We start from the raw sequence: 135562 nt of genomic DNA on the forward strand, positions 1-135562 counted from the left end.
GAGACAAAATCAAATTCACTAGATAGAAAAATTGAAAGCAAACATCAAGTCATATGATTGAAATCACAACTAGAAGTCAAGACATAAAGTTGGAGAATCTAGGGTTCTAGCCACTCATGACTAGAACAAGATCACAAATCTAGAAAATGAAATTAAAGTTCTTACAAAATGAAATCAAATGTTCCCAAGTGTTAATCAACTTCAAAATCCTCAAGAAATTCGCCTTCTCTGCTCCAAAAGTCGACCCCCTTGGTAAAAAGTTGGTTCCCCCTTTTAAGAATGGTGAAAAACTGCTTTAAAACCCGCATTTACGTTTACACGGCCCGTGTAAATTAACATTGTTATTTACACGGCCCGCGTAAACGCAAAAATATACTGTGCAGAAATCTACGTTTACACGGCCCGCGTAAACGCAAGGCTTCCATTTACACGGCCGTGTAAACGTCTGTAAAGCCAAAATCTTCGTTTCTTTGATATATTGCTCCTCGGTGCTCCGCAAGTCCCGAAATTTTGTCCGTAACTCTTAATTACCTCCTCCAATAATATCCTACCTCCAAAATTCCCTGAAATATCACAAAAGTATTTGAATGAAGTTGCCTCATGAAAAATCCCGAAAACATGCAAAATGCATGAGTTTAAGCCTAAATGCAATGTACTTTTATGAAATAAAGCTACAAAATGGGTACATGAAATGCACCTAACAAATATCCCCAAGCTTAAACCTTTCTTGTCCTCAAGAAAGAACAAGAAAATTTAAACTAGAGAAAATAAAATAGAATAGAAGAAAAGAAAATTAAAGTTAAAACTATTTGAAACTTAATGCATGAAATCAAAACAAACATGAAAAGATCCAACCCAATTACCCTGTTTTGTACCATAGTTGAGAATGTACCTGTCATACCTTGAGTTAACTTGGCTTTAATCTCAAAATATTATATGATAATAGAGACAAGACTTTGGCCACTCCCTAGTACAACTCAACAGAATCAAAGATCACAACACTTATTCCTTTTCGATATCATCAAGTCAATTCTTGGAACAAATTATGGTCTTACTCTCGTGAAATTATATGTGACAAAACATGCTCAACCATCTTTGTTTCATAAAATATAATAATGTCCGATTCCAGCTATTTGTTGGTTAACAACAATCTTTTTCTGAAAAATATTTTCTAAAAATTCCCTAATATTTATCCAGATTGGTTACAAACTTCAAACCACTTACACCAGTCGAAGTAATTAACATTCAGTCCCATGTCATAAATTCAAATCCAAGTCCAAGGAAATCTTTTGACAGCCAAGTATTTTTCCTAAACACAATATCTAATTAAACTATAAACATAACTATATACAAACTTCCTAATTACATTTTTTTTTACAAATAAAGCTCATGGCTTTCTTTGAAATCCGTGTAACGGGCTTCCAACCAACACATCCAAATCAAATGACCTTAGTGTGCTAGATTTGAAGTGATCCCTCGGGTTTACTTGCCCGAACCTCAAAGGCCACAGATTAGCTTTATTTGCTATTATTAAGTTCATGACTTTCTATGGAACCCTTGTAGCGAACTTTCAACCCAATCAATCCCAAACAATTTAGCTTTAGGTGATTAGGTGTAGAACACCCCTCGGAGTTTACTTATTCGAGTTCCAAAGGTCACAGATTAACTTAATAATAGTTTTTTTTTTTTTTTTTTTTTTTTTTTTTTTTTTTTTTTTTTTATACATAAGATCTATTATTATTATTATTTAAATACAAATAACTAAGTTAACACATAACACTTGATTTATTTATTTATTTGGCCGATTTCTTTATATTTTCGTCATTGACTTTTCTGTTATGGGACATCTCACGGTCTATTACCGTGAGGGACTTCTAGACATTTTTCGGGGGACTAAATGTTAACATGCAAAAACCCGTAAGTATAGTTGAAAGCTATGTCCTCAAGCAGGGTATATAAAAGGGAATAAGTAGAAAAGACTTTTAAGAGCGCTGGAAGGCGAGACATTGAGATTTTGCATTCTTTTTATGAACTTTTGAATTTGGCATTTTAAGTTCAATTGAGCATTACTACTCATAAGACCGGTCATATTCCCAAAGAATCGACTCATACCTGTTGTTATGCTCCAGTGTTGACAATCTTCTCATTTTCTGTTTTGCATGGGTAGCTTTGGGAGGTGTGTTCGTGTGCGATTAACTTGCTTTTTAATTTTTTCAATAAAAAGAGCAAGTCAATCTCAAGGCACATGACTTACTTACCAGCTCAACTGTTTTGAAAAGATTCGGTTGCTTAGGATTGGATCGTTTTTTTATGCAATGAATGCAATGCAAAAATTTAGATGCAAACAAATTGCAAAGAAAATAATAAAAATTAGAATAGAAAGAAAATCTTTTTGGTTTTTTTTGAAAAAATTTCCATGCAGAAAAAAAAATGAAAAAGAAAATGAAATGAAAATTAATGCAATATGTACAAAACTACATGCAACGGGATTTATGCATGGATGGATGCCCCTCCCCAAGCTTAAAATAAGCATCGTCCTCGATGCTTGGAGAGAGGTATAGTCGGCCTATTGAGAGTAGGATGGTGGAGGATGGTAGTTGGGTTGAGAATGAGTTCAAAACAGTTACAAATGCACACCAATTGAATTTTAAGTAAATTATGAACGATTAAAGATATGGAAAGAATTTACCGAATCGTTCTTGGAGCCTCGCAATTGTGGTGTGAACATCCTCTTCATCCTCCTTAAGCTACCCTTGAAGTATTTTTGGAGCCGGAGATTCATTTTCTAGGCATAAAAAATAAGTTAAAATCATTTGGGACATTAAAAAAAATTTACCAAACACTAAAAAGTTTTAAAGAAAGGACAAAAATAACCCCGGGTTGCCTCCCGGTTAGTTGCCATTGTTTTAAGTCGTTGGCTCGACTTGGCCCCTAAATGTGCTTTGTTTTAAGTAGGTGGGCCTTTACAACACATTAACCTTCTCACCACTTCCTTTAATTGAAAACTTATCTTCTACCTGACTTTTTTTTTGAAAGCACCTGCTCACAAAAATCTAGGCATAAACAATTAGTAACACTGTGTCCCCGGCAACGGCGCCAATTTGTTAGGCGTGTCAAACCCAACAAATAAAGGGTACAAATGACTCCTTAAACACTACTACTTTGTACCAGAAATGTAATACAAGGTAAGCAAGGTCGATCCACAGAGACACGGAGCAAATGTTTATACCTTTTTGCGGAAGGTACAATAATGGTCACATAAATGGGGGGTTGGTATGCAATGATTTGAGCAAAAGTCTAAAATAATAAGTGAATAATGGATTAAGTAAGATAAATTCAAGATTTGTGAGAGCTCCAACTCTATGCAAGACAAATTATCAATGTGATTCCAAGGATGAAATGATATTTGTTCAATTTTATCTAAATTGGTACATGGAAATGCTAACAAGATCTAGCACCTCCCATTCACCACATTGATTAACCAAAATAAGCTCTTTGATTAATCCTAACCTTACCAATCTAATCTAAACAAGCTCTTAGAATTAGGTTGAAAAATTGCATTAAACTTTATGTGAATGTTCCCAACAACACTCAATACTCCTCATAAGCTCGGGAGCATAAGAATGTGTGAAAAGATTTACACTAATTTCATTCAATAGAAATCAGATTAGTGCTTGTTACCTAGTCTAATTTACAAAACAATTATGGATTTTGCAATTAGATAACTTGAATGATCTAACCCTAATTCAAATGGCCAATAAGAATCACAATTAGAATCAAACATTCGATTGAGACAAAATCAAATTCACTAGATAGAAAAATTGAAAGCAAACATCAAGTCATATGATTGAAATCACAACTAGAAGTCAAGACATAAAGTTGGAGAATCTAGGGTTCTAGCCACTCATGACTAGAACAAGATCATAAATCTAGAAAATGAAATTAAAGTTCTTACAAAATGAAATCAAATGTTCCCAAGTGTTAATCAACTTCAAAATCCTCAAGAAATTCGCCTTCTCTGCTCCAAAAGTCGACCCCCTTGGTAAAAAGTTGGTCCCCCCTTTTAAGAATGGTGAAAAACTGCTTTAAAACCCGCATTTACGTTTACACGGCCCGTGTAAATTAACACTGTTATTTACACGGCCCGCGTAAACGCAAAAATATACTGTGCAGAAATCTACGTTTACACGGCCCGCGTAAATGCAAGGCTTCCATTTACACGGCCGTGTAAACGTCTGTAAAGCCAAAATCTTCGTTTCTTTGATATATTGCTCCTCGGTGCTCCGCAAGTCCCGAAATTTTGTCCGTAACTCTTAATTACCTCCTCCAACAATATCCTACCTCCAAAATTCCCTGAAATATCACAAAAGTATTTGAATGAAGTTGCCTCATGAAAAATCCCGAAAACATGCAAAATGCATGAGTTTAAGCCTAAATGCAATGTACTTTTATGAAATAAAGCTACAAAATGGGTACATGAAATGCACCTAACAGTATGCTAGTATGATATTCGGACGAGGTCCAATGATAGAGGGCGGGTGCCCAAGAAATGGTTTATGTGATAGTTTATACTTGTTGTCTGTGTGATACTTGTATGTGCATGGTAAGGAGGTGAGTGTGGGCGAGGTTCCGTATCTCACCAATAGCAGAGGGTGGATGGTGTTCCACATCTCAGTAGCAGCAGTCCAGGGGCGAGGCCCAAGTTAGGAAAAGAGTGAGGGTGGGCTGGGCCCGTATCTCACTATCAGCAGGAGTATGGAAGAGGTTCCATGACTAATCAGTAGCAGGACACGGGCGGGGCCCAGAGATAGGCGAGGCCTTAGAACAAGAGTTGTTAGTATATGTTTAGCTTATGTGATGTTATGTGATACGTGTATGTGCTATTATATATTAGTGGGCGGGGCCCTATGACAGGCGAGGCCTAAGTGAAACAGATATGTATCCGAGCGGGGCTCGAAGCCAGGCGGGGCCTGGAGTGGCGGGGCCGTTGTAGCGGGCGAGGCCCGAAGTAGGGGGCGAGGCCCCGGATAGCGGGCGTGGCCCAGTATGTGCAGTATGTGGTTATGCATGGTATGTGGTAAAGTGGGGAACTCACTAAGCTTCATGCTTACGGTTTTCAGTTTTGTTTTCAGGTACTTCCGGTAGCGGAGGGAGGAGCTCGGGGTGATCGCATGGCACACACTATAGATTAGTCAGCCTGTGAATGTTTACTCTGATAATGAATATGTGTTTTGAAAACTTATACTCAGATTATATTTTGGAATGATGTCTTTGCTTAAAGTAATGTTTTATTAAAAGAAATTTTTGGTCTTGAATTTTGGGACGTTACAACATTGCTTTTATGACTCAAATGACAATTAAACAAGAATATATAGAGAATACCTAAACCCTAATTAGTATTAACATAATCCTAATCACTAATACCCCATGTAGTTTGATCGGGATAAGATGATTAAATTGGAAAAATAAACAAAAGAACAGAACATAAAAACATAGATGAATACATTGACAACAACGATGGAAAAGCTCTGATGATGGTGGCTAACAGTGACTGCTCGTCGGAGAAGAAGAGAGAAGAAGCGACGGTTAGAAGCAATTTTGTTGTAGAAGAATAGAAGAGCAAATACCAGAGTCGGTTTCATTGTAGAAAGAGATGGAGAGGTAGAGAGAGAGAGAGAGCAAGAGAAAGAGAGAGCGAGATAGATAGATAGATAGATAGATGCCAAGACCAGAGGCTGCCCGACGAAGAAGATACCATCAGAGGGAGGCATCAAAAACATTGAACGAGGCTGATTCGAAAAAGAGATTTGGAGAATAAGAGGCCAGTCAAGGATAGGATCTATCTGAAGAGGATATAGAAGGCTTGAAGTCAGGGGCCATTCGAGGAGGAGGCAAATAAGGCGATGAAGTAGAAAAAACCGAAGAAGGAGCTCTGGTTTGGTGCCGGTGGTTGTATTATTATTTAGGAGGAAAAAGAAGAAAGGGAAAAATATTAAGCATAATGAAGGCACCTCCGATGGCTATTACAGAAGGTTGCTAGAGGTGGAGGCTGACAACTACAGGTTGTAGTTAATAGTAAGGTTTTAATCAAGAGCTCTAATACCATATAAGATAATAGATTGCTTTTATGACTCAAATGACAATTGCATATATATATATATATATATATATATATATATATATATATATATATATATATATATTCCCTAAAAATTATCCTAAAAATATACATATTGTTAATCTGATTTCCTAATACTATAAAGTGTTAGCCAACTTACTCTGATAGGGTTAAAAATATTTGAAAGTACATTTTACAAAGATAAAGAAAATAAATTATTTATCTTGAAGAAACATATAGCTTTTTTATTTTTATTTTTATTATTTGTAATGTTTTGCATTTGGAGTGGACCTCTCTTCAAAACGTGTAACCGTTTTTGTGAAAACTCAAACCGACGATTATTTTGTTAGATTATCATCGGATATCCATTTCTTTTTCGTGATTTTCTCTTATAATTATTGTTTATAAGTTAGAAATGTAATTTTGTTTGAAAAAAAGGTCTTTATCAAATAATTGATATCGACAAATTCAAACTAAAAGTCACATCTAAAGTCCACTTATGGTGAATTACTTATTACGTTAAGATTCGTGGCATCTTTATATGGTATAGTCAAACTTTATATAAAAATTATATTAAAAATCATTATAATACAGTATATTTTATTAATAAATCCTACAAATCATCAAACTCCAAGAATGTTTGTAGAAAGAGAGTCTTGTGTACAATTTCTATATAATAAATAAAAATCTATTGTGTTACATTTTTTTTAATATATTTTGACATTTATTATATTATAATAAATAAAAATCTATTGTGTTACATTTTTTTTAATGTATTTTGACATTTATTATTTTATAGCATTTTCGAAATAAATAATTTTAACATATCAATTTGTATAATTTTTTTTAAAATTTTTTTAATATTTAAAAATCAGATAATACTTTTACTTTTATATAATCATTAAATGTAATGAGCATTATAATAAATTTCAATAAATACATTTTTTTATTTTCTTTTTCTTATTATTTTTTTATTTTAAAAATATTGAATGTTTACACCTTTATTTATATATATATATATATATATATATATATATATATATATATATATATATATATATATATATATATCACACCTAAAAAGAAATATACCGTTATATTCAATAATTGTGAAATTCACAAATACGAAAATAGTCCCCTATGCAACCATACTATTTTTTATTTACAATCATTTAATTTCATTTCAATATAAACCACTTCTATAATATAACCATTAATGATTTTTAAAACCTACGTTATAATAACCATTTTCTGTATAAAATGCTCTGTAGCGTTGTAATAAAACAAATAAAACATTTAGTATTTTTTATTTCATTTTTATTGGCACTTATTATAAATCATACTTTAATTGCAAGTATTTTTAATTAGGATTAAAAACATTTAATAATTTAATTATATGATTAGCAATTATGTGTTTTACATAAGTAATATATCAAAATTAAATATTACGTTTTAGTGGATGTGTATTGACATTTGAATCATAAATCATACTATATCCCGTACCGAGCATTCGGTTCTTAGAATATATTTAATGAATTAACCGAAAATTATCTAATAAAAAATAGTTGATATATAAAAACTAATTGCTAGATATTAAAAAACTATATTTCATACAACTAACTGATAAGTTAAGAAAGCCCTTTCTCCGGAAGAGAAGAAGGCAAGATTTCAACATTTAGCTTTCTGGTTTTTCCATCATCCAATAAAAAAAGAAAGAGAATGAAACCTTGCGAAAAAGAAATGAACATTTTGCTGAGGAACGAAGCTTCGTCTTTGTTTTATTTCAAAGCCCCAATCCGCTCTCGCTCGCCGCTACTAACAGGGTCTCGGTTGATTTTCCTTCCTTTAGCTACCCAGATGTTTCAGCTCGCTAAGTTTGAAAAGTCCAAAGAGCGCATACTAGCCACGGAACTTGGATATGGTTTCCCGATCGGAGATTCATAGTTGAAATATGTAAATGACATAAAAGACATGTAAATGATTGATTTTTTTTTCATAATTAATAAATGGTATATTTAACATAATTTTAAAAAGTTTAGTCCGAATAGTTTTTTAAAAAGCTAGCACACAAGCTAATTTTTGATTTGCCAATCATAGCCTTAAGTTTTCTCTTTATTTAGAAAGAAGAAATAATTAAATTTAGTATTTTATTTGTATTTAATATTTATAAGTTTGTCTTACTATTTAAATATTTGATGATTAGAAAAGTGTATTAACCAAGGTTCTAAAAAGCTCGCAATAACTCCAAGACTTGTATTTTACGCCAATATTTATTAAAATGTCGTCTTAAGTCATATATGTATATAAAAATGAATAATAGTAGACAATAGATATAAAAATATTAATTATATACAACATTTTTATCTTAAGTTACACCTTACAAACGATATTGTTCGTAAAACTTAAAGTTTGACATTGCCATCAAGTTACAACTAACATTATTTAGAACATTAATATTAACCGTATTTAAAGAAAGAAGATAAAACAAGAGAAATATTTTTGTTTTTCCAAAAAATTATGACTGAATTTAGTAAAATTTCGGAAGCCTTATTTATTTATTGACCAATAAATAATAATTACTTAGAATTTATAGCTTCATATTAACATGATAGTTTATATATATATATATATATATATATATATATATATATATATATAGGGTTAGGTTATTTTGTTTTCACTATCTATTGTGTGCATGTATGATTGATTCTGGACCAATCATTTTAGTTATTTTAAGAAAGTAATTAATGCATATTACATGTTGAATATATAATGGATATTAATTACATTTTCAGTATTTAATATGCATTAATTACTTTCTTAAAATAACTAAAATCATTGGTCTAGAATCAATCATACATGCACACAATAGATAGTGAAAACATTTGAACTTATCTCTCTCTCTCTCTCTCTCTCTATATATATATATATATATATATATATATATATATATATATACTAGAAAAGTTTGAGGCCCGTGCTAAGCACGACCCTTGAGTATTGTTTTGGAATATCGTTGAAAAACTACCGTGCTTAACACCGCCCATGGAGGCTTGTTTAACTTTTTTTACAAATCTTATATGACGGACGCTATTGGTGTTGGGCTTTGAAGTATAAAACACATAGCATAATACATCAACGTACTTTACTATACAATGATTTTACATAAATTTGTTCCAAAGAATTCAAAATTAATTGCACCTAAAAAGCTGACCAGCAACATCTTCTATCTTGTTGGCCTGCATGGAAAACAATCATTCAACAATTGAAAATAAATTAGGAATGCAGTTTTATTAACATTGCATGCATCAAGAAGTTCACAAAATTAAAATATACTTATAAATACGGATGCAATTAACACCGGCCTTAGGGTAGGTTTGAGATGAATTAACATAAATATGAGCTATTTAAAATTATCATGTGGTAATCCCAATTTCATTGTATATTATATTTAATTATAGTTATGAACTTCTTATTCACAAAACGAAAACAATTAAACATACAATGGGATTTATAGTAAAAACATTCGGTTATTTTTACCAAAAAAAAATAATAATAAAGTTTAAGTTATAATTAAAATCATGGATTTCTTACAATTAAAATTTTTGTAGCTATATTATAATTTACATTCAATTATGTTTAAGGTTAAACAATCGCAGATCATCCCATCCCATGTGACTGCATCCCATTATTTCCTGCAATCAGAAAGATATTGAAAACAATCGATACAATTACCAACAAAAAAAATTCCAGTATTCCATTTTTCAAATAACAAAAACTCAAGAAATACTTTTGAAAAGTACTTTTTGTTGACAATTTCTATACTAATTGTATAAAAATAAGAAAGAAAATGTATGATTACATACACAGTCATGTTAGCGGATGATGATGCAGCACAAAGGGCATTGGTGTCCAGCCAGCAACTCTACACTGGACCATTCTGCCCTTCAAAAGCTCCACAATCTATTCCAGTCCCCAGTCTCCTGCTTCTAATTATGGAATAGAATCTGAAAAGGAAATCTATGTTGTTTAGTGAAATATATGATGGATGCTCGGTAAATGCATATTGTTACAAAATTCTTGTTAGTATTTCAAATTATGATTTCGTTTAATCTTTGCACTTTTGCATTTTCGACACCAACAACAAAAGGATATTCCCACATAAGTTGGTCATCTTCATGATTTCTATGAATATGTTGGAATGATTTATGTGAAAAAATGCAGTAATTTAACACCAAAAGCTATTATGTTTATCACAAATAAATGAGAAACTATTAAAAAAGTATTTTTTTTACCATAACTCAGTAGAAGGATCTTTTCCTTTCCAACTCATGTCCTTCCACTCCTTAAAACTTCAACATGGACCTGTTCCCTAGGAAGGCAGTTTTCGTTAATGACATAAATGTTTCTAAGGCAATAATCAAAATCGAAAAATATGAGACCAATCCTTCATTGTTTTATTAGTTTTTGTTCATGGATACTTGTTCGGGAACTCATATATAAGAAAAATCTAATCTATTTTGTAGCATCTGTAAGCAATCCTCCTTGTCGTTATCAAATTAAAAAAGTATAAGATTCAAACATCTATAACACATTTAACGGTTGTTGTGTTATGATGATTTGAAGTCATGACTACATCAAACATAGACATTGGGCCATTGATAAAAAAAATAAATAGAAAATCAATCATTATTTTCTTCTTGTCATTTAATCATTAAGGTTTAAAAGATGAAACTCCTCCTAGGCATTTCATCAAACATGTTATGAGCATAATCAAATTCTCTTCTTTAGCAAGACATATTCCAAATCTTCCCAATGTATATGTATACCCCCATAAAGGACAAATCGTCCTTAATCTAACCTATGGTTCCAAATTCTGATTACACACGTCAATTAGACACAATCCTACAAAAACATACTCACTAAAAATCAAGCAATCCAAAAAGAGAAATATAAACTCAATTCATGAATCAGATAATCCAATTCATCAAAAAAGAAGTAAAAAGTAGAGATATTTTAGAAAAAAGTAGTGATATCTATGAATTACCTTTCAAAGGGATGGATGAATACTTGAGAGTCTGGAAAAAACTGTTCGATTCAATTTTGGTGCACCAACAGAAGAGAAATTCGAGCAATAAAAAGAAAGAAGCAGTTGTAGTCACAAAACTACATAGAGAATCACGGCGACGGGTCATCTATGGCGGTGTATTACGAAAGGCGATCAGTGAAAACCAATCGTCCCGAAGAATCGTGTTTGGTGGAAGAAGGCGGGGGCGGTAACAGACGTATCTCTCGGTCGATTGTTGGGGGAGGAATCTGGTGTTGCGAGACGTTATAGGCAAACTTAAAAACGCATGTTGTGGTACGTTACGTCGTTCCTACAAAGATAGGATACGTGGCGTGAAACGAACTCTGTAGATTTGATTTTGGTGGAATGAGATAAAAAGGGTTTTTATATAATATATATATATATATATATATATATATATATATATATATATATATATATATATATATATATATATATATTCGTATTCTCATTATTAGTGCTTATTATAGCTATTTGGTTTGGTACCAAACATAGTTATTAAAGTATGTATAGATGAAATTTTAGGTTTCTGGTTACAAAACATAGTCATACAAAAAGCACTAAAAAGTATTCCACTAACAAAAACAAGTTTGTACAAATTAATTAGGTTTCGACTTTGTATCACAAAGACATTTATGTGTTAATTCAGTCCAATTAACATGTAATAGAAAACTGTACATCTTACCTTTATTAATCTTAACAAATTATATATCTTTACCTTTTATTTTACACCCTTAATTGACTATACATATATACCCAATGTATAATACTATTCAACCAAAGCCGACACGAGTCCAAAGTTGCCGCTTGAAGTTTATTTTATTTTTAAGGTGCGTTGCAAATTTAGAATTCCTTTCATGAATAAAAAACGACAATTTCCATTTCCCCCAACGAAAACTGTCTCATTCAATTTAAATATGAAAACATTTAAATTAATATATGTCTAAAAGAATATATATATATATATTTATTTTGATAATGTTTTAATTTTTTTTGTTATAAATCAAATATCATATTTTTCACTTTTATTCAATTTTAACCATTAAACCAGGATCTTAAATTGGAAAAGATAATGTTAAGATCATCAAGATAAAAAATGTTATTTTTCTAGAATAAAAATTTAAAAATTCAGTTTCAAAATTTGTGCCCATTAAACAAAAATGAAAAAAGTTACATTAAACAAAAAATAAAATATTTGAATTAAAACATAAAATAATATAGTATTATTTACAAATTGCCATAATAAAATCAGGTAAAGAAACAACGAACACATATATATTGTACTGATAAACAGAACATAAGGTCACAGGCTCAAGTTATGGCAGACTGAGTAACAGAGATACCAAGAATTTTGGTGCCCGATGATTGGATTTTGATATCCCGCAAACGATATCCCTCAATTTCTCTACCTGTATTCCACAAAAAACCCTAATTCTTATAACCATCGACTTTTACCAGGTAATTGCTTCGTTTTAGTTTCCGATTTAGTTATTTTAATTTCATTTAGGGTTCTATTGTGCAAGCCAGGCGATTCAGTTGTCATTGGTGACGTAATTTTGTTGTGGATTTGACCGGATCTTTCTATACGCATGTCTCGTGAAATCCTTCGGTTTTAGGGTTTATTTATTTAATCAGAATAACTTTTTCGGCGAAATTCTATTAATCCGCTTAGGCCTGATGTGGATTTCTCTTTTGTTTATGTCTCACGAATCACTTGGTTTCCTGTAGCTAATATATCCAGTATACGTGATAGAGTAAAAAAATTCTTCAAAATAACTTATAAATCCAGAATCTCTGATATATTTATCGATTCAACATCTTTGTTTTTATGTTAGCAGTAGCACAACTATATTAGGTTTCATTGCTTTTTTAGATAATTAGGGCTTCCTGTTTTGCAATTTCTGATTCACATTTTGGGAATTCTTCAATTGACATACCATTTGTACACAACCAACATAAAAAAAACTCTACTTAGTGGAAAATTGCGAATCATTTCCAATATATTTTGGAGCACTATACCGTTTCTTTAACTATGTTCTTTGTATCCGGTTCTCTTTTCTGATTCCAATTATCCAATACTTTCCTTCCCATTCTCAGGTCACCATGGATCAGTGATATATCAGTTAAACTATCTATTGATACCTTCATCTTCATACACATAACTTTGATGGGTGGTTTACTGAGTGTAAGCAGTTGTAAACAAACGGAAACCTTTCATGTTTCAAAATCTGAATCCAGCAAGAGGCAAAAAACATCATCAACCATTTGGGATGACAACCCTAGATTAATCCCCAATCTCCCTGATGAAATCTCACTTGAAATCCTCGCAAGACTTCCAAGAATCTGCTACTTAAATGTAAAAGCAGTCTCACGAAGCTGGAAACTTGCAATAACAAGTCCCGAAATTTACAAAGTCAGAAAAGAACTAAAAACAACCGAAGAATGGCTCTACATATTAACAAAAACTCAAGGCGATAGACTTTTATGGCATGCATTCGACCCAATTTCCAAAAAATGGCAAAAACTACCCCCGATTCCTGATCTTCCATTCGAAGATGAAAACAAATCATCTGGTTTTCGAGTGTGGAACATGGTAGGATCAAGCATAAGAATTGCAGATGCAGTTAGAGGATGGCTTGGAAGAACCAACGGCCCAGATCAAATCCCGTTTTGTGGGTGTGCAATCGGAGCCGTTGATGGATCTCTTTACATGTTAGGAGGTTTTTCAAGATCAAGTGCAATGAATTCGGTTTTCAAATATGACCCGATTTTAAATTCTTGGAGTGAATCAAGCTCAATGTTAGTTGGAAGAGCTTATTGTAAAACCGGTGTTTTGAACAACAAACTTTTTGTAGTTGGTGGTGTTAGCAGAGGACGTGGCGGTTTAACCCCGCTCCAATCAGCGGAAGTTTTCGACCCGAAAACCGGGTTATGGTCGGAAATTCCAAATATGCCCTTTTCAAAAGCACAAGTGTTACCAACCGCTTTTTTAGCTGATTTACTTAAACCAATTGCAACCGGATTAACAACTTATCGTGGGAAATTATACGTTCCTCAAAGCTTATATTGTTGGCCTTTTTTCGTTGATGTTGGTGGTGAAGTTTATGATCCGGAATTGAATTCCTGGGTTGATATGCCGGTTGGAATGGGAGAAGGGTGGCCCGCAAAACAAGCCGGGACTAAATTGAGTGTGATTGTTGATAATGATCTTTATGCTTTGGATCCTTCGAGTTCTTTAGAAAGTGCTAGAATTAAAGTTTATGATCATGTTGAAGATTCTTGGAAAGTGGTTGAAGGTGATGTTCCGATTCGGGATTTTGCGGAATCGGAATCACCGTATTTGCTCGCGGGGTTGTTGGGGAAGCTTCATGTTGTTACGAAAGATGGGAATCAGAATATTGCGGTGATGCAGGCTGGGAAACGGAATGGTGATTCCGGAGATGGGATTGAATCGGAATTGAATGTTTGGAATGTGATTGCTTCGAGGAGTTTCGAGTCTACTGAGCTTGTGAGCTGTCAGAGTCTTGATATATAGGTGAAGCATTTCTCATAATCTTTTGTTTTTTTATATTTTGAAGTAACATGTTGATATAAGATTATAAGTATCATTGTTTTTTTGTTTTCTGGTATGGCAGTTATGGATTTGGGGCCCACTGTATCAGTGTGTTTGCTGGTAAGTTTGTATGTTTTGAAATTGTTTATATGGTTGTGTTCTTTTACATGAGGATTTTCAAGATGTAAATAATGACTCTTTGTGTTTTGTAAACTTCTTTAATTCGATAACAAACTTTACCATATTAATCCACAAAAATGTGTTTTACGTTGCCTTTTTTTTTCTTTAAGTTATTATTATTATTATATATTATTTTATGTGCATGTTTTTTTTTTTTGAGGAAATGTAATGGGTAGGCATATGAAAACAAACTTATTTATCATTTAGGCTGCTGTGTAACAGGCTGTACAAACTTTTTTTGGATCTTTTCTATTAAGGGTGAGAAGGGCATTTTTGTCTATTGCAGCCTAACACCTTGTCGCTTTTCTCTTTTGGGTGTGGATTGTTATTGTATTAAGAAAGGGCTATTGAGTTATGGTATGATGGCACTTGGAAATGTTCTTATATGATGCCTAGTATACACATTATTATTAGAGAAAATGATCGTAACAGTGTTTTTCTTTTTTTACACAAAAAAGAAAATGGAAAACGATCAAAATAACCGAAGTTTTTGCAAAGCCTATCTGTGAAAATCCACGTTAATAGCAAAATATTTTCTCAGATGTTGCCTGCGTAATCAGTGTTTTCTTTTAATCGAATTTTGAACCTTTGTAACTCTTTCGTGTGATGTCCGTTTGAGTTTTTTTTTTCATTTTGTTTTTCTTGTAACAAGGTCTATCCATGGACATATTACACTCCCATTTGGAGGTCGGAAAATCATTTTTTTTTAATTCCAAAGTAGAGTACTCAATGAAAAATAAACAAACTTTGAACCTTCATGGCCCTTTCATACGAATTCCACTTAGGTTGAAGTATTTTTTTTTCACAGTGTTCACCGGTTGAAGAATTTGTAATTTTGTAAGCTCCAAGTTAAGATGGTTTGTGATATTTCGAATGTAGTTTTTATGGATGTCACATTGATGAGATACTATATTATTAACATATAACATTACACATAAGAATTTGTATTTTTGTAAGCTCCAAGTTAGGATGATTTGTGATATTTCGAATGTAGTTTTTATGGATCTCACATTGATGAGATACTATATTGTTAACATATAACATTACACATACACTTAAGAAGACATGTAAATATTTAAGTTACACACTTAAGAAAGACATGTAAATGTTTTAAGTTACAAAAGGGGAATACATTGTTTGGTAATTCTCATTGAACAGAAGGTGGAGCGTACACTATTTCAGTTCGGTTTGTTGCTCGATGCATGGCATAAGTCAAATCATAGTTAACAAATTGATGAATCTCTTGCAAGTTAAACAACCCCATAGTTGTTTACATTAAAGTATTATGTGAAATTTATTAAAATAGAAAACTAATAAAACGATATGTGGAAAAGAAATTAATTCAAAATAACCACAAAATGACATTTGACAAATTGAATGAGAGTGTGACATGTGAAAAAAAACTTTCATTTATTAGAATAGATGATGTTTATTAAATGTTATGTTGTTTTTATGGTTACCGTTACATCCCGTTTTATTTGGTAGTATTATTCAACAATAATATGATGTTCTCAGTAAATTATATTATATAATATGATTAATATCATTTATCTATTCAATGTACACCTACCAACATCTAATTTTCTCTCTCTCTCTCTCTCTCTCTCTCTCTCTCTCTATATATATATATATATATATATATATATATATATATATATATATATATATATATATATATATATATATATATATATACACACACACTAGGCGAATGCCCGCGCGTTGCGCAAAAACATCTATCTAGCTGAAATCTTTACAACTATATGTTTTTTTAATATAACAATAATGTTGTTAAATTTTATATAAAAATTCATATACTAAAGAGATATAATATATTGATTATTTTGAATTATATGATAATGTATACATCTATTAAAACTGTATAATCTCAATATTTTGAATGACCTCTACCCACGGGTTACTTATGAATAAAATTAAATATAATATATAGTTAAAAGTTATTTATAGTTGCTGATATTGTTCATTAATTTTTTAAAATTTATTTGTTTAACGTTTTAATTTCTATCATTGTAATTATTTAAAACATCAAACAATATTTTTTTTGATTTTAAAGGTAACAATATAATCATTTATATAGAGTAATTTTTAACTATTGTTATTATAAGTTATTTTAAGTTACTTATTTGAAAACTTTTAACGATTATAAAAATATATGTAGGAAATATTTTAGTTAAATTGATATTACAATTTAGTTTTTGCATTTAGCACTACAATTTATCACTTTTAACTATTCACAAAATATTCTTTGAGTTTTTTAAGTAGAACTGAAATTTGTATTGAAGTTAACCATATAATGTTATATTTAAATTAACAATTTAAGTATTTTGTCTAAACTGTTCAAAAGTTGTAGCTTTAAAGACATAACTTTATAAATAGAAGTAAAAATATTATTTAAATATTAAAATTTAGTTTATATATAATTATAATTTAGGTTTGATACTTATTTAACCTTCTTAACCAACTTATAATTATTATTAGAAAGACACTACAATTGATCAAATTTAACTATTTACAAAATATTCTCTAGGTTGTTTAAGTTGAACTAAAATTTATATTTAAGTTGTTCTTGTAAGGTTATATTTAAATTAACAATTTAAGTATTTCATACAAATTGTTCAAAAGTTGTAGCTTTAAAATGATAATGGTTTACATACAACAACATATTAGATCTAATAAATTAAGTATAATATGTTAAAAGTTAAAAACATAACTTTATGAGTAGACGAAAATATATTCTTTTAATATTAAAATCTAGTTTATATATGATTACACTTTAGGTTTTATATTTATTTAACCTTATTAACCAACTTATAATCATTATTAGAAAGAAATTAAAAAGTCATGGGAGTTTCAAATGAATGAGGTGAAAGGAAAAATAAATGGGAGTTTCAAATGAATGTGGTGAAAGGAAAAATGCTTCCTTTCGCGCGTTGTGCAAAAGCATCTATATAGCTGAAATTTTTACAAATATATGTTTTTTCAAATATTACAATAATACCGTTAAATTTGATATAATAATTCTTATACTAAGTTGAAATAGTATATATTGATTATTTTGAATTATATGATAATATATACATATATTAAAACTGCATAATCTGAATCTTTTGAATGACCTCTACCTAGAGGTTACTCATGAATAAAATTAAATATAATATATGGTTTAATATTATTTATAGTTGTTGTTATTGTTAATTCATTTTTAAAATTTTTCTGCTTAACGTTTTAATTTCTATCAGTATAATTATTTAAAATATCAAACATTTTTTTTTTTGATTTTAAAGGTAACAATAAATCATTTATATAGAGTTATTTTTAATTATTGTTATTGTAAATTATTTTAAGCTACTTATTTCAAAACTTTTAACGATTATATAAATATCTTTACGAAATTGATATTACAATTTAGTTTTTGCATTTAGCACTACAATTTATCACTTTTCACTATTCACAAAATACTCTTTGGGGTTTTTTTAAGTAGAACTGAAATTTATATTGAAGTTGACCATGTAATGTTATATTTTTATTAACAATTTAAGTATTTTGTCCATACAGTTCAAAAGTTGTAGCTTTAAACTGATAATGTTTTACATACAACAACATATTAAATCTAATAAATTAAGTATAATATGTTAAAAGTTAAAGACATAACTTTATACGTAGAAGTAAAAATATTATGTTAATATTGAAATTTAGTTTATTTTTTATTACACTTTAGGTTTGATACTTATTTACCATTGTTAACCAATTTATAATCATTATTAGAAAGACACTACAATTTATTACTTTTAACTATTTACAAAATATTCTTTGGGTTGTTTAAGTTGAACTAAATTTTATATTTAAGTTGATCCTGTAAGGTTATATTTAAATTAATAATTTAAGTATTTTATACAAATTGATCAAAAGTTTTAGCTTTAAAATGATAATGGTTTACATACAACATATTAGACCTAATAAATTAAGTATAATATGTCAAAAGTTAAAAACAAACTTAATAAGTATAAGAAATATATATTTTTTTAATATTGACATTTAGTTTATATATGATTACACTTTAGGTTTGATATTTATTTAACCTTATTAACCAACTTATAATAATTATTAGAAAGAAATTGAAAAGTCATGGGAGTTTCAAATGAATGTGGTGAAAGGAAAAAATACATGGGAGTTTCAAATGAATGTGGTTCAAGAAAAAAATGCAAGCTTTATAAGTATACTAGGCGTATACCCGCGCGTTGCGCAGAAACATTTATATAGCTGAAATATTTACCAATATATGTTTTTTTAAATATAACAATTATGTGGTTATTAAATTTGATATAATAATTCGTATACTAAATTGATATAATATATTGATTAATTTGAATTATATGATAATATATACATCTATTAAAACCGCATAATCTCAATCTTTTGAATGACCTCTACCCATGAGTTATTCATGAATAAAATTAAATATAATATATGGTTTAATGTTATTTATAGTTGTTATTGTTAATTGATTTTTTTTAAAATTTATTTGCTTAACGTTTTAATTTCTATCATTGTAATTATTTAAAACATCAAACAATTTTTTTTATTTTAAAGGTAACAATATAATCATTTATATAGAGTTATTTTTAACTATTGTTATTGTAAGTTATTTTAAGCTACTTATTTGAAAACTTTTAACGACTATAAGACTATCTTTAGGAAATATTTTAGTTAAATTGATACTACAATTTAGTTTTTGCATTTAGCACTATAATTTTTCATTTTTAGATATTCACAAAATATTCTTTGAGTTTTTAAGTAGAACTGAAATTTATATTGAAGTTGACTTTGTAATGTTATATTTAAATTAACAATTTAAGTATTTTGTCCAAACTGTTCAAAAGTTGTAGCTTTAAATTGAGAATGGTTTACATACAACAACGTATTAAATCTAATAAATTAAGTATAATATGTTAAAAGTTAAAGACAAAACTTTCAAAGTAGAAGTAAAAATATTATTTTAATATTGAAATTTAGTTTATTTATAATTACACTTTAGGTTTGATACTTATTTAACCTTATTATCCAACTTATAATCATTATTAGAAAGACACTATAATTTACCACTTTTAACTATTTACAAAATATTTTTTAGGTTGTTTAAGTTGAACTAAAATTTATATTTAAATTTGATCTTGTAAGGTTATATTTAAAGTAATAATTTAAGTGTTTTATACAAATTGTTCAAAACTTGTAGCTTTAAATTGATAATGATTTACATATAACAACATATTAAACCTAATAAATTAAGTATAATATGTTAAATGTTAAAAACATAACTTTATAAGTAGAAGAAAATATATTCTTTTAATATTGAAATTTAGTTTATATATGATTACACTTTAGGTTTTATATTTATTTATGCTTATTAACCAACTTATAATCATTATTAGAAAGAAATTGAAAAGTCATGAGAGTTTCAAATGAATGTGGTTAAAGGAAAAATGAATGGGAGTTTCAAATGCATGAGATTCAAGAAAAAAATGCTAGCTTTATAAGTATATAATGATATATATATATATATATATATATATATATATATATATATATATATATATATATATATATATATATACCACACCACCTACCACCACCTAAATTTTGTATATAAAGACTGTGATAATTATTTCATACAAAACATGTCTTTTGTTTAATCTCTATAAAAAAAAAAATTCTACCAAATCTCCCACAAGTTCAAACGTCCTAACGATGAATCACTTATAACATGAGGGGATTCTAATGAGATTAATGAGACTATATCAACCAAAAGAAAGAGAAATAGAAAATAACTCTTTTAATATCTATGTTGTATGGGAAGGAATGAATCATGTAGAAGCTCAAATTCAGGAAAGACTAACATGATAAAATATGCAAAAGAGTTCATAACAAAACTTGAACAATGGATACATGCCGAAGAAGTAGAGCTTTCAAAGAAAGAACATGAAATAAGGGCTGAGGCTTTGGATATGAATGAAAAATTAGAATGCGTTGTTGCAAAGAAAAAAACGTCCCATACAAATCTCTTGAGTTTCCTGAATGACATGAATGACATATTGCGATGATGAGGAGTAATATGTGTGAGGGTTGTTTACTTAACTTTTTTTTATATATGTTGGTTTCTAACTTAGTTATGTTATATAACATTGATTAATGTTTTGTGACCCACCCTTTACCATAGTAATGAAAATATGTGTTTAACCGATATTTAGTAACATAAATAAGAACATAACGAAAAGCCACAATTATAAGTCTTGCCAATAAAAAACATAAAACATGATCCTATTAGAAGGTGGTATTCAAGTCATACATGTCTGGAAAAAACTATGGCTTTGTGACATAATAAAAAAAACATAACGCCGATGTTGTTAGTTTGGTTGTTACCTCCGTTGCATAAACTAACAAATATTACTGTTAGTTTCATTTTATGGTAAAGGGAAGAATTAACTATATATTCTCCGTTCTTGTTAATTATACATGCTTTATTCTAACGCTTATTGCACCAATGTTGCATTGTCATTCGAAAGAACTCGAGGAACATCATCGGTATCTTACGAGCATCTTTCGATAATGCGTTGATGGATTCTGTACTATTTGATGTCATAAAATTATAACGATAACCTAACTGTGACTACTTTTTTAAGCTTCGACTAAGTACTTCAACTCGGTATATTTGTTTAAATGCAAATCCTCATTTAGTACTTAAAATCTTCCACTCTTTAAGCTTTTGCATAGCCTTAAACAATGTTTTTTTCATAACATTTTTGTTTAACTTGGATACTATGTTCGCGAAAAGATGATAACCACATACACCATAATACACATTTAGGAATATATTTGCAATGGACATGAAACAAAGACCCTATCATAAATGAATGTTAATGGTTCCAAGTCCCCAATATAGTTATGTAGTTTTTGTAGGAACCATGAGTACGACCCCATGCACTCATTCTTGGCTATTTCATACGATTTCACCAAAAGAATATTGACTTCCTTGCTCAAATTAATAAATTTCACGACATCTTCTTTTTCCTCCATGTGCTTCCCTATAAATATGTATATTCTAGAACACTATTCACATCTCATACAATCTCAAGCTTTTCATTTCCAACAAAATTTCAAATTACAATAATCACCCACTCTTGAAATAACTCTATTTTTTTATACATTAACATTTTGTTCTTCAAATGAGCCAATCATTCCAGTAATGTTATCATTGCAACAAATGATGCAGTAGCCTAATTCACAAAATCTGAGTATCCCAAAGCAATCCTTTTGCACAATGACTAATATTCTCTTATTTAGCAAACCATGTTTTTTTTAACAAAAATAACATACATGTTAATTATGACATCCTCTATTTTTCACAACCGAATAAAACTTTTCTTTTTGCATTTTAAAACCATGTTTCTTTGTTTGTGGAAAGTTCCAGTTTAATAAAACGTTTTGAGTTATAGACTTTGTTTCAAAATACCAAAAAACACTAAGAATGTCATAATCAATACACAACATATGTTACAATGTAAAGACATATCCGTCCTGAATACTATTGCAGGTTGTCTCTTTATTCACTCGAAATTCCTATTGAAGTTTTAAAAGCTCTAGTATCGCTACCTGTGATTCATATAACTTGAGTGGGCCAGTTTTGGGAACCTGGTGAGGCACATATGGCTTTTAATCCCATAATATTATAATGATAATAAATCATATATAATAATCCTAACAAAACCAATGTTACCAAACAATATAGATATATAATATAACATATATATCTATAAGATACTATATCCAGAGTTACCCAACCCATCGATTCTCACACACTAATCCTATAACAATGATCCTATGGTATTTATCCTGATGGATCACTTTAAGCGATGAGTAGACTATACTGCTTCAGGTATTCATTGGCAAGTGTAAGTCAACAGAGGCAACCATGTTGGGGGATAGAATTTAAACACCTACGAGAATGAAAACTTGAAAATGTTCGACAAGACTGTTTAGAAAGTGTAAGTGGTTTTCACCTTAATTCGTTAGATAACCCAAACATACCTACTAGTTGTCTGATATTGATCCACCATTTTTGGCTGTCTAGAGGAAGAATACTAATACAATACTCTGGTATGTAACTCGTACCTCGACACATGATAGTGCCACATAACACAACTCTACTCTCCTTTTCAATCTCACACTCCCAATAGGAGACTATTAATTTATTCAACTTACTTTAAACTAAGCATCCTTTACAAGCCTTAGTTTACAACTAGACAAAACTACAATACATGTAATCAACTTCCACTATATGTTTCCTATTCATGCAATACTATCACAATATAGGGTATACATTTAGCAAATAATACAAATAGCAAACATTAAGTATACATTTGATATTTGAAGTAATAAATACATTTATTAATATCATGCTCATGAAAGTAACTATGCACTCACTATACAAGATATACAATTAATCTTTTAAATAACATATACTTTTATTAGCATCATGTTTATGAAAATAACTACACACTCACTCACTATACAAGATATACAATTAGTCTAACACTTTCACATTTCCTTTTAAATGAAATGAATACAAATATTACTAAGTTTCAGTCATTGTTTATATTATTTGAAACTATAATAACAATATCCCACAGTCCTCATTAATCCCAAAAAATACTAATATCTATCAAATAAGGAATGAGTAGGTAAGATCATATTTGAGGTAGGATCGTTTGACGTATAAATATACTATTTGGAAAATTCATTTTAAACACCTCACTAAAATCTTGCATTAACAGCATGCCCGTAAGTAGATCAATCAACATTATAACTGAAATTACTGATAAATCTTATTTATAGATTTATAATAACGACAATGAATTCCAATACAAGTTATACTTAACAAACGTAGTAAGTGCAACTGACCATACAAAATTTTCTAGTAAAAACTTGGAAATTCTACGAGTGTAACTTCGTAGCCGAATACTTCTTTTGTCAGGCTTTCCAACGCTGCAGTTCCTTGCTAAGATTCTTCGGAAACTCAAAAAATCGGATCCACTAGAGAGCGGGAAAAACTTGGGAGAGAAAGGTGTGAGCTTAGAAGAGATTATGAATCCATATATATATATATATATATATATATATATATATATATATATATATATATATATGTTTTTAAAAAACCACGTCGTGACTTACGCAGGGCGTGCCACAACCACGTTTCACATTCCGGTTGAGCTACGTCAACTCTTGGTTATTGGGGGAAATGGGGTCTTCAGTTGCCACATGGTAGTGTTTGGGGCTGCCGTGTCATTCTGTGGTATGTGGGGGTTGAGACTCTTCAGTTATCATCAGGTATTTTCTTGTTTTCTTCGGATAATTGTATCTTTCGAATACGAACTCCGTTTTGTTGTCCTTTATATCTAAAGATTCGTAATTCCGTGTACTACAACTTTCCTTTAGATTTTAATAGGTAATTCACAATCTATTTTCACTTCATATTTTATAAAGAGCATACAATGAATGATCTTGCAAAATTCGTAACTTGTTCATACGAGTTTCATTCTCGATGTTCTTTATATCCATGGTTTCGTAATTTCGTGTACATCAACTTTCATTTACATTACTTTGGCTAAAAAAGTAATATATTTTCGTTTCCTATTTTATAATAACTACAGACACAATGTGTTGTAACGCGTAACTTTGAAAAATAACAATTTCTTCACGTGACGCTACATTTTGGCAATCTATATACTCACGGGTTCGTATTTACGACTACTACAACATTCATGTATATTATTTATTCAACACAATATTTTAATTATAAACGTTATTTAACATAATTTGTTACGTTTATAATAGTGTAACATCTTAATTTTCAAGACCAAAAATTTCATTTTTAATTAAGTAGCTTATAAAATTGTTTACTGAAAACATCAGCAATATCATAACATCCCATAAATCAAATGTCATAAAACATGTCATGGAATAATAATAGTGTCAGAGTACAATCCCAAGAACATCATAGTGAGGAAATCATGTGTGTGCGATGCGCTGCTAGTGTGCCGGTTCCTTCCCCTTCGCTGAAGAGGTACCTGAAACAAAACTGAAAATTGTAAGCACAAAGCTTAGTGAGTTCCCCCATCATACTACATACCATTAAGTCCTGTCCCTCAGTATCTTTCAACCGATATCTATTTGGCATGACTGGGAGCTGGGCTTCCCTTCGGTATCTTTCAACCGGTAGCCAGGAGCTAACCTCCCCTTTGATATCTCACAACCAGTAACGAGGAGCTAACATCCTCTTCAGTATCTTTCAACCGGTAGCCGGGAGCTAACCTCCCCTTCGGTATCTTTCAACTGGTAGTCGGGGACTATTTCACCCCATACCACTACCACATAATAACATATCATGAACATATATAGACATGCATGGGTGTTGTCTACCCCTTCGGAATCTTTTAACCGGTAACTGGGGGCTGTTCCGCCCCTACTACTACTAACACATTTAGCATTATAGAACATAATCATAACAGATAACAACATCCTAGATAATTATCAAAAAGATAATCATCTCTACTATAATCTCCTACTGGTGGGCCGACCTTGGTGCCTTAGACTCACTTCTATTGGAAGGTAACTCACCTTAGTGTCGTGAAGTGTCCAAACTGCCCTCGTTGCTGATATTAACTCCTCTCGATTCCTACACATAACGATATTCCTTAATTACCATTTCACAGTCAACTCATGTCAAAGTCAAAGTCAAGGTCAACACCTTGGTCAAAGTCAACTCTAGGTCAAAGTCAACATCTAGCTAACTCAACTCGCCGAGTTGACCCACCAATTCGCCGAGTTCCATAGTCCTTAGAACACTAAAAGCTTCGACCCTACTCACCGAGTCTTTCAAGAACTCACTGAGTTCTCCTTCATACGAGGTCGGGACTTTCTACCACTAACTCGCCGAGTTCATCCTTGAACTTGTTGAGCCCTTCTTCATGCAAGAAGGCACATCTAATCCTGGACTCGCCGAGTTCCTTATGAACTTGTCGAGTTTGTCTTCATGTAGTTGGGACTTAGTCTTGAACTCGCCGAGTTCCATGATCTTCAGGTCCATACTCACATCCATCTTGTTGAGTCCTCTTCTAGACTCAACCAGTTCAATCAGAAACATAAAAGGTTGGGGAACCATAGCCCGACTCGTCGAATCCCATGGATGACTCGCCGAGTCCCCCAAAGTCCATGTCCATAAAATTGATTTCAGTCGAGCTCAATACATCTAAAACATAGATCTGACCTCCTAGGGTCCATATTACATGTAAAGTTACAAACTTAACTTTCATGCATGGGGGTATTTGGCTCAAATGGCCTTAAAATGAGGTTATATGATGCATAAGACTCCCATGGCCATAAAGTTGGCACCTTTATGCCATGGGAATCCTCAATGGTTCCAGATCTGAAGTTCTACCCCTTTAGAACCACAAAACCCCGAAGTTGGCTCTACTAAAACTTAGAAAAGGTGGAAATGAACCCTAACTAGAGATCTAAGAGATAGATGTTCAAGGTTGAAGCTTTTTACCTTGAATGAGTTGCTAATGAAGCAAAACCTCTGGATCTACTTGCTTCTTCTGGAACCCCCAAGCTTCCACTTCCTTATTTAAGCTTCAAACAACTAAAACACACAAAAATGGCTCAAGAACACTCTAAATGCTTTAGGGTTTCGAGTTAGGGCTTTTCTGGACCGTGAGAGACGATGGAGGCTGAATTGGGACAAGATAAGGCGTTTAAATAGGGTGCAAACCCTAAATATTAAGGTTTCATCCAGGTAGGCCTGTCGAAAAAACCCGAAACCCGTTCTACCCACCCGACCCGTTCTAAATTCCGGTAGAATGGGTCGGGTAGAACGGGTAACGGGTATGAACATTCGGGTAATAGGTTAACCCGATAATAATATAGGTCGGGTTTTAGGTATGAATATTTATTTTCTGGTATACCCGAATACCCGAATTCTTTTTTTAAATAATACCAAATATACAATGCAGTTACGTATGCACACTTCAAATAAAAGAAAACCCTTCATTTTCTTCTTATGAACGACAACTCGAGAGTCGATGCAAACTTGCAAAGGGAATACGACGCTGAAGCTGAAGTCCTGAACCGTCATCACAATTCTCAGTTTCTCATTATCGCACGGAATGGAATTAAAAAAAGTACATAACATATTATAATGGTTTGTATTGCTATTATATATGTACTTGTTAATTGTATGGAGTATTTTCCTACCCGATTCTTTATTAAACCAACCAACATGTAAAAATAAAAAAATAAAAAAATAAAAAAATAAAAAATTATCAATAAGTGTCATTTAAGAAATTTTTGGGTATACCCGATAATTACCCGACCCGACCTCAAACCCAAAATTTTCGGGTATACCCGATAATTTTCTGGTATACCCGAAACCCGAAAAACCGAATTACAATATAGGTCGGGTATCGGGTATTATTTTCTTAAGGAAATACCCATTCTACCCGACCAGTTCTACCCGAAACCCGAAAATTTTACCCGTTCAACACCCCTACATCCAAGTAGACCTACTCGCCAAGTCGGGCTCCCGACTCGTCGAGTAGGTTACTTAAAACCTGTGTCCAAAGTCTATTCTACTCAACGAGTTGGGCCTCCAACTCGTCAAGTCCCAATGCAAAATCTGCAGTTATTTAAATTAAAGTATGTATTGGGAACCGGGTGTTACAAATAGGATTTTATACTAATATTATATAACCATAATATTTATCTATATACCTGTTGGATTAGGTGTCGAAGCCCATAACTATTTTGGTATGTACTTGACCCGATTATGAGCATGGTCCTTTTGGGTTGCCTTCACCATAGCAACTGATAAGATGAATTAAGGAGAAAGAGGACTAATTATGATTTATTAATATATTATGTGAATAATATATTAAAAAAGAAATTATATTGTTTAATTAATATTGATCAAGAATTAATTTAGAATTAATTTTGTGATCAAAGGAGATTAATTAAACTTGGGGGACTAATATTGTAATTATAAGATAATTGCATTGTGGGCTGGGGAACCCTTGGAAAGGGGTTGGACGAAATCCTTATGGATAGCCCATAAGATTTTGTCCAAAGGGAGATTCTGGAAGGATCTTGTAGGCTACTTAGAGCCTAAGTAACCAGATAAGGCCTTTGAGTGAAACCCTAATTCCTCAGCTATATAAGGATACCCCAGGCATCCTAAAATCGCCACTTGAAACCCTAGAGGACAAAAAATAGATATATAATCTTTTTCTTTTTCCAATTGTTAATTCCTGGGCAGAACAGAACAAACCGATTGATTAGTTCTCGTGATCGTAAATCCACTTTAGCTAATGTAACTCGGGAAGAAGCTGGAACCATGGACGATTTTGTGCCTCCTCCTCCTTCTTCTAAGCCATCTTATTGCTAGTGGTGTTTGTGACTCCATTAGAGGTGCACCATTTGAGGCACTAAGCTGTCAAAGGTCAAGGATATTCAAGGAGAACTTGTTATTACTACATAACAAGAAAGGTAAGATTTAAACCCTAGTATATATGTCAATTTGATTGTTGTATGCTAGTTCTTAGGATCACTTCTTTGCTATTCAATGTTGTTGTGTTCATAGTAGAAAACCTAGATCAAAGCAATTAGGGTTGCATGAACACCATAGGAATGATGTTATGCTCATAACCCAACAATACCATGTACATAATAAACATATAATTAACATTTATATAAACACGTATTGTGAACGAAGAACTTATTTGTTTATTTCTTTATAAGAAATCTTACATTATTAACCATCATAAATAAGGATCTTCTATGAAACACTTCAATGAAAAACATAGGCGTTACAATAGTTAATGACAAAATCTATCTACTAGGATACACTATGGGAAAACTGCCATAACTCCTTCTAGGAAGCTCGAAATGGTACACTGTTTCTTGCATTGGAAACTAGACATGCACACCTTTTCAATCATATATTATACATATTTTTGGATATCTAGATTGCTATAGATTTTCTATTGAAGTTGGACAAAAAATAAATATATTTTGTTCTTTTATTGTATTATACAATCCTTACAGTTGGTCCACTTTTAAATTCATCCAATGATGTCCTTTCATGTCACTTATCGTGCAACTTAATATGAAACGTATGGATTCCTTCAAACCTATCAAATTAAGAACCTTCATTAGTTCTCCAATTATTCTGAATTTTTTTAAAAAATGACTGACTTCTTTGAAAAAATGACTTATTTAACTCTTTGTCCCTTTCATCATGCTCAGATGTCACTTCGTTCATTTTTCACCTTCCATGAGAATTTTCAATACACACACATACTATTCCGTATTTCAATAATTATGTCTTTTAGAATAATAAACAATAATACATCAATCGTTTATCATGGTATTCCCTAGTCATGCATTCTTATCATTTCCAAATAGCACATAGGACCTAAGTGTGTCAATAATAGTGGTCCTAAATCAACTTGGTTCTTTCTTATTCCTCATAGTTTAAGCTTAGGTTCAGGCCACAACACTTAATTCACTTAAACTATGGCTTTAATACCAAATCGTAACACCCCATTATTTCAATAACGAGAATAACATTATTGACATTAGTTGCACTAATGTCATCTCTAATGGAAGAACGTCCTCAAAATTCAACATAAAAATAATAAAAAAGCATGATTTAGGGTTTAAAAAATTCCAAGGCCGAAGCGAACATTAAGTACAAAATCTACCAATAATTGAAACAATATATTCAAGTATTTGCTTCATGCTAATCCAATGTCTAAGTCTTTCCATTTGGCACATCCACTTCGAAGGATCTAAGTCCACACATATTTCAAACCCAAACCTAAAACACATGTCAATAAAAGTGATACATAAGACAAACAACGGGTTATCAATATATGCGTTTTAAGACTCAAAATAACATTTAGAAGAATAACACATATTTCCCTTTTTACAAATAAAAGCCAAGTACAATTATCAAATACGAAACAAAAGATATAAATGGAGCCGTAATTCCCTTGAAAGTAAGAAAGTCAATCAAAATCGATTATGGTATGATCCTCTTAAAGGACCATAATGTACCTTAAGGTAGAATATGTGTCATCCCTTGATTTGATACTTCGCTTTGAAGGTTCTCACTTTATCTGAAGCTTGTACCCAAGTAACCCCTTGTTCATGCATGTTTTCCCCCATTGAGAATCCCACACGAGGATAGACCATTAATATTTCGCGAAGGGAGGTGTCGGGCCAGTAGTGCCATACAATGTCTAGAAAATTAGAATAATCTTGGCTAAACAAGATATTTAAACCAAATTACCCATAAAAACAATAGCAAGTTTCAAAAAACATTCATTGCATTTGACATTAACAATTCAATAAATAAAAAGCATAAACAATATTCCAACAAAATTGACATGTGCCCTGTATTGGGAAAACACCATGTACTCGCACTAGGGGGTTAAAGATAGATTTAACTCTAGAACTCCGATGCTTATCTTAAACTCTTATTGAGTCCGAAATTTGTCCATAAATTACAATATACTAATAAAGTATTATCACACAACAAGAAGAATTAGCAAAAATAACCTATGTTCAACCGTTTCGTCAAATATGTTTTTTGTCCCTCTTTTTAGCACTCTAAGGTCTATTTAATCCCATAGTGCTAACAATGCCTTGACTTTTCTGCCTATCATTCCCCAATGGGATCAATACATAATACATATAGTAAACCCATAAGATTAATGACTAAAGATAAAAGACTTATGATTTGGGAAAATATCCAATGAGGGTGATTTAAGACTAAGACTCAAGAGTTTTGAATGAAAGTGATTATTCAATAATACTTAAATGAGTTAAAATGATTTTTTTTGAAACAGCCATATATTATAAACTTAATCAGAATAGTAAGTAACTATCTGAGAGTAAAGTACAATTACAGGAACCAATTAAAACAAGAAAGGGAAAGTGCAGAAGTCTTCCCAATTACAATTAAACTTTTTCCCCCTACATTTAATCCATGTATAGACCGTTGCATTGATGTTGTCCACCACTCCACAAGGGTTAGCAAATCTCTCCTGGAATAAACGTTCATTACGTGCTCTCCATATTCCCCAAAGCATCCCATAACAAATTTCATTGAATCTTTTCCTTTTTTTTGGACATCTGCTCCAGTTTGCTGCAAATTGGATCAACTCGTCTATGTTCTGAATATTACATGTAGTAACACCACACCACCTAATTATTTTCTGTATAACAGTGGCTGCAAAAGGGCATTTAATCAACACGTGATTTGCACATTCCGATTCACCTATGCAGGCACTACAATTGTTTGTTTCGATCTTGACTCCCCTTTGTGAAAGTGCCATAGTTGTTGGGATCCTTTCCAATGCAGCTCTCCAAATGAAAGTTATGACTTTTATAGGAATGAGTTTACTCCAGGTGAGTTAGTTGTTATTACTTGATATAGAAGGTTGTGTATCAATTTTCCTCCTTGGTAGATTTACCTGATAAATGCCATCAGGTGCTAGTTGGCAGGAGAATTTGTCTTCACCTAATTGTAAACTAACTGGTCCAATAGCTGCTGATATACCATCCACTTGGGCTGCCAGATCTGAAGTCAATGGACGTTTCTTCCACTTCCCCATAAATTTGCCTGCTACAATTCTTTCTGACACCGTACATGTTTTATTCATCTCAATCTCATATAGTCCTGGGTAAACTATTTTTAATTTTTCAGAGCCTGCCCATGTATCTTGCCAGAATTGTGTATTATCTCCAGACTTTATTATTTGTTGAAAAATTTCATTGAATCTAAAACCCATCGCTTCGATGTCCTTTTCACACCCGCAATATTGTTCCAGCCACCTTTGAATTTCCTTTTTGCTATGTAATCGATCGGTTTGTTTTTTTAATTGTGTATTCCTACAATAACTTTATCCCACAAAGAAGATGTTTCTTGTTTAATTCTCCACCACCATTTCACCAGCAACGCTACGTTTAATGCTCTAATAGATCCCACCCCTAACCCACCGAGTTCCTTGGGAGCAATTACTTTATCCCATGCAACCCAATGAATTTTGCTCTTTTCCTCACTTCCACCCCATAGGAATTTCCGACGTATCTTTTCAAGTGATTCAATGACCCCGATCGGGGCTTTAAAAAGTGACATGTAGTAAGTTGGAAGATTACCCAAGACCGCCTTAGTTAATGTGAGTCTTCCTCCGAATGACAACGTTTTGGATTTCCAAGTAGAAAGCTTAGCTTGGAATTTATCAATTATTGGTTTCCAGTTCTTTATCAGCTTCATGTTTGCACCAACCGGTACTCCAAGATATGTAAAGGGAAGAGATCTCGATACACATCCCAAAATTTGTGCCCACCTAGCATTTTCTTCTGATGACACACCAACACCCACGACTTTTGATTTGTTGTAGTTTACCTTCAATCCTGAGGATACGTGAAAACACTTGAGTATAGCTGTAAGATTTTTCAGGTTATTCCTTGACCATTCCCCTATAAACAATGTGTCATCTGCATAAAAAAGGTGTGAAATTATTGGGCCATCTCCAGGTACTTGTATTCCTTTGAATATTTCTTTTTCCACCGCCGATTTCATTGCTGCATTTAACCCTTCCATTGCTATTATAAATAGAAAAGGGGAGAGTGGATCCCCTTGCCTGACACCTTTCGAGATGTTGAACTCTTTTGTTAATGATCCGTTTACAACCACCGATGCTCTTGAGGATGACAAGCATCCACGAATCCATTTCCTCCATTTTGTCCCAAATCCCATTTGACCTAAGATCGAATCCAAGTATTCCCAGTTAATGGAATCAAACGCTTTATCAAAGTCCACTTTGAAGAGTAGAATGTTTTTCTTGATACTTTTTGCCCACCCACATAGTTCATTAACTATTAACGGACCATCGAGTATACTTATTACTACAACATATGCCGATTGTGCCTCCCCCACAACTGACTCAATCCTTGTGGCAAGTAGTTTTGATATTATCTTATACATACAACCAATCAAGCTGATTGGTCTATAGTCACTAAGGGTGGACGGGTCTTTAACTTTTGGAGCTAGTGTGATGCAAGAAGAGTTACATCCCCTCCCTAGGGTACCAAATTCGTCAAAGTGGCCAACAAAGTTCATCACGTCATCTGCAATTACGCCCCAATATTTCTTTATAAACTTAAAGGTCAACCCGTCTGGGCCCGGAGCCTTGTCTCCACCACAGGCCCATACTGCCTTCTTAACTTCATCGACTGAGAAAGGGGCCTCCGACCTGATGGCATCCATCATATCAGTAGATTTGATGTTGGGGTTGACAAGTTTGGGGCGTGATACCCATTGCTCGCTGAATTTGTGCTGGAAAAAATGAAAGGCTTCGTTTTTTAATTCTTTGACACCGGTGGACCATTTTCCGTTTATCATTAGACCCGCAATTTTGTTTTTTATTTTGCTATTGTTTACGTATCCATGGAAGAATTTTGAGTTCTCGTCCCCATCTACCACCCATCTGGTTTTTGATCTTTGCTTCATATCTATCACTTTTAGTGAATTATCATTAGTTTAAGAATTATGCCTATTCCTTCGACCATAAATATGTTGAATCCAAACATTACTCACTAGGCATTTCCAATGCCTAAACTATATTTTTGACATATAATCATGTGAGAGTAGTGATTGAAGGCATTAAAGGAGACCTTGGATATATAGAAGGGCATGATTTTTATATCCTTTTCTTTGAATTAATGTTGTGCGGTAATATTGAACACCCTCAAAGTTTAATCTTTTGAACTGCGAACTTTTAACAATTTAAGACTCTGGGAGCATATTTTCTGCAAAGATAATTTTATAAGAATGATAAATGATTTTTAAATAAGTTATTCATTTAAACTGAAAAAAGGGATGTTTCATTAGTGACTTAGACCGAGTTATAAAATGGTTTTCTTCACTCCACACTCTTAATAACACCAACCGTGCCACCTTCCACTACCCTAAAAGCGTGAACGACACCCCCACCCTTTCCGCTGCCCTAGCAACATTGCTGAAACATAATTTGATCTCCTTAGTGGCTCTCGACACCTCCACGTGTTTTATTTTCCATGTCAACATCCTCTTCCACTGCTATTTCATCGTCTGCTACTACATCGACAACCACATCAGCTTTACCGACATATTGCCACTTCCACTTCTAGTCATATAATTGCCACCCATGTTCATCACGTTATTTCAAAACCAATCCACAAAACTCAACCTCCATGTCAACTCTTCTTACTGCTTCCCTTACACGTACTTAAATATATTTAATCGTCACATCCCTAAATTCACGGTCATTTAAAAAAAATTTATTTATGCTTTTCTGAAAATCAGAGTATTCATTTTTAAAGAATAATATTGCGGAATTTGTTCCCAGAAAAACATGATAAACATATTATCAAACCATTTACGAAGAAATGTATTTTGTTTCTATTAAAACTTTGGGATGTCATTGTAAATACAGAAACATAAGCATAAACAGACCTTACATTCATTTACACTAGTGAACTACATTTCCTTTAATCTCTCAGTGTAATGTAGCTTCGTATCGACACTTGTGATACAAATAAACTGAGTGGGTCAGGTTAGTAAACCTGGTGAGTACATAGGGATTTTAATCCCACAATGTTATATATATATATATATATATATGTGTGTGTGTGTGTGTGTGTGTGTGTGTGTGTTTTAAAACTCACAACATATACAATTTCACCTCATATAATCAATTTTTACCCCACCCCATCGATCCTTACAATGACACGATCTATACTCTCGGATCTAAAATTAACCTCTTTACCTAATTCGTATTCCCAGATCTAAAATTAACCTCTTTACCTAATCCGTACTCCCAGATCTAAAATTAACATCTTTAGCTAATCCATACTCCCAGATCTAAAATTTACCTATTTACCTAATCCATACTCCCGGATCACCTATGTCTAATCCAAGCTCCCAGATCAATAATTATTCCCATTCCATACTCCCGGACTATGGACAATTGACTGTGTCTAATCCATGCTCCCGGATTAATGACTAATAACCATATCCTCTCCATACTCTCGGACTAAGGACAAATGACTAAGTCTAATCCATGATCTCAGATCAATGACAAATTTTAAAGTTCTACCCTCCGTGCATATATCACTCGTACTTATAAGGATATACTACCCAATATCCCTCTTAATTAAATTTAGGTTTACTCTATATCCTAAATCATAATATATTATCATATATGCTCTTAACACGTATTTCAAGCAATATCAAATATTTCACACATAAACATATATTTAATACTTTAATCAATAATTGTATTAAAATCATGTTCATGAAAGGAACTATGCACTCACTTGTTAAAGTGATGATTCCAAACTCGGGCAGCGCTTCGCTTCTAACAATTATATTTTCCTTCGATGAAACCTAGTATCATTACCACTAGATTTTCGTCTAATATTTATAGCAACAATTTATGAGCGATATTGTTTTATAAGTGTTAAACAATACTTTTTAACCACTATGTATAGACATGGGCCAGACATGAAACACCGGAGGACAGAACCATTTTGGCGTTATATCACTTCTAAAATCCAACAACCATATGCAGCTCTTCAAACTAGATTCCCCGTACCGCGAGTAGTTAAACGATATTATACTAACACTTTGTATATTATATTTTATAATACATATATTGTTTATAAGTTCATAATAACAATATTAAACTTAAACATAAGCTATACTTAAAGTAAGGTGACCATATCTCACTTACCAGGGGTTTAGCTAGGAATCGGGTTCTGCGGGGGTAGAACTTTCGTGACGAAATCTCTTCTTCTCGGAGCCTTCTGGCTCTACAGAACTCGCCTTTAACACTTAGGAAGTGCTAGGGAAAAGACTTGAGGGTTTGGGGGGTGTTGGGAGAGAAGGGTTGAGAATGGTGTGAAGAAATGAGAGATTTGCGCCTCTATTTATAGGCTGGGATTTGGACCAACTCGCCGAGTTCAGGGCCTCCAACTCGTCGAGTTGAGTGCCAAGTGTCACCATCTGGTGGCAAGGCATGGAGAGGAAGCAATGGTTAGGATTTGTGCCACGTGTCACTCACAGATCACTTCAAAAACTAGTTACTTCTAAAATCCATAACTTTTGCATACGAGCTCCATTTTTGACGTTCTTAATATCCACGCGTAGGAGGCAACATGATCTACAACTTTCATTTAGATTTCATTGGCTAATTTTGACTTTATTTTTAAAGTTATATTTTAACAGGTCTGGACAGGTAAAGTCCATTAAAAATTCATAACTTTCTCATCTGACGTTCGTTTTCATCTGTCTTTTTATCGTTGAGCTCCTATTAACGAGATCTTTGATTCTCGATTAGGTTGTGTCGGATAAAAATTGGTCTCTCTAAAATTCGAATTCCGGGTTGTGCACTACTATGCTAAATCTTAGAAAAATCATAACTTCCTCATACGAAGTCAGATTTGGGCATTCTTTTTATGCACGCTCTCGGTTTGACGTATACTACGACTTTCATTTAGATTGATAAGGCTAGAAAGTAATTTATCAAAAGTTCACTTTTTACGTTACGCGGTGCCGTGCCGGTTTAGCCGCAAAACTTCGACATGTCATAATTTATTCGTTATAACTCAGATTTCGGCATTCTTTATATATACGGAACCCATGTGACATATACTATAGCTTTGTTAAGATTATTTACTCTAAATAGTCTTCTATCAAAAATTCATTTGTAACGACGTAAATTTTTGAATCAAAATTTTCAATTTAAAAATATAATTATCACAGTAACAAAATTCCAAAAGTCACAATGTCAAAACATCAAATCCCATAATCCAAAAACTGTATATATATAAAAACTCCAGGATCTTCTGAATCATAACTCAAAATCTGATGTGTGTGTACAATCATGTCAGCACCTCCCGTGATCCTGAGAAGTACTTGAAACACATAACACATAATACGGTAAGCACGAAGCTTAGTGAGTTCCCCAAAATACCACATACAACACATTAGCCACTCGAGGCTATAACTCTGTAAGACCCTCCACTCTATGTGTCTTAGTGGAACCCTCTAGTCTCATGGCTCGTTGGACCCTTTGGTCCGGTCTCAGTGAAGACCCTCTGGTCTCACAGCTCGTTGGACCCCCCGGTCTGATCTTAGTAACACATAATATAGCATATATATCACACTGACAAATGCATAACTCAAATAAGCACATACGACCCTCTGGTCACACATAAATACCACTCTAGGTAAAGTATAGTGAGAAGACTCACCTCGTAAGAATTGGACAACCTCGAACTCGAATCACCAGTCCAGCCTCCGCCTAACACACATAATAATTATCCCTAATTAATATATGCTCTCATGAAGCTAGACTAACCCTTCCAAATACTCACAGAAGGGTATTTGTAGGAGGTTGAGTAGTAGTACTGGGTTGGGTGGTTTTTCAGCGGCTATAGGTATGTTGTAGAGGTGGTTGTGAATGGTTATTAGCAGGTGATGGGGTCTTGGTGGTGGGAACGTCGGTGTTATGTGTTGGAAAATAAGGTGAGGAGTCTGTTTGGTTAGGGCCGGTTGTATTTTAGGTTGTAGATGGGGTAGGTATTGTGACATCCCCATTTTCACGGCCAGAAAAGACCGATTTTTTTTATACTTTATAAAAATCAGAGTACTTCTTTTCATAAAAATGTTGCGGAATTTGTTCCCAGAAAAACATGATAAATACGTTGTCAAAACATTTTCGAAGAAACATATTTTATTTATTTTAAAACGTTTGGGATGTCATCGTCAATACAGAAACATAAGCATAAACAGAACTTACTAGTGATCTACATCTATTTAATCTCTCAGTGTAATGTGACTTCATGACAAACCTGTGACATAAATAAACTGAGTGGGTCAGGTTGGGAAACCTGGTGAGTACATAGGGTTTTCAACCCACAATAATGTATTAATTATGTTCAAACAATCAAACAATCAAACCAATTACCCATCCCCATTATTTTCTTTACTCTTAAGGATTTACCCTAAGAATCAACCATTCCTCGTTCATACATACCTAAGGATCATCCTAAGGAATCGACACAAAGTCCATCGTCGCCGGGGTCTAGGCACTAAGTCTGCATAGTCACCAGAATTTATACAACAGGCACTAAGTTTGCATAGTCGCCAGGGTTTTGGCACCAAGTCTGCATGATCACCAGGGGTTAGGCATCAAGTATGCATGATCGCCAGAGTTTAGAGTACACCGAGTGAACACATCGCTCACAACACTTACAGGTTGCGAGCCTGCTAGTGTTCCACTGGACTGTCTAGAATAGTCCGTGGTTTTCATCCATACTCTGCTGAATGACGGGGCCATCGTTTGGGAAAATGCTTCTCACATCGTTCACCTCTCACCCTCACCTCGTGGTCTATAACACCTCCCAACTCATCGTCCAACTTATATTCCATCTATTACATCTATCCATGTTTTACCCCAACATTTTTGTAGATATAAAATACATATACAGTTTAAATCCTTTAAAACGTGTATAAAATCGTTCAACTAGTATAGACAGCAAGTACTCATATAATACGCACACATAGCACATAATTTATATAGAATACTTCATATCTATGTGTAAGATGAAAGAGACCATGCACTCACTTGAAAAGGTGGTGATTCCGAACTCAGACAGCGCTTCGCTTCTTAAAAAAAATTCCTTCGTCGAAACCTAGTATTATTACAAGTCGAGTTTAGTCTATTATTCGCCGAAACTAATTAATAGTCTAGCTATTATTACTATTATATAAGCGTTAAATAACACTCAATATAACTCATAATAATAACCCAAATAATTATTTTAAGGTCCTAAAAATGTTACTATAATTAAATAAAAACTATATTAAATATAGTATAGGCGTAGCTCACTTACAACGGGTTTTTATTAAAAACCAGGCTTCGCTGGAGCAGCGTTTCCGAGTCGAAAGCTTTTCTTCTCGGAGCCGTCGGGCGCTCCGGGGCTTTCTTCTCGTGCTAGGGAGGTTCCCTAGACTTGGGAGGGGTTTAGGGAGGTTAGAGAGAAGTTAGAGAGAGAAAGAAATGCTTATGGTGTGAAGAAATAATGAAGGGTTCACCCTTTATTTATAGGGATTTTATAGTAAAGTAGCTGCTAAGTTTCGTCCGTATCTTCCGCGTACGAGCTCCGTTTTCTACGTTCTTTATATCCACGCGTTGGTATTTACGAGGACAACAACTTTCATTTAGACCTCGTCGGCTAATTCTCCTTCTATCTCAGATTTACAAAAAACTGTATTGTATTTATCGCGCTCGAAGAGTAACGACTAAGCTTCGTTCATATCTTTCGCGTACGAGCTCCATTTCCGAATTTATTTATATCTACACGTTGGTATTTACGAGTACTACAACAATCATTTAGACCCCGTTGGCTAATTCTCATTCTATCTCGGATTTATAAAACTGTATCGAATTTATCGCGCTCGAAGAGTAGCGACTAAGCTTCGTCCATAACTTTCGCATACAAGCTCCGTTTTTTACTGTCTTTTTATCGTTTAACTCATATTAATGATATCTTCATTTCTCGTTTAGATTATTTTGGCTGAAAATCGACCGATCTAAAATTTGAATTTTCGGGTTGTGCACTATTATGCTAAATCTTAGAAAAATCATAACTTTCTCATACGAAGTCAGATTTGGGCGTTCTTTTTATGGACGCTCTCAGTTTAAAATATTCTACGACTTTTGTTTAGATTACTAAGGCTAAAAAGTCCTCCATCGTAAATTCACTATTTACATCTCCCGGTGTCGTGCCGGTTTTGCCGTAAAACTTCGACGGGCAATAACTTCTTCGTTATAACTCAGATTTTGGCGCTTTTTATATATACGGAACCCTTGAGACATATTCTACAACTTGGTTAAGATTATTTATTCTAAATAATCTTTTGTCGAAGAGTCGTTTTCGACCCCTATTATCTCTAAATTGACTAGCCCGGATATACGGGCGTTACAGGTATTTAGTTTGTGCTTGAGTTAAGTGGGCTAGGTGATGGATAGGATGAGAAACATGTATCATGTGAGGGTGTAGGAGGTGTAGTTGATGATGTTTAGAGAAAAGGAAAATATGCTTCATTAAACCGTACGTGTCGGGCAACATAAATGCGATCTGTAGTAGGATCTAGGCATTGATACCCATGATGTGGTAAGCTATACCCTAAAAAGATAAAAGGCAGAGAGCAGAAATCCATCTTGTGTGGATTTTATGGATGAAGGTTAGGGAAACATTAACACCCGAAGACACGTAAGAAAGACCAATCGGGTTTGCGATTACGAAGATGTTCAAAAGGAAAGATATTTGATGAAGTGCGATAGGGTGTGCAGTTTATCTAATACTTAGCAGTCTTAAAGATAAAGTTCCAAAAATGCATTGAAACACCAGATTCAGCCAAGAGGGTGAGACCGGTTTCCACCACATGGTAGTGTCGTCGCTCAACAAATCCATTTTGTTCACTTGTATAAGGGCAAGAGAGATGGTGTATGATTCCAAGAGTTGTGAAAAAGGAGGATAAGTTTCGAAATTCCCCTCCCCAGTCAGTTTGAACTGATTTGAGTTTAGTTTTAAATTGTCTTTCAGCCATTATATAAAATTGTTTAAATTTGTTGAGGACATCAAATTTTTGGTTTATGGCAAATAGCCACATATATCCAGTATAATGATCAATACAAAGTAAAAATAAAATGACCATAAACGAAAGTAATAAGAGCGGGTCCCCAAACATCACAGAATACTAAATCCAAGACATGTGAACTTTTATGATTTGAAGAAGGTAAATGCATTTTTGAGGATTTTCCTATAGGGAACGAATTAGCAAAAAAAATGGAAGAATTGTTTGTAACAGGAAGATGGTTTTTTGAAATCATAGAGTGTAAAAGCTACGGGTGGGGGTGCCCAAGTCTTTGATGCCAAGTTGTTGGAGAAGCTCGAACAGTGGAAAAGGCAACATTAGAAACAGGATGAATCTTTGGTAGAGAGAAAGAGTAGAGACCATCTTTATAGGAGGAGAGTTCTGGTAACCATATCCTTCACACAAAAAAGGTAGAGTGAAACTCAAAGGATACATTGTTGTCTTGACAAAAATGTTGTACGGAAAGAAGGTTTCGTTTGATTTGAGGGACATGTAGAATTTTGTTTATTGAAAAGGTTTTGTTTGGTGAGTTAAAAGATGTAGAAGCAGTATGAAGAATAGGAAAACCTTTTCCATTACCAACATGAAGTGTATCCTCACCATAATAAGGCTCAGAGCTGTCAAAACCGCTGAGATTAGGCGCCACGTGATTGTTTGCACCGGTGTCCGGCAACCATGATGATGATGATGTGTGCGAGTGATAATTAGTAAAGTTTGCTTGTGGAGCTTGTCTTGGTGGAAGAATTGTTGTTGGGTCACGATTGGGACATTGTGATGGAATGTGTCCAATGCCACACCTGTTACAAGAACCACAGACTGTATTCTAAGCAAATCTATTATTGTTGCATGTAGTGGAGCCTGAGTTGCGGTTGTTTTGATTGTTGGTGTTGTACGACCGATTGTTGTTGTAGTACACGCGACCACGTCGAGTAGATGGGCCACAGTCACGGTTGGCTGGTGCACGAGCAGTATAAAACACCTAATTTGGTTGTTGTGCAGGTTGATTTGGCTGTTGTGCAGGTTGTACATTAAACCCCAATTGTGTCATCAGTTTTTGAAGAGATTGTACTGTTTCGGGAGTAAGCGAGGAAGAAGCAGAATCATAATTGCTTGTAGTGGTGAAAACTTGAGTAGCTAGAACAGTGGAATCGAACTTTTTTATCATGTACTCGTGATCAGCAAGTAATCTAGAAAGCTCCAAAGAGGCAACAAGAGGTTGTCTTGTAATCAAGGTGGACTTCAGGAAATTGTATTCTTCTCTAAGACCTAAAATAACCAACATAACAATGTCTTTTTCTTTCATAGGCTCACCAATGTTTTCTAAAGCATGTGAATACTCTTGTGCTCGAGCAAGATAGGTAGCAGATGCTTCTTCAGGTTTCATCTCAATCTTGAGCAGTTGAGTTTTGAGGATGTATTCTCGTGAGGATGTGTGTGGTGCATAAGCACGTTCCAAGGAAAGCCATAATTCACGAGAAATATCACCCTATACATGCTTTAATGAGGCTTCAGAGATCGTTGAAAGCAGCAACATGCAGACATGAGCATCATTGGAGATCTATGTAGAATAATCAGGATTTGGTTGAGGGGATGGTGTAGCTGCAATAGTTTTAGATGGACAAGAAATAGATCCATCGACATAGCCAAAAAGACCATTTGCGATGAGGAAGGGTTGGATCATTGTTTTCAAATATCCATAATTGGTGGGGTTTAAGGTAAATCCAAACTTATGATAGTAGTGATTAGTTTTATCCACTGTGGTGAAAACTGCAATGGCCATTGTTGAACGATTTGCAGGAACAGGGAAAAAAAAGAGAGGTGGTGGTTGCCTTAGGGCTGGATGATTGGCTCTGATACCATAACAAACTTGGTATAAGAATTATGTATATTGTGTATTCATATCTTATTGTACATAAAGGAGCTCTATATATAGAGTCATATTCAATCTAATTATAGTAAACTAGTTGTGTAATAACACTAATTGATAATTACAATCAATGACATATTTAGCACAACAATCACTGTTTAATATAAAGGAACTATAACACCCAAAAATCTATAATGTAGAACGAATAGTTAAAGCTCACTTTACATAAGAACCCTAAACCCCAACATGATTTGTGTTCATAGCTAAATATATTAGCAAACAAAGGAATTTATGTTTAAAACATATAGAACGTACATAAAATAAACTGAGACATATATGAAGTGGTTATTCAAAACCTTATTTCAACAAAAGTTAGAGATTTTCCTTTTCCCTCAATTTTTTATCCAATCCGATTAGAATACAATACATGAAAAGACCCATATTTGTTCTACAATAAAACTTACCATAAGATATAATGTCCATAATACATATCAATATAAAAGCTCTAGTGTGCCCCTATTTATATTACAAGAATTGATCAGCATCATCATATTGACAACATCTTATGTTAATATGCCAAAGAGGTTAACTCGGTCATTTATATTAAATATTATGAGGTTTGGGTTCGGTTGAAAGGTTATTTCAGGTTGTAGTTACTTTTTACTAAGACAAGGAGCCTTCTTAATAACAGTTATAATATGTATCTTAAATAAAAAGTATAGGAACTCACCCTTAATCGCATTATTATTTTGACTAATCTTGAATACTTTAGAAGCAATGTTATACATGTATGACTTGCGCCTATACTCATGATGAATCCAACCCTAATGAAGAATCTAAGACCCGATATAGTAGGTTCTTGGTAGAACTGCAAGTTGTTATCACTTCCTTTCAACATGAAGAATCCAATAACCAAAAAAGGTTAGATTTTTAGAAAGATAGAAAATATAAGAGCACCTAGAAAGAATAAAGCTTTTAATTAAAAACAATTGGTTGCCAATGATAAAGAGTAAGAATTACCCATTACCTTTCCTGCGTTTGAGAAGGACTCATGAACATCATATTACATTGCCTTAATCTGCAAACAACAAATTGACAACAAATGGAATTTTTATGGAACACAATAGTCAAACAAAGTCAAAATGATAATATTCATCTAAAATATGCACCTGGTAAGTAAAAGACAATCCGTTGGTCCGTTCATGGATCAGCCTTAGGCTCCACCACTTCTTTTATATCTTTCAGTATCCTGCTACTTAAATAACTAACAGTACGACTATGGAATAAATCAAGGGTAAACACTGAGTAAAGCTTTTACATCTTCATTCCAATTACTTGTGAATCGCGATGAGAAGATAAATGACACTTTCACCTTCATTTTGATTACCTATGAATCGAGGTGAGAAGATAGAGGACATTCACCTTCATTAGAACAAAATGAACACCATAACAAATAAAAATCACAGTTAATAAGCTTGTTTTTACCATTATTTACACTTAATATCATTTTAGGCTATGTACCTTTCTATGCATAACAACAACATAATTAAATTCTTCCATACATTGCTAATGTATATACATTGATATCAACTGAATGGTTAAATTATCAACTTCAAATGGATTTGGAACTCTAAAACAAAAGGTAGTTACTGATTTATTGTAAAACAAAGATCAACAATCAACAATCTAAAAAATCAAAGCAAGAATAAAACACCTTGAGAAAGCCATTGTTCCCTATGAACATCAAGCTTGTCGGTCATAAGAACATGGATTCAATTGTCAAAATTGTGAAAATAACAAGAAAAAAATAAATAAAATTAGGTTAATTGATTCTGCTCATAAGAACATAGATTCAATTGTCCATCTAACCTTCTTTCGAAATCTAATCCAGTCAATGAAATTACGAGAGAGAGAGAGAGAGAGAGACCAAATGATATGGAAAGGAGGAGGCGGCGTCGGTCAATGGGAGGACGAACCTTACCACAGGCATGTTGCCGTTTTTGTGATTTCACCGCAAGTAAGAAATGACGACGGTATCCAGGCGAAGGAATTCCTTCGCCATGACAAATTCTTCTCGGACTTTGTTGATGACATCCTCGTTGACTTGGATATAAATGGTGGTAGTCATTGAACTTTCCATTTCCCAGATCCTTGAAACTCTCGTCTGGCACAAAAACCCTAAGTAGTAGAAATTGGATTTGGAGTTGATGAATTGGAGATTAGGGAAGGTTTAGGGCTTCGAGATGGAGGAGGAGAAAGGTGGTGAAACGATGGAAGAGGTTTGTTTGCATGTAATGGTCTACATGTCTTGTTACTCTATCACTCATAGTTTAGGATAAATCACATTTTCACCCTTGTGGTTTGACAACATGTATTTATTTGATCAAATTTATCTACTTCTAACATATGTTGGTCAGTGACCACTATTTAATGGTCACCGATTGTTTTTTTAGTTAGTATTTCAATGACAATATTGTGTCATCACTATATGCCATTTAGTTGAGTTCAAATAACGAAAAAGATTTAATGACCACTATTTTTTATCACTAAGCCTCTAATGCAGTGACCATTTTTTTTGGTCATTAAAGCATCCAATAGAGCAACTATTATTTTTAGTCATTAAGCTAGCTATGATATTAAGTAAAGACTCATTTTATTTTACGGTTAGTGACCGGTGAGTGACAACAATTATAGAACTGGTCACTAAACTTATAGCATTACCAAAATTCAGTGACGACTTAATATATGGTCACTAAATGATGATGTTAGTGACCAGATTTTAGGTGGTTACTAAAAAAGACTTTTCTTGTAGTGATCGTCCGGCAGGAAATTGTGGTTATAGATGGCTGTTGGATTTTCCTAACACTAACAGTATAGAATTTCTTATGAACATGAGCACCACCTTCTTTAAGGACATTGTGATTTAGGTTGGGGGCATTTGCCCGTTTGTTAGAAACCTCAGTCTCCAAGATTTTATTTTGACAAAACTTCAAAAATGGTCACTGTGGTTTTCGAAAATATCAAGTTTAGTCCCTAAGTTCAAAAAACCTCACGGATCGTCCCTATGGTTTCAAAACTTTTAACATTTGGTCCCTCCGGCTAACTCCGTTACCATTTAGCCGTTAAGTCAGGGGCATTTTTGTCATTTCACTCCTTAGGGACCATTTATGAGGTTTTGTATTACTTTTTTTTTAAAATAAATAAATAATAAATAAAATTTAATATGTAAGGGTCCCACCTCTCTCTCTTTCTCTCTCTCTCTCAACGAAGAAAAGCACCTCCTGTTTCTCTTTCTTTCCCTTCCCCTCTCCATCTTCATCTGTGTTGATAGTCTCAGGTCGCACCTTCTCCGACCAACAACCCTCTGTTTCTGCCGCTATAAACACCTTCTTCACACACCTGCAACAATGTCACCACCGCGAATTCTTTCCCTTTCACCGATGTACCATCCTCAATCACCTCCACCAACGCCGTAATCCCACCTTCTTCCACGATCGCGGTCTTCCCTTCCTCTATCGCCGCCAAGCTACTCAACACCACCATCGCTTTCTCTGCCATTCCGACACCCGTTTCCCCGGCAACTAGCTCCACCAAAGGCTTCACCACCCCAGCAGATACTGCTCTCTTCTTGTTCGCCTTCATCGAGCAGAGCTTATACAGAGTGGTTAACGCGTCTTTCTTCCCTCGATTAGAACCATTGATTAGGAGAGATACCAATGGAGGAATAGCTCCGCAAGCTCCGATTGACGCCTTGTTTTCGTCGACCAAAGCTAAACTTAACAACGCACAGGCAGCGTTTTGCTTCGAAACTTCCGTCCCGGTTTTTACAACATAAATTAGGGATTTTACTGCTTCGGTGTTGGCAATCAGTGGTTTGTTATCGTCGAGGAGAGATAGATTAAGTAGCGCAGTAACGACGTGCTCTTGAGTCCAAGGATCGGTACACCGGAGAAGTGGAATCAACGCCGGAATGGCGCCGGACTCTCCGATTAACGCTCGATTATCTGATCGGTTCTTCGCTAGCAGTCTCAGCTTCGCTGCCGCCGACCTCTTCACGGCAACGGAACTCGAACTGAGACTATCAACACAGATCTTAACAGTCGGCTGTAAATCCTCAGGCGAAATGCTCTCAATTAGGCTGAAAGACACTGGTGGGATGGATTTTTGAAGGAATAACATTGACGTTGTGAGTTTTGGATGACGTAAAATGATGATGATGATGTGGGATCTCTTCGTTGCCCAATCCATCCGAGGTTGAAACGCATTCAATGCTATCGTAATCCATGGTTCCAAATTAAAGAAAAAGCAACAATACCCACAAAGAGAGGATCAAATTTACATGAAATTTGTTAGGGTTTTGCCTCGTCTTTTCCTCCCCTGTTTCGGGTTAAAGATGAAGATGAAGAGGGGAAGGGAAAGAAAGAGAAACAGGAGGTGCTTTTCTTCGTAGAGAGAGAGAGAGAGAGAGAGAGAGAGAGAGAGAGAGAGAGAGAGAGAGAGAGAGAGAGAGAGAGAGAGAGAGAAAGAGAGAGAGAGATGGGACCCCTTGCATATTAAATTTTATTTATTATTTATTTATTTTAAAAAAAAGGAATACAAAACCTCATAAATGGTCCCTAAGGAGTGAAATGACAAAAATGCCCCTGATTTAACGGTTAAATGGTAACGGAGTTAGCCGGAGGGACCAAATGTTAAAAGTTTTGAAACCATAGGGACGATCCGTGAGGTTTTTTGAACTTAGGGACTAAACTTGATATTTTCAAAAACCACAGGGACCATTTTTGAAGTTTTGTCTTTTATTTTTGTTAGAAATGAGTACTGATAAACCATTTAAGTCTATATGCAGTTAACAAATTTTCCTGAAATATCAATCTCGTATTTTATGAAAGTGTATATAGTCAATGGTTTTAAAGTCTTCTCTTGGACTCAAATCCTGAATATTCCCTTCCAGAAGATGAGTGAATTAAATGGCCTCACCCCATATGGTACGCTCTCCCTCTTTTGTCTTTTTAGGAGAAAAAGTAGAACCTTTGACTGCCTACACAACCCCCTCTTCCCCTGCTTCATTCAATTTAACATTTTTAATAGAGCAAAACCCACAACAAAATAACTTCAGCGTCATCAAGACATTCACGAAGGGGCATATTTGGTTTTAGTTTGTTGATTTATTTGTGGATTGTATAAATAGATTTTATTTGACTAAGCCGTGTTCAATGCTAGGTATTTTAGGTGTTATGTATTTTTTTTCTTGATCTTGTTGAGTAATTAATGATGAATCTACAATTTTAGCTTGCGAAAAATGGTTCAGACCATCCCTGTGATCCTCTATTGGTTTCTTTTGGTATTCTATAATTTGTTAAGGGTTTATGGGAATGCTGAAGGTATGTGCGGCTTTCTTCATGATTCCTGATTTTTATTTCATAAATAGGGATCTCATTAAAGATTTGATGTTTTGTTCTTAATCGTCATTAATTTAATGTCTTAAAGATGATCCCTATATTAACATTTCATATATGTATAATAGCTGATGTATTGAGGGTCCTAAAGGCACAATTAAGTGATCCTACGAATGTTTTGCAAAGTTGGGATCCTATTAGTGTAAGTCCATGTTCTTGGTATCATGTTGCCTGTGACAGTTGGAATAGATCAGTTACTAGAGTGTAAGCTTACCAACCTTTTGATCAACACTTGAAATTGTTTGATTTTTTGCATTTAATGAAGAAATTTGTGTTTTGGGGTTTGTGGAACACAGTGATCTTCAAAACGCAGGCTTGTCTGGTCAGTTAGTTAAGCAGCTTGGTCAACTTACATACTTACAGTACTTGTAAGTTTTCATATTTTGCGTTATCATACTATAATCCAAATTTTATTGTTTATGATTTTAAACTTACTAATATTGTGACATTTCTAAAATGATATGTTGTGGGACAGGGAGCTTTATGGAAATAACATCTCTGGAAAAATTCCTGAAGAGCTTGGAAACTTAACCAATTTGATGAGTTTGGATCTTTACATGAACCAGTTAGAAGGTGGCATTCCAGACACATTAGGCAACCTTAAACAACTCCGTTTCCTGTAATATTCAAGATTCTTTATTATGAATTTATCATAATTTACATTTAAATCATCGATTACGACCTTTTTTTTTTAATCATTTTTTTTTATTTTTGTGCAAGAATAGTCGTCTCAACAACAACAGTTTGACAGGAACTATTCCAATTTCGTTAGCTGGAATCAATTCGCTCCAAGTTCTGTGAGTACCCATTAGTGTTTTTTTTTTTTTTTTTTTTTTTTGAGACAAATCCTTAGTGGTTAAAACATAAAAAAAGTTATTTAGGTGGTTAAACAAGAAAAGAAAAGAAACAACAGTTTGACGGGAACTATTCCAATTTCCTTAACTACTATAGATAAACTAGAAATTCTGTAAGTATAAAAGTGTGTTCATTTTGACTTGTATTCATTCATGGATAATTGTTGAAACAAAGCCAATATTGTTCGACTTATTTCTTTCACAGTGAACTATCAAACAACAATTTGAGCGGAGTTGTGCCTTTCTATGGCTCCTTTATGCAATTCATGCCCAACAGGTCTGCTGTTACTGTTAGTTAGATGATTCTTGAAACCATGTCATGCCTTCATGATGTTGACCTCAAACTTTTGTTCTTTCAGTTTTGCCAATAATCCCGACTTGACACTCGTGGTTGTTCCACAAGCTCAAGCTCCTTCACAATCTCCTTCAGGTATTTCCGATCTTCATTGATACTTTTTGTCATTAGTTGGACCTTATCATAGGCCTTTCTCTTGTAGTTCTTACACTTTACCACCACCCTTTTTCCCAAATTTGGAGTGTTACATACTTACATCAACTTATTTTATCCAACATATCAGCGTTCAAGATTCTAATTATTTAGAAGCAAAAATGATGAATCATACATGATTAGTAGACCTAGCAATCAGGTTGGGTTCGGGTTGGCGGGTTGGAAACCTCAACCCAACCCAACCCATATAACATGTTTAAGTATATGGGTTCGCAGGTTCACAAGTTAGTCGGTCGAACCCAACCAAATAAGCAATACGTTTTCAAAGGTTTTTTCAACATAAAGTCATAAAATGATTAAAGTCATTAACATCAAAAAAAGAGGTTTTCAACATAAAGTTATAAGGTCATTAGCATCCAAATAAAATTAAAAAATGAAAACATTCATACAAAGTGCAAGTGTTCAAAAATATCCAAAAACTAATTCGATAATTTATTCATGCTAGAATTCACATTTCTTCCTCGAGCACCGACTTCTTCATGATGATATTCAAATAAGGCACCACAAAATACTAGCCACACGATTATACAAATACGAAAAGAATACAATGATACGAAATATTAAGAATACGGAAGGAAAAAGATTTCATTAATATATATATATATATATATATATACACACACACACACGGATTGACGAGTTGACCCGCGAACCCAAACATGCAACCCAACCCAACCAATAAATAAACAAGTTTGTGAGTTCACAGGTTGGCGGGTTGGTGCGTCAAAAATCTCAACCCAAACTCATTTATTTTCGAGTTGGGACAGAGTCAGGTTCCGGGTTGGGTCCAGAGTTGCCACCCCTAATGATTATGCCATTTTTATTACAAAATCCATTTTCATAAACGAAAATAGTACGCAAATCACATTCATCTTCTCATTAAGTCCATACCCTATTTTTTTAAAGGCGAATCCATAACATATCATATGCTTGCTACATGTCTCTGCTTCCCTATCAACATCTTTTGATTCGGATTATCCTAAAACTAATTGGTTAGGATACTCACAATCTCTAATTTGCATTACACATCATTTAAACTCAAATGAAAAAGAAAACTTCAAGAAATTGAGACTTACCCTTAGTATAACCCTGTAGCGTGGGAAAAACCTGCATCTTGATATCACGGAAAAGTCTGTATCATGTGTTAAGGAATTATCACTTCATAATTGTGTGTGCAATTGTAATTTCAGTGGGCAACAACCACACTGGAGCTATTGTCGGAGCTATTGCTGCTGTTGTTGTTCTCTTTGTTGCACTTGCTTTGTGGCGGGACAGAAAACAACAACTACAAGTTGATTCTTTTACGTTTTTAGCTGAGGAGGACCCCAAAGTTCATCTGAGACAACTAAAGACGTTTTCTCTACGTGAACTACAAGCTGCAACCCATGATTTTAGCAACAGAAACATTCTTGGTGAAGGTGCATTTGGTAAAGTTTACAAAGGATTGTTGGCTGATGGTTCTCTGGTGGCTGTAAAGAGACTCACAGATCATGTTCATGGTGGTGAATTGCACTTCCAGAAGGAGGTTGAGATAATAAGCATGGCGGTGCACCGGAATCTTCTTAGGCTGCAAGGATTTTGCATGACATCCACCGAACCGTTGCTTGTTTATCCATACATGGCCAATGGCAGTGTTGCATCTTTTCTAAGAGGTATTTTCACTACCTCTTGCCCTTCTTTAGTAAAATAACTTGACCTTTTATGTGAAATGCATGACATTTCAACCTTAAATAATAGAATCATTTTCATTTTTTTATGAATTCTGAACAAATGAATATGTAAGTGTGGGTTCCACTTATTTGATTTTGAATATCAAGAGTAGAGGGAGGTAAACGATATGCATGACATAGCCTGTGTTTCATAAGCACGACAAAAGTGGACCGCACTGAATTACACTTGAGAAGCTTTCTAGGGATATTTTTTATGATGAGAATGAGGGCGTTCACGTCTTTTTTACAAAAGAGTATACGTCCCTGCCTAGTGCCTACCTTGTTCCACCTTTTTGGATGAGACAAAAAGGTGCAAATTTTGTCATTTTGACATCAGTTTCACTCCTAGTCCAATACACAAGGAACACATGCATGACAACTTGTTATTTCTTGTCATGTTCCTTATATTACCTACCTATAAGATGAGGTCTTAAGACTTTAGGCAATAATACCTAACAAGATAATTGATAAATGACCGTAGATCGACCAGATAGACAACCTGCACTTGATTGGCCGACCAGGAAACAAATTGCACTTGGATCCGCAAGGGGCCTTGCCTATCTGCATGATCATTGTGACCCTAAGATCATTCACCGTGATGTGAAAGCCTCAAATATCTTGTTGGATGAGGAGTTTGAAGCAGTTGTCGCAGACTTTGGATTGGCGAAACTCATGAACTACAATGATACTCATGTTACAACAGCCGTTTGTGGTACAATTGGACACATAGCGCCTGAGTATCTATCCACTGGGAGATGTTCAGAAAAATCCGATGTTTATGGGTACGGGGTGATGCTTCTGCAACTCATCACCAGGCAACAGGCCTATGATCCTACTCGCCTTGCCAATAATCACAACGATGTCATGTTGCTTGACTGGGTAAGAAATATGCTTATGGTCATGATGAGGCTAGTTTCCTTGTCGATCAAATCAGCTTTTTTCAACATGCATGGTAACAAAGTTCATATTTTTTTGGTTTTATGGTTGATTTTGAAATTGTTTAGGTGAAAAGACTTTTAGAAGATAAGAAGTTGGAGATGCTGGTGGATGCGGATTTAGAAGGTAACTATTTGAAGGATGGAGTAGAAGAGTTGATTAAGATAGCTCTATTGTGCACACAAGTCACGCCGTCAGAGCGCCCCAAGATGTCAGAAGTTGTGAAAATGCTTGAAGGTTTTGGTTTAGCTGAGCGGTGGGAGGAGTGGCAGAAAGGAGAGATTTTCCTACAAGATTTCAGCCAGGAACACAATCTGAATATCGATTGTGTTATTGTGGATTCCACTTATAACCTTAGCAACGATCAATTATCTGGTCCTAGATGATCGGATTCCTGTTTGGTTTTTCGATGTGGATACATTTTTACTTTTTATGTAAAATGTGTGCTAGGAGTTTTAGCCGATACATTATATATAGTTTGGAGGTTGCTTTCAAAGCACCAATATATTCACCAGTAAATATGTGTGTGCTATAGTCGTCGAGAAAAAACTCATTTTCTATCGATTAATATCAAAGAAAAAAAAATGCCTTTTCTCTTCTTTTTTTGGATGTGAAAAAAATGAATAAAGTAGCAATTGGTATGTAGTAAACAAAGTTGGAATGAGTTTCAATATAACATGATGTTTGAATAACAACAAAGAAGACTGGTATACGGAAAAAAGCGAGAACATCTTTATGATGGCACAAAGAAAATAAATTATTATGCCATCGGTCTTAATCCTATGAATTTGTTTCAACACCACACAAGCTCTAATAAATCATATATTTATTTGAGATTTGGCTTCAATTTGTATCACCCTAAATTCTAATACAATGTACACCTAAAGTTTGTTTATTTTAAAAGATTTGGCTATACAGCACGTGGAATTCCTATTAACAAGATGTATCAACAACATAGTTATGCAAAACTATACACTAACCAAATTAGGTGAGTACATTACATTAAGTCATCTTAAACCTAAGTTACTTCCTTAACTATTTAAATAGTACATGCCCCAACAATCATGGACTATGAAAACAACGGTCATTGAACATAGCTTTGAGCATCTAAAATATAATTCTTGAATATGCATCATTAGTACATCATAATATACTCCTAAGAAAGCAACAACATAATCAATTGTAACGGCCAATTCATCTATTAAATGAGAGGCACATATGTTACAATTATATCAACAAAGCATCCCTAAATGGACCAAAGACAAAGTACTAACCTTTATCCCGGATTTCCCCTAATTCCATAACCATGAAGATTCACCATATTTGGGTAGCCTCATCATTCAATCATTATGAAAGCTTACCACATCTAGGTAGCTTCACCATTTAATCATCATGAAATTTTACCATTTTCAAGTTTCCCCACCATTCAATGGTACATGGAACGATCATTATCTTGATAACCCCCACATGGTATGTACCAAGAACATCCAATACAACTATTCATTCGAGCACTATATATATATATATATATATATATATATATATATATATATATATATATATATATATATATATATATATATATATATATATATATATATATATATATATATATATAGGGAGTGGTTCAAATGAGAACCAAAAAAGGTTAAGAACCGTAAGAACCTCTAACTTTAGATGTTTATAAAGGGTTTAGGGTAACCCTAAACCCTAAACCCTAAAGCCTTTATAAGCACCCTAAACCCTTTATAAACACCCTAAACCCTAAACCCTTAACCCTAACCCCTAAACCCTAAACCCTTTATAAACACCCTAAACCCTAAACCCCTAACCCTAAACCCTTTATAAACACCCTAAACCTTAAGCCCTAAACCCAAACCCTAAACCCTTTATAAACATCTAAAATTATAGGTCTTACGGTTGTTAACCTTTTTTGGCTCTCATTTGAACCTTTACCTATATATATATATATATATATATATATATATATATATATATATATATATATATATATATATATATATTGAATGGCGGTTTGGTGTAGCGGGCTGTGACATTCGATAGGGTAGGATGCCATAACAACCAACGAATCTGGGTTCTATCCCTCCCTGAAGAGATAACAACAACATCCTTAACAACTCAGTTTCCTAATAAGAGGTTTCACTGCTTTGGACGCAGATAGAACTCAACACCATTCCCCATAAACCCCTGGGAGGGGAAATTTGGAGTGTGCCTCCGCCTAGTTGAACTGGACCTCATTGGTCATTCTTGCACTATATTACTTAATGTTATTTACATGAGTACTATTTACAACTCTTTTCTTTAATATATATGTGATTGGCATCACTACAAGATCCATCATCTCGTACTAGTAACTAGTTATAGCATGACTAAAATACGTTGTATTTTATGTTGATCCACAATGATACAATTGATATCCATATATACAGAGTGCCTATCTCTATTTATGGGATTTATATCAACAATAAAGGTGTATAATCTAGTTTCTATAACAAACCTTCCTCATATTGAGAAAGGGAATAATCATCGGCTAATATACCCCCACAGTTGAATCGGGAAAATGACGAACGTTGAGACTGTTTTTGAAGTCTTCAAAGAGGACGAGAGGCAGGCCCTTAGTGAAGATATCTGCAACTTGATAGCGAGAAGGAATGTGAAAAATACAAACTTGAAAACGAGCTACTTTTTCCCGAACGAAATGAATATCGAGCTCTATGTGCTTGGTACGTTGGTATTGAACTGGGTTACATGATAGGTAGACGATGCTAACATTGTCGCAATATACCAACGTGGTTGTAGTTTGCGGAATATGAAGCTCAAGCATTAAGTTTCGAATCCAACATGTATCGGATACTACATTTGCGACTCCCCTATATTCCACTTCTGCACTTGATCACTTGATCGTGAGAGCGTTGGCTGGCGTTTGGAGGACCATGAAATGAGGTTGTCTCCTAGATAGACACAATAACCCGATGTGGAAGGTCTTGTATCCGGATAACCTACCCAATCAGCGTCTGTATAGGCTAGAAGTTTCTTGGGTGGTGATTTTGTGAGTAGTAACCCATGAGTGATTGTACATTTGATGTATCGTAAAATACGTTTTAAAGCATTGAAATGGGATGTGCAAGGAGCATGCATGTGCATGTGATATGTGCATATTTAGCTATATATTTCATATAGAATTTTAATACTTCTTGGCTAATTTATTGCAATTTATGGACAAAAGGTACTTAATTATGCCTAAAAGATGTGCTCAGGAGTAAAAGGAAGCGAAAAATGTAATCGGGAGCTCGGGGATTGAAGAAAGAAGAAAAAGAGTCAAAATCCTGAAGAACTCGGTGAGTTGGATGTCTACTCGATGAGTCCACACGAACATTCGCGAAGCAAATAGAAGTCCTTGCCACAGGTTTTTAATGAGGGACTCGGCGAGTTGGTTATTGGACTCGGCGAGTAGCCTCTGTTTTCAGAAATCTATAAATAGGAGTCAATTGCCCAAAACCAAACCCTTCTCTGGAACCCTTGGGGATTAGATTACGACTGGAGGTGCAGCTGGAAGCTCTGGAACTCGTGGAACAACCCTAGCCTTCAATTTTGAGAAGATAAAAGGCAAGTTAAGTTTACTCTTTACTTTAATCTTTTGTTTGAACTATGTGTGAACTATTAGATTTTGTTTTTGAGCTACTTTATGTTGTAATCATGAGCTAAAACTCATATCTTCTATTTAGGGTAGATGAATATATGACTATGACTTGATTTTATGGTTGGATTAATTGAAATTGGTGAGTTTTGTTTTGTTAAGCTTGTTAGAGACCCTTATGTGTTAGCAACAACTATTTTCTGTTAATTAACAAGTATATTAAGCTGCATGGACATCTCTTAATTGCTTATCTCATATGATTTATGTGAAAACATTGTTATGTGCCTAGGAATAGCGAACGTGAAACTAGGGTTAACTAGAAAATAGGTAAGTTAATGTGTGAGCTTGTATGACGAACCATCATCAAGAGGTTAATTGAATTAGTTAGCTAATTACAAGTCTTACTTAACCCGAATCAATAAACTAGGAAATTTATTAGTTTAATCACTTGATCACTGCTTGAATTGATTTGTTTCCTAAGGATTAGTAATAGCGAACGTGAACCTAATCACATTAATCGGTAGCCAATAACAATTAATCCATTGCACTTGCCATAAAATCAATCATAGGAATAAATGAATCGAACCTAAATAGAAGTCTTCTCCATTATTGAATTTAATTGATTGTTTAATTACTTTAGCTGTTAGTTGCTTAGTTTGAGTCTTATTTAATTGTTTAAGTTTCTAGCTTTGCAAAACTACAGAAAACTTTTCCTTTTATTAATTGCTTTTAGATAATTTAGTTGTTAGTTTATTTACTATTCCTTGTGTTAAATACCTTGCTTGCTTAATTATACCACCAATTGACAGGTACACCGCCTTTGTGTGTCTAAATCATATTTAAAAAAGTAGGATTAAAACTAGTGCATTTCACACACATCAAGTTTTGGTGCCGTTGTCGGGGAACGGTTCTAAAATAAATTTTAGTTGCTAGTATTATCGATCCTTTGTGTGAGATCTATCTTGCACAAAGTTACTGCTTTAGTAGTATCGATCCTTTGTGTGAGATCAAGTTTTTGGCATTGTTTTAGTTTTTCTGTTTTTAGGATTTTTGATATATTTTTTTCTGTTTTACCCTCGAACTCGTCGAGTCCATTCGCAGGTACTCGGCGAGTCCAAGGCGAATTTCCAGTTTCGTTTTTAGTTTTGTTTTGTTCTTTTTACACGTGTATTCTGTTTATTTAAGGTATTTTTTGACCCGAGGATCAGGCACACCCTTGATCCCGCCACTTGCAAACCCAGAATCAGCTCTTAGGAAGGACAAAGACAAAACCGTAGAATCATCTTCAACACCAAAGAAGTCGCCATTTAAGAGCCTCAAATAAGCTTTTAGCAAGAAAAAGAGCAAGAAAGTTGGAGAATCCATCACCTTATTTACGGACGAAGATCCTAAGCAAAAAAGACACCGAGTACGAAACAGAAACCAAAGAAGAAGAAAGTGACTTAGAAGGTGAGCCCGATAACACCATGGCTAACATTGCAGATCTCACCATGGGTGAATACAAGAAGAGGATGCGTGATGATACCGGCTTGGGACTAGTGCAACCCGCAATTCCAGTAACTGCTACCTTTGAGCTAAAAGGCCACATTTTCGCTCAACTCAAGGATATCCCATTCTACGAGAAAGATCACGAAGACCCGTACAAGCACATCGACGAGGTCAACAACATAGTCGACTATTTCAACATCCCGAACGTTCCTCGCGAGACTGTTTTGCTTCGTATGCTACCGGTCACATTTAAGGGGGCTGCGAAAGATTGGATGAAATCACTTCCCCTAGGATCCATCACCACTTGGGTGAAAATGCATGAAGAATTCATTGACCAATTTTGCCCTCCTTCAAAAATAGCAAAATTGAAGAAAGTCATTGCCAACTTTGAGCAACAACCGGGTGAGTCACTATATGAGGCATGCGAGAGATATAAAGGCTTGTTGAGGAATTGCCCCCACAATGACTTGAACGTTCAACAAGAAGTCTCCATTTTCTATGATGGAGTAAATGTTACCACTAGACAACTCCTTGACTCTCAAGGCCCATTGACAAAGAAAAATTCGGCGGAAGTTAAGGAGCTCATTGAAGAATTCTCTAAGCACTCTAGAGAATATCATAACCCAAGGAATGACTCAACTCGGGGGGTGGTGAACTCTATTTCCGATGACATGGCAGTGATGATGGAAAAATTGGAGAGCATGGATCGAAGAATGACTAAGATGGACCAATCCATCCGTACCATTAGAGTGGGATGTAACAACTGTAGAGGACCTCACCTTACTAAATATTGTGATCTTGATGTGAACGGGAATCAGAAAACTCAAGTGTGCTATTCAAGTGGTAATAGATACGATGATGATTGGCGAAAACCAAAGAAAGAATGGCTATCTTATGATGAGTACAAGAAGGCGAGAAAAAGTATAAGCAAAAATCAAGAGGTTTTTATCAAAAGGAGGAACCGGTGCAAGAAAAGAAATCTAATTTGGAAGACATGCTTACAAGATTTGTAGCCGCGTCCGAGAAAAGGCATAACGATACCGATGTTGCAATAAAAGATCAACAAAACATGTTGAAAGAGCACCAAATTATGATGAAATATCAACAAGCTCTACTTAGGAATCAGCAAGCCTCCATAGAAAAACAACTAGGCCAACTTGCACAAAAGGTAAACGAAAGACAACCGGGTGGACTTCCTAGTAATACCGCAAATAATCCAAAAGGTGCACATATAAACATCGTGACAACTAGGATTGGGAAGATTATAACTCCTATGGCCCCTATCTAGACAGAAGACCCTAAAATGGTGCAAGAGGAAGAAGCAGAAACTCAAGAATCGAAAAAATCCCGATCCGACTCGCTGAGTCGCAGACATGGACTCGACGAGTCCACCACCTGAATAGAAAAATAAACCTCATGTTAAGCCATATCAACCTCCACTACCGTTTCCAGGTCGAGCCAGACAAGATAAGAACGATATTGATTATCAAAAGTTCCTGGAACACATAAAAGCCCTTCAAATTAATATGCCATTCATCGAGACGGTTGCACAAATGCCTAAGTATGCTAGATTTCTAAAGGAGCTTCTTACAAAGAGAAAGAAGATGGAAGAAGTGAAGAAGGTGGTTCTAAATGAAAATTGTTCAACAGCCATGTTGAACAGACTACCTAAGAAGAAGTGTGACCTGGGTAGTTTGACCTTGCCTTGCCAATTCGGAAACCTGTCAACTATTCATGCATTGGCTGATTCGGGGGCAAGTGTTAACCTTATGCCATACTTTTTCTTTAAGAAATTAGACCTTCCGGAGCCAAGGCCAATTCGAATGGCAATACACTTAGCAAATAAACAAGTGACATTTCCAAGGGAAATATGCAAAGATCTATTAGTGAAAGTTGATAAGTTTGTGTTCCCGCGGACTTCATAGTACTTGACATGGAAGCGGATCCTCAAGTCCCAATCATTGTTGGAAGGCCATTCCTAAATACCGCAAGTGCTATAGTGGACATGCGAGATTCAAAATTTACCCTTTAGGTGGGAGACGATTCAGTGACATTTGGAGTTGATCAAGCCATGAAGCATGCAAGATATAGTGATAACACGACATTTTCGGTTGACATGTAGGAAGAATTAATGGAAGAATGGGAAGAAGACAAGCTAAGCAAGACTACTACTACATTTGACAATGATTTTGATGTTGAGAAGGACCTGATGGGGATAGAGAGACTACTAGAAGAAACTAAATACAATGACTTAATCAGAAGTGTTGCAAGCCTGACTTGCCGAGTCGAAGATACCGACTCGACGAGTCCAAGTGAGAAATCGCGATCAGACGCGAATTTTGTCCTGGACTCGACGAGTCCCCTTATTGGACTCGACGTATTCAGCATACATAACACAAAATCAGAGCTGAAAACATTGTCTGATCATTTGGAGTATGCATATCTTGAAGAAGGTGAACAAAAACGAGTAATTATAGCTTCTGATCTCACCAAAACGGAAAAGGAAGAGTTAGTCTGGGTCTTAAAGAAGAGGAAGAATGCCATTACATGGAAAATCACCAATATTAAAGGGATCAGTCCTTCATATTGCTTTCACAAGATCAACCCGGAAGAAGGAGCAAAGCCGGTAGTGCAACATCAAAGGCGGTTGAACCCGAACAAGCAAGAAGTGGTCAAGAAGGAGGTGGTCAAGCTTTTAGACGTGGGAATCATATACTCCATTTTCGATAGTACATGGGTAAGTACAGTTCAAGTAGTTCCCAAGAAAGGAGGGATGATGGTAGTGACAAACGAGAAGAACGAGCTCATACCAACTCGAACAGTAATCGGTTGGCAAGTGTGCATCGATTACCGAAAGCTAAACGATGCCACTCGTAAAGACCACTTTCCCCTTCCTTTTATTGATCAAATGCTTGAAAGATTGTAAGTCCCAAATTTCGCTTGATATATCAATCAGATCCGACTGATGGTGTAGAATCCCAATCAATCGGATGTTGCCAAATCAAAATAAGAAGAAGGAGAAGAAGAATGAGATGAATCTTGAATGTACTCAAGATTGGAATGATGAACAATACACAAGATTCACACACACTTAGCACCTTCTCTACTTTCTCTCTCTAGAACACCTTAGAGTACACACATTTAAGCTCCTTTCTAGCCGTCTGGACTCTCTCTTCCTCACCATATAACATATATATATATATATATATATATATATATATATATATATATATATATATATATATATATAAGGCACATTGGTCGTGAATACATTTAATCGTACACACCACATGGACCGAAAACCCAATTGCCTAGGAAAGCAAACTATAAACTATATTTTTAACCCAATAATCTCCCCCTTGGTTTATAACTTTCTTTTCTAATTGACCCAACAAACTCCCCCTGAAAATGTAGTTGGCTTTTCTTGTCAATCTTCATTTGGAGCTTGGCTTCAGCTTTAATATTTAAATTCTTCAGATGAACTTGAGGAATCTTCAATAAAAGACTTCATCTTGAGCAGTTGGGCATTTCTTCAAAATTTGACTCTTAACGCACGTTGGATGTAGAGGCTTCATGTAGAGATTCTTGAAAATCAACACTTTCAGCTTGAGAATCTTAAGAGAGAATATCATAGAGAGAGTGAGTTAATCTTCTGGATCACTTTAGCAGGTTCAAAGATAGTATCAAATCGATTGAGGAGGCTTCAATGCAATCTGTCACATAATCTTCAAGTACAACTTCACCTTATTTTTAGGGTTGAAAGATTGAATGTTGAAAGAATAATTTTCATTTCTAGTTCCTTCGAAAGACTGTTCTTGAATGATCATTGATGCGTCTTGAGAAGTAACTGTGACTAAAAAGTCCCCATGGATCACAGAAAGAATCATAAAGACCCTTCTCACCACAGTTGTTCAAGGATCAATCCTTGGCTCAGAAAGAGACTTCTCGTAGTATATGTGTGAACTCGGAGGAACGTACTGCGATTTGTTGAGTATCGAAGAACTACTTGTGGCTAGTTTTGATGTTAGCCCGTGTATATCCTAGATCAAAGATCTCAATATAGTTATCAAGTTAACGAGTTAACTTGGCCCTTGGCGAGACGTTTAGCGATACCTGTTTCCCTGTTGGGTGAATCGCCCTGGTGTCGTGACAGTTCTTAGGTAAAGAAAGCTGACAAGAACAATCTGACAATTTGTACCGTTTCAGAATTTCAATTCCTTAGATACAACCGTTCTTAAAAAGAAATTGCCTGACTGGCATTTTATACAATGTCACACCAAGTATGAGCCATTATCTATCAATTCATGGGTGAAATCTAGAACATTAAAAGTGTTCACCATCAATTCAAAATTAAATGGTTTTGGATGTTGGGTTTCACTCAGAGTCATGGTGACAAAGACATCTAAGATGATAAACACAGACTTTTTGGCAACCGTTAGCCGAGTTGTTTTATACTCGAACCTCAAGGGGTACCAGTACGTGGAAAGGATTTGATGGAGAAAATTTTAGATATGGGTGAAGAATGGTTGGGTGTTTCACATTGGTCATGGTGAAATTGACCTTTGATCATAAGACTCCTATTAAAACTGGTATATGTCTCAATATGGAAGAGTTTATCACTCACATTTGAATTTTCCGTCAATTCCTTGTCAAAGTAGTGTGAAGTGTAATGACCGTCAATTCCTTTTCACTTTCTGGTTTCTTCTCCTTGATCAGAATATTTCGATACATACTCCTTGAGTCTCATCTTCTCCTGAATTCACTTTTGAAGACAAATGAAAATTTTGAGATAAACATTAAAAAAATAAAAGTAAAATACGCTCAAAAACAATATTTTTGGATTTTTTTTGATTTCTGAAAAAGAAATAAAAACAAAAGAAACATATTTTTGTATTTTTGAAATTTTCTAATTTTTTGTTTTGTTTTTTTTAATTCTCCCCCTAAATTTGTGCATATAAGAAAATATGAACAAATTTAACCAAAAACAAAAGTAAAATACAAAATGTAAATTTTAAATTTTTTTTAATTTCTGATTTTTCTAATTTTTTTGTATTTTGATTTCTGCCCCTTAAATTGAGCACGTGGAAGAAATACAATAAATGCACAAAATTAAAAGAAATTTGTCTTTAAAACGAATCATTTTAAGAAGAACTCAGGAGCATCGAAAGAACTCAAACCGAAAGTTAGCAATTGAAGACGCAAGCAGCAACAAATTCATCCTTAGCTGTGTTTCAATCTCGGAACAGATCCAAAAATACTTCACATCATTAAACACAAAGCCCATTTGTGATCCTCTCCTTTTATTCTTTTCCCGCAAAGGACACATACTCTCACTTAAAGTTCTAAGTGTTGTACAATTGAGAGATTTCCCCTACCATGTGCTTGGAACAACCACTATCAATAAACCGGAGTCTGATGATATTCCTCCATAGCTGCTCCCGCATAGAGAACGGGATTAGTTGGTCTTTGGGACCCAGTCCATATTGAAACTGGGTCGACCTTTTTCATACTTGCAAGGTACTCTCTCCCACGACATGTCCTGCTTATCACAAACAGAAGATGAAGAAACGTTAGAAGCATTAGGAGATTTGGGAGATTGAACCTTTGGTACCCATTTGTAGTTGGGTTTAACCCATTTCTTGTTTAAGCGGATGGGTGTCTCGGCACTTGATTTTGAACTTGAAGCCGATCGCCGAGATGACTTTGACCTAACCGGTATTGGTTTCACTAGAGCATCTCTTAGATTGGACTCCTTGTCCGTCATTCCCTTCTTGACTTTGGGATTTTGATTCTTTACCTTTTGCGCGTTCCAGTCACCATTGCTTGAACGTGGCCTCGAAGGGTTTCTTTTTAAGTATCTCTCTCTTGGCGCGTTCTGTCATCCTTGTGCGTAGTAGGGAACGTATATGCGATTTGGACAGTTTTGGGAAATGTGTCCAGGTATTCCACAGTGAAAACATGTCTTTTTCTTCACATAGGAATTGTTACTTTCTGCCCTTGGTGGCGTGCCCTTGATTTTTCTCTTATTGTTCCCACAAGCACAGTTGCAACAGGCACTCTGATTCGCTTGTTTTGGTGGCCTGTATTTACCAACATCAAGTTGATTAGAAGCAACATATTCAGAGTTCAAGGAGTCATTTGTTTGTTCAGTAGTGTTCTCATCCTTACTACTTTACCTGCACATGAAGTAGAAGCATCAGAAACATTCACCTTAATAACCTTAGTAGGCCAAGATGGTTCAGTCTTAACTGAAGCTGGTTCAGGGACTGGCCCAAACTTAGTAGGTTTCTCTACCTCATTAGTTTGAAGGGGTGGGTTATATTTGTCATTGAAAGAAGGTGGAACACTGTGATACCCTAACCCCTTAGATTGATTATCTTTCAATGTTAATTGTTTTTCAATCTTTGTTGCAATTTTTTCGCTTGACACATCATATTTTTTAAAATGGAAATCAGCGCTTTCAAAACAATTTTTCAATGTGTCGAGTTCTTCAGTTACAACAGCAAGTTCTTTATGAAGATATCTATAATTGACAAACTTAAAAGTCAAACCAAAAAGCTAAATTTGAAATTTTGAAGGTTAAAACAGAAAGTCAAAGTTTAAAGTCAAAGGTCAAACTTTAAAATCAAAGTCAAAAGTAAAAAATGATAGTCAAAAATTAAAAGTCAAAGTTTTGGGTTGAAAATGGAATTTTAAAAATTAAAAAAATGAATTTTGGGCTGAAATTGACAAGATTTCAAAATTGGAACCAAGATAATGAGCCTTTTTGAATTAAATCGGGAAGGAATGTAACACCAGGGTTGCTAGAAGAGTTGGTAATGGTAAGGCGGTGGTTGAGTGCATGGGAGATCCGGGTTCGATCCTAGCCACCCCCAAAATATTTTTATAAGCTTGCTGCTTCGCACCAATGCTGCTAATCGCAGATGGATCGAGAATGAGAAAGCTGACCGCAAACGAGGTTGGACCGTGAACGTGCAAGAATGCTGAGCCGTGAACGCTTCTCGGTCGTATACGATCCTCGGACCGTGAAAGCTCCAAGGGTCGTGAAATCTTCTTCCCGGTCGTGAACACTGCTTTGGTGGCCGTGAAAGCTTCTTTGGATCGCAAAAACAATCGTATACGAACCTCGGACCGTGAACCCACCGAGGACCGTGGAAGCTCCAAGGGTCGTGAACCATTCTTCCCGGACATGAACACTGCTTCGGTGCCCATGAAAGCTTCTTCGGATCACGAAAAACAACGTTTTCACCTCTTTTTGCTCCAAACCTCGATCAAAAACTCGTTTTTATGAAAAACGCAAAGAACAAACCGCCACTATTTGGCCAATAACTATCCAAAAACGTAAAAATCCTTCAAAAATAAGATTAAAAACGCTCCAGATCTGGCGAAAATGATTGATACAGACCAAGCTCTGATACAAACTGTAAGTCCTAATTTTCGCTTGATATATCAATCAGATCCGATTGATGGTGCGAAATCCCAATCAATCGGATGTTGCCAGATCAAAATAAGAAGAAGAAGAAGAAGAAAAAGATGAATCTTGAATGTATTCAAGATTGGAATGATGAACAATACACAAGATTCACACACACTTAGCATCTTCTCTACTTTCTTTCTCAAGGACACCTTAGAGTACACACACTTAAGCTCCTTTCTACCCGTCTGGACTCTCTCTTCCTCACCATGGCTGTGAACCAGTTCACGGCCGTAAACACCCATCGGGCCGTGAATACATTTAACCGCACACACCACATGGACCGAAAACCCAATTACCTAGAAAAGCAAAGTATAAACCATATTTTTGACCCAACAAAGATTATCTGGCCATAGTTATTATTATTTCTTAGATGGATTTTCGCGGTACTTCCAAATACCCATAGACCTAATTGACCAAGAAAAGACTACTTTCACTTGCCCAAGTGGAAGTTTTGCTTATCATCGCATGCATTTTGGGTTATGTAATGCGCCCGCGACCTTTCAAAGTTGCATGATGGCAATTTTCCACGACATTGTCGAAAATTTTATGGAAGTATTTATGGACGATTTTTTCTATTTTTGGCTCTTCTTTTCATGATTGTCTTACTAACCTAGATTTGATGCTTGCCATGTGTGAAAAGACCGATCTAGTCTTAAATTGGGAAAAATGTCACTTTATGGTTAAAGAGGGAATAGTCTTAGGTCACAAGGTATCCAAGGCGGGGATTGAGGTGGATCGGGCAAAAATTGAAACTATTGCTAAATTACCCCCACCAATTAATGTGAAGGGCATTAGGAGTTTTTTAGGACACATGGGTTTCTACCGCCATTTTATAAAAGATTTTTCTAAAATAACTAGACCTCTTACTCACTTACTTTTAAAAGATGCACCTTTTAACCTTTCTAAAGAGTGTCTAGCAGCCTTTGAGATTTTAAAAGAAAAATTAACTAATTCCCTGATCATTATTGCCCCGAATTGGAACCTGCCCTTTGAAATAATGTGTGACGCAAGCAATTTTGCTTTAGGAGCCGTGCTTCGCCAAAGGGTTGATAAACACTTTCGACCCATTTATTACGCAAGAAAGACTTTAAATCCGGCCCAAGAAAACTACACCACAACCGAAAAAGAATTATTAGCTATGGTGTATACCTTTGACAAATTTCGCCCTTATCTCATTTTATCTAAAACAACTGTTTTCACTGACCACTCTACTATTAATTATTTGTTTTCCAGGCAGGATGCAAAGCCAAGATTAATCTGATGGGTGCTTTTACTACAAGAATTTGACATTGAGATCAAGGATAAGAAAGGGATGGAGAATGTAGCTGTTGGCCATCTTTCTAGGCTAGAAAATGCAGAAAGGGAAGAGATGGACAATATGGTAGTTGAAGATAGCTTCCCGGAGATTACTTGATGGTGGTTATGGAGGAAGAGCCATGGTATGCGGATATTGCAAATTATTTGGCTGGCAACTACCTTCTAAAAGGCCTTAATCATCAACAAAAGAAGAAGCTCTTCTCATAAATTAATTATTATTTCTGGGATGAGCCATATCTTTTTAGGAGCTGCGCGGATGGAATCATACGAAGATGCGTTTTTTGCAAGGAGATTCAAGATATATTAGAGCATTGCCACAATGGACCGGCAGGAGGACATCATGGGATCCAATACACTGCTAGAAAAGTGTTTGATGCTGGTTTTTATTGGCCGACTATCTTCAAAGATGTTGTTACTCACGTACGGGAATGTGATGCTTGCTAAAGAATGGGTAATATATCTGCAAGAAATAAAATGCCCCAAAGAAATATTCAAGTTTGTGCAATCTTTGACATATGGGGTGTGGATTTTATGGGACCATTTCCTTCATCCAAGGGCAACAAATACATACTAGTGGCAGTGGATTATGTGTCAAAGTGGGCGGAAGCACAAACATTACCAACCAATGATGCAAGGGTTGTGGTATAATTCTTGAAAAAAATGTTTTCTAGATTTGGAGTGCTGAAGGCATTAATAAGTGATAGGGGTACCCATTTTGCTAATGATCAACTAGCAAAAGTGTTGCAAAAATAGGGGGTACACCATAGATTTTCAACACCTTACCATCTACAAACAAATGGGCAAACCGAGATTACAAATAAGGCACTAAAAAGGATATTGGAGAAATCGGTAGGAAATAATAGAAAAGATTGGGCGGAAAAATTGGATGATGCACTTTGGGCATTTAGGACCGCATTTAAGAGACCCATTGGAACCACATCCTATAGGCTAGTGTATGGGAAAAAATTGTCATCTGCCCGGAGCTTGAACACAAAGCCTATTGGCCTTTTAAAACATGCAATTTCGAGCCAAATGAGTTGCATGCAATTCGACTCTTGCAATTGAATGATTTGGAAGAATTGAGAAATGAGTCTTATACTAACTCATTGATTTATAAAGACAAGACCAAGAGATGACATGATGCAAGGTTGAAGGGTAATAAAGAGTTTGAGGAAGGACAAAAAGTTCTATTGTACAATTCAAGGCTAAAACTCTTTCTGGGAAAATTACGTACTCGTTGGACTGGACCTTTTACAATCAAGCATGTCTTTCCATATGGGGTGATTAAGCTATGGAGTAAAGACGGGTCAAGCTTCAAAGTCAATGGGCATCGGGTGAAGAAATATGAAGAAGGAATGCCAAAAGACGAAAGACTTAAAGAAGGGCTAGATTTGGAGGAATCCACTGAAACGTAGCGCGGGTAGGAGTCCAACTAATGACTCCTCAAAATGAAGCACTTTCGGGAGGCAACCCGATATTAGAGTTTGCTTTCTTTTTACCTTTCTTTTTCATTTTCTTTTTCATTTTTTAAGGTTTTCTTGGGATTTGTCTATCTCAATCTTCTTCTTTGTTTAAAATGATTGCTTGAGGGCAAGCAAAGCTCGAGTGTGGGGTATGGTGGCATAAATTTAAAGAACAGAAAAAAATTTCATAAATTTTTAGACAGATTCAAAAACTCGATGAGTAGATTCCTTTACTCGGCGAGTCCATTTGAAAAATCGCGTAATTTTTACAGAATCGCTCATCTACTCGGCGGGTAGGTACCCCTACTCGGCGAGTCCACGTTTTAACCAGAAAAAAACATTTTTTACAATCTGTAAATTAGCGTTTTAACCCTAAAAAGTAAAACACTTTCATTTACCAGCCACCACAGCCGCTCGACGAGCAAAACTCCTCTCAACGTTCATCTTCAATCTCTTGTGATTTCTTCCAATTCCCATTAAAAGGTAACATCTTTTACTTCTAATCTTGTTAAAGTTCTAATCTTTGGTAGAATAATGACCCTAATTTGTGGAAATCCTGATTTTGAACTTGACTTGGATTTCTAGGGTTTCAATTTTGGAAGAATTAGGTTGTTATAGTTACAATTTCTTAGGAATTAATGCTTGATAGACATCCCTGAACAAACCCCTGGAACAAATTTGGATTTTTGATGGATGATTTGATCCAAATCAGAACTACGAATCGTGATGAACTATTCATCCTACTCGCTGAGTCCGTTCGTGGACTCGACGCGTCCATGTTGCAGCGACACATAATTTTTACATTTTTAATTTTTCTTTGTTTTGTTTGTTGTGTTCTGGGTTTGGTTTTGCTAGAAAATGTCAAGGAGACGTCAGAGTTCGCGTGGAAGCGGTCATGGGGACATCCCATGGTTGAACTTTTTGCAAATTACTTCAAAATCATCAGTAGTTCGGGCAAAACAAAAGTGGAAACACTGAATCGAAAGGAGATTTACGTGCCCAAGGAGATCGATTTGAGTTGGATGGGACAAGCGGAGTTAGAAGAGGAATAGGCCCCATATGTGATCAAGACTTTTCAACAAAATGGAGTGTCAATTACGTGTGACGGATGGAACCGGCTGTTCCGAATCCAAGAGCTGGTTTATCAAGAGCTTTGCTGGGAATTTTTCTCCACTGTTGTTTTCCGATGGGGTGATGATATTTACAACTCCAATGCCCTCACATTTTGCCTCGGTGGGGAAGTTCGACATTGCAACATTGCCAAACTAAGCTGGAGGATTGACATCTATGACCAATCTTTGGTCATGACAGAAGAATTTGGTACTTTTTTGGAGCACTTCCACAAAGATTTTCCCGAGGGTGTAGTTGCTTCCACTTGGTGGAACACTATTTCTAATCGGGTGGACATTCCATCTTCCGCCCAAGAAGGAAGTATTCGCTCACCCATCCATCGATTGATTAATCACCTTATCGCTTGTTCCATAAACATGCGGAAGGATGATGACAAAGTTCCAACTCTTGATGTTTTCTATCTATGGAGTATTATTACGCCAGAAGCATTCTACAACATCCCTTATTGCTTGACGAAATACTTGGGTGAAGGGGCGGTCAAGGAAAGAATCACTTCTAAAATTAATGGCGGCATGTTCGTGACCCGTTTGGCGAGGTCATTTGGCATTTTGGAAAAGGGAGACGGGAACTTTTTGATGATGGTACCCACACCACCCTTTAGTCTCACGCTATATAGGAGGGTGCGAATCATAGAAGATTATGGTGGAGGTCACATTGGCATTCCAAATGAAGATGTTGTTTTGGTACCCGAGGAATCGGGTCGGCGGGTTAGGCCACATAGGGAAAATATCCAAGAGAAACTACTGGTAATCCCGGTTGATGATGAAATACCCATGGATTGGTATAACATGGAGCTACGGAGGTACCAAGATGACCTTAGGAGGAGTATGAACTACCATAAAGAGTCATTTGTTCATTTGTTTAATCAGATGAATCTTGCGCCAAGGGATGGACCCGGGTACCCATATGTGCGAAGTTGGAAAGAGCGGATAAGTCAATGCCAAAATCAATCCAGAGGAAGTGGAGGTGGAGAAGATGAAGATTGAATATTTTTTTATTTTTTATTTGTTTGGTTTGGTTAAAGACAATTTTTATTTGTTTTTGTGTGTTTTGGTTGATGATTGAACTTTTAGTAAGTAGGATTATGTAGGATTTTTATTGGTTTTCCTTTCCTATCACTTTTGTTTTTGTTTTTGATCTTTTTCAATTGAGGGTAAGGAATGCATGCGAGAGTATGGAGTCAAGGCTAACCAAGAGCAGAATACAATTTTTTTCACACAACGGTCTACTTGCCGAGTGTACCTTATGGACTCGATTAGTCCAAGTTAAAATTCATGATTTTTCTGCCAAATACGCTACAACTCGGCGAGTTTGCATATCTACTCAACGATTTGCTCATTCTTCTACTATCAAGCTGATGATTTGATGATATTTGATACGGGAATTGGTTGTATTCTTTGAAGATCATTTTTCGGGCGTTTCCGATACTTTTTCCTGGATAATTGGAACTGTACCACACGAGATTTTGACAACAAAGGCATGAATGAGCTGTTCCCATGCCTAAACTCAGTTGACAATGAAGCTTAACAAGAAGAAGATCGACCTCGCCATTACTATCTCAGGGGAGTTTGTTCCAATTCCCTCTTTACTTTGTTATTTTCTTTATCATGCATAATATGCAATGGGGACATTGCATAAATTAAGGGTGGCGTAGGGGTTGGTTATTTTAGTTAAATTTTAAAATTTTAGAAATATTTGCATTAAAATTGCTAGGATTTAATTTAGAAATTTTTTGGTAAAGCAATTAGGAAAGCATGCTAGTATTGTGTTTGATGATCTCAAGGAGACCCAAATGTTTAGTTGAGCCTATACACGTTATAATGTATTTGTGGACCCCTTTATTCAAGTGAACTCTGTTGGATTAGTGTCTAAGTCCATAACTATTTTGGTATGTACTTGACCCGATTGTGAGCATGGTCCTTTTGGGTTGCCTTCACCAAAGCAACTTGATAGGATGATTTGTGGAGAAATAGATTAATTATGATTTATTAATATATTATATTAAAAGACAAATCATATTATTTAATTAATATTAGTCAAGAATTAATTTTGTGGCTAAAAGACATTAATTAAATGAAGGGGGGCAGAATTGTCAATTGTGTGATAGTTGGATATTGGGCTAATGGACTCCATAGAGGTTGGAGTGGATGAAATCTATGGGGAAACCCATGAGAATTCGTCCAATGCCTCTAAGGAGGGAGTTCATGGGCTGCTTAGGGCCTAAGCAGTCAGATTAGGGTTTCCTAGTTCAAAACTCTAATAGCCTCACTATATAAAGACACCTAGGGCACCCAAAAACGTGGTTAAGCATTCCTTGGAGTTTCTTGGACATTTTTGGTGCCTCCTTCTCCTCTCCTAAGTCATCCTCTTGCTCTTGGTGTTTGTGAGCCATTAGAGGTGTGACACTTGTGACACTAAGCTTTCAGAAGCCAAATTACAAGAAGGAATAGATTGTTATTGCTACATAACAATCAAAGGTAAGATCTAAACCCCATATTATGATAATATTGATTATTGTATGCTAGATCTAGGGTTTATGGCTTTGGATGATTATTGCATGTTTATTAGACAAACTAGATCCAAAGCTTTAGGGTTTACATGTACACCATAGGAATGATGTAGTGCTCAAAACCCATCAGTGGTACCAGAGCCTAGGCTGTTTTTTGATGTATTTGATGCTTGTTTAATCATTCATTGCCTGAAAATCGAAGTTTTTGGTCCTCTGTCTGACTGACTCGGCGAGTCAGTTGATGAACTCGGCGAGTCCAGTCCCTGACTCGGTGAGTCCTGGGGTCAGATAAAGGATATTTTAGGATTTTGACCTATTTTGCAATGGGATAATTACCAAAAACGTTTTTCATTAATAAAATCCGAATTTTATCAATATTTGGTGATTATCCTTACCAAAATAGAAGATAAATGTCAAAATTAAGATATTTGCTTGTTTTATAAGATAAATATTAATTATTTGTAATTTTGTTTTGAATTATCTAGTAAGAAATTGAATTAGGTCAAATTTAGATAATTACCAATTATTAGATTAATTTTAATTATTTGTAATTTGATCTAGCCAGTTTTGAAAAGTTTCAAAACTTGCCCTCACATTTTGGAATTTAAAATTTTGATTAAAAGTTTAATTTTGAAATATTGAAATTCTAAACCCTAATGTCTTGAAATGTTTCAAAACTTGCCCTCAAGTTTTGAAATTTAAATTCTTTGATTAAAAGTTTAATTTTTGAAATTTTAAATTCTAAAACCCTAGTTTTGAAAAGTTCAAATTACACCCTTCTGGTTTTATTAAGTTAATTAAAATTATAATTAAAAGAGAGTTAATAAATCGATAATGATATGGTTTATATCTAAGTAAATTAAAAGTGTAATTTATAAAATTAAACCATCTAGTATTTTAAAAGTGGTAAATACACCCTTATACTATATATAACATTAGAAGTCTAAGATTATATATATGTATAACTTAAACTGGTAGTCTTACCGTTATTAGGCCTCATTCACGAAGCCGATCTATAAGGGAGTATAAGGTTATGGCCTATAAAATGGCCATTTAATGGGTGCCTTCTCTCACCCACCGCTTCCTTGATTGGTGGAGGGTCGTTAGCCGAACGGGTAGGATAGGGCAAACCCTCTCCTCATTAAAAGTATAATGAATGTTAACGTAACTAAATATTTTACAAAAAATTCTCAATCTTAGTTACTTTAGGCAAAAGTGAATTGATGCATTTCCATGATATTACACTTTGTACCCTTGCTAAGACGTTAGTGGAGCGTGTGTGGTTAACCGGCACACTAATTGAGTTCTAAGCAAAGGTGGTGAAGGGTGACTCGATGTTTGTCATAGTTCGGTAGAGCGTGTGTGGTTAACCGGCACATTGAATAAGTGATTGCAACATTGGGGGCACCATGTACGTTTGCATGGTTATTCACACCCTGTTTTGTGATCCTCGGCATCCCAGTCACAAATCGAGGGGCATATCGAGATTTAAACATGCTATTGAAAAGGTCAATGAATCTCAAAAGATCTAGGAGTTTCCAATACATTTAAAACTTAACCTTCTTTTTTGTTTTTCATGGTGGAAATTGGTAAATCGTCATTTACCTACCTTCGAATATTCTGCAAATTGGATTACGGCATCCCTCTTCCAGTTTGTAGAATATTGTGTTGGGTCCTAGCATTAGTATCTCATTTTGGTGTTTTATTAAGGACTCAATCAACTAACTTGAATTTTCTCCCATTTTATAAATGTCAAAGTCTGACAACTATGGTCTTCCTGAATCCGTTGGAAAAAGTTTTCCACGTGAAGATGATGTTCCACGATTGGATTGTGGAAATGGAAATCATTCTTCACTTCCTCCACCTCCTCCAATAATTCTCCCTAACCCACGTGTTCTAAGACTTGAAAGGTTCAAGGTCACTCAAGCCCTACAAAAATGGAAATTATGTGTGTGCACATTGACAGATTACAACATCCCTCTTCCAGTTTGTAGAATATTGTGTTGGGTCCTAGCCTTAGTATCTCATTTTAGTGTTTTATTAAGGACTCAATCAACTAACTTGAATTTTCTCCCATTTTATAGATATCAAAGTCTGACAACTATGGTCTTCCTGAATCCGTTGGAAAAAGTTTTCCACGTGAAGATAATGTTCCACGATTAGATTATGGAAATAAAAATCATGCTTCACTTCCTCCACCTCCTCCAATAATTCTCCCTAACCCACGTATTCTAATACTTGAAAAGTTCAAGGTCACTCAAGCCCTAAAAAGATGGAAATTATATGTGTACACACGTCTTAAAGATGAAGTCACACATTGACAAGTTAAGGATGTTCAGTGTCGATGTCTCAAGGAAGTTGGTTATTGACTTGGATCTTCAATCACTTCCCGAATCATATGGTAAGTTCGTTAGAGAGTACTATATGATGGACCACGACATGACCCTTATTGATTTGACTTATTTTCTTATTGCTGCTGAATCATAAATGATTTGGCACACTGGTTGAGCAAATTGGTCTGATAAATCAGTATCCCAACCTTCTACGGGCAATGGAAACATTGGAAGTCCATAAAAGTTTTCTCTACGTAAGAGAAAGGTTAAGTCTCAGATAGTCCTGTGTACCATTCCAGAAGAGTCCTTCCAAAAGAATGGGCATTAGTTACGAAGCTGCCCTGACTACCTGAAAGATCTAAGAGATGGGAAAGTCAAGATGTATGACTCTACTTTAGGTAAAATCCACTATCTAACTCCATTAAGTTCCTATTTGGAGATTCTTAATACATGATGTGATAAGATTACATGTTGATGTCTTGAAGGATCAAAGAAAAGAAAGGAAGCTTAAAGGAAGGAGCGACCTGAGTCTGATCGCGAAGAAATGGATTATGATCGCATGGATTCGATGATTGGATTTTTGAGTTGCTGCTTAGAGTTATGATAAATTGCTTAGGAATATGTAATAGCATAGTTTTCATTTTCATTGTAAGGATATATTTTTCCGCAATAAAATAAATTTTGATTTTGTATTATTTATATTTCCTTGCAATGGCAATTGTGAAAATTGATGTTTGTGTGTTTCTATTATAAGCAATATTAAATGGATGTGATTCTTAGTTATGTTATTTATGGTAATGTCGTAATTTTCTAAGTAAGTAAAGATTCCCATCGCCCAAGTTTCAATTGGACAGAAGCTTGGAATCATATGATTTGAATCATGTGATGCATGGAAATCTTGGTACTTAGAAATTTTAAGGCTAATTCCTTAACAAAGAGTCAAGTGAAGGACTTGGAGATCGAGTTCGCAATGTTGTGCACTGGTTAAGTCCACCATAAATAACAATAACATTATTCGTCATGATTTACTAAAAGTCTAGTAAATGTGGTTATACTTACAAGATTAAGTGTAATTCTGAATCATTGAAAAGTTTCAATGAATGGCAGAACGAATAAGTAGAATCAATGAAGGCAGAAAGATAAAAAGTTTTTCCAATCTATGAAGAAGGGAGAGTACTTTTGTATCGTGTTTTATGATCGTCTTGGTAATCGTAGGAACCATATTACAGTTCATCCTCTAAGGACACCTTAGTGTACTAGTTTGGCTAAGAAGAGGAATCGAGAATTATTGTAGTGGTTAAATCAATAAGATGTATCGTACTTCGTTCCAAAATCAAGTCTTAGAGTCATACTCCAAGATTTTGACTTGAGTGACATAATCTTAAGTAGGAATGTTCTTACACTTGCACATTTTGGTAAGTTGTGATGTCTTGAATAAGACAAAGACCAACTAGTACCAAATTACGTGTAGGTTTTGTCTTGATATAGACACACACTAACTCTTGAATATTTGTTTTGTCAAGAAATGTTTCTTGATAAGAGAATCTAATATGTCAAGAGGTTAGTGGGAGTCTAAAGATCTTGAAAATTTTCAAGAACTAATCGAGAGTAAACCTGCTGTTAACTACTAGCACACGACTTGAGGTTTCTAACCTATCGTATTGACATATTCTTGTTTTTGTGTCATTCCAGTTTGGTCAACAATGCATGTGAGCTCTATGAGTTCTCAATAGGTTGCATAGGGGCAAGGCACCTTAATCAATGGAAAGTACATTGAAAGGTAGGGGTGAGCTGCTCAATAACTTAGAAGCAATGGTAGGACCCTTGATGGCAAGAAATTAAGAATGGACAAGTTCGATCCATATGAATTTGGATTTGTCTCAATTATTGTCTTATGATTATGGTTATGACAAATTCACATGGATAGGAACACATACACCACAAAATCTGAGTGTCATAAGGTTTCTCCCCTTCATGAAAATGATTGTGAGAAAAATGCTTTCACTAAGAAAGATTTCGAAGATAGCATTATGTAATTTGCATTTCTCAAATTTGATTATGATTACGGCATCCCTCTTCATAGTTCAAATTGTGGGAAATAGCAAATGGGTCTGAACATTTTAGACTTATTGTTATAAGTTCTAAATTGTTTAAACACACATATAGGTTATCTAAGGAAAGGTGTATGAGTTCGAGAAGCTTAGATAAAGGCTTATCGAAGCGTCTCGGTTTCAGAAATCTGAACTTTTGTAAATAAAGTCAATAAGTATTGGTTTCTAGAAGTTCAACTAATTTCTGAATACGTGTCAAAGCTAGTGGGAGCATAAGTGTTATGCTTGGAAAAGATATAATCCTTATGTGAGTGGGAGCATGATAATTATGGTAAGTATTGCGAGATAGCAATATTAATTATTGAAAACAAAAGGTTCAATTCACAAAGTTGCAAGGGTTGAAAAGCTGTTTTGCTATAATTAAGGGATAGAATTTTATACTTCATTTCAGTTCTAAAAGCTTGGATTGATTTTTTTATCTAATTTAGTCATATAAAATTAAGATTGTGTTCTCAAATTCGATTATGATTATGACATCCCTCTTCATAGTTCGAATTGTGAGAACATGGCAAATAGAGATATTGTAGCAAAAGACTGGTCAAGTATCACGTCTTTATGTATGACATTATGAATCGTATCCCATATGCTTCGGGCATAGGATTGATTGCATATGCTATAATATTCATGTGTTCTAAAATTTTCTAAATGACTAAGGCATTAAGAGGGAAAAAGGATTGGAAGTAGATATGACTAAAGGTAATTAATCAACTGTCAAGAGGACAATTTAAGGTTCGCTAAGGATTGGTCTCTTATGAGTAGTTGGAAGTATAGTAATGAAAGGACCATACTGACATTATTATTGTTAGATATGCTTCTATTAATAATGAGTTGTCATATGGTAAATAAAGTCAATAAGTATTGGTTTAAGAATCTCAATGTAGACCAGAAACTTTTATGCAAGAAGGATGTTCAAAGGATGTACTTTGAATGTGAGACTTCATGTCTATGGAATTGTCTTGCAACAATCTCCAATAGATGACTTTGTAATTTAATTGGCAAAGTCTTTGTGACTTTGGCGCTATAACATTACGAAAGAATCGTTGCATAAAATGTTAAAATCTAACATATTCTATAAGTGGCAAGAATTTGGTATTCTCACACTTGTGGTAAGGATTAGGAATTGTGAAATGAGTGTGATTGAAAATGTTATTCAATTATACTATTTCACAAAGTAAGGACTATAGGTAAACATAGCGTGAATGCTAAGAGCATGCGACAATTGTTTTTATAATTCAAGTAATAAGTTGATTACCCAAAACATTATACAATGAATAATGTGTAATCAATATGGTGATTAAATAAAAGGAGTTTTATTTATACTCAAAAGTTTGGGGCCATATTAGATTTGATTATTCTTGTGTTTCACTTTGCATGTTTTGACTTCCTGAATAATAAGATTATTCGAACGTTCCACAGTCTCTCATACTTTGGGAGTAGGTATGAAAGAAGATTGTCATGAATTGGTTTGTAGATTTCCTAAAGTGTATTAGACATAGCAAATGTTTGATGCAACGTTCATGAGTGCTTATGAATATGATTTAAGCATTGGATTAAACCCACGCTCACTTGGATCGGTTCATGGATTTTATCACGAGTGATTGGTGAGACGATAATATCTTATATTCTTGAAACCAAGATGTGTGAGTTGTATCTTGCGAGTCAGTTACACATTGGTAATATGTAAACGCACCAGTAACTTGGTGTTATAAAACGTATTGTTGTGTGTGATTTGGTGAGTGGGTACAAGTGAGCATTGAGTCAAAGTTTATCCATTCTTTTTACCCAAATGGGATAAAAACGATATTTGTGGGCCCCTCGATGATTTAGTGATGACACCTAAGTGCTTGGCCAAGCCGGGACTAAGTTGATGTGTTCAATTATAGTCAGTTGTCATTCATCATAAATCGAAAATCAGGAAACAACACATGAACATAGAGTATGATTTAAATCCATGTCTTAGTTCATACGATATCTAGAATGGAGGAATATATGATCCCTTATTTAAAGGACACGCTTCTGATAAGATCAGAGTTTACAGTGGCTTTTGAAAGCTACAATTGCTGATCAGGTTTGAAGTGATACGCAGAGTAGTTGTTAGACTTATCCAAGTGGGAGACTGTTGGATTAGTATCTAAGTCCATAACTATTTTGGTATGTACTTGACCCGATTGTGAGCATGGTCCTTTTGGGTTGCCTTCACCAATGCAACTTGATAGGATGATTTGTGGAGAAAGAGATTAATTATGATTTATTAATATATTATATGAATAATATATTAAAAGAGAAATCATATTGTTTAATTAATATTAGTCAAGAATTAATAAGAATTAATTTTGTGGCTAAAAGACATTAATTAAATGAAGGGGGGCTAGAACTGTCAATTGTGTGATAGTTGGATATTGGGCTAATGGACTCCATAGAGGTTGGAGTGGACGAAATCTATGGGGAAACCCATGAGAATTCGTCCAATGCCTCTAAGGAGGGAGGTCATGGGCTGCTTAGGGCCTAAGCAGTTAGATTAGGGTTTCCTAGTTCAAAACCCTAATAGCCTCACTATATAAAGACCCCTAGGGCACCCAAAAACGTGGCTAAGCATTCCTTGGAGTTTCTTGGACGTTTTTGGTGCCTCCTTCTCCTCTCCTAAGTCATCCTCTTGCTCTTGGTGTTTGTGAGCCATTAGAGGTGTGACACTTGTGACACTAAGCTTTCAGAAGCCAATTACAAGAAGGAATAGATTGTTATTGCTACATAACAATCAAAGGTAAGATCTAAACCCTATATTATGATAATATTGATTATTGTATGCTAGATCTAGGGTTTATGGATTTGGATGATTATTGCATGTTCATTAGACAAACTAGATCCAAATCTTTAGGGTTTGCATGTACACCATATGAATGATGTAGTGCTCAAAACCCATCAAACTCATGGGACAAAAACACAACCTTGCTTAGTTTGAGGGATGCAATATGTTTAGCATCGTGTGCTTGAAATGTATCCAGGAAAACTAATATCTTTAACCAATAAAGGTTGAAGTTGAGCGCCCCTGCTTAAGCAGGTAGGTATTAAGTGAAAAAAGTGAGATACATGTAAAAAAAATAGAGAATTAAAAGAAAAGTTGTAAGAATTTTGGGAGCAATCAAAGTATGAAGATCAAAAGATCAAAATTCTAAAGAAGTTCAAAAGTTGAAGATACCAAAAATAAAAAAGATGGTGAATTCAAAGAAATCAAGATCAAATTATCAAGGAAATGAAGAATTCCAAAGAACTCCACAATGGTGTCGGAAAAAGTGGTAATTTTCTAGATTATGTATGCTTGGGTTAGTTGACCAAAAATACCTTGAGGTTAGGAAGTTTTCTACGGGATGAATTCGGAGGGATGAATAAAATGAGCATTGTTAAAAAAGAAGTGGGCGAGTGGTTATGAGGATTGTTAGTATTTAGAATTGAGGGGGTCCTTAGGAAAAATTTCAGACACAATACATGTGTTGCGGTCTTGGTATAATGGTTGGGTTTGATTGGGATTGTTTTATGTGATGCTAGTATGTTTAAAATTCAGTTTGCTTGGGGGAAAGCAAAAGTCAAGTGTGGGGTATTTTGATATGTGCATATTTAGCTACATATTTCGTATAGAATTTTAATACTTTTTGGCTAATTTATTGCAATTATAGACAAAAGATACTTAATTATGCCTAAAAGATGTGCTCGGGAGTAAAAGGAACCAGGAAATGCAATCGGGAGCTCGGGAATTGAAGAAAGAAGAAGAAGAGTCAAAATCCTGAAGAACTCGGCGAGTTAGATGCCTACTCGATGAGTCCACACGAAAATTCGCGAAGCAAATAGAAGTCCATGCCATACACGGGTTTTTAATGAGGGACTCGGCAAGTCGGTTACTAGACTCGACGAGTAGCCTCTGTTTTCATAAATCTATAAATAGGAGTCAATTACCCGAAACCAAACCCTTCTCTGGAACCCGTGGGGATTAGATTGTGACTGGAGGTGCAGCTGGAAGCTCTGGAACTCTTGGAAAACCCTAGCCTTCATTTTTGAGAAGATAAAATGGAACTTAAGTTTACTCTTTACTTTAATCTTTTATTTGAACTATGTGTGAACTATTAGATTTTGTTTTTGAGCTACTTTATGTTGTAATCATGAGCTAAAACTCATATCTTCTATTTAGGGTAGATGAATATATGACTATGACTTGATTTTATGGTTGGATTAATTGAAATGGGTGAGTTTTGTTTTGTTAAGCTTGTTAGAGACCCTTATGTGTTAGCAACAACTATTTTCTGGTACTTAACAAGTATATTAAGATGCATGGACATCTCTTAATCGCTTATCTCATATGATTTATGTGAAAACATTGTTATGTGCCTAGGAATAGCAAACGTGAAACTAGGGTTAACTTGAAAATAGGTAAGTTAATGTGTGAGCTTGTATGACGAACCATCAACAAGAGGTTAATTGAATTAGTAATTTGATTAGCTAATTACAAGTCTTACTTAACCCGAATCAATTAACTAGGAAATTTATTAGTTTAATCACTTGATCACTTCTTGAATTGATTTGTTTCCTAAGGATTAGTAATAGCGTACGTGAACCTAATCTCATTAATCGGTAGCCAATAACAATTAATCCATTGCACTTGCCATAAAATCAACCATATGAGTAAATGAATCGAACCTAAACAGAAGTCTTCTCCATTATTGAATTTAGTTGATTGTTTAATTGCTTTAGCTATTAGTTGCTTAGTTTGAGTCTTATTTAATTGTTTAAGTTGCTAGCCTTGCAAAACTAGAGAAAACTTTTCCTTTTATTAATTGCTTTTAGATAATTTAGTAGTTAGTTTATTGATCGTTCCCTGTGTTCAATATCTTGTTTGCTTAATTATACCACCAATTGACAGGTACACTGCCTTTGTATGTCTAAATCATATTTAAAAAAGTAGCATTAAAACTAGTGCATTTTACACATATCAGCATGCAAATGTTGAACGACATAGCTGATATCTGGTCAGGTGAAAGTCAAATATTGGTGGGCCCCGACAAGTTGACGATATTGCGCACCCCCGTCACATAGCGAAGTACCATCGTTATTGCTTAATTTTGCCTTGTTGTCAACTGACGTGGAGGAAGGGTGACAAGAACTCATTCTCGCCCTTTCGAGAATTTCGTTGGCATATTTTTGTTGTGATAAGAAAAGTGAATTTTTTTCGGTGGAATACGGATATTCCAAGAAAATAGTTGAGGGGTCTGAGGTCCTTTATTGCGAACTCTTTTGCTAACAATTCCATAAACTCGTGACGAAGGTGAGGTGATGAGGTAATAAGTAGGATATCGTCGACATAAAGGAGTAGGAATGCAGTGTGGGTACCCTTTTTGTAGACAAATAACGAGTGGTCACATTTGATATGTTTGAAGCCCAATTTGGAGACGTAATCAACAAATCATTGATACCAAGCCCGTGGTGCTTGTTTGTGGTCTTATAGAGACTTTTTGCGTAAACACACATGGTTCGGGAACGAGCGGTCTCGAAATCCGGGTGTTTGATGCATATATACCGTTTCGTGAAGTTATCCATGGAGAAAAGCATTTTTCATGTCTAGTTGATGAATTTGCTACTCATTCGAAAGAGCTATGGATAGGACCATACGGATTGTTTCCGGTTTGACCACGGGGCTAAAGGTTTCTCCATAATCGATGCCTTCTTTTTGAGACCTGTCATCACACACCAAATGAGCTTTGTATCGCTCTAAAGAACCATCAGGTTTAGTTTTATGAAGAAATATCCACATATTGCGCACTATGTTCATATGATGAGTTCTTGGGACTAACTCCCACGTGTTATTATCAATAAGGGCACGAAATTCGTCGGTCATGGCACTTTTCCAATTTGGGTTTTTGAGAGAATCAAGAGGGTTTTGAGGTAAAGGAGAAATAGAGCTAGTAGTGTGGAGACTGTAATGTTGTTTTAGTTTTAAAATACCCAACATACTTCGAGTATGAATGTTGCGAGTAGTGGCAGGAGCGGTTTATAAAGACGAAACAGTAGGAGGTTGGGCAATTTGTGGTTGTGTTTGTGATGTAGACCGGGGATGACAAGAGTAGCTAATGAGGGGATGTGAGGGAGGGTGTGTTTGAGAGGGGATCTCAGTTGTTTGGGTGGGTGAGGTTCGTTGTTCCCTTACGGATTTTAGGTGGACCAAATGAGTGGGTGTGGGTTCGATGATAAGAGGGTGTGAGAGGAAGGTTTCGAAGAAGATAGGTTTAAGTAAGGAAAATTTGTCTCATCAAATATAACATGTCGGGAGAGGATAATGGTTCGGGTTATTATATCAAAGCATTTATAACCTCGGTGATTAGTTGGGTAACTTAAGAAAACACAAAGTTGGGAGCGTTGTTATAGTTTGTGGATTGTGACAGATGGGGTGAGTGGATAACATAAGCTTCCAAACGTGCAGAGATGGGAGTATGTGGGTTCGAGATTATAAAGAAGATGTGTAGGGGTGAGGTTTGTAAGAAGTTTGCTAGGAAGGATGTTTAGGAGATATGTTGTATGTTGGAGGGCATGATGCCAAAAATTAGATGGCATATTGGAGTGAGTGAGAAGGGTTCGAAGGATGTTATTTATGGATCAGATCCTATTTTGCGTTCCACTTTGCCATTTTTAGGTGATGTGTGTGGGCAAGAGAATCTGAATTGGATTCCATTTTGTGAACAAAAATTATGAAAGTTTTGATTGTCAAATTCTCGGCCATTGTCATATTGTATGGTTTTAATGGTGCGGTGAAATTGAGTTTTCATCATGGAAAAAAATGAAGAAAAATAGAAAAGACTTAGGACTTTTTGGCAAGAGGATATGTCCACAGGAAGTTTGTTTTGTCATCTAGAAATAAAATATAATATTTGTGACCACTTGAACTTGGTATGGGCGATGTCCATAAATTTGTGTGAATAATATCAAAAGATATATGAGTAATAGATGTAGAACTAGAAAATGGAAGTTTTATTAGTTTACCCAACACACAAGATTTACAAATTGAAGATAAATGTTTAGAACTAGGAAAACGTAAACTAGAACGTAAAGAAGATAAAACATTTGTGCTCGGGTGTCCAAGGCAATGATGCCATAGATCTTTGGTTATTGCAGCAAAAACAGACGGTTGTGTGACTTGGGAGGCAGACTGTAGAGTGAACGGGTAAAGATCATCATTTCTATTGCATCGAAGGAATGGAGTCTGCATCAGGAAGTCCTTCACAACAAAACAGAATAGGTCAAATTCAGCAGAAATATTATTGTCAATTGTAAAACAAAGAATAGATAAAAGTTTTTTTGATAACATTAGGAGTGTGAAGAACATTTTTGAGATGTAAAGGAGGAAGAGGATATAGGAGAGTTTGATGACATATACCATGGATTGGAATAGTAGAGCCATTACCAACGATTAGGTTCCAATAAATACCATTATTGACATAAGACGTGAAGTTACCTGAGTGGTTAGTCATGTGAGATGTTGCTCCGGTGTCGGCATACTAGGTTTGATCCGGTTGGTGCATTGTCATGGTGTGAAATGCTTGCTCGAGATCTGTTGTTGTGTAGTTCGCTTCTGAGGCAGCATAATCTTGTTGAGGACAGTTTCCCAAAATACTAGGGGCAGGTGAAGGTGGTCTGAATTGTTGAGTTGGGTATGGAAAGGGAGGGTAAGCCCATGGTGTGTAGTTGGGATACGCCCATGATGGTGGAGCAGACCATGGTTGAGAGGGACGGGAACCCTAGTTATATGTTTGTAGTGGAGAATTGTTGTTGGTATTGCGTCCTTTTCCACTCGAAAACCATCCATGACCTCGTCCGTTTCATCCTTGTCCATGCCCACGACTGTAGTCTATTGACTGATGTTGTTAGAGGTTGTTTGATTGGTGGAATTGGTTGTGATTGTCGGAGTTTGAATGATAGCCAACGGCTGTTGTTGAAACAGTTAGGGCTGTGGTAGAAGTGTCGTTTGTGATAGCAGATACATCAGCTTGATGAGCTTTTCGGGATTCCTTTATGGCAGGTTTGGACGAACTTCATAAAAATCAGGCAATGAGGTTGTTTGTTGGACGAGCATGGCCAACCCTTTGTAGCTTTCATTGAGGCCGACAATGACCTATAGAACAAGTCGTTGATTAGAGACTGGATTGCCAATATTTGCTAGTTGGTCAGCTAACATCTTCATAGCTTGACAGTAAGAAGAGATGTTGGGATGGTGATTAAGTCTCATGGAGACGAATTTACTATCAAGATAGATAGCTCGGGTGCTTTGGTTGTCTTGAAAAATGTTTTCAAGGGCAGTCCAAGCTTGCGATGCAGAGGTGTTAGGTTTTAGAATGGTGTGTAGAAGATTATTTGAAATGGTCGCATATATCCATTGGAGGACGATGGCGTCAAGGCGTTACCATGTTTCATATTCAGCAGTAGCTCTAGTTTTTTTAGCCTCAGTAGCTGTAGCAGAAGATGGAGATGAGGAAGGTGGCTTGAAGTCGGAGTCGATGTGATTACCAACTTGAAAGGCCCGACAGTGGATACAAAATAATTCTGCCCAGGAGGTGTACTATCCATTTTCCATCTCAAGAGTAAAAGAAATGAAGTTCCGAATGTTGGTTATTGTGATGGATGGGTGGTTCTTGGGATCCATTGAATAATAGATGGTTGTTAGAAGAATGGAGAAGATGAATAGGGGCATCAAAATGGAGAAGATGGACTTTTTAGGGTTTTTGGTATTCTTTCTCTGATACCATAAAATACGTTGTATTTTCTATTGATCCACAATGATACAATTGATATCCATATATACAAAGAGCCTATCTCTATTTATGGGATTTATATCAACAATAAAGGTGTATAATCTAGTTTCTATAACAAACCTTCCTCATATTGAGGAAGGGAATAATCATCGGCTAATAATGACCACTTTGTACACCACTTAGTAGAAAACCCATTCAAGCACTATCTTTCATAATCGGTAACTCTTCCATAAGCAACATCATCTATAATAAAAAGGCTTACATTTAATAGCATCTTTATAGTTGGATGTGTATAATCTCATACCATTATCTCACAGCTAGGGAGCATACTTTATAATCATACTTTAACACTTTTAAATAAGGGATCCAGTTTAACCGTTTATTGCAAACCCTAGTCAACTTATCCTTCATGATCTATCAACCCTAGTTAACTTATCCTTCTTGAACTATTTGAAACCATAAGTATGGGGCATACACATATATTAGGCTTAGTCGCTTAGAACCTGTTTATAATATATATATATATATATATATATATATATATATATATATATTGAAGCTAGACTAGAAAAGTTAGGATGTGATTAGTTCAATTAATATCTACAACAACATTATTCTTTCTTAAAACTAGACGAGAAAAACTAGGATGTTATTAGTTCAATCAATATCTATAACAACATCCTTTTATTATCTAAGTTCATTCCACTTTTTATGTTGTGATATTAGGTCATAATATACACAATTTACTCATTCCATATAGTTTAAGGGCTTAATTAATCATTATCATACCATAATTTTGTAACATCCATAAATTTTACGCCAAATTTAAACTTTTCATCATTAATAAAAATCAAATATCATTGATTACAAAAATGTTTTCAAATCAATATCCATCAGAGTGTCCCAGAATCATATCATAAGGAAGAGGAGCGGTACGGTCACGCCTTCGCTTTGCCATGATCTCCTGAAGTACCTAAAACAATAAACTGAAAACTGTAAGCCCGAGGGCTTAGTGAGCTACCCCCAAAATACCAATACTACACTGACAATGCCATATCAGTAACATTCAATCAATCAACATGCATATTGGGCCATCGGCCTGACTGGACCGCCCTACTGGGCCTACAGTCTATCTGAATCTATCCCGAGCCTTCGACATGACTGGTCTACCACGTGGGCCTGCAGTCTCCCCGGACCACTCTTAGGGTATGTTGGCCTTCAGGACAAAGCAGGGCCACCTCAACCCAAACACAAGCAAATAACCATGTGCGCATAACTATCATATACTGGCATATACAAACATCAAACATATCTATCTCACTGATCATCAATCATAGAATTCTATCGTAACTAGAGTACTGACCTAGCAGGTCACTAACATACCAATCGTTACGGATCATAAGAGCATAATATACTGTCTACCCTGATTCCGATCTAACAGATCATAACCAGATGTAGCATACCATAACAATAACAACTAAAAGGGCTAGCCTTGGTGTCGTAGACCCTATCGATATAGTGAGGATAACTCACCTTGCAAATGTCGTCTCGGAAGATAAACTCCAACTCTCGGATCACTTGACACAGGCTCCACCACCTATGATCATAGTACAATATACTCATAAGTCCTTAACCTTATAAGGTACTCCATAACCCACCAGTCAACCCTTGGTCAAAGTGAAAGTCCCCAGTCAAGGTCAACAGTCCATGTTGACCCCAACTCGCCAAGTACCCTCGGCTACTCGCCGAGTTCCTTGAAGTACAATCCAACTCGCCAAGTCATCGGGGTGACTCGTCGAGTTCCTTCGACTCTCGTTCAAACTTTAAGGCCACCCGTCGAGTTCCCTCCTTACAACTCGACAGATACACACGCATACATATTCTAAGGAAAACTCATCCGACTCGCCGAGTTGTTCTTCAACTCGTCAAGTCTTATGGTAATCTTCATCGGACTCGTCGAGTTGTTCATCCAACTCGTCGAGTTCACGACCATCTTCATGTGACTCACAGAGTCAACCTTGCGACTCGCCGAGTCCATTCAGTCCTCTTTCCATACAGACTTGTTTTGAGCCATGTAGTGGCTCCAACTCACAGATCCAAGCTTCTAGGGCATGCTTATCACGTAAATTTGCAAACTTTACGTGCATGCATGGCTATAAAGGCTCTAAATGCCTATTTTAAGTTCTTAATGGAACTTCATGCTCAAGAGGGACCTTATTTATGACCAAAATGACAACTTTATGCTTCTAGAATCCAAGGAGGGGCCAGATCTGAAGTTACAACCTCAGATCTAGCCCATAGCTCATCTTTCCAACTTATTATCTCACCAAAACCCTAAACTCAACCAATAGAAGAGATTCACAAGGAAAAAAGGCGACGTGGTTACCTACAGAAGATGATAAATGAGATAAGAGTTGATTCCCACACTCTACTTGCTCCAATCTCCTTCTCCTCGAAGCCTTCTCCCTCCAAAGATCCTCTTTTCAAGCTTCAAACACATAATGGGCACACACACACACACACGCGTATTAGGGTTTTAAGGGGCTCTCAAAGACTACAAAGAGGCCAAAGGAGGTTGAGGATCCTTTAAATAGAGGTGCAAACCCTAGGATTTAGGGTTTCATCTGCCAGCTCCTACTCGTCGAGTCCTAATATGGACTCGTCGAGTAGGTCACTTAACACGTGATCCCACCCCGCTGCTACTCGACGAGTAGGTCAACCAACTCATCGAGTAGAGCTTAACCCAATAAATCTTATTTAAACAACACCTTAGAATAGGGGCGTTACAAATTTAATTACCAAAACCACTCTTTAATGAAAAACCGGTCACAATCAATCATCCCTGGTCAACTTGTCATTCATGAACTATCTGAATCCATAAGTATGGGGCATACATATATATTAGGCTTAGAACCTGTTTATATATATATATATATATATATATATATATATATATAGAGAGAGAGAGAGAGAGAGAGAGAGAGAGAGAGAGCGAGAGAGAGCTAGGTTCAAAGGTTTCTAGAAACTATTGTGTGCATGTATGCACCAATGAGAATTGAGGAAATAATAAATCATTAAATAGATCATGTAAGGGTATTATATTAATCTTTGCATATTTAATTATGGTAGATAATTAATATATTTATTATCCCTTTAAATATGGGATGTCAAAGTCAAAACTTGTAGAAAACCCTACGATTTCCGCTGGCCTTCACACAATCCCCAAAAACATCAGCCGACGACCACAATCCTCAACGGAACTCTTCAATGCGGTCCTGAACTTGGCACCGCCATTCAACCCTAAGAGCATTGTTGTAACCGTTTCCATCATCACTTGATTTGAAGAAGACGTCTGGTTCTCCATTATGAAGAATTTTAGGTATGAGATATTCAAATATTGAAGGAAGCTTCATACTCAACCAATCGATGTTTGCTGTGAAATCCAAGGTTAGAGATTTTCCTTATTCCTTTATTTAGTGTTTAATCTCTTAATAAAAATATCACTTACATCTATTGTATAATATTGATATTGATTATCAATATTTTGAAATAACATATTCAAGCATAACTAATTCTTGTGAATAATTCTTTTGTCTATTAGTAGAACAAAGCTAAATTAACTAGCATCATTTACAAATGTCACAGGAGGGACGACCTCCAGTTTTGGTTTATAAAAAAATTTATAATTTTTTCAAGTTATATGTAAATGAGGATTTGTAATTTAATACTACAAGTTTTATTATTATTACAGGTGTATCATATGTAATCATATTTTATTATTACATAGTTTTTTATGGGTTTAGGTTTTGAAGAGACTACCATTGATGTAGAATCGAGTTCAAGAAGATACAAACACATACAATGAATGTTATTTCAAAGCTGCAAATTCTTTCAGAATGAGGTAACACAATATTCTTTGAGGATGAGGTTAGTAACACTTATTGATTTGATGTCTATTATTCTGACAGACATGGTAAATGACAGTGTAAGAATTGATTGAAAACCTTTTAGCAAAGCATCATGAGGCAATAAATACATTCTATGAGCATTCTTTCAAGAGCATTCTCATAGAATATCATTGTTATAAGAATCGTTTGCTAAATTTTACTATTTTTTCTATTTGTACAAAAATTGCAAGATTGTTAAATTGCAAATTGTTGGTTTGTTAAGTTTTATCATCTAGAAATACGATTGCAAGTTGCAAGTAACAAGTTTTTAATTCTTTATAGTGGCAATTAAAGTTACAACTAGCAAAATTGTATTCTATGTATTCTGCTAGAATATATTCTATGTATTCTGCTAGAATGTACTATATATATTCTGTCATATTCTAGGTATTTTGTCAAAATATATAAAGTGATAACATGTTCTTAACCATTCTTAGTTTTTGTTTTATTTGTGATAGGATGGCTGGAAGAATGTGTTGAAGACCTGATAGAAATAACTTGAAGAATGCATAATAGATTGATCATACTCAAAGTTAAAGAATGTTGTTATTTTTTAAGGATTTTATTCATTTTTGTTGATATTCTTTTAGAATATGTATAATTATATTAAAATGTATAAGACTATTAGTCTGTAAGAATATATATGTATTTGTATTTAAGTTAGTATATATAAGAATATATTAGAATGTTGTTATTTTTCAACCGGGGATTCAAGAATCTGTGATTCTACAATAATATTCTAATAGAATAAAATTATGAAAAAACATCATTATAACAAAAAACATTCTGACGGAATAAAATCGATTACTTTTACAAATTACGTTAGAATTAATTTAAAAATTCAGATTTTAAAAAATAAAGGAATTAATTATCCCTAAAAATCCAAAAATTTCCTTTTTTAATATAGGTTAATTGACTAAAATGCCCTTATGCTGAAATTTGTGTGATTATATGGTACATGTTACCCTATTGTAATATTATAGACCTTCAGATCATAACATTTGATTCTATTGCATCCGGTGGTCCAGATCTGTGCATTCTGGCACACAATAGTTAGTAAAAACAAAATAACCCAAGTTTATAAATATATATATATATATATATATATATATATATATATATATATATATATATCAACTAGACTAGATCAATTAGGATGTTATTAGTTTGATTAATATCTACAACAACATGATCCTTTCTTAAATTTAGATTAGAAAAACTAGGATGTTTTTGTTTAATTAATACCTATACAACATCCTTTCATTATATAAGTTCACTCCACCTTCCATCTTGTGATCTTAGGTCATAATACACACAATTTGCTCGTTTCATATAGTTCAAGGGCTTAATTAATCATTATCGTACAATAATTTAATCTAATTACAAAAACCACTCATTAATGAAAAACTAGTCACTATTAATCACCCCTTCCATCTTGTCAAACCTAGCTAGTTAGCTTCCCAATTTCCACAAAAATTGACGTTTATTGTATAATCTCCTTCATTCAAATCATTATTAAAGAATATTGGACACATAGCTACCAATAAATTCACTTCGTTCATTCAATTTAGAGTTTCGTTTCACAAGAATTAAAAACCTTGACACATATATTCACAAGTTCCACCTCAAGATGTATATATAAGTGTAAAATTTAACAATTTCCTTTGATATTAATATCCTTAGACCAAACATGATGTAACACCCTATTTTCACGTTTAATTAGGATTCAGTATAAATCGTTGTTTATAAAATTCAAAAAAGAATTATATTAATTTTTAGCCAAAGTAATCGTCACAAACATGTAGGGAACAACAATACAATTTTCATAGATATATAGAATGCTCAAATCTGACTTCGTATGGAGAAATTATGATTGTTTGAAGTTTTGTGTTCAGACTTATACAGCAAAGCGCGTTGTAAAATACAAATCGGAGGTAGATTGCTTATTAGCTTAAGTAATCTAAATGAAAGTCGTAGTAGTCGTATAAACAAGAGCATGCATATAGAGAACGTCTAAATCTGACTTTGTATAAGGAAGCTATGATTTTTAGAATTTTCAACACAGCCGTGTGAGACACAAAAACTGGTTAACCCGGAATAATCACATGTAATAATCACAGAGACACATAGCATACATATATCCATCAGGCCCCGCCCGACATCGGGTCTTAACCCGGAAAACATATAAACACCGCACATGCGAGGGTCATAGAGACAACCAGCATACTAACAACATAATATAACATGGTTCGACATTGGTGCCTTCGACCCGCTAAACCCAGTAAAGAAACTCACCTCGAAAAGAGCTTAACAAAGGTCTTAATACATGCATGGGTCAAAATACTCCATACAGTTTGCATTTTTATGATCATGGGGACTAAATGGAGCTAAGATCTAGCATCCATTACTTCCGGAGTAGATCAAAAGCCCACCTTTAACATAAAAGGCTAAAAAATGCCTAAGAAACAACATATAAAAGATCTATCATAAATAGACATAAAGATATGCTCTTTTTACCTCAAAAGCTTGCAAATGAGAATGGTCAAGCGATGAGGTTAAGACGTTTAAATAGGGTACAAACCCTAAAAATTAGGGTTTGTCCCAGACCTGCGTACGCCATGCATACTCCACGTACGCCCTGTGTACGTGGGTGGAATCCACGACCATCAAAAGGCTAGTACGCTAAGCGTACTAGCAAATGACCAGATTGATAAGAAATTAGCATTAAGGACTAAAAGATGAACTTACCCAAAACTAGAATGTTACAACCTTGGAAGGTCACTTATAGTGTCTTGAAAGCACAATTCCTTATATTGAAAAGATAGGCTACATTTTTGTTGGTTACACAAATGAAAAGTTACCATTGCATATTTTGGGCTTCGTTATTTTATATAGAAAAAGGGTTTGAGTGATGAGCTTTTTCTTAATACGATCAAGTCAATGTAACACTTCAAAATAATCATGTACGAGTTGATGATGATGAGGACAAGGCTCACCCACATGGTAGTACAACGAACTGAGAATATATGACTCGATTACCATATCAAATTGTTGAGTAGTTTATACAACATATATAAAATTGTTTTTAAAAAAACCTTTCTTATGATGATGTGACAACCCAAGTTGCCCCGTTACATTTCCCCGTTACCGTTAACGGAATATTCCACTGTATAAAAATTCCGTTAATTAGAGGGAATCAATTTAATAAACATTCCATTTGATTACCATTGACATGCCGTTAAGTCGTGATAAAAGGAAATAAAAACACAGGACACACATTTTCATTCATTTGGAAAATGTCAAGTTTTATTATTACGACCACTAAATCGGGTACGACCAAAAGCCCCGTTTAACGGCAGTATCGGGTAAAATTCCACTGAGCCCCAACTGTGAAACCTATATATGGGTGAGTGGAGTCAAGTGGGAGACTTTTTACACTCTCTCTCTATACTCTCTCTCTAGACCCGTTTTCGCCCCGAATCCGCAACCAAACGCTTCCAAATTGTAAGTCCGCTTACCCTAGCTTAATCTAAACATATTGATTCATGTTTATAGCCCAAAAATCATCCAAGAAGGCATGATATAAGGAGTTTACGGCCCAGGAACATTCTAGGGCCGTAAACCCCTAAAATGGTGCCAAACATGCCTTTAAACTTGTCCATAAGCTTAGAAACTATTAGGGGAATTAGGCTAGGGGTGTTTTAACATAAAAACTCATGGATTTAGAGGACAAAGGAGATTTTACGGCCCAAGCACAAGCTTAGGCCGTAAACACCTCAAAATCTTGTATAAAGGTCCCAAATGCACTCCAAACTCATCCTAGGGCTTATTACATAATTTAGGGACTTATCCTCTTGAGTTTAGACACTTGAAACACTCCAAAATGATTTAAAGAAAGGAGTTTACGGCCCAGACAATGGTCAAGGCCGTAAACACCCTAAATCATGCCCAAAAGTTAGTTTTTGCCCCCCAAATGACCATAGGCTATCTCTATAAAATGCTAGGGAGGATTTAAGGGCTTAAACACAAGGAAAATGAAGGATTTCTTGGAGTTTATGGCCCAAGCATTTATCTAGGCCGTAAACTCCCCAAAACCCCCTCAAATGTTGGTTTTAATCACCCAAAATAGCATCAAACTTCATAAGGAAATTCTAGGAAGGCAATAGGGGCTTAAAACTTCACTAAACTCAAATATTGAGAGTTTACGGCCGTAAACTCCCATGGGAGTGTCCCTAGGCCGTAAACTCCTATAAAGTACCCTTAGAGGCCTCAAACCCACTCATACCTTTTAGGAAAAGTGCTTGGAATAATTCTATGAACAAGCTAGAAGCATCAAACACCCAAGCAATTGACCATGGGAGTTTACGGCCGTAAACTCCCTTAGGTTGGGCCGTAAACTCCTTGTTTGGTCCATGTTGATGCTTTAAATCCATTCACACACTTGATATTTGAGTTTAGCAAAGTTCCACAACTGATAGGAGACCCTTAGCACCCTTAAACACTACCCGAGACCCCAAACACTCAACCAAAAGTGATTTCCACTCCTTTGAGTGTGTATAATTGTTTAATTAGTATATTATATGCTAATTGTATGTGAACATATGTCATTATATGTTAAAATAGGTCCTTGTGTGTGTTCAAGTTCTTACGTGACCCCGAACGCCCAAACGGCACTTTCGTCGGACCTACTTACACCAGGTGAGTTCATACCCCTGAATGAACCTTTTAAATACTTTTAAATGTTTTTATAGGGGGGATTACAAGTTAAACATGACAGTTATCATATCAATCACATGTGATTGATAACCCGCATGCACAAGATTTTGCCACTGTACACGGTTTTTACCGAGTAGGACGCTATAACGCTTTTCAATTGTTTTAAAACTCTTACTTATACCTTTTCAACTAAATTCATTCTAAACTGGTTTGTGAAAGATTTTCCAAGATTTTCAAGCATATTTTACAAAATAATACAATGTGTGAAATTTTCTGTTCGTAAAGGTTTTTCGTCAAAGAATCCCTTTTTCGACGTATATTTTTACTTGTTAATTACTGCCGCTTCGCTTATACTTATTTCATACTCCTACTCGGTAACACTTCCACTTATACTGATAGACGCTTATACTTGATGGACGCTTATACTTATTCATGCTATTACTTAGAAATACAATTCTACTTCACTTATACTTGATATCGACTCTACTTCACTTATACTTGATACGCCCTCGTTTCAATTATTATCGTCACTGTTTCGTGATACACTTATACTTATTCGACACTTCTACTTCACTTGCGACCGCTTTCACTTCACTTGTTAGACGCTACTACTTCACAAGGATCGCTTCTACTTGATTCACACTCAGCCATAAATAGATGTATGTCCGTGCTTATATAGATACATATAAGTAACGATTGAAAGACTTAGGAAGGCTCGCCCACCCTATTTCCTTTTCTTCGTTGAGATGTGGTCTGGTGGGATCGGGCGGCCGTCCGAAGGTCGTTTGGTTCATTGGTTATATACTATGTATATGAGTATGGACATACAGGAAATACTCTAGTCAAGTCAGTTAAGAGTCTCTACCTCTATTCTACACTTACCTTAGAAACACACTACCCACTGTTTGGAAGTCTCTCCTCTAGTATATCACTTATATTAGAAACTCATTTACCTCTAGAAACACACTATCCTCTATTTGGGGATGCATCTTCGGGACGCGGCCTTCTCCGTCGTCTAGTTGGTAACCAGAGTCTCCTGTAGGGAGAGAGGACATTGTGTGTATAGGCCTATACGGGATTGACAACCCCGCACCCTGACTGCTAGCTACAGTCCACGGCCCACTAAGCCAAGGGGTGACAAATGTCACATTATATAGATGCTTGTAGGGCGTCTGGAACTCTAGTCAGTATGGTTACGAGTATCCTGGGTTGCCTTATAATTCATGGCTTTAAGGTAACGGTATTTTCGTCAGCAATTTACACTGTATGCTGATGTCACTTTTCGGAGTCACACTGTTTTGACCTTGCTAGACGTATCTTTCCTATGATACTATCTGGGGTCTGTAGTCTCTGTTTTGACCTTGCTAGATGTATCTTTTCTATGATACTATCTGGGGTATGTAGTCTCTGTTTTTGACCTTGCGAGATATACCTTTCATGGCTTTAAGGTAACGGTATTTTCGTCAGCAATTTACACTGTATGCTGATGTCACTTTTCGGAGTCACACTGTTTTGACCTTGCTAGACGTATCTTTCCTATGATACTATCTGGGGTCTGTAGTCTCTGTTTTGACCTTGCTAGATGTATCTTTTCTATGATACTATCTGGGGTATGTAGTCTCTGTTTTTGACCTTGCGAGATATACCTTTCATTTGGTATCGTCTGCGGTCTGTTTTCACTGTTTTGACCTTGCTAGATGTATCTTTCATTTAATACCGCCTGCGGTCTGTAATTCACTGTTTTGGACCTTATCAGTTGTACTTTTCATTTGGTACCTTCTGGGGTCTGTGTCTCTACTCGATAGACGGAGCCAGGCGTGTTGTTCATTCGATACTTTCCTGGAGTCTATGATTCCTTTGCCTTAGTCAGCAGTCCTCACTGCTGAGGCATATATCATTTCCCTGCCGTTTTTTGCTTTCTTTAGTAATCAAATTCAATGTTTTGATAAAAATAGCAATTAAGGGAAAACTACTTTTTACTACATTACACTGACCAATCTTAGTAGAAGGCTGCATTTATTGAAGAAAATATAGAATTTTCTGGAAAGAACACTAATACACAGAAAACACTTAAACTACTACTTTATAAGCTATTTGATTAAATGACACTAAATACTTATGGACTCACCAGCATTTGTAAAAATGCTGATATTCGCTTTTCAAATAACTTGTAATCTCAGGTCAGCAATTAGACAGGTACATCCCCGGAGCTGCTGATGAAGATGGCTTAAGTACCTTGCTGCACTTTATATATTTTGCTTGTATTATTTTGATACTATGTAATGTAAATCTTGTAAAATTATTACTATTAATGCAATGTTTTGTTGTACTTTGATTACTATATGCATGTGTTGTGATACTTGACATGACGTCATCCACCCCAGAACGTTTCCGCCGTTCCGGTTTTGGGGTGTGACAGATGATTGTATGAATCAAATTGAAGTATCTTAAAACCAGATTTATTGATTCTTTTTAAACTGCGGATGTATAGTCCACATCTTCTTTTGCATTTGTTTTTCAAAAACAAACAACACTTTAGTAACCGTTCAAGTTTTTATGATAACTTTAAAATCCACATTTTCTCGGTATAATATCAATACAAATACCACAACTTTACTCCTAATCAACAAAATATGCATTTGTTTAAGGGATTTTTTTGGATGATGTATAATAGATACAAAATGTTGTTTCATTGAAAACGAAATTGAATAAATTGAGCAACAAATACATGAATAAAAAAAGTATCACTAGGGACAACGCTCCTAGTTACAAGAACGATGATGACGAAAGAAATTTGTAGAATAACAAAGTTAAGAAGATGATGACAACAAAATTAATTAGATAAATTAAATATCTTTCACTTTTTATTCTTAGTTATTTTTTATCCATGTGAAATGGTAACAAATATTATATTTTGATTAAATTAATAATATTTTAAAACACATGTCATTATTTCCTATGCATATGAAGATGAATCGGAAAATTAGTAGGAGGATAATTCTCAATTAAATATTGTATTTTGTTTCTTATTTTCTTTTTTGTATTTGATTTTCTATTTTCTTTGTGCACCTTACCTATACTTATTGAAATCATCCAGCCTCGCAATAAATGGGCTGGGCCAGGTTCTTCCGAAAGAGGGAAACTATACCCATTTCGACATATGGTAGCCCAAAGCCTATAAACCTGACCCGGCCTCTCTTCCTTCCACCTCCCTCCCTCTCTCCTTTTCAAACGACCTTTGTATAAACCTTCAATGGCGTAAGCATACAGCTGATTTCTGCCTTAAATTAGGGTTAAATTCAAGACCAACTTACTCTGGTGTACTTCTAGTTCCGCTCAAATGTCTACATTTGGTACCGCTACCGCTTCCAACACGAATCCAAACAAGTCCACTGAGGTAAACCCAAGAGTACATTAATCCAAATTTCATATCTCCAATTCAAGAATTTGCTCTTTTGTGGTATATATATATATATGTATAATATTTTGTGTACTTTCTGTTTTATCGTTGTTATATTGTTTAGTTCTTCACCCAATGCAGATTGTTGTTCTTAATTAGAACCACGCCTCCTGAATTGAAACCTAATCGATCTTTTATGTTTTATTTTGTATTTCTTGTAACCGTTGTAATGATTACTGGTTGTATATAGGTTGTATCACCTCCTACTGATGCTGTATCAAGCCTTTGTTTCAGTTCCAAAGCGAATTACCTTGTTGCAACTTCATGGGATAACCAGGTTTGCGCGAAGTTACACAATTTCATCCCTTTATCACTCATCTACTTGTTTCCATTTGTTTTCTAATTTCCACTAAACAATGGAACGATTGCAGGTGAGATGTTGGGAGGTAACCAAAAACGGAACTTCACTTACCACAGTGGCAAAGACATCAATGGCTCATGAACATCCGGTAACCCTAACTTCTTCCACTCCCCAAATCTCTACATCTTCTTTTGATTTTGACAATTGTTCTCTTGTTGTCCCCTTTTTTTTGAAGGTTTTATGCTCGACATGGAAGGATGATGGAACAACAGTGTTTTCTGGTGGCTGTGATAAACAAGTGAAGATGTGGCCATTGTTGTCTGGTGGCCAACCAACAACTGTGGCAATGCATGATAGTCCAGTAACTCAGGTTGCTTGGATTCCTGAGATGAGCCTTTTAGTATCTGGAAGCTGGGATAAAACTCTAAGGTGTGTAATTAACTTGAAAAAAATGTTATATTGTTTGTGTTTATGATTCTTTTTTAGTTTTTCTTATGATATGTTTTTATGTTATGTCATCTTTTTTAGGTATTGGGATTTGAGACAACAGAATCCAGTCCACACACAGCAACTACCTGATCGTTGCTATGGACTTACAGTGAGACATCCTTTGATGGTTGTTGCAACAGCAGATAGAAATCTTATAGCATTCAACTTACAAAATCCTCAGGTAAACTGTTTTTATATTATTCACAAATTCTGGTATCTGAGGCCACATTTTGTATCTTTTTCAAGAAAGTTTTTTGGTATGATGGAATTGGACACAAAATGCAGTGGTATAATGACTATTTCCATACATTGCTTAGCCTTATTCCATTCCGTTCATTTCTTTCTCATTCCATTCCATACAACCAAACATACCCTAATTGGCAAAAAGTCAACTGAGTTGACTTTTATGTTTAACAGGCAGAGTTTAAGAGAATCGTCTCCCCCTTAAAATACCAAACTAGGTGTGTTGCTGCCTTTCCTGATCAACAAGGTTTCTTGGTATGTCTTTTATTGTATTATTTCTTCTGTTTTAATAAAACAAATACATCTGTAAACTGAAATAATGTTTAATTTTGGTTTATAGGTGGGGTCCATTGAAGGAAGGGTAGGTGTGCATCATCTTGATGAACAACAAAGTAGTAAAAATTTCACATTTAAATGCCATAGAGAAGGAAATGAAATTTATTCTGTCAATTCTCTTAACTTCCATCCTGTAAGATATCTTTTTACTTACTCACCCCCTTAAAAACCCTAAATTCCAAACCCCAAACCCTAAACCCTAAATTGTTTGTCTTTTTTTGTTCAGGTTCATCAAACTTTTGCAACTGCAGGATCTGATGGTGCTTTTAACTTTTGGGACAAAGATAGCAAACAAAGATTAAAGGTATCTCCATGAAAACCCTCTGTAATTTTTGGTTTCATAATTTTTATATTTATGTAAACAAATTTGATAGATGACTTAACGAAAAGATTAAAAAAAAAAGTGAATTTTTTTTGCCTAATAAACTTTTTTACTTATGTAATGATGAGGCAGGCAATGTCAAGGTGCAATCAAGCTATACCTTGTAGTAGCTTTAACAATGATGGCTCCATATATGCTTATGCGGTATGAATTTTTTTATATATATATTGTATTTTTTTGTTATAAAATTGTTTTTTGAGATTTTGTTAGATTTTTTATTTATGTGATAAATATGTGAAGGTATGCTATGATTGGGGCAAGGGTGCGGAAAATCATAATCCATCAACAGCAAAAACCTCCATTTACTTGCACTTGCCTCAGGTACAATATTTTAAACTGATTTATGTGGGGCCCATTTGTTACAGGACGTGACTTGATATGATAGAACAGGTTGTATTGTGTTTGACATGCATTGGACTGTGATTGAGACTTGTAATTCTGTTTAATGGGACAAAAACAAAAAGACATGAATGCCCTTGACATGATTCTTGTGTGTTGTTGTAGGACTCTGAAGTTAAAGGCAAGCCTCGTGCTGGGACAGTTGGAAGGAAATGAAGATGTGCTTTACTTTTACAAAAGACCAAATCTTTTTATCTTTTTACATTTTTATTTTGTGGGTATCAATTGTAGGGATCAGATCCAGAAAAAGAACAAATAGAGTTTAATATTTATGAATAGTTAAGTAGATGTGGTGTTTTTCGTTACTACAATCTTTTTCCCCTAATTACATGTTGTTTGTGTATGGTTAAATGATTTTTAAGTTTGACCTAACAAGCCTCATGGTAGTCAAAATTAAAAGAGTCAAAAATTTAGTTTAACTTGTAAAAATTGGGAGGGAAATTCTGTGAGACCATAACTAAGAGATGTTAGACCATGACAAAAGGACTGCAACCAGTTGGCAATCAGTTGGAAGAATGTGAGTGTTGTGACTTGTGAGCATAAATAGAAGCAAGTCAATAGCATTATTTCATTGTCATATTTTCATGAACTTGTAAATAGACCTCTAGAATGTGAGCATATTTAATAAACTCAAGCTATCAGCTCTCATCAAATTGGTGTCAAAGTTGTTCGAACCATGGGACACAAGATCTGTAGCTGTTTGTGTAGAAGATTTTGAGCAAAGATAGACACAAACACTGGTAAGATAGACTCACCTTTAGGTAATGTTCGATCTATCATGCAAAATTTAAATATCTTAATTTGATTGCATGAAGATGCAAACAAAAGAGCAATGGTTCGATCGGAACCCCTGAAGAAACAAGTTTGGGTATGAGATTTCAACTCATTTTAATTAAAAGGGTTGACATGATATGAAATGGAAACTAAATGAGTAGGGTTAGGGTTGAGAATTTTAGCCCTTGAAAATTACCTGCCTATTTATATGCAACTTTTTTTTTTTTTTTTTTTTCTTTTTTTTTTTTTTTTTTTTAAAGATGTCTTGCACAAACCCAAAACCGAAACCTGATGTAAACAAAAACTTTGAGTTGAGTCATTTTGTAATGTGGAAATGACGAAGTTGTTTATGTCAAGACCGTATTTTCAGTTTTTCGTTACACTCTCGTACTCCGTATTCCATCTCGATCACTCCCTCCTTCCTTCCCCCATCCCTCCTTTCGCCCCTTACTCCTGCTCTTTCCACTTTTCCCTTTAAACATACTATGAATTTCACCTTTCTGTCTCCCTAACTCTTACTATTTCAATGCTTCAACCAAACATGACGCAACACATTTACAAGGGCTAAACCCTAACATGCAATTCAACACGAAATTGAAAGGAAAATAAACAGATTGACACGACACAACATGATAACTAAATGGGTTAGGTTAGGGTCAAACTCTCTTAGCCCGTTTAATGTTTCGACATGACACCACATACATGCCATGTCTATGTCCAACAATCAAGATCAAATTGCAAAATTTTTCTTCGCTCTTGGCGATTAAGGGAAAGAAAAAGAGCATCGATTGACCTAAACTTTAAATCATATACCTTAAACTGTCTGCCTTTCTTGTTCACATTCATCAAAATTTTGCAACGGTAGGATCCGATGGTGCTTTTAAGTTTTGGGACAAAGATAATAAACAAAGATTAAAGGTATCTCCATAACAACCCACAACATTTTTTATTTGTTATTGGGGCAATTTGTGAAGAAAACTGATACATGACTAAAAAAAAGATTTTAAAACTGTTTGCATATCATTTTTTAGAACGACGAATATTTATTAAACCAAAACTAGCAAGAAGCTAGAAGAGAACAAAACATAAACTACATGACAACAAGAGTTGGGTTTTGTAGCCAACCAACCCACCTACTATGACACCAAGCATAAGTCTATGTAACTATACTATCAAAAACAAGGTTTTTTAGGAAAGACCTTATCAAAAAGTAACTTGTTCCTAAAACTCCAAATATGCCACCACATAATCAGGAAAACTACTTCAAGAAACTCCTTAGCATTCTTGTTAAGATGATGATTCTCGAACTAGACAAGCCGATCACCATGGGAAAAAAATCATGGGACAATTTAAACCCCATCATCTCATCGTTTTCTCTAAAGTGTAACGCCCTGATTCTCAGGTATTGTTAATATGAGTTTTTGGATTAGGCCCTACTCGACGAGTTGGTTTACTTACTCGTCGAGTAGCAGTGAGAAGGATCGCGGGTTAAGTGACCCACTCGACGAGTCCACATTGGGACTCGCCGAGTAGGAGCTGGCAAGTGAAACCCTGATTCCCGAGGTTTGCACCCCTATTTAAAAGGACCTTAGCCTCCCTTGGACCTCCTTACAGTTCTAAAGAACCCTTGAGAGCCTTATTCGTGTGTGTGTGTGCCTTGTGTGTGTGTTTGAAGCTTGAAAGAGAGTCCGTGGAGGGAGAAGACTTGGAGGAGAAGGAGATTGAAGCAATTGGAGTGTGGGAATCAACACTCATCTCAGATATCAACTTCAAAAGGTACCCAAACTGTCATTCTCCTTATAGATCTCCTTTATTGGGTGAGTTTTAGGGTTTTCATGGAATATCAAGTTGGTATGATGAGCTATGGGCTAGATCTGAAGTTCTAACTTCAGATCTGGACTCTCTTTGGATTCTAGAAGCATAAAGTTGCAACTTTAGTCATGATTGAGGTCCCCTTTGTGCATAAAGACCCATCAATAGCTTAGACTTGCCATTTTGAGCCTTTAAAGCCATGCATGCACGTAAAGTTTGCAACTTTACGCGATAAGCATGCCTTAGAAGCTTGGATCTGTGATTTGGAGCCGCTGCATGGCTCAAAATGGATCTGTATGGAAAGAGGACTGAATAGACTCGGCGAGTCGCAAGATCGACTCGGCGAGTCGCATGAAGATGGCCATTGAACTCGACGAGTTGGTTGAACAACTCGGCGAGTTCGATGAAGATTATCATGAGACTTGACGAGTTGAAGAACAACTTGGTGAGTCGGATGAGTTTTAACCAAGAATATGTTCGCGAGTATATCCGTTAAAGTCGTAGGGAGGGAACTCGACGGGTGGCCTTAAGGTCTGATTCGGATTCGAAGGAACTCGACGAGTCACCTCGATGACTCAGCGAGTTGGATTGTGCTTCAAGGCACTCGATGAGTAGCTGGGTGTACTCGGCGAGTTGAGGTCAACATGGACAGTTGACCTTGACTGAGGACTTTGACCTTGATCAGGGGTTCACTATTGGGTTATGGAGTACCTTATAAGGTTAAAGACTTATGCGTATATTGAACTATGGTTATAGGTGGTGGGGTCTGTGTCGAGTGATCCGAGAGTTGGAGTCTACCTTCCGAGTCGACATCTGCGAGGTGAGTTATCCTCACTATATCGATAGGGTCTACGACACCAAGGCCGACCCATTAGTTGTTATTGTTATGGTATGTTACATGTGGTTATGATATGTTAGATCGGTATCTAGATAAACAGTATGTTGTCATGCTCTTATGATCTGTTAGGATTGATATGTTAGTGACCTGGTTAGGTTGGTGTTTTGGTTATGAGAGATTACTATGATCGATGATTTGTGAGATAGTCATACCTGATATTTGTACATGTACGGGTTGATGTGGTTATTGATCTGATTAGATCGGCGTCCTGGTAATTAGGACAGTATTATGTTAGTGACCTGGTTTAGGTCGGTGTCCTGGTATATAGGATGATGCTATGTTAGCGACCAGTTAGGATGTTGCTATGCATTATGATTTGCTAGATCGATTGGTTTGTCTATGGACTGTTATGTGATTACCAGTTATATGTACACATGGTTATTTGCTTGTGGTTTGGTTGAGGCGGTCCTGCTTTATGTTGAAGGCCAACATACCCTATGAGCGGTACGGGAAGACTATAGGCCCACGTGGCGGACCAGTCATGCCAAAGGCTCGGGATAGGTTCAGACAGACTGTAGGCCCGGTAGGGCGGACCAGTCAGGCCGATGGACCAGTATGCATGTTGATTGACTGATTATTACTGTTATGGTATTGTCAGTGTGGTGTTGGTATTTTGGGGGTGGCTCACTAAGCCCTCGGGCTTATAGTTTTTAGTTTACTGTTTCAAGTACTTCAGGAAATCGTGGAAAGGCAAAGGCGTGACCGTATCGCTCCTCATCCTTATGTTATGATTTTTGGGACACTCTGATGGAAAATGATTTGAAAATATTTTGTAAACAATGCTATGTGGTTTTTATTTATGATTGAAAAAGTTTAAATTTTGTGTGAATTTTATGGATGTTACAAGTTGGTATCAAAGCCTTGGTTTGAGTGAATTGGAGGAACACTCGTGTGAATCCAGTCTCAAATCAAGGAGATTTTCGGAAATAAGTTTTAAAATGGTTTTCAAAATAAAGGATGGACAATGCAGAGGGTACGATCAGCCGGAGCCTGTAAGTAAACCCCAAAATTACCATGCAGTTATTTGATATTATGATATGTTAGAACAGCATGCTAGTGCTAGGATAGGGATCTTCAGGAATCACATGATAGATTTGCCTGATTGCATGATGCCTATTAGCCTAGGGTTTCTTGTACGTGGAATTGATATCATAATTGTAGATGTTTAGTGTATGCATCACGGCTGTGCATAATAAAGACCTTATAGCCTGAGAATGTTGATTCGGCCTTTGGGTAGGATCGGATATTCGAAAGTCTATTGGGTCCAGTGTTATGTGCAGTTAGCGTGCATTAGCGCTGCAGGGGATGATGGAAGTTTCATGGATGTGAGAGTCGTGTTAAGTGGTGAGTCTAGATGTGAGGTATTTGGTATTCCCCTAGAATGAGGGTTGAGCGCATTTCCTATGTTGATGATATTGTTAGGGCGTTGTGGTGATACTTGAGACAAATATGGGTAGGTGTGGAAGGTAGTATGTGCCCGTACTACTGAAAGCATAGGACCCATACGCGTAGCAAGGAAGTCACAACCCTTAGGGTTTTTGGGTTTTGGTATCCCGACATTAAGTTATTTATTTGATGACTTATATATATTTCAGTATGGTGGTGACGAGACGTGTTGCTTCGGGATCTGGATCAGGATCAGGATCGGGGTCGGGAGACGGAGGGTTGGAGGTGCCAGTAGCACCCGAGCCCGTGGTTCAAATAGGGACAGAGGAGTTGGATGCTAGGATCCGGGAGATCATGCACGACGAGATTGTTGTTGCGTCCCGAGCGCAGCTGCTAGAGATGTTTGGGTCGATTAAGACCGCGATGGTTGAGTATTTTGATAAGTGATATGCAGCTCTAGCAGAGACAGCTGCCGCTGCAGCCACTTCGGCTGTAACTGCGGCAGGGGTTGGAAGAGGAGCCGGCAGGGCTTTCCAGTACTGGGACTTCGATAATACGAAGCCCCCGACGTTTGATGGTACAAAGGATGCGATTAGGGCTATGAGGTGGTTATTTGACGTGGAGGGTTGTTTCTTCACGTGCTCATGTCCTACTGACCAAAAGGTCAGGTGTGCCCTGAACCTGCCGAGGCTTGGGGCAAAGGACTGGTGAAGGCTGACGTCTGGGTCGTATACTGATGATCAACGGGTTGCTGTTACTTGGGAGCAGTTCAGAGATATGTTCCGCACCCGCTACGTTCCAGGCGTTGAGCGGGAGCGGCTTGCGCAGGAGTTTCTGACCTTGAGATAGGATGGGGAGTCTGTGATGGAGATTACCGGTATGTTCACGGAGAGGGCTATGTTTTACCCGGAGTTCGCTTCAAAGCAGTCTCAGATGACTCGTTATCTGAGTATGCTCAAGATTGATATTCGACAGTTCGTGTCTACACAACGATGTGATACCCTCCTGGACCTTCAGGAAGCCGCTAGGCGGCGTGAGTTGGAGATAGAGCTGCAGCTGAAGGAGCAGCATCAGGCACCGACACAGTCTCAGCCGGCGCCTAAGCGGTCTAAGACCGCTGATACACGGTCTGGGGGTCAGCAGAGCTGCACTTGTGGAAAGTGTGGCAGGGTTCATTCGGGAGTTTGTAGAGTAGGAGGTGGGCGCCACAAATGTGGCAAGGAGGGGCACTATGCCAGGGACTGCCGTCAGTCTGCTCCCGCAGATATGAGGATTTGTTACCATTGTCATCAGGTTGGTCATGTGAAGACCAACTGTCCGCAGTTTGCCGCCAAACCGACACAGGGTTCCGCGCCAACTGCTGCGAGGATTGGAAATGGGAGGACAGTCAAGGTGGAGCCTCCGAAGGCTCAGGGTCGCGCCTTCCAGCTCACGGCCGAGGAGGCCACGTCAACACCAGATGTGGTTGTTGGTACGTTTCTATTCTCTGTCTCAGTTATTGTATTTGTGTTATGCTTATTGATTGTACCTGTGGTTAGGTACGTTTTTACTAAATTCTTTGCCCGCTTTGGTATTATTTGACTCGGGGGCGAGTCGGTCGTTTATATCTCAGTCCTTCTTTAGAGGTTTCAGTGTGCTGATAGATGATCTTGAGTATCCGTTGCGAGTTTCGATCACCAACGAGCATGAGGTTTCTGCTTCTTCGGTCTACCGGGGATGCGAGTTAGAGATTTTCGGGGTGTCCTTCCCGATAGATTTGATTCCTATCCCCATGGGGGATGTATGCGTGATTGTAGGGATGGATTGGCTTAGCCGTTTTGGCGCCATGATCGACTGTGAGGGACAACGGGTGGTAGTTTGATCCCCAAGTGGGGGAGAACTTGTAGTATATGGTGAGGGCACTAGGTTAGGATCAGGGTTTTGTTCAGCAGCCAGGGCTCGACAGTATATTTAGCACGGGTGTGCCGGTTATTTGGCGTATGTGGTAGATACGCGGGTTAGAGAGCAACTATCAGTTTCTGAGGTCCTGGTGCTGAGGGAATTTGTTGATGTGTTTCTGGAGGAGTTACCCGGAGTGCCTCCGGAGAGGCAAGCTGAGTTCAGGATCAACTTAGTGCCATGTGCGGCCCCTATCGCCAAGGCGCCGTACCGACTGGCACCGCCTGAGATGCAGGAGATATCATCTCATTTGCAGGAGCTGCTGGGCAAGCAGTTTATTCATCCGAGTAGTTCACCCTGGGGAGCACCGATCTTTTTCGTCAGGAAGAAGGACAGTTCGCATAGGATGTGCATTGACTATAGGGAGTTGAACAAGTTAACGGTGAAGAACCATTATCTACTCCCGAGGATAGATGATCTTTTTGATCAACTGCAGGGTGCGTCTTGGTTTTCCAAGATTGATTTGAGATCAGGATATCACCAGGTCAGGGTGAGGGAGGAGGACGTGGAAAAGACTGCGTTTCGGACTCCTTATGGTCATTACGAGTTTGTGGTGATGCCGTTTGGGCTCACCAACGCGCCAGCGGTGTTCATGGATCTGATGAACCGAGTCTGCAGACCAATGCTCGATCGCTCGGTCATTGTGTTCATAGATGATATCTTGGTGTATTCCAAGACCCGAGAGCAGCATGAGGAGCATCTTAGGGACCTGCTAGGGGTTCTGAGGTGAGAACGGCTATATGCCAAGTTCTCGAAATGTGAGTTTTGGTTATGAGAGGTCCAGTTCCTCGGACATCTCGTTAACCAGGAGGGGATTTTGGTCGATCCGACGAAGGTGGAGGCGGTAATGCAATGGGAGACTCCGAAATCTCCCTCAGACATCAGGAGTTTCTTGGGTTTAGCAGGGTATTATCGGAGATTCATTCTTGATTTCTCCAAGATTGCCGTACCCCTCACTCGTCTAATGAGGAAGGGGGTCGGTTTCAAGTACGGCCCTGAGTAGCATAGGGCGTTTGAGACCCTACGGCAATGTTTATGCGAGGCGCCGGTGTTGACACTCCTCGAGGGAGTGGAGGATTTTGTGGTATTTTGTGATGCATCCATCATGGGCTTGGGGGCAGTCCTCATGCAGAGGGGACGAGTGGTAGCCTATGCGTCGTGGCAGCTGAAGCTGCATGAGACGAGATACCCTACTCACGATCTTGAGTTGGGAGCGGTGGTTTTCGCTCTCAAGATTTGGAGGCACTATCTGTACAGGGTTCGTTGTACTATATACACAGATCACAAGAGTTTGAGACACATCATGGATCAGCCGAACCTGAACATGAGGCATCGCAGGTGGATGGATGTGGTCAAGGACTATGATTGCGAGATCCATTACCATCTGGGTAAATCCAATGTGGTTGCGGATGCTCTGAGCCGCAAGTCAGCTGGGTCCTCGACCCCATCCAGGTCTATGAGGATAGAAGTGGATTCCCCACTGGTGGGTTTGATCAGAGATACTCAGATTGAGGGCATGAGGCCAGAGAACTGGAAGTTGGAGAGGATTAAGGGCGAGAGCGCCCGGTTTGTTCAGGATAGCCGCAGATTGCTGACCCGTTACGGTCGGGTTTGGGTTCCGATGTCTGGAGGGGTCCAACAGACAGTGATGGAGGAGGCTCATAAGTCTTGTTTTTCGATTCACCCGGGAGCCACCAAGATGTACCGTGATTTGAGTTCGAGTTATTGGTGGCCTGGTATGAAGCGAGATATCGCTTGGTTTGTTGAGAGGTGCTTGACCTGTAGGATGGTCAAGGCCGAGCATCAGAGGCCGCATGGTAAGTTACAGCCTCTGGATATTCCCATGTGGAAATGGGAAAGGATCGCAATGGATTTCATCACGAAGTTGCCGAAGACGACAATGGGGTTCGATGCTATATGGGTCATCGTGGATCGATTGACCAAGAGTGCCCATTTCCTAGCCATACGGGAGAGTTCATCGGCAGAAAAGTTGGCCGACCTGTACATCAGAGAGATTGTCTCTCGCCATGGGGTTCCAGTTTCAATCGTTTCCGATCGAGATGTCAGGTTTACTTCCTGTTTTTGGTAGAAGTTCCATGAGGAACTGGGTACACAACTGCATTTTAGTACGGCGTTCCATCCGCAGACTGATGGGCAGAGTGAGCGGACCATTCAGACCCTCGAGGATATGTTGAGGGCGTGCGTTATTGATTTCGGTGGGAGTTGGGATTCCCACCTATCGCTTGCAGAGTTCGCCTACAACAACTATCATTCCAGTATTGGCGCCCTGCCTTTCGAGCTGTTGTATGCGCGGATGTGTAGAACCCCAGTCTATTGGGGAGAGGTTGGGCACAGAGTGATGGGTCAGACAGAGGTAGTTCTGCAAACTACCGAAATGATACTGCAGATTAGATAGCGACTGCAGACCGCTCAGAGCCGGCAGAAAAGTTATGCCGACCGACGCCGATCTGAGTTGGAATTTCAGGTGGGTGACATGGTTCTTCTGAAGGTCTCACCCTGGAAGGGTGTGATCCGCTTCAGGAAGAGGGGTAAATTGGGTCCCTGTTACATTGGGCCGTTTAGGATTATTGACAGGGTTGGCAGGGTGGCTTATAGGCTAGAGCTTACGGAGGAGCTTAGCCGGATCCACAACACATTTCAAGTTTCGCAATTGCGGAAATGCATTATGGACCAGGAGGCAGTGGTATCATTGGATGACATTCAGGTCGATGAGCGCCTGAACTATGTGGAAAGGCCTGTGGCGATTTTGGAAAGGAAGAAGAAGATTCTGCGGAACAAGGAAATACCTCTGGTAAAGGTACAATGGGAACATCGGAAGGGATCTGAGTGGACATGGGAGCTGGAGGCAGAGATGTGCGAGCATTACCCGACATTGTTTATTCCATCGGACTTCGAGGGCGAAGTCTAGTTTAAGTAGGGGAGAGTTGTAACACCCCGATTCTCAGGTATTGTTAATATGAGTTTTTGGATTAGGCCCTACTCGACGAGTTGGTTTACCCACTCGTCGAGTAGCAGCGAGAAGGATTGCGGGTTAAGTCACCCACTCAACGAGTCCATATTGGGACTCGACGAGTAGGAGCAGGCAAGTGAAACCCTAATTCCCAGGGTTTGCACCCCTATTTAAAGGGACCTTAGCCTCCCTTGGACCTCCTTACAGTTCCAAAGAACCCTTGAGAGCCTTATTCGTGTGTGTGTGTGCCTTATGTGTGTTTTTGAATCTTGAAAGAGAGTCCTTGGAGGGAGAAGACTTGGAGGAGAAGGAGATTGAAGCAATTGGAGTGTGGGAATCAACACTCATCTCAGATATCAACTACAAAAGGTACCCAAACCGTCATTCTCCTTATATATCTCCTTTATTGGGTGAGTTTTAGGGTTTTCATGGAATATCAAGTTGGTATGATGAGCTATGGGCTAGATCTGAAGTTATAACTTCAGATCTGGACTCTCTTTGGATTCTAGAAGCATAAAGTTGCTACTTTAGTTGTGATTGAGGTCCCCTTTGTGCATCAAGACCCATCAATAGCTTTGAATTGCCATTTTGAGCCTTTAAAGCCATGCATGCACGTAAAGTTTGCAACTTTACGCGATAAGCATGCCCTAGAAGCTTGGATCTGTGATTTGGAGCCGCTGCATGGCTCAAAATGGATCTGTATGGAAAGAGGACTGAATGGACTCGGCGAGTCGCATGAAGATGGCCATTGAACTCGACGAGTTGGTTGAACACCTCGGCGAGTCTGATGCAGATTATCATGAGACTCGACGAGTTGAAGAACAACTCGGCGAGTCGGATGAGTTTTAACCAAGAATATGTTCGCGAGTATATCCGTCGAAGTCGTAGGGAGGGAACTCGACGGGTGGCCTTAAGGTCTGATTGGGATTTGAAGGAACTCGACGAGTCACCTCGATGACTCAGCGAGTTGGATTGTGCTTCAAGGCACTCGACGAGTAGCTGGGTGTACTCGGCGAGTTGAGGTCAACATGGACTGTTGACCTTGACTGAGGACTTTGACCTTGATCAGGGGTTCACTATTGGGTTATGGAGTACCTTATAAGGTTAAAGATTTATGCATATATTGAACTATGGTTATAGGTGGTGAGTGATCCGAGAGTTGGAGTTTACCTTCCGAGTCGACATCTGCAATGTGAGTTATCCTCACTATATTGATAGGGTATACGACACCAAGGCCGGCCCTTTAGTTGTTATTGTTATGGTATGCTACATGTGGTTATGATATCTTAGATCGGTATCTAGATAAACAGTATGTTGTCATGCTCTTATGATCCATTAGGATTGATATGTTAGTGACCTGGTTAGGTCGGTGTTTTGGTTATGAGAGATTACTATGATTGATGATCTGTGAGAGAGTCATACCTGATATTTGTACATGTACGGGTTGATGTGATTATTGATCTGATTAGATCGGCGTCCTGGTAATTAGGACAGTATTATGTTAGTGACCTGGTTTAGGTCGGTGTCCTGGTATATAGGATGATGCTATGTTAGTGACCGGTTAGGTCGGTATACTGGTTAGGATGTTGCTATGCCTTATGATCTGCTAGATCGATTGGTTTGTCTATGGACTGTTATGTGATTACCAGTTATATGTGCACATGGTTATTTGCTTGTGGTTGGGTTGAGGCGGTCCTTTTTTGCTGAAGGCCAACATACCCTATGAGCGGTTCGGGAAGACTGTAGGCCCACGTGGCGGACCAGTCATGCCGAAGGCTCGGGATAGATTCAGACAGACTGTAGGCCTGGCTGGGCGGACCAGTCACATGTTGATTGACTGATTATTACTGTTATGGTATTGTCAGTGTGGTGTTGGTATTTTGGGGGTGGGTCACTAAGTTCTCCGGATTACAGTTTTCAGTTTACTGTTTCAGGTACTTCAGGAAATCGTGGAAAGGCAAAGGTGTGACCGTATCGCTCCTCATCCTTATGTTATGATTTTTGGGACACTCTGATGGAAAATGATTTGAAAACATTTTGTAAACAATGCTATGTGGTTTTTATTTATGATTGAAAAAGTTTAAATTTGGTGTGAATTTTATGGATGTTACATAAAGAGTTAGTGCTAACGAACATGAAAAGAACAAGTGATTAACCGATTCCACACCATTACTACAAATTGGCAACATAAGCTCGGAATATCCGAACCTTTCTTCGAAAGATTAATCCAAGTAGAAAGCTTATCTAACACTAACTTCCAAGCAAAAACATTAACTTTGATGGGAACAAGCCACACCCATTTAGTAGGAAACGAAGAAGCGGGTAACAAAAGACCATCAACCAAGGAACGGGTTGAATCAACCGAGAAATCACCTGAATTGTTAGGCAACCAGACCCACCTATCCTCCGCTGAAGATAAAGAAACCGGGTGCGAAAGAGAACCAAGAGCTTGCTCTTGAACATTCTCGGCCGCTCCCCTTGGAGTCCTGTGAAAAGAATCATTTTTTTTAGAAACATACATGTCTTTATGACACTCTAGCAAGTATAGTCTTGGAAAAGAAACACACAAAGAAGCTTCTCCCAACCACACATCTTCCCAAAATCTAGTTTTATGACTGTTACCAATTCTTTTTTTACAAAGAACTTTAACATAAGTGAAGAGTCTCCATAACCAATATAAAAAAAAGAGACAAAGGATCTCCTTGGCTAAGCCCTCATAAAAACCAAAATTATCTGTAGGGGCTACCATCAACTAGAATAGAACCCTAAAAGAAGAGATACACCTTGTAATTGTAACATACAAAAAAATTTTAAGCCAAATTTAAAACTTTTTCAACCATGAAACCAAATAGTGTTTTACAAAATGTTTTCAAAATAATATTCATTAGAGTGTCCCATAAATATAGTCATATGGATGAGGAGTGGTATGGTCAAGCCTTCGCCTTGCCATGATCTCCGGAAATACCTGAAACAATAAACTGAAACTGTAAGCCCGAGGGCTTAGTGAGCTACCCCGAAAATACCAATACCACACCGATAATACCATATCAATAACATATAATCAACAACATGCATACTGGGCCGTTGGCCAGACTGGACCGCTCTGCAGGGCCTACAGTCTATCTGGATCTATCCCAAGCCTTCGGTATAACTGGACCGCCATCCGGGCCTACAGTCTATCCAGACCGCTCATATGGTATGTTGGCCTTCAGCACAAAGCATGACCGCCTCAACCCAAACATCACGCAAATAACCATGTGCGCATAACTAACATATACTGGCATAACAGATATCATATATAACTATATCACAGATCATCGATCATAACAATCTCTCATAACCAGAGCACCAACCTAACCAGGTCACTAACATACCAATCCTAACGGATCATAAGAGCATAACAACATACTGTCTATCCTGATACCGATCTAACTTATCATAACCACATGTAGCATACTATAACCAAGATAACAACTAAAAGGGCCAGCCTTGGTGCCTTAGACCCTATTGATATAGTGAGGATAACTCACCTTGCTAGTAGCTCAGAATGATACTGTCCACACCTCCAGATATAACTCCAACCACCTCGCCTGTACCCATAAGTGGTCCACTCAATAATCACTCAAATTACCAAAATGCCCTTGGGAGGTACAAGACATCCCACGGTCAAATCAAGTCACTGGTAAATGGTCAACAGTCCATGTTGACCTATTTGCTGAATATAACTTTTACTGCCTCGAGTCCTTCCTGATTCCAGAATCCCTCGACTCGACTCGCCGAGTCGATACGCGACCCAACGCTTGGAACTCAAACTGACTCGTCAGGTCATCTCCCAGACCTCGCTGAGTCCATGCGGGACCAATTTGGACAAAACCCTACCCGACTCGCCGAGTCATCTCCCAGACTCGCCGAGTCCAAACGCATATTCTCATGATCAAGTGATTATGAGCTATCCCTTTGATCCAATCAGTAGATCTATGTCCCTAGAGTGTACTAGCAACGTAAAGTTGCTACCTTTACGTATTTGCATGTCCCAAAATCCACATCTAAGCTTGAAATGGGACTTTACTCCTAAACAAGGGTTCCTTCATGACCACATTAAGAACTTTATGAACTTAGGGCTCAAAAGAGATTCAGATCTGAAGTTTCAACTTCAGATCTAGCTCCCATACCATAATCCCTTCATGAATAGCTAAAGAAAGCCCTAATCTTCACATATGAAAGGTTCAAGAAGAAAAGAGGTCAAGGTAACATGTTACCTTCAAAACGTGCCCAAGCTGAAGTAGACTTTGGATCCACACGAATTCTTTGATGCTAGCCTCTTGATCTACAAGTTTCCTTCACAAAAATCACTCCCCAAAGCTCCAAAACACTCTCCAAGCTCACACTCACGGAAATTAGGGTTTTTGACTCTCAAGGGGTGATAGAGGACAGTGGGAGGCGCTAATGGTCCAATATATAGGTTGCAAAAACCCTGAAATTTAGGGTTTCCTCTGCCAGCTCCGACTCGTCGAGTCCCTCTTGCCGACTTGTCGAGTCCCTCATTAAATGACGTGTCCTGTCCCGCTTCTACTCGACGAGTCATAGCGTCAACTCGTCGAGTAGACCTTAAAACTTGAAAATTTAGAATGAATAATAATGATACCTGACAATTGGGATGTTACAGTAATGCACTCCCTCCAATGCTCCCCAAAACCGAACCCATGAAGAACATCACCAAGAAAATCCCATCTCACCGAATCATACGCTTTTTCAAGATCTACTTTAAAAAGCATCGCCTTCTTTTTCTTGTTATTACACCAAGAAATTAATCCTTTTAAAATCATTGGACCATCAAGAATCTGACGACCCCGAACAAAAGCAGATTGCTCAATACTTACTAAGTCACCCACCACATAACTTAGTCTATTAGAAAGGATTTTCCCCCCACAATCTTATACCGGCAGCCGATCAATCTAATTGGACGAAAATATTTAATAAACCTGGCATCCACCATCTTAGGAATCAGACCAATAAAAGAGGGATTACAGCCAATCGTAAACTTGGCCGAGGAAAAGAACTCAAGGACCGCACTAACTACATTTGGGCCTACAATATGCCAAAATTTACAAAAAAAAAATCAAATATGAATCCATCTCGACCAGGGGATTTATTGGAACCATAATACCACACTGCCCTTTTTATCTCATCCGCCAAAATATTATCTTCTAACCACTGCCATTGAAACTCCGAAAGTCTCTTCGTAAAATATCATCTAGAGGAATACGTGGTTGAGAAGGAATAGAATCCGGTTCTTGAAGTGTGCAAAAAAAATCCTTTTTAACTTCATTTCGACTCATCTATCCAATCACCATCTAAAAATCACCATGTATTGCAAGTTGGCTGCATCTTCTATTTATGAACCCATGAAAATATTTAGAGATTTCATCTCTGTCAATAGCCCATTGCACTTTAGCTTTTTGAGCCAAATCAAGAGCACCAAACTTCTCAACATTCGATATGGACTTGAGTAAAGTCGATATGTCTTCAATTATCGACACCCACCCACACCCGAGTCCAAACTAACATTAATAGCAACTAGGGCTGAAAGCATCTCCAACTGTTGCTATAAAAATACTAAATGCCAAAACCCCTGCCACATGAAATTCAGAGCCAACTCTTTCAGAACAAACACGAACTTCACTAAAATCTCCCATAACTAGAGTACCACCATCCCACTTATTAATAACTCGACACAAATAATCCCACAACATCCATTTCTCTGATAACTCTAAGGAGCGTAATCAGAGATCAAAAGTAATCTAGATCCCGATGGCTTCCAAATTCCATGAATGAGAACAAAATAGTCCGCAATTGAAACACTTTCAGAAAATAAATTCTGGTCCCAAATGCACAAAATACCTCCTGACCTACCCACCCACGTAAGGGCCGCAAACAAAATCAAAACTAGCATTACCCGATACATTTCTAATAGAAAAAAGGCTATCCAACTCTATTTTAGTCTCCTGTAAAGAGAGAAAGTTAATCTTACATTTGAAGCATAACCCTCTTACCCAATCTTTCAACCATTTTGGCTAGGGGTGAACAGAAACCGAACCGAAACCTAAAAAAACCGAAATAACCGCATAAACAGAAGCCAAATAACCGAAACCGAAACCGAAACAAAAACCGATGGTGCGGTTTTTAATTTTGAAAAACCGAAATTGTGGTGCGGTTCGGTTTTATGTTTAATAACCGCACCAAATTAACCGAAATAACCGCAAACCACATAATTTAGTATATTATTTAAATATTTATAATAATTATATTTAATTAATAAAAATAAATTAGCTAATCGAAGGAATGCGCATCTTTCATTGACGAAGCGGGACTCCAAAAAATTGAATCAATTCGTTTCTCACTCATTCGTCATTTCCTTTAGTTTTTGGTATGTAAATGGTTGTTAGTAAGTGTTAGACATATTGTTAATTGTTTGATTGAAATGAAATATGCTAGGCTGGACTCTTTTCTCGTATGTCCGGAAAATTCAATTTCGGTACAACTCCGCTTAATAAAATGCAACTTGAAAGAATAAAAAGGGACAAAAATTGTGATTTATTTGCAATGAAAATCTAGAAATAAATGAAAGTCGACTAAATTTTTTGTTTTGAACATGAAAAACCGCACCCTTTTAACCGAAAAACCGCATCACCTCATTTTGTGGTTAAAAACCGAAACCGCACCGAAATAACCGCAAAATCGAACCGAATCAAAACTGCAATCTTCGGTTTTTGGCTTTAAAAAACCGCAATCTTCGGTTTTTGGCTTTAAAAAACCGCAATTTGTGGTTGCAGTTGCGGTTTTATACAAAACCCGCACCGAACCGCACCATGCTCACCCTTAATGTTGGCCAAGACCTTGTACATTTAAGGAAAGAAAATTCATCAAGAATCATTTGCCACTCCATGCACATTAAGTATATCCTCCATGTTTTTCACACATCCTCCCATGTTATACCTCATAGATTGACCAACACAAACAAACTCTTCCAAGGTATCAAGAAAGAAGAACCCTTATGGTTTTAAGAACCGGAGGAGCACGACCCGTACTAATAGATTCTCCATCATGATCTATCCTGAAAGAATGAATAGAACGAGCTTCTTCAAGAACCAGCGTGTCAACAGCCTAAACACAACCAACTCTCAGAATTGGTGGGGAAATCTCACCTGACTCATTTTCATTTTGACCGCCATCATGAACCTTGGATGCAGTTGGAACCTGCTTAACTTGCTTCTTGAGCATCAACCAAATTGCACCTTCCACGAGAATTCACTTGATGAGTAAACCCCGACGGGTGAGTAGCTGAGGCGCTAACATTAGAATTACCAGGCTTATCTTTACCTAGTAAATTATAAAAACCAAAAGGTCCAGAGAGTGATGATTGAATTCCACCTCCACAGAAGGTTTATGAACTGGTTCACCGAAAACAGTTTCCGAAATCCCATCTGACCAAAAACAGTTTCCGAAATCCCATATGATTCATCCATAGATTCAACCTCAACTCGGTTTTTAGGATCTTGCCCAATAGGCATTGCATGATGCTGAATAGCACCCTCAGACCTATAGTATTACAAGGGTATGCAATTGCATACCCTTAACTTTTTATAAGTAGTTGGGATTTTTTAAAGAAAAATATTTCATGCATTAAATTGAAGTATTTGCATACCCTCCATAAAATACTTGCATAATCATTGATTTTTTTGACCTCTTTTTAGTTCACAAAAGCTACATGGTGGATAAGAATTCAAATCCAAAAATTCAAAATCTAACATCATAATCACATCCTACTTATCAAAAAGTTAAAAAAAACTTTAATCCAAGAAAACCCACACAACTTATACCTAATTATCAAAGGACTTTAATTGAACTTTTATAAAGCCCACAAAATGTTAAAAACTTCAAAAAATTTGTTTTTATCTACATGAATATATAATATTAAAAAGGTGTTTATACTTGTGTAAAAAGGTAGAACGAAAAACTCTTGGCTCTAGGTCTGTATATTATAAGTTTTTTAGTTAAACTTATAAAATCAAAATACTTTTTACCAAAAATTTTATAAGTTTTTTAGTTAAACTTAACATTGCATGCACTAGTTTTTTTACCTAGATCCGCCACTATTTGCATATCATTTTTAATATTATAAACCATATATATAACGTGTACAACTCTTGGAAAGCAAAAAGGTGATTTTTTTTGGGCAAATAAACTTTTTTACTTATCTAATGGTGATGCGGACAATGTGGAGGTGCAATCAAGATGCGCCTTGTAGTCGCTTTTGTTAGGATCAAGAACCGAAAAACACACAACACACGATAAAGACGAGAAGAAAAAATAAAAACACATACATACAGATTATATTAGACTTGTAGATATACAAGTTATACATACTTTCTACTTTGTAACACTTAGGGCTATAGATGTACAAAGAGATATGTTTATAATTACAAGTTGACCTAAAAACTGCTCATGAATGAAACTTTTAAAACTCTAATATTACATTGAAGTGTATCAAAACCCACAACAAACTTTCACCTTGTCCCTAAGGATTTAACATGATTCACACGATCAAAATGATAGCTAATCCACATACATACAAATTATATTAGACTTGTAGATATACAAGTTATACACACTTCCTACTTTGTAACACTTAGGGTATGTAACATCCAAAAACTCAGGTATACCTTGTGAACCCTAATCTTTGAGCAATTGTCCATAATGGTCCTTGATAAAGAGAAGTGTGGTAGATGGGTACGCGAGGCGTACTAGAGTGTACGCTCAGCGTACTCGTGCACGTGTTTGATTGTAGAGGGCCGCCTAGTACGCCAGGCATACCAAGGTGTACGTGGGGCGTACCAGGCCTAGAATGAAACCTTACTTTTAAGTGAGCCCCCTATTTAAAGAACGTTATGGCCTCCTTGTTGGCCACCATTTCCAGAGACTTATCCTCCCCAAAACCCTAACCATCGTTCTTGTAGCAAGAGAGTGCCTTTTAGAGCTTGTTGATGTGTTCTTGAGCATTAGAAGTGGAAAGGAAGCTTTGGAGAAGAAGGAGTGAGAGCCTAAGCACTTAGATTTGAGCTTAGCAGTGAGAGAAGCTTCATTTGGAGGTAAAAAGCTTCAAACTTTCCTACTCTTTTGTTTGTGTTTATGTGTGGGGTGTTTTAGGGTTTTTGTCCCCAAAGTTAATGGCTTTATGAGTTGATAAGCCCCTAGAATCCGAGATCTGTCCCTTGTTAGCTTGTTTTGTGTTATAGAGCCATAGAAATCTAATCTTGGTCATTAAGAGCTGACCATGCATGAGTTATGAGTCTCTTAAGGAAGGAAGTGGTATGATTTGGGTGTTGGTGACCTTTACAGCCATGCAAAGGATTAAAGTCACTGACTTTATGGATTAAGAGGCATTAGAGTAACCAGATCTAAGATATAAGCTTATGTCTTAGCCGATTCAGACCAAAAACCACGAGGAGTGTGAAACTGGGACTTACGCTGGGCGTAATCCCAGTACGCGCAGCGTAGGGGTCGAGTTCCCCGATTCTGGATAGCCATGGGGTACGTGCCGCGTACTCCCTACTGTTGACTTTCGTTGACTTTTAGGGTTTGGTCAACAATTGGACTTTTGGACCATTGGAGGGGTAAAATGGTCTTTCACCCTTCTGAGAGAATATAGGAAGGGACTAGCCTAGCCTTTGAGAGCCGTTATTAAATAGAGGTAATTATTTTATGTGATTAGGCAAAGGCTAGATCAATATTTTGGGTTCGAGATTATCCGAGTTACCTGAGGTGAGTCTTCTCACTATACATTACCTAGAGAGGTATCAATGTGCAGACCGGAGGGTCTTATGTGTTATGTGCTTGCTTGAGATTATGTGCATTGTGATTTATGTATGCTATGTGATATTAGACCGGACCGGAGGGTCCAACGACTTACGAGGTCAGAGGGTCCTCAACCAGACCGGACCGGAGGGTCCAACTATTTAGACCAGACCAGAGGGTCCAACGAGCTAGACCGGACCGGAGGATACAACGAGCTACATGACTGGAGGGTCCCGCTGAGACACATTGACTGGAGGGTCTTACCCTGTCATAGCCTCGAGTGGCTTATGTGTTGTATGTGGTATTTTGGGGAACTCACTAAGCATTTATGCTTACCGTGTTATGTGATATGTGTTTTAGGTATTACCGAGGATCGCGGGAAGGCCCCGACATGATTTGTACACACTGACAGAAGATTATGTTGTTAAGATTTTGGGATATATTTATTGTGATGACATTTGATATACATTAGATATTGAGAATATTATATGAGTTTTATTGTGTTTGAAAAATGAATTTTTTTTTAAATTTACGTTGTTACAAGTTGGTATCAGAGCCTTGGTTTGAGGGATTCAGATGCACCTTCGGGTAAATCTGGACACAAACTGAGGATTTGAGAAAAGTTTTCAAAATGACGATTTTTCTAAAACTAAGTAAGAGAAAGAGGAAACAAGCAGTGTGTATAATCAGCCAACGCCCGAACGGTGATTTCCCAAAATACCTTTACTTTTGTGTTATGATATATTATGCATGCTAGAGATAGGCTAGGTATTTCATATTTTAGGACTAGAGTGGCCTAATTTGTGATGCGTTAGCCTTGGAGTTGCTATTATCTGTGATGTACTTTTGAGTATGTGCTGAGAGAGAATCTCCAGCAGGAATCCTTTAGAGAGGGATTTGAATAGAGGAGTAATCTAGGAGAGATACCTAGATGAGCATTGAGGAACCTACTGAGAGAGTAGTTAGATACCGGTCTGGGGTGGAGTTTCTTGAGCACGGTGATACCTGTTGAGTATGAGTAGAGCAAGTGGAGTTATCACCTAGAGTGGGTTTTATGTGTTTATTCGATGCCTGAATGCTGCTTGCTTCGTGCTTTGTGGAACTCCCGATGATGGGAGTCAACTACCAAGTGAATGTGACGATATTCAGGAGGTAGATGATTGGCATCATAAGGAGTTTCTCAGCAGCTGATGGCGGAGAAGTGTGAGGACCTAGGAAGAGCTTAGGAAGTGAGCTTAGTCAGATGAGTACATTGTCAGAGTAGAGCATTTTGCTGGGAAGCAAACACGCGTGTGGATTGGTGATTGAGAAGGTTGAGTAGCTACTTAGGGACTCTAGGGTGGTCCGTGTAGAGAGTACGGGTAGATGTGGTAGGTAGTATGGACCCGTACTACTAAAAGCAGAGGACCCATACTCGATGCAGGGAGTATTCCAGAGGATCTAAGTAGCAGATTGAGAGGTGATGTCATGGTTCAAGTACCATGGGTTGTAGCAGACTGAGAGGTGATGTCATGGTTCGAGTACCATGGGTTGTAGTAGATTGAGAGGTGATGTCATGGTTCGAGTACCATGGGTTGTAGCAGACTGAGAGGTGATGTCATGGTTCGAGTACCATGGTTTATAGTAGATTGAGAGGTGATGTCAAGGTTCGAGTACCATGGGTTGTAGCAGATTGAGAGGTGATGGCATGATTCGAGTACCATGGTTTGTAGCAGATTGAGAGGTGATGTCATGGTTCAAGTACCATGACTTGAGGCGGACTGAGAAGAGAGAACATGGTTCGAGTACCATGATTCGTAGTAGATTAAGGGGAGATAACATGGCTCGAGTACCATGATGCATAGCAGACCGAGAGGTGGTCACATGGTTTGAGTACCAAGACTTGTGATGGTTAGTGCTTCTGGTTTACCAATTATCCTGATGTGGTAGGTTAGACTGAGATCAGATATGAAAGAGTATGGGGCCAGAGGGCCATGTTGAATGAGTTTTGGTGGAGCATCCATTGAGAGGGAAATCGAGTTAGCTCCGAGGGATTGTTGGTGAGATGCCAGTGGAGTCGCAAGACTCAGGGATGAGTAGGGACGGTGCGTTATGGGAGAATACAGTATGCGCTGAGTGACCGGCCGATAGTGGAGATGTCACTTTCTGTGACCTGAAAGGTTCTTTTATTAGTAGTTTCCGATGTTTAAAAGGAGTATATCGGGACAGTGACCCTCGTGGTCTACATTGTGGATCCACAATGAGAACGAGGTATGTGCTTTTATGGTTATTCCCATTTTAGGAGGCAGGTTGAGGAGTTAGTAGTCGAAGTGCGTGATAGGGCACTATTGCCATATTAGAGACAGATTGGATTCGAAACAGTGGGGTTTTTGGCAGAGTTTCAGTCTAAGTCTTCAAGGTGACTAGATGCAGTCATGTGGGGAGGATTCCAAGATTTTGTCAGGGACGGAAACTTGGAGAGTGTTTTGTTTCCTTTAGGAAGGCCCTAGGATGATTACGTAATACTTTTAAGAGTCAAGTGTGTCATGACTGGTGAAACAATCTTCTGAGTAGGTTGTGGGTGTGCCAATTGGGTGATTGTTCGAACCTTGAGTAGGGGAGAACGAGTTTTTCAGTTAGGGGATCAATGATCCATTCATGTGCGAACAGAGAAATAGTTATGGGAAGTTGCGATGTAGAGGCATGAGCCGAGGATGAGGAGAGGTGCCAGACGGGTAGATGTATGTGTTTGTGTCTAAGGATGGATGAGTGGATTAGAAGATTTGTCGAGGCCTGTGATTTTCGGGGTTAGTATATGTCGAATTCGAGTGCGATCGGGTCGTTGGATTGTAGAGGCAATAGCTGAGATTTTCAAGTGAAGGTATAGATTGTAATCTATACCCCTAGAAAGGCAACAATTGATTCGTCAACCAATTTCAAGGTCGACATGAGTAGTTCCGTGTGGTAATGATCAGTAAGGGGGAGTTCGGGTTTTTGACATCATGTTCTGAGCCATTGGCGATGCCTCGGTGTTTCAAATTGGGAGATGGTATACTCTGAGGTTACACGTGGTGCGAGAGGAAGATCGATTGAGTGATTCTGCAAGAGCTATGTGGTATCCAAACATGGGGTCGTGAGTATGAGACCAGTGGATTATGCACAACCTCGTGAGATTTTGTGTTGGTGAACCAGGGTATCCGGGTATGACGTCCTTATTTCTAGATTATTCTGAGTTCTGAGTTGAGAGCTGCCAACTGGTGTAGCAAGTATTTATGGTTCCAGTGGGAGCACATCGACTATTTGATGTTAAACGAGATTATTAAAGAATGAGGATTGCAGTGAGGAAAGGAGTTTGTCGTGTCGGTTGCCGTCAGGAGTAGCGACGCTTACTTTTGGACGGGTATGTGTGCACCTATCGATGTTGGGCCGTGGAGCGTGGGTTAATAGATGAAGTGAGTGGTGTCGACTTGAGGTTGAGACCGTGGTTGGTAAGGGAAAGTGATGTAAGGCTACAGGGAGCTGCAACATCCATGAGTTAGCAAAGGGGTGTGGTGATACTATGGGGAACCGTAGTATTCACCAGCTAGTCAGTGAGAGGTTGTTGTGATGCTACGGGGAACCATAGTACTCACCAGCTAGTGAGAGGTTGTTGTGATGCTGCGGGGAACCGTAGTACTCACTAGTCAGTGAGAGGTTGTTGTGATGCTGCGGGCAGCCGTAGTACTCACTAGTCAGTGAGAGGTTGTTGTGATGCTGCGGGGAGCCGTAGTACTCACTAGTCAGTGGGAGATTGTTGTGGTGTTGCGGGGAGCCGTAGTACTCACTAGCCATCGAGAGGATGCTGTGACGAGTACTCTCTGGTCAGAGCAAGACGTATATGAGTTTTAAGCTCGAGTAGCCTTAATATTTGGGCTTTGGGAGCCTGGTGGTAGAACCAGGAGCGAGACTGGGTCTTCCTATTTGTCGGGAATTGTTATATTCTGAGTTGAGTATGGTTATCACAATCAAAGGAAATTGAAGAAGTGGTGTACGCACGGGTTACAGGTCATGAGTCATGAGTTGAGTGGTTCATCAGGACGAGTGGTTCCAACTCTGGGTCAGACCAAACTCTCGAGTTTGAGTTTCGCTCTGGTGGTGCGTTAGGTAGGCGAGATGAGATTCTAGATTCTGAGGTGGGTTCCTCATTGAGGGGTATTGTTTATTAGCTGATGTCTTAGACCTGTGTAGGTCAGTACTGGGGTACGGGAGGTACCACGAGATACATGGAATTATGAGCAGTAGACGACAGAGGTCGGGGTTAAGTCGATCTTCAGTTGGGAGTGGAGCATTCGCTGGGGAAGGGCGAACTTCGTGACTTGTGTGTCACAATGGGCCGATGAAGTTATTATGAGAAGGAACCCATCGAGATGGTTCGGTTAATGCAATGGATAACCTTGAGGGTTCAACTGTGGGGTCAAAGTCGGACTTGGTACTCAGTGTTAAAGCGAAATATGAGGAATTGGGCTGAGGCTCATGATTTTTAGATGACTGAGGACACTTCTGATCGAGTATGATTATTCTCTTGTATCCGAGGGCAGAGTGTTGGGGAATACATTTTTCAGATGGGTTCCAATGGCAGTTCAGTGTATGAGCCCTGGTGGGATGTGAACCCTTCCGTTTCTTGGGGCGTGGTTTGGATCGTTTCTATGTTTGGCATGAGTGATCAGTAGCCGATTGTTGGATTATGTCTGGAGAGAATAAGAGAGACAGTGAGTTATCAGGGTTTGTTGTTCGAGGGGCGAATAACATGGTGATATCTTGAGTAGGCGGTCTGGCGGCGGGCCAGGCCACTAGAGCATCCAGATTTTTGGGAGGCCAGAAAAGGGGATACTTTAGTGTCAAAAGGGTCGGTTTTGTTCCAAATTTGGGAATTCCTATTTGGATTCAAGTGTCCATAGAAAAGATATCGGTGGGGTTTAAGGCCTTTTCAGTAGTGCTTTCCGAGCTATAGGTTCGAGCTTGGTGTGGATAAAGAGCGATTTCGAGGGCGAAATCAAATCAAGTGGGGGAGAATTGTAACATCCAAAAACTTAGGTATACCTTGTGAACCCTAATCTTTGAGCAATTGTCCATAATAGTCCTTGATAAAGAGAAGTGTGGTAGACGGGTACGCGGGGCGTACTAGAGTGTACGCTCAGCGTACTCGTGCACGTGTTTGATCGCGGAGGGCCGCCTAGTACGCCGGGCATACCAAGGTGTACACGGGGCGTACCAGGCCCAGAATGAAACCTTACTTTTAAGTGAGCCCCCTATTTAAAGAACGTTATGGCCTCCTTGTTGGCCACCATTTCCAGAGACTTGTCCTCCCCAAAACCCTAACCATCGTTCTTGTAGCAAGAGAGTGCCTTTGAGAGCTTGTTGATGTGTTCTTGAGCATTAGAAGTGGAAAGGAAGCTTTGGAGAAGTAGGAGTGAGAACCAAGCACTTGGATCTGAGCTTAGCAGTGAGAGAAGCTTCATTTGGAGGTAAAAAGCTTCAAGCTTTCCTACTCTTTTGTTTGTGTTTATGTGTGGGGTGTTTTAGGGTTTTTGTCCCCAAAGTTGATGGCTTTATGAGTTGACAAGCCCCTAGAATCTGAGATCTGTCCCTTGTTAGCTTTTTTTGTGTTATAGAGCCATAAAAATCTAATCTTGGTCATTAAGAGCTGACCATGCATGTGTTATGAGTCTCTTAAGGAAGGAAGTGGTATGATTTGGGTGTTGGTGACCTTTACAGCCATGCAAAGGCTTAAAGTCACTGACTTTATGGATTAAGAGGCATTAGAGTAACCAGATCTAAGATATAAGCTTATGTCGTAGCCGATTCAGACCAAAAACCACAAGGAGTGTGAAACTAGGACTTACACTGGGCGTAATCCCAATACGCGCAGTGTAGGGGTCGAGTTCCCCGATTCTGGATAGCCACGAGGTACGCTCCGTGTACAGAGCTGGTACGCGCCATGTACTCCCTACTGTTGACTTACGTTGACTTTTAGGGTTTGGTCAACAGTTGGACTCTTGGACCATTGGAGGGGTAAAATGGTCTTTCACCCTTCTGAGAGAATATAGGAAGGGACTAGCGTAGCCTTTGAGAGCCGCTATTAATTAGAGGTAATTATTTTATGTGATTAGGCGGAGGCTAGATCAGTATTTTGAGTTCGAGATTATCCGAGTTACCCGAGGTGAGTCTTCTCACTATACATTACCTAGAGAGGTATTTATGTGCAGACCGGAGGGTCTTATGTGCTATGTGCTTGCTTGAGATTATGTGCATTGTGATTTATGTATGCTATGTGATATTAGACCGGACCGGAGGGTCCAAAGACTTACGAGGCCAGAGGGTCCTCAACCAGACCGGACCGGAGGGTCCAACGATTTAGACCGGACCAGAGGGTCCAACGAGCTAGACCGGACTGGAGGGTCCAGCGAGCTATGGGACTGGAGGGTCCCACTGAGATACATTGACCGGAGGGTCTTACCGAGCTATAGCCTCGAGTGGCTTATGTGTTGTATGTGGTATTTTGGGGAACTCACTAAGCATTTATGCTTACCGTGTTATGTGATATGTGTTTCTGGTACTACCGAGGATTGCGGGAAGGCACCGACATGATTTATACACACTGGCAGAAGATTATGTTGTTGAGATTCTGGGATATGTTTTATTGTGATGACATTTGATAAACATGAGATATTGAGCATATTATATGAGTTTTATTGTGTTTGAAAAATGAAAAATTGTTTTAAAAATTTACGTTGTTATAGGGTTACAAATGTACAAGTAGATATGTTTATAATGACAAGTTGACCTAAAAACTACTCATGTATAAACTTTTTAAAACTCTAATATTGCATTGAAGTGTATCAATAACCACAACAAACTTTCACCTTGTCCCTAAATGAACCTTTTATCTCTTATAATGGATTTAAAACGTCCTTTATCAAAAGATAATACTTCTGGTCATCAGAGAACTACTTCCATTGATAGGAAATTTGGGATTTGTTCAGTTATACTTTCCTAACTTGAATCGCTTTCAACCATCTCCTTTTTCAAACCCACTTGAGACATGTGTCCAAGTGAGCTTATCATTTTAACTTTCCTGACCCGAATTGATTACAAAACTCCCTTGACTCATTTATGATTTTATTTTTATTGGTTTTTGAATACAAAAATGCGCTTATCATTTCAACCCAATCCAAATTCTTAACTATTTTAGGAAGCCAAATCCAGTACAATCGTTTCTTTTTCGTCATCTTTAGAAAAACTCACGATGATAGAAAGATTCTTAGGGTTCAATGAATTGTACCTTGTGCAAGATCTTTTATGCTTAACTAGGTTAGCTATTACAACATCAAATTCATGTCCACTAATTTGACTGTTTAATAATTAATTTTTCTCAAGAATCCATTCATTGAATTTAAACGTACTCGATGTTTTGTCCCACTTCTACTACTTCAACTTCGACTTTAGAATACTCCAATTTTGGTTACACATCTTGTTCAAATTCCTATGGACTTTGAGCATTCAAAACACTCCCTTTATTTTTTATAGTTTTTTCCCATGATCGAATTTCTCATCGCAACAATCCTTTCATAAGGCATCCATAATGTATTGAACTTGTTAGAATTTAATGCGTTGCTACATCATTATTCTACTTTTCATACAACTCTATCAACATTTTCCTACAATACATTAAGTTCTATAAAGTTTAATATAATTCATTTATAAAATATACTTTATTACATATTTAATATTGAAAATGTTCTATTTTCCCATTGAGGAGTAAATGGTCATTGAACTCCATATCGACCGGACGACATATCCACTGGACGACAACATGATGTTTCACAATAATAGGGTTTAATTCATTGAATGCTAATTAGACATGTCGTCTTATTCACTCTTCTAGTCAAATATGCATTGTGGATGCTTCTAATAGCAGTACTAAATCAGATAATCACCTAAACTATCATGTAGGTTTTTCACCAATAGTTCGAATTTCTGTACACATTGGGCCTTGCGTCTTTAAGTCCATAAAACTGGGCTTGCCGAATTTGAATCCAATACATTTCTTTCAATCTACTCCTTTCCATGGGTTTATGTTGATGTAAAAATTATTCGATTAATGATCCAATGGAACAAGATCCGAATTGTCTCAGAAAAATTATCTTCTTCTCTTCCCACCTATTATGAAATGGACGTCATTGATGCACCGATTGATACCACTTAAACGCATTGTCCACAAAAGAAATCATCTCCACTTACAAATTTTATTTATTATTCAGTTTATTTAGCGTAAAGAGCATAAAGTACCTATCGAATCTAAAATCAAATCATTAAGATTAGTTCTGCTGAAAATCGGCACTTCAATCTTCTAAATTATAATTACGTTAATCAATCCAAATCTTTATTGCCGATACCTCTAGTACCCGATCTATCAATGTTACCTTTGATTTCTTTTAAATTTGTGGGTCTCATTTGTAGGGTTCATATAAAAAAAAAAGAACATACAAAGTGTAATATTTTCATTGTACTACTTTTTGTTAAGGTTATCAACTGTTTCTTATTTGAAATGACATATGGATAAATGATTGTTTCATAAATATTCAAGAAAATAGCAACATATTTGAAAAAATGAAAGGGAAAAAAAATAAAGGATAAATATTAAAGATCCATGGAGTATATTTAGGAGGGGTGTCACAATAAAAAAAATAATGAAAATATGTAAAAAGTTTAGACGTAAGTGGAAAAAGCTTCACTCTGTCGGCTTTATTTGTTTAATTTTTTTCTATAATAATTTTTTTCTATAAAAAGTAAGATAGATGGATCTTCCATCATCTAGGACCAGACAAGTGATCATTGCTAGGGTTATAAGTTGAATCCGGATTGAAATGAATATGTATGTGGCTAAACTCTTGCATCGAAATCTTCTCTTTCTGCCACTCGGCCCACCTTTCCACTAAACCGTTACGTTCGAGCATTTTCACAACTTGTGACATCTTGGGTCGTTCGGTTGGTTTGACTTGTGTACATGATAGAGCTATGTGTATCAATTCTTCTACTTCTTCTTTCAAATAATTACCATTTAAATCCGTGTCCACAAGTATCTCCAACTTCTTATCTCCAGAAAGTCCTTTCACCTACACAATTTCAAACTCAAGCATTGAACAAAAAAGACTTGAACTTTCTTCCGTTGTTCAAAAGATACGATTTGATTGGGATGAGAACAAAGGCATGTTAGGATAAGCTCAACCGAGGCTTGTATTTGAATGAAATTATAACGGGAAATTTAATTTTTGTATTGAAGTTAAATAATAATCAGTGACCCATCTAAAACAGAAAATTACATGGTTCCTTAATTACATGAAGTCGATAAAATGGAAGGATTAATAATACTTTGTGACAAGTCGGGATGTATACCTCTAAATATTTTAAGATATATCTGATAGTTATACATAAAAATTTCTTACAATTATACATAGGATAAAACTGAATGCAACAAGACCGGATGGAAGAAGACTTGAACATGACATAACAAGATGTTAATATATAGTATATTACCCTTCAAACAATATATGAAATGTAAGCATCTCCATAACTAACTAAGAAAAATGAGTACAAACAAAACCTATAGCAAACTAGCAAGTTTTATTGTTATCAAAACCATATGTATTTCACTGTTACGAAAAACCAAATTAAACAAAATAAAATTATAATGTTAAAACACATAAAATCAAAAATAATAACTCTAACATAAATTTTTTTGGTTAACAACACACATAACCCGTTGTGCAAGCATAAAAATAATCAAGATAATATCATGCATGTCAAAATCATAAAGGTATTGTTTCTTTTCCCTTAGTTATGCTTCGACCTCTCAATCACTAACACCATCACACATTTCTCTTATCTCTTTCTATGTTTTTAATTCTTTGGTTTCTTCTGTGTGTTTTTTTTATCTCTTTTTAATGACCTCTTGATTCATGTTGTATCTAACATCTCATTTGACTTGATAAAAAATTATAGATCATGTTTGTTCCTGTTATGTTCATCCGAGAGGCTCTAAGATAGGTCCTAAACTTTTTTTTAAGGTAGGTCCTTAAAAATTTACTATGTAAACTCTATATAAATGTAAAACCTTAGGTAGGTCCTAGAACCTACCTAAGCCTTAAGTAACTTCTGTAACGCCCGTAGATCCGGGCTAGTCAATTTAGAGACAATGAGTATCAAAAATGAGTTTTTGATGGAAGATTATTTAGAATGAGTAATCTTAAACAAGTTGTAGAATATGTCACAAGGGTTCCGTACATATAAAGAATGTCGAAATCCGAGTTATAACGAAGAAGTTATGGCTCGTCGAAGTTTCGTAACAAAACCGGCACGACACTACGCGATGTAAATAGTGAATTTACGATAAATGACTTTTTGGCCTTAGTGATCTAAACAAAAGTTATAGTATACGTTAAACCGAGAGTGTGCATAAAAAGAACACCCAAATCTGACTTCGTATGAAGAAGTTATGATTTTTCTAAGATTTGGCCTAGCAGTGCACGACCCAAAACTCGAATTCTAGATCGAGCGGTTTTTGGCCAATGCGACCTAAATGAGAATTGAAGATCTCATTAATAGGAACTCAATGACAAAAAGAAAGATCAAAACGGAGTCTGTATGTAGAAGTTATGAATTTTACGCGGACGTTTAACAGTGTAGTCACCTTCTACTGTTAAATTTATGATCGGTCGAGAATTAGCTGACGGAGTCAAAAGCAAAGTTGTAGATCTTATTTTTACCTACGCATAGATATAAAGAACATAAAAAACAAAGCTCGTATGCGAAAATTATGGATTTAGAAGTCGGAAGTGTGTTGTGCGAAAATGGGTGACGTGGCACAATCTTGGCCATTGCTTTCTCCCTAAGTCTTGCCACCAGATGGTGACATGTGGCACCAAGTTCAGCCATATTTCACCTATAAATAGAACCTCTCCCACTCTCATTTACTTCGCACCTTTCCGATTCTTTCTTCTCTCTACACTCTCTCTAAAGCTCCCAAAAAAAACTCCCCTAGCACTAGAAGAAAGCCCCGGAGCTCTCGATGGCTCCGAGAAGAAGAGCTTTCGGCTCGAAAGTTCTGCCTGCAGAGCACGGCTTCTAGCCACCCCCTTATAGGTAAGATATGCCTACCTAATTTTTAATATAGCTTTTATTTAAATATAGTAACATTATTAGAACCTTATAATAATTATTTGAGCTATTATTATGGGTTATATAAGTGTCGTTATAATATCTTTTTAACCACTTGTGGTACGGGGAATCCCGTTTGAAGGGTCGTCTAGGTTGTTGGATTTCAGAGTGTGCTATATGCCAAAATGATCATGCCCTCCGGTGTTTCATGTCTGGACCCTGTCTATACATAGTGGGTGAAGAGTATTGTTTAACGCTTATATAATAGTAATAATAGCTAGTAATAATAGCTAGACTATTAATTAGTCTCGTTGAACATTAGACTAAATTCTAGTGGAAATGATACTAGGTTTTGTCAACGGAAATTTGTTTTAAAGTAAATAAAGTGTTGTCCGAGTACCGAGTCACCACCTTTGCAGGTGAGTGCATAGTTACTTTCATCTTACACATAGATATCAAGTATTTTATATAAATTACGTGCTATCCGTGTATATTGTCTGAATACTTGTTGTCTATGCTGGATGAAACGTTTTATACATGGTTTAAATTATCTAAACTGTATATGTATTTATATCTATAAAATGTGTTGGGTAAAACATGGGTAGATTAGAGGTGAGATAAATGATGAGCGATGAAAGATGAGATAAATGATGAGCGATGAAAGATAAGCGATGATATATGAGTGATAAAATATGGTGCGAAGCGATGAGCCAAAACGATGAGCCAAAGCGATGGTCCCGTCATCTACCAGAGTATGGATGACAACCACGGACTATTCTAGACAGTCTAGTGGACCACTAGCAGGCTCGTAACCTGTAGGTGTTGTGAACAATGTGTTCACCCGGTGTACTCTAAAAACCGATTGACAAGTATTGCGAGTGGACTCTCGAAAACGATACTGTCAATAAACGAGATAAACCCTAGCGACTATGAAAACTTAGTGTCGATTCCTTAGGAGACTCCTTAGAAATGAATGAACGAGGAATAGCTGAATCTTAGGGTAGATCCTTAAGAGTAGAGAAGATAATGAGGATGGGTAATTGGGTTGATTGTTTGATGTTTAACATAATAATTATATTATTGTGGGTTGAAAACCCTATGTACTCACCAGGTTTCCCAACCTGACCCACTCAAGCTTATTTGTATCACAGGTGTCGATATGAAGCTACTTTACATTGAGGGATTTAAAAGAGATGTAGATCACTAGTGTAAATGAATGTAAATTCTGTTTATGATTATGTTTCTTTATTGAGAATGACATCCCAATGTTTTAAAATTGAATAAAAATACATTTCTTAGAAATGTTTGATAACATATTTATCATGTTTTTTTGGGAACAAATTCCACAACATTTTTATTAAAAGAGGTACTCTGATTTTTATAAACCATAAACAAAACCGGTCTTTTCTGGTCGTGAAAATGGAGATGTCACAACTTCTCTCCTAATAATAATGGTTCTTCATTTACTTTTGGATGCAATCAAATAATTTATGTTGCATAACTCTCATATTGTTGAGTTCGTATGTTTAATTTAGAGGGAAACGTTTTGTTGATTGTGTTTCAATAGAAATTTCGCTTATTCTCTGTCCAATTTGAATGTGTCCGGATGTTCATACGAGAAAAAAAAATGACAACTCATCTAAACTTTGAATAAATGAATTGGCCACATACATTGAGAAATAATGTAGCATCTTATTAAATATGGATTTCTTGATAATATCTTGGACTTTTATCAACTTATTGATGTATGATGTGAAAAATAACAAATGGAAATAATAATAATAATAATAATAATAATAATAATAATAATACATATGTAATTCGAGATTATTAGAGATAATGTGTATGTGCATGTGCGGTACTCAGCTTCGGATGAGAAACATGAGACTACCGATTGTTTCTTTATTTTCCATGATATAGGAGCACCTCCCAATAGAAGTAAATACCTAATTCTAGACCATCTAGTGTAAGGACATCAGAGCCAATCAACATAGCAATAGGTAACAAAATTCAGACCTCCCACTTTAGGAAAGAAAATCCCTTGCCAAGGTGTCATAACGAAGGACATGAACTGTTGCATCCATGTGGATTTGACGAGAGTCAGCAACAAAATGGCTAATAATGTTTACTGTATATATGCAATATCCGACCTAGTGACTTGAAGGTAGAAAACCCTTCCAACAAGTCGTTGATACTGGCTTGCATCAACTTTGAGACTTTCTTTTCTTTGTTCGAGTTTCAAGTTTTGTTCCATAGGAAAAGAACTTGGAAGACATCCTTGTAACCATCTATCTTCAAGAATGTCTATTGTATACTTTTGTTGAATTAAAACCAAACCAACAAAAGTTCGTGCAATCTCAATGACCAAAAAAATATTTCAAAACCTCAATACCTTCAATGTTGAATTTTGTTAATTAAGATAGCTTTTGGTTTCTTGTATCTGGTCAGCATTGTTACCCGGAATAATTATGTTATCAACATAGATAAGTGTTGGTATGTAAGCATTCTCACGTTTATAAATAAACAAATAATGATCAACATAAGATTTCTTAAAAACCATACCTAGTAAGGTCGAGGTGAATTTTTGATACCAATTATGTGAGACTTGTTTGAGTTCGTACAATAATTTTCTTAATCAGAAAAATCTAGTCTCCTCTCTTCTCGAAAAATCTTGAGGGATTTTCATATAGATTTCTTCTTCTAGATCTCCATGCAAGAACATGTTATTAATGCCTAACTGGTGCATGATCAAATCCTTTTTTAAAAAAACTATAAACTGATTAGTTCTGATAATGATGACAGCTATATGTAATCTAATGACCCCCACAAAATAGGAGCTAACCCTAAAGATAAATTAACTAAACAACTAGATAAAACTTAAAACATCACCTAGACTTAAGATTCCAACTTGATCTAATCACCTTTAACCTGAACCACCACCATTGTCTTGATTTGGCCCAAGCCTATACAGGCCCACTACATCATCCTCCCCGTCTTCGAGAGGACTCAACCTCAAGTCCAATGGATTGTCCAACTCTAGAAGGAACGACGATAAATCTGCCACGTTGAATGTAGCGGACACGTTATAATGGCTAGGTAGATCGATCTGATACACATTATCATTGATTCGTTTTAACACACGAAATGGTCCATCAGCACTAGGTTGTAATTTTCTAGCCCGACCTCCTGGAAAATGCTCCTTACGGAGATGCACCCACACCATATCTCCCCTCCTGAAAGACCACCTTCTTTCGTTGCAAGTTGGCACGACGCTGGTAAATGATGTTATTATTGGTGATCTGATCCTTGACTTGTTGGTGGATACGTTTGATTTGTGCCGAGCGATCCTCCCCCTCCACACTAAAGTACTCGGCTGCTGGCAAAGGTGCCAGATCCAATGGGGTAAACGGATTCCTGCCATATACAATAAGAAACGAACTCATACCGGTGGAACGGTGCGTAGAATGATTATAGGAGAATTCAACTTGGGGAAGAACTAAGTCCCACTGTTTTGGATTGGACCCAACAAGACTATACAACAAATTTCCGAGACTTCGATTTGTAACCTCGGTCTGTCCATCACTTTGTGGGTGATGCACGCTACTAAAATTGAGTCGCGAACCCAAACGCCTCCACAAAGTACGCCAAAAATGACTAACAAACTTCACATCGCGGTAAGAAGTGAGGGACTTGGGCACACCATGCAGCCTAACGATCTCAGTAAAGTACAACCGTGCGATTTTGCTGACATCATAAGTCTTAGCACATGGAATGAAATGACTCATTTTCGAAATCGATCCACCACTACCATGACCGAGTCTTTCTGTCGTTGTGTCCTTGGGAGGCCGACAACAAAGTCGATACTGACATCCTCCCACAACCCTTCAGACACAGGCAGGGGCATATATAATCTCGCGTTAGAGAGATGTGTCTTTGAAATATAGCACACGCGACATCGCTCCACAACTCTTGTGACAGCCTTGCTCATTTTCGGCCAAAAGAACCACTCTTTGACAAGCTATAGCGTCTTGTCTCAGCCAAAATGTCCACCTAGGGCTCCTTGATGCCCCTCTAAAATGATGGCATCCCGTAACGAACATTAAGGAACACACAAACGTATTCCTTTAAACAAGAAACCTTCATGCAATTAGTATCCGAGAGAAGGACCTGCCTGACATGCTACCCATAGTTTTGAAAAATACGGATCATCGGGGTAAAGGGTAGCGAACCGCTCAAATGCATCTACCTATACTTGAAGCGATGTAAGCAACCCACGACGACGACTTAAGGCGTCAGCCACCATGTTCGAGACCCCGGACTTGTGTTTAATTACAAACGAAAATCCTTGCAAGAACTCGACCCACTTGGCATGACGGGGGTTCAGTTTATGTTGTCCTTGAATAAACTTCAAAGCTTGATGATCCGAAAATAGAATAAATTTAGCATGTAACAAGTAATGGCACCAAAATTACAAGCTCCGAATGATCACATAGAACTCCTTGTCATAAGTGCTATATTTCTGTTTTGCTTCACACAACTTCTCATTGAAAAATGCAATGGTTCGGCCTTCTTGGCTAAGGACGCCTCCAATTCCAAGGCCTGAGGCATTGCATTTGAATTGGAAATTCTTTTGAAAAGTCGGTAGTGCCAACACCGGGGCACTAGTGATGCACTATTTCAACTCTGCAAAGGCTATTGTGGCTTCGGGAGTCCAACAAAATAATTTTCCTTTCAAACAATCTATGATTGGGGCTGCTATTGTACTGAAATTTATAATGAACTGTCGATAAAATGAAGCTAAACCTATAAAGCTCCTCACTTCATGAACAGTAGTCGGAACAGGCGATGACATCACCGCTGCCACCTTGGACTCGTCCATCCGAATTCCCTTTTTAGAGATCAGGTACCCCAAAAACAAGACTTCAGGGGCCAAGAAACAACATTTCTCTGCATTGGCATATAGCTTTTGTGCCCGAAAAATATTAAAAACTTGGCGAAGGTGGTCCATGTGATGAGAAATCTCCCGACTGAAGACCAAAATATCATCAAAATAGACCACAACACACTGGTCGATGAGTGGTTTGAAAATGTGATTCATTAACCTCATAAAAGTGCTTGGTGCATTCGACAACCCAAAAGGCATGACCATCCATTCGTACAACTTGTCTCTTGTTTTGAAAGTCGTTTTCCATTCGTCACATGGTCGCATTCTAATTTGGTGATACTCGCTCCTTAGATCAATTTTGGAGAAAACCGATAACCCATGGAGTTGGTCTAGGAGGTCATCCAATCACGGAATAGGAAATCGATATTTGATGGTGATTTTATTCACCCCCGACTGTCAATACGCATTCGGTAAGCCCCATTTGCTTTAGGCACGAGGAGGGCAGGTACGACACAAGGACTCATACTCTCTCGAATAAAGCCCTTTTCCAGCAACTCGGTGACCTGTTGTTGAAGCTCCGCATAATGGGCTAGGTTCATCCTATATGCTGACTTATTAGGAATCGAGGCACCGGGGATGAAGTCGATGCAATGCTGGATTTCACGTACCAAAGGGAGTCCTGCAGGAATTTTAGTTGGTAAGACATCCACAAACTCCCGAAGAAGCTGTCTGACTGCATGTGGCGGTTCGGCAGCGCGGGGATTGGCTTCGGTGATGACTAAGGCAAACATAATAGGTGGTTTAGTGGTCCTCGTAAAATCTAAGAATTCTGACTTGGTCACGATGAGTGCTTCATTTCCCGATTCCTGTATGTCTAATGACACCAATTTAATGTTTACTCCTGCCTTTTTGTAAGTATAGGTGTTTAAGTACCCATCATGACTTACACGCCGATCGTATTGCCACAGACGACCTAAGAGGATGTGGCATGCGTCCATGGGAATATCCTCACACCAAACTTCGTATGAATAACAAGACCCGATGTTAAAGTGTACCAGGCACCTGTGCTTGACTTTCACCACATTTCCCTTTTTTAACAATGTTAACTGGTACGGCTCGGGGTGATTTCCAACTTCAGACCCAAATTTTCAACCATTACCTCTGCTACCATGTTCTCACAGCTTCCTCCATCAATTATGACGA

At 36.8% G+C, this 135562-nt stretch overlaps 6 protein-coding genes, 1 long non-coding RNA gene and 1 other non-coding gene across 9 annotated transcripts; 4 read left to right on the forward strand and 4 right to left on the reverse strand.

The window, feature by feature from the left end:
* Positions 1 to 9205: 9205 nt before the first annotated feature.
* Positions 9206 to 11483, reverse strand: LOC145075122 (uncharacterized). Of its 2 annotated transcripts, none has more exons than XR_013692340.1 (4): positions 11166 to 11483; positions 10414 to 10483; positions 9985 to 10125; positions 9206 to 9357 (listed from the first exon to the last, which is right to left on the reverse strand). It is a non-coding gene; the product is annotated as an uncharacterized LOC145075122 (long non-coding RNA). The 2 variants fall into 2 exon arrangements; XR_013692339.1 differs by having other exon boundaries at positions 10414 to 10490.
* Positions 11484 to 12491: 1008 nt separating this feature from the next.
* On the forward strand, positions 12492 to 15034 carry LOC145073408 (Galactose oxidase/kelch repeat superfamily protein). The gene is made up of 3 exons (XM_079019954.1): positions 12492 to 12665; positions 13305 to 14742; positions 14843 to 15034. The coding sequence occupies exon 2, from the start codon at positions 13375 to 13377 to the stop codon at positions 14740 to 14742; it is 1368 nt and encodes a 455-aa protein (XP_078876080.1). The 5' UTR covers positions 12492 to 12665; positions 13305 to 13374; the 3' UTR covers positions 14843 to 15034.
* A 15904-nt stretch (positions 15035 to 30938) lies between these two features.
* Positions 30939 to 31412, reverse strand: LOC145076502 (uncharacterized). The gene is made up of 2 exons (XM_079022354.1): positions 31074 to 31412; positions 30939 to 30962 (listed from the first exon to the last, which is right to left on the reverse strand). Exons 1-2 carry the CDS (start codon positions 31410 to 31412, stop codon positions 30939 to 30941), a joined length of 363 nt encoding a protein of 120 aa, XP_078878480.1.
* A 14577-nt stretch (positions 31413 to 45989) lies between these two features.
* LOC145076503 (uncharacterized) lies at positions 45990 to 46850 on the reverse strand. The gene has a single exon (XM_079022355.1). The coding sequence runs from the start codon at positions 46833 to 46835 to the stop codon at positions 45990 to 45992; it is 846 nt and encodes a 281-aa protein (XP_078878481.1). The 5' UTR covers positions 46836 to 46850.
* An 811-nt stretch (positions 46851 to 47661) lies between these two features.
* On the forward strand, positions 47662 to 52718 carry LOC145074552 (BRASSINOSTEROID INSENSITIVE 1-associated receptor kinase 1-like). The gene is made up of 10 exons (XM_079020905.1): positions 47662 to 48037; positions 48181 to 48316; positions 48409 to 48480; positions 48588 to 48731; positions 48838 to 48909; positions 49172 to 49243; positions 49326 to 49396; positions 50665 to 51126; positions 51665 to 52062; positions 52188 to 52718. The coding sequence occupies exons 1-10, from the start codon at positions 47956 to 47958 to the stop codon at positions 52503 to 52505; spliced, it is 1827 nt and encodes a 608-aa protein (XP_078877031.1). The 5' UTR covers positions 47662 to 47955; the 3' UTR covers positions 52506 to 52718.
* A 4909-nt stretch (positions 52719 to 57627) lies between these two features.
* LOC145077577 (small nucleolar RNA R71) lies at positions 57628 to 57734 on the reverse strand. Its single transcript, XR_013693318.1, has one exon. It is a non-coding gene; the product is annotated as a small nucleolar RNA R71 (small nucleolar RNA).
* Positions 57735 to 58791: 1057 nt separating this feature from the next.
* Positions 58792 to 59190, forward strand: LOC145076504 (uncharacterized). Its single transcript, XM_079022356.1, has one exon. It carries the CDS (start codon positions 58792 to 58794, stop codon positions 59188 to 59190), a length of 399 nt encoding a protein of 132 aa, XP_078878482.1.
* Positions 59191 to 96258: 37068 nt separating this feature from the next.
* On the forward strand, positions 96259 to 98970 carry LOC145076932 (protein RAE1-like). The gene is made up of 11 exons (XM_079022723.1): positions 96259 to 96452; positions 96706 to 96792; positions 96887 to 96964; positions 97052 to 97245; positions 97345 to 97486; positions 97723 to 97803; positions 97889 to 98017; positions 98111 to 98188; positions 98339 to 98410; positions 98507 to 98587; positions 98771 to 98970. The coding sequence occupies exons 1-11, from the start codon at positions 96396 to 96398 to the stop codon at positions 98819 to 98821; spliced, it is 1050 nt and encodes a 349-aa protein (XP_078878849.1). The 5' UTR covers positions 96259 to 96395; the 3' UTR covers positions 98822 to 98970.
* The last annotated feature ends 36592 nt before the right edge of the window (positions 98971 to 135562 follow it).

This window comes from Lactuca serriola, chromosome 9 (genome assembly GCF_051521515.1).
Source record: "Lactuca serriola cultivar US96UC23 chromosome 9, Lser_US96UC23_V15, whole genome shotgun sequence".
NCBI classification, from domain to species: domain Eukaryota; kingdom Viridiplantae; phylum Streptophyta; class Magnoliopsida; order Asterales; family Asteraceae; genus Lactuca; species Lactuca serriola.

Coding starts and splice junctions, on each gene's coding strand:
- LOC145073408 (XM_079019954.1), top strand. CDS start 13,375: ATGGGTGGTTTACTGAGTGTAAGCAGTTGTAAACAAACGGAAACCTTT.
- LOC145076502 (XM_079022354.1), bottom strand. CDS start 31,412: ATGGCACTTTCACAAAGGGGAGTCAAGATCGAAACAAACAATTGTAGT. Junction 30,963..31,073: donor TGGACAACATCAATGCAACG/GTCTATACATGG, acceptor CTTTACTCTCAG/ATAGTTACTTACTATTCTGA.
- LOC145076503 (XM_079022355.1), bottom strand. CDS start 46,835: ATGTTATTCCTTCAAAAATCCATCCCACCAGTGTCTTTCAGCCTAATT.
- LOC145074552 (XM_079020905.1), top strand. CDS start 47,956: ATGGTTCAGACCATCCCTGTGATCCTCTATTGGTTTCTTTTGGTATTC. Junction 48,732..48,837: donor CTTAAACAACTCCGTTTCCT/GTAATATTCAAG, acceptor GTGCAAGAATAG/TCGTCTCAACAACAACAGTT. Junction 48,910..49,171: donor ATCAATTCGCTCCAAGTTCT/GTGAGTACCCAT, acceptor TTTCTTTCACAG/TGAACTATCAAACAACAATT.
- LOC145076504 (XM_079022356.1), top strand. CDS start 58,792: ATGCCATTCATCGAGACGGTTGCACAAATGCCTAAGTATGCTAGATTT.
- LOC145076932 (XM_079022723.1), top strand. CDS start 96,396: ATGTCTACATTTGGTACCGCTACCGCTTCCAACACGAATCCAAACAAG. Junction 96,965..97,051: donor CAATGGCTCATGAACATCCG/GTAACCCTAACT, acceptor TTTTTTTTGAAG/GTTTTATGCTCGACATGGAA. Junction 98,018..98,110: donor ATTCTCTTAACTTCCATCCT/GTAAGATATCTT, acceptor TTTTTTGTTCAG/GTTCATCAAACTTTTGCAAC.